At 47.0% G+C, this 144,179-nt stretch overlaps 1 protein-coding gene and 11 non-coding genes across 12 annotated transcripts; 5 read left to right on the top strand and 7 right to left on the bottom strand.

Moving 5' to 3' along the window:
• The first annotated feature begins 34,819 nt into the window (after positions 1 to 34,819).
• Positions 34,820 to 34,901, top strand: trnas-uga (transfer RNA serine (anticodon UGA)). The gene has a single exon. It is a non-coding gene; the product is annotated as a tRNA-Ser (tRNA).
• A 5,310-nt stretch (positions 34,902 to 40,211) lies between these two features.
• trnai-aau (transfer RNA isoleucine (anticodon AAU)) lies at positions 40,212 to 40,285 on the bottom strand. The gene has a single exon. It is a non-coding gene; the product is annotated as a tRNA-Ile (tRNA).
• A 2,507-nt stretch (positions 40,286 to 42,792) lies between these two features.
• Positions 42,793 to 42,866, top strand: trnai-aau (transfer RNA isoleucine (anticodon AAU)). Its single transcript has one exon. It is a non-coding gene; the product is annotated as a tRNA-Ile (tRNA).
• A 551-nt stretch (positions 42,867 to 43,417) lies between these two features.
• Positions 43,418 to 43,499, bottom strand: trnas-cga (transfer RNA serine (anticodon CGA)). The gene has a single exon. It is a non-coding gene; the product is annotated as a tRNA-Ser (tRNA).
• Positions 43,500 to 46,507: 3,008 nt separating this feature from the next.
• On the top strand, positions 46,508 to 46,601 carry trnar-ucu (transfer RNA arginine (anticodon UCU)). The gene is made up of 2 exons: positions 46,508 to 46,544; positions 46,566 to 46,601. It is a non-coding gene; the product is annotated as a tRNA-Arg (tRNA).
• Positions 46,602 to 49,010: 2,409 nt separating this feature from the next.
• trnai-aau (transfer RNA isoleucine (anticodon AAU)) lies at positions 49,011 to 49,084 on the top strand. Its single transcript has one exon. It is a non-coding gene; the product is annotated as a tRNA-Ile (tRNA).
• A 10,811-nt stretch (positions 49,085 to 59,895) lies between these two features.
• Positions 59,896 to 62,748, top strand: LOC147085490 (uncharacterized). Its single transcript, XM_085979103.1, has one exon. It carries the CDS (start codon positions 59,896 to 59,898, stop codon positions 62,746 to 62,748), a length of 2,853 nt encoding a protein of 950 aa, XP_085835229.1.
• A 12,240-nt stretch (positions 62,749 to 74,988) lies between these two features.
• On the bottom strand, positions 74,989 to 75,060 carry trnae-uuc (transfer RNA glutamic acid (anticodon UUC)). Its single transcript has one exon. It is a non-coding gene; the product is annotated as a tRNA-Glu (tRNA).
• Positions 75,061 to 78,148: 3,088 nt separating this feature from the next.
• On the bottom strand, positions 78,149 to 78,219 carry trnag-gcc (transfer RNA glycine (anticodon GCC)). The gene has a single exon. It is a non-coding gene; the product is annotated as a tRNA-Gly (tRNA).
• Positions 78,220 to 80,280: 2,061 nt separating this feature from the next.
• Positions 80,281 to 80,351, bottom strand: trnag-gcc (transfer RNA glycine (anticodon GCC)). The gene has a single exon. It is a non-coding gene; the product is annotated as a tRNA-Gly (tRNA).
• An 8,390-nt stretch (positions 80,352 to 88,741) lies between these two features.
• Positions 88,742 to 88,812, bottom strand: trnag-ccc (transfer RNA glycine (anticodon CCC)). Its single transcript has one exon. It is a non-coding gene; the product is annotated as a tRNA-Gly (tRNA).
• A 2,144-nt stretch (positions 88,813 to 90,956) lies between these two features.
• trnag-ccc (transfer RNA glycine (anticodon CCC)) lies at positions 90,957 to 91,027 on the bottom strand. The gene has a single exon. It is a non-coding gene; the product is annotated as a tRNA-Gly (tRNA).
• Between the last annotated feature and the right edge of the window lie 53,152 nt (positions 91,028 to 144,179).

The following is a 144,179-nucleotide window of genomic DNA, read 5'->3' as shown; positions in this document are numbered from 1 at the left end:
AACCACCTAATATCATCAGCTCCTCCTCATCTCACCTAATATCTCAGCTCCACCCCACCCTACCTATTATCCTCAGCTCCTCCCCAAACCACCTAATATCATCAGCTCCTCCTCATCTCACCTAATATACTCAGCACCACCCACCCTACCTATTATCCTCAGCTCCTCCCCAAACCACCTAATATCATCAGCTCCTCCTCACCTCACCTAATATATTCAGCTCCACCCCACCTTACCTATTATCCTCAGCTCCTCCCCAAACAACCTAATATCCTCAGCTCCTCTGCACCCCAGCCAATACCTTCAGCTCCACTCCGCCCCACCTAATATCCTTAGCTCCCCACACCCCACCTAATATCCACAACACAGTCCCACCCCACATAATATCCTCAGCTCCTCCCCACCTAAACTAATATCCTCAGCTCCTCCCCAACACACCTAATATCGTCATCTGCCCCCTACCACATCAAATATCACCAGCACATCCCCACCCCACCTAATATCCTCAGCTACACCCCACCCCATCTAATATCCTCAGGTCTTCCCCACCCCACCTAATATCCTCAGCTACACCCCACCCAATTTAATATCCTCAGGTCTTCACACCCCACCTAACATCCTCAGCTCCTCCGCACCCCACATATTATACTCAGCACCTCCCCCCGACTTAATATCCTCAGCTCCTCCCCACTCCACCTATTATCGTCAGCTCCTCCCCACTCCTCCTAATATCACCAGCTCCTCCCCATCCCAGCTAATATTGTCTGCTCCTCCACACTCCAGCTAATATCCTCAGCTCCTCCCCACACCACCAATATCCTTAGCTCCTCCCTACCACACCTAATATGCTCAGCTCCTCCCCACACCACCAATATCCTCAGCTCCTCACCACCCCACCTAATATCCTCAGCTCCTCCCCACACCACCAATATCCTCAGTTCCTCACCACCCCACCTAATATCCTCAGCTCCTCCCCACACCACCAATATCCTCAGTTCCTCACCACCCCACCTAATATCCTCAGCTCCTCACCACCCCACCTAATATCCTCAGCTCCTCCCCACACCACCAATATCCTCAGTTCCTCACCACCCCACCTAATATCCTCAGCTCCTCCCCACACCACCAATATCCACAGCTCCTTACCACCCCACCAATACCCTCAGCTCCTCCCTACCTCACCTAATATCTTCAGCACCTCCCCACCCCACCTAATATCCTCTGCTCCTCCACACCCCTACTAATATTCTCAGCTCTTCCACACTCCACCTAATATCCTCAGCTCCTCACCACACTACCAATATCCTCAGCTCCTCCCTGCCTCACCTAATATTCTCAGCTCCTCCACACCCCACATAATATCCTCAGCTCCGCCACACCCCACAAATATCCTCAGCTGCTCCCCACCCCATCTAATGTGCTCAGCTCCTCCCCACTCCACCTAATATCACCAGCTCCTCTGCACCCCACCCAATATCCTCAGCTCCTCCCCACCCCATCTAATATCCGTAGCTCCTCCCCACCCGACCGAATATCCTCAGCTCTATCACAACCCATCTAATGTCCTCAGCTCCTCCCCACCCCACCTAACATCAGCAGCTCCTCTGCACCCCAGACTATACCCTCAGCTCCACTCCGCCCCACCTAATATCCTTAGCTCCCCACACCCCACCTAATATCCTCAACACAGTCCCACCCCATCTAATATCCTCAGCTCCTCCCCATCCCACCTAATATCCTCAGCTCCTCCGAACACCAACTATTATCCTCAGCTCCTCCCCACCCAAACAATCTCTACAGCTCCTCCCCACCCAACCTAATATCCACAGCTCCTCCGAACCCCAAACTAATATCCTCAGCTCCTCCCCACCCCACCAAATATCGTCATCTCCGCCCCACACCACCTAATATCAGCAGCACATCCCCAGCCCACCTAATATCCTCAGCTCCTCCCCACCCCACCTAATATCGTCATCTCTGCCCCACCCTACCTAATATCACCAGCACATCCCCAGCCCACCGAATATCCTCAGCTCCTCAACACTCCACCTAATATCATCTGCTCATCCCCACAGTAAATAATATCTTCAGCTCCTCACCACTCCACCTAATATTCTCAGCTCCTCCCCACCCCACCTAATATCACCAGCTTCGCTGCACCCCACCTAATATCCTCAGCTCCTCCACACCCCATCTAATATCCTCAGCTCCTCCCCACCCTACGTAATATCCTCAGCTCCTCCCCACCTCACCTAATATCCTCAGATCCTCCCCACCCCACCTAATATCCTCAGTTCCTCCCCACCCCACCTAATATCCTCAGCTCCTCCCCACCCCACGTAATATCCTCAGCTCCTCCCCACCCCACGTAATATCCTCAGATCCTCCCCACCCCACCTAATATCCTCAGTTCCTCCCCACCCCACGTAATATCCTCAGCTCCTCCCCACCCCACGTAATATCCTCAGCTCCTCCCCACCTCACCTAATATCCTCAGATCCTCCCCACCCCACGTAATATCCTCAGCTCCTCCCCACCTCACCTAATATCCTCAGATCCTCCCCACCCCACCTAATATCCTCAGATCCTCCCCACCCCACCTAATATCCTCAGCTCCTCCCCACCCCACCTAATATCCTCAGCTCCTCCCCACCCCACGTAATATCCACAGCTCCTCCCCACCCCACCTAATATCACCAGCTCCAATGCTCCCTATCTAATATCCACAGCTCCTCTGCACCCCACCGAATATCCTCATCTCCTCCCCACCCCATCTAATGTCCTCAGCTCCTCCCCATCCCACCTACTATCAGCAGCTCCTCTGCACCCCAGCCAATATCTTCAGCTCCACTCCACCCCAACTAATATCCTCAACACTGTCCCACCCCACCTGATATCCTCAGCTCCTCCCCACCCCACGTAATATCCTCAGCTCCTCCCATTCAATCCAATATCCCCAGCTCCTCCCCACCCCACCTAATACCCTCAGCTCCTTCCAACCCACCTAATATACTCAGCTCCTCCCACCCCACATAATATCCTTAGATCCACCCCAAATAATATCCTCAGGCCCTCCCCACCACACCTAATATCCTCAGCTCCTCCCCACTCCAACTAATATCCTCAGCTCTTCACCACCAATGTTTCCTTTAAGTATTTGTCTTTAGCGGGCCACGAACCAAATCATCCGTGGTCAAATTTTACAACAACCTTTAGAACAACAACTTTAACAACAACGAAACCAACAACAACAACCAGTTAAGATCATATATACAGTAAAGTGATATTGCCACCTTACCATCTCAATTCATGAGAAATTAGAAATGATTCTGCAGGTTTAACATAACTTCCCTGCTTTTGAAATCTATTCTTCTAGAAATGAACCCGAGTTTTTTATTTGCACTTTTATGGCTTTTTTTAACCTGCGTTGCTGCTTCTGATGATTTTTGAATCTCTACCCCTAGATCCCTTTGCACCTTTACCCCATTTAGACTTTTTATTTCCAAGGAGTAGCTATGGTCCTTATGCCTGCTATCAAAATGCACCACCTCACACTTACCCATATTGAAATTCATTTGTCGCTCATGTGCCCATTCTGCAAGTTTGCTACGATAGAATTAATTAAAAGCTTTTAGTTCGTCATGTAAAAAAAATACTTGCCAGCAATGACTGGGATATAAAAAAACTGCATTTGCACTTTAGAAACGCCCCTCAGTTACAGGGTTATGCATCGACGAACAGTCCAAAAGCCCAAGGTGAGCTAAATGAGGCAGATCTATTCATACAATTTGTATTAATTTTAAAATTGACATTGTATTACCCATCCCTCAAGTCACTAGAGCAATGGCTGCACAAGCAGCAGCAGCAGCGGATTTGCTATGCTGCTGACGTGCTTTACATCCAGCCATGCAACCAGAATCTTAATCACAATGCAACCAGACAACCAACAAATATAATGTGCTGTAGTTCTTTAGTTTCAATATTAAAAATCATTGAATAAAAGCTGGTATCCTTAGTTCCAACTTCAATCACTTCCATTATTAAACGTGTTATTCTTGAACCAGCAGACCCCCATGTAACATGTCAGAAATACAGCAATAATCACAAGTGCAGAACAACACATACACAACTAGCATCACCGAATTGAAAGCAAAAAGCAGGAAAAGCTATGCTTTAACAGAAATAAACATTCATCATTCTTCCTGGACTGGAGCACCAGTCAGCTTGACTTTGAAATGCAAGTCGCATTGAGTTTTAGCAGAGTTTGGTAAGTGGCAGAAAAAGTCTTTTAAGTGCATTTACTGAATTTTAGTGAGTAAAAAAGTTAATTATTTGATGTAAGTTTAATTTTTTAGAGTAAATTAAGCTGTTGCGGAGTTTAAACCGGAAGTAGAATCCGGGTATAAAAAGGGGCGGGCTTAGTGCGGTAGCACTGAGTGCAAGTCGCAATCAGTGTAAGCAGAGTTTGGTAAGTGGCAGAGTTCGGGCAAGTGCGAGGTGAGGGCGTGCTTTTTGCTCTGTTTGCTTCCCTCTCTCAGGCTAATCCAACACTGCAGAAGTGGAGCAGTGAGACAATTCAACCGGACAGGTCCCCCAGACAGCATTTACGAGGGAGGTTGGAGATCAGCTGGTTGATAGGTCCTCTTCCTTCTGTTCTATACCTTTAAATTGGTAAGTCGTATTAAATAGTTGTGTAATATTATCATCTATATCGGGGCAGAGGGCCTTAATAACAAATAATAAATTAAATTAATTACATAGATATGGGTGAACAGGTGATGTGTCACTGTTGTGAAATGTGGGAGCTGGTGGACCCCATTGAGGCTCACGGTGATTACATTTGCGATAACTTTTGCTGCTTGAGCAATTCAAGCTCCATGTTAAAGAGCTTGAGACCGAGCTTCAGACACTGCGAAACATCAGGGAGGGGGAGAAGTTCCTGGACTCTATGTTTCAGGAGGTGGTCACACCTTTGAAATTAATTAATGCAGATGTAGTCCGTGGTCAGGGATAGGATGGTGTGACTACGAGTGACGCAGGTACAGGGATCCAGGAGGTAGTGCTGAAGGAGCCGCAGCCCTTGCTCTTGTCAAGCAGGATCGAGGTTCTTACTCCCTGTGGGGGCGGGAGCGGGGGTGATGAGCAACCTGGCCACAGCACCGTGGTACTGGGGACATTCAACTGGAGGGAGTAAAAAGAAAAGTTGTAGTGGTAGGGGATAGTTTCATTCGGGGGATAGATAGGGTTCTCTGCAGTCAAAAGCGGGAGTTGCGAAGGCTGTGTTGCCTGCCCGGTGCCAGGGCTAAGGACATCTCTTCTGGGCTGGAAAGGAACTTGGAGTGGGAGGGGGAGGATTCAGTTGTCGTGGTCCATGTTGGTACAAACGACGTAGATAGGACAAGGAAGACGGTACTGTTAAAAGAGTATGAGCAGCTAGGGGTCAAATTAAAAAACAGAACCTCAAGGGTAATAATCTCCGGGATATCACCTGAGCCACGAGCGAATTTAGCTAGGATAAATAAAATTAAATAGTTAAATGCGTGGCTCAAAGACTGGTGTGGGAGAAATGGATTTTGCTTCTTGGGACACTGGCACCAGTACTGGGACAGGAGGGAGCTGTTCCATTGGGACGGACTCAACTTGGCCAGTGCTGGGACTAGAGTCCTGGCGAATCATATAACTAGGGCTGTAGAGAGGGCTTTAAACTAATTAGTGGGGGAGAGGTTTCTACAGAGCAAATAATAGAAATGACAACGGAGAAGGTCATAGACTAAGGTAGCAGTGGGGGAATTAAAAAACAGAACGTGTCAGGAAGGGGCAGAAGGTATGGAGTAAACGGCAAAGTAGTAAAAGGCGGAAAAACTGGAACTAAGTGTCACAAAACATATTTGAAAGTTCTTTATCTGAATGCACGTAGCATTCGTGACAAAATGAATGAGTTAAAGGCACAAATAACTACATATGGGTATGATCTTGCGGCCATTACAGAAACATGGCTGCAGGGTGTCCATGACTGAAAATTAGACATACCAGGGTATTTAACAATCAGGAAGGACGGGCAGGAAGAAAGGGGAGGTGGGGTGGCTATGTTAATAAAGGAAGGAATCACTGTAATACAGAAAAATGATATTTGGTCCAAGTAGCAGGATAGTGAAACAGTTTGGGTGGAGATAAGGAAAAATAAGTGGAAAAAAAACACTAGTGGGCATAGTCTAAAGGCCTCCGAACAGTTGCAACTCTGTTGGACGAAGTGTTAATCAGGAAATAGTTGAGGCTTGTAATAAGGGAACAGCTATAATTATGGGGGAATTTAACTATCATATTAACTGGACAAATCAAATTGGGCAGAGCAGCCTTGAGGATGAGTTCATTGAGTGTATTAGGGATGGGTTTCTTGAGCAGTATGTAACTGAACCGACCAGGGGGCAAGCAAACTTAGATTTTGTCCTGTGTAATGAGACAGGATTAATTAAAAATGTCCCAGTAAAGGATCCCCTTGGAATGAGTGACCATAACATGGTAGAATTCCATACTCAATTAGAGGGTGCGAAGGTTGGGTCTCAAACAAGCGTGCTAAGCTTGAATAAAGGAGACTATGAAGGTATGAGAGCGGAATTGATTAGAGAGGACTGCGAATATAGGTTAAAGGATAAGACGGTACATGATAAGTGGTGTACATTTAAGGAGTTATTTTACAACTTCCAAAAAAATATATTCCACTGAGGAAAAAAGGGTGCAAAAGAAAACAGAGCCATCCGTGGCTAAGTAAAGTAATTAAGGATAGTATCCGACTAAAAACAAGGGCATGTAAGGTAGCCAAACCTAATGGGAGGTTAGAAGATTGGGAAGTCTTTAAAAGACAGCAAAAAGTAACTAAAAGATTGATTAAGAAAGGGAAGATAGATTATGAAAGTTAATTAGCAAAAAATATAAAAACAAATAGCAAAAGTTTCTACAGTTATATAAAAAGAAACAGGGTGGCTAAAGTAAATGTTGTTCCTTAGAGGATGAGACCGGGAAATTAATGGTGGGAAACATGGAGATGGCAAAAACGCTGAACAAATATTTTGTATCAGTCTTTACGGTAGAGGACACTAAGAATATCCCAACACTGGACAAACAGGGGGCTCTAGGGGGGGAGGAGCTAAATACGATTAAAATCACTAAGGAAGTGGTACCTGGTAAAATAATGGGACTCAAGGCGGATAAATCCCCTGGACTTGATAGCTTACATCCTAGGGTCTTGAGGGAAGTGGCGGTAGGGATTGTGGATGCATTGGTAATAATTTTGCAAAACTCCCTGGACTCAGCAAAGGTCCCAGCAGATTGGAAAACTGCTAATGTAACACCCTTATTTAAAAAGGGTAGTAGGCAGCAGGCTGGAAACTATAGACCTGTTAGCCTAACATCTGTGGTTGGTAAAATGTTAGAGTCCATTATTAAGTAGACAGTAACGGGACATTTGGATAAACGTCATTTAATAGGACAAACTCAGCATGATTTCATGAAGGGGAAGTCATGTTTGACAAATTTGCTTGAGTTCTTTGAGGAAGTAACATACAGGGTGGATAAAGGGGAACCAGTGGACGTAGTCTATTTAGACTTCCAAAAGGCATTTTCGCAAGTTGCCACACAAAAGATTATTGCTCAATATAACAAATCACGGGATTGGGGGTAATATTCTGGCGTGGGTGGAGGATTGGCTCTCTAACAGAAAGCAGAAAGTTGGGATAAATGGTTCATTCTCAGACTGGCAATTAGTAGCTAGTGGTGTTCCGCAGGGGTCAGTGCTGGCTCCCCAACTCTTTACAATCTATACTAACGATTTGGAGGAGGGGACCGAGTGTAACATATCAAAGTTTGCAGATGATACAAAGATGGGAGGGAAAGTAAACATAGAAACATAGAAACAAAGAAGATAGGAGCAGGAGTAGGCCATTCGGCCCCTCGAGCCAGCTCCGCCATTCAATGAGATCATGGCTGATCATCAAAACCCAGTACCCCGTACCTGCCTTCTCCCCATATCCCTTGATACCTTTAGCTCTAAGAAATATATCTAACTCCTTCTTGAATATATTTAAAGACTTGGCCTCAACCGCCTTCTGTGGTAGAGAATTCCACAGGTTCACCACTCTCTGGGTGAAGAAATGCTTCCTCATCTCTGTCCTAAATGGCTTACCCCTTTTCCTTAGACTATGACCCCTGGTTCTGGACTCTCCGACCATCGGGGACATTCTACCTGCATCTAGTTTGTCCAGACCTGTCAGATTTTTATAAGTTTCGATGAGTAGTGAGTGAGGAGGGCATAAAAAACCTGCAAAGGGACATAAACAGGCTAAGTAAGTGGGCAGAGATTTGGCAGGTGAAATACAATACTGGAAAGTGTGAGGTTATGCACTCTGGCAGGAAAAATCACAGAGCAAGTTATTATCTTAATGGCAAGAAACTGGAAAGTACTGTAGTACAATTGGATCTGGGGGTCCTGGTGCACGAAACTCAAAAAGTTAGTATGCAGGTGCAGCAGGTGATCAAGAAGGCCAATGTAATGTTGGCTTTTATTGCTAGGGGGATATAATATAAAAACAGGGAGGTATTGCTGAGACCCCACCAGGAATACTGCTCACAGTTTTGAAGTCCATACATAAGAAAAGACATACTTGCTCTCGAGTCAGTACAAAGAAGGTTCACTCGGTTAATCCCGGGGATGAAGGGCTGGTCATATGAGGACAGATTGAATAGATTGGGACTCTACTCATTGCAGTTCAGAAGAATGAGAGGGGATCTTATTGAATCATATAGGATTGTGAAGGGGCTTGATCGGGGGGATGCGGTGAGGATGTTCCCAATGATGGGTGAAACTAGAACTAGGGGGCATAATCTTAGAATCAGAGGGTGGTAGGTTTGTGGAATTTGCTGCCCCAGAAAGCTGTGGAAGCTACATCATTAAATAAATTTTTTTTAAAAATAGATAGTTTCCTAGAAGTAAAGGGAATTAAGGGTTACGGGGAGCTGGCAGGAAATTAGACATGAGACTAGTTTCGGAATGGTCTTGGCCCTGTGGGTAGTGGAGTGGGCCCAGGGGCCGTGTAGCCTGGTTCTGCTCCTACTTCTTGTGTTCTAATTCTGTGTTAGATTTCAGGAGATGGTTTTATTCCTGTTCCTGGCTGGGTGGAGATCGCCTTTGCAGAAGGCAAGTACTGTAGAAAATATAGGGACAGAGTGATCTCCTGGACGAGTTTCGATCGCCTAGATGGGTCGGAGAGGAATTTCCCAGATTTTTTCTCCCAAATTGGCCATTGGATTTTTTAACTGGTTTTTCGCCTCTCCCGGGAGATCACATGGGTTCAGTTGGGGTGGAGAGTGATAGAAGATTTTAGGTTGGGATCAGATCAGCCATGATCTTATTGAATAGTGGAGCAGGCTCGAGGGGCCGATTGGTCTACTCCTGCTCCTATTTCTTATGTTCTTATGTTCTTATGTTACTCTTACGTTGATGTAAAAATGTTAATTTACAAATTTCGCTTCCAATATTTTTTCTCTCAAACATTCTCCACAATAATAATCCCCGCTCTTTATCACGAAAATAGCGGGAAACAAACTTCATTTTACCCTCAACTGTTAATCTTCTAATTCAAACATGTATTCCAAATAGAAAGTGTACATTATCACAATCAATGTATTTTGTGTGTTTTTATCAATAAACAAGTAGAGGTTTCGTCTAAAGTAGCTTTCTACAATTGGTATACTTTATTGCATAGCTCTTGTTTCTATTTTTTAATTCGTGAATGGGATGTGCCCATCGCTGGCAAAGCCAGCATTTATTGCCCATCCCTAATTGCCCTTGAGAAGGTGGTGGTGAGCCGCCTTCTTGAACCGCTGTAGCGCTTGTGGTGAAGGCACTGCCACAGTGCTGTTTGGGAGGGAGTTCCAGGATTTTCAACCAGCGACAATGAAGGATCGGCGATATACTTCTGTGTCAAAATAGTGTGTGATTTGGAGGGGAACTTGGAGGTGGTGGTGTTCCGATGCACCTGCTGCCCTTGTCCTTCTGGGTGGAAGAGACCGCGTGTTTGGGACGTGCTTCCGAAGAAGGTTTGGCAAGTTACTGCAGTGTATCTTGTAGATGGGACACACTGCAGCCATGGTACGCTGCTGGTGGAGGGATTGAATGTTCAATGTGGTGGATGGAATGCCAATCAAGTCGAGCTTCTTGAGTGTTGTTGGAGCTGCACTCATCCCGGCAAGTGGAGAGTATTCCATCAAACTCCTTACTTGCGCCTTGTAGATGGTGGAAAGGATTTGAGGAGTCAGGTGGTGAGACACTCGCCACAGAATGCCAAGCCTCTGACATACTCTTGTTGCCACATTATTTATGTGGCTGGTTCAGTTAAGTTTCTGGTCAATGGTGATCCCCAAGATGTTGATGGAGTGGGATTCGGCGATGGTAATGCCATTGAATTTCCTTCGGAGGTGGTTAGACTCTCGATTGTTGGAGATAGTCATTTCATGGCACTTCTGCAGTGCAAATGTTGCCTGGCACTTATCAGCCCAAGCCTGAACGTCGTCCAGGTCTTGTTGCATCTGGGAAGGGACGACTTCATTATCCAAGGGGTTGTGCATTCATCAGCTAACATCCCCTTTTCTGACTTAATGTTGGAGGGAAGATCATTGATGAAGCAGCTGAAGATGTTTGGGCTTAGGACACTGCCCTGAGGAACTCCTGCAACGATGTTCTGGGGCTTTGATGATTGACCTTGAACCAGCACAACCTTTGTGCTAGGTATGGCTCCAGCCAGTGGAGCTTTTTCCCGCGATTCCCATTGACTTCAATTTCACTAGGGCTCATTGATGCCTCAGTCGGACAAATGCTGCCTTGATGTGAAGGGCAGTCAATCTCCCCTCCCCTCTGGAATTCAGCTCCTTTGTCCATGTTTGGATCAAGTTTGTAATGAGGTCAGGAGCCGAGTGATCTTGGTGGAACACAAACTGGACATCAGTGAGCAGGTTATTGGTGAGTAAGTGCCGCTTGATAGCAATGTCGAAGACATCTTCCATCACTGATGATTGAAAGTAGACTGATGGGGCAGTGATTTACCGGGTTGGATTTTTCCTGCTTTTGTGGACAGGACTTGCCTGGGCGGTTTTCCACATTGTCGCATAGATGCCAGTGTTGTAGCTGTCCTGGAACAGCTTGGCCAGAGGTGCGGCTAGTTCTGGAGCACATGACTTCAGCACGATTCCCGTGGAGTTGTTGGGGCACATAGCCTTTGCTGTATCCAGTGCGCTCAAACGTTTCTTTATATCACGTGGAGTGAATCGAATTGGCTGCAGACTGGCTTCTGTGATGGTGCTGACCTCAGGTGTAGGCCGATATGGATCATCCATTGAGCACTTCTGTCTGAAGAAGTTTGCAAACGCTTCAGCCTTGTCTTTTGCACTCACGTGCTGTGCTCCACCATCATTGAGGACGGGGATATTCCTGGAGCCTACTGCTCCCGTTAGTTGTTTAATAGTCCACCACCATTCACGAACTAATGTAACAGGACTACAGAACTTTGATCTGATCCATTGATTGTGGGATCGCTTAGCCCTGTCTATAGTATGCTGTTTCCTCTCTTTCGTCCTGTGTTGCAGCTTCCCCATGTTGGCACCTCACCTTTAGGTATTCCTGGTTCTGGTCCTGGCATGCTCTTCTACACTATTGAACCACGGTCCTCTGGATTAATAGAGTGAGGGATATAACGCGCCAGAAATTTACAGATTGTGGTGAAACATAATTCTGCTACTGCTGATGGCCCACCGTGACTTATGGATGCCCAGTTTTGAGCTGCTAGATCTGTTGTGAATATATCTCATTTAGCACGGTGGTAGTGCCACACAACAAGATGCAGGGTGCCCTTAACGTGAAGTCGGGACTTCATCTCCAAAATGAGTGTGCGGTGTTCACTGCTACCAATAATGCCCTGGACAGATGCATCTGAGACAGGTCGATTGGCGAGGACGAGTTCAAGTAAGTGTTTCCCGCATGTTGGCTCTCTCACCTCCTGTTGCAGGTAGTTCGGTCAGTAGTGGTGTTACCGAGCCACTCTTGGTGTTGGACTTTGATGTCCCCCACCCAGAGAGTACATTTTGTGCCCTTGCTTCTCTCAGCGCTTCTTCCAAGTGGTGTTCCCGATGGAGGAGTACTGATTAATCAGCTGAGGGAGGGCGGTAGGTAGTAATCAGCAGCAGGCTTCCTTGCCCATGCTTGACCTGAAGCCATAAGACTTCATGTGGTCTTGACTCAAGGGCCACCCCTTCCTGACTGTATAACACTGTGCCGGGTCTGTCCTGCTGGTGGGACAGGACATAACATGGGATGGTGATGGAGGAGTTTGTGACATTGGCTGAAAGATATGTGACGTAATAAAGACTCACTACACACTTGGCTGAACATAAAGCAAGGCTTTAATCGACTTGTAACAAAACATGGAGGTCTAGTTAGTAGACACTAGCTTCCTGTTTCCAGACTATCTCTGCCAAGTTGGGCCCACGCATGAGTATTTACACTCCTCGGGCAGCGCCCTCAGCTGGCTGTTCAGTAGTACTTCCTGAATTACTTCTTGTAGAAGTTGCGATTTATGACCTTCTTCCTCCCATAAAGGTTTGGAAGTCCAGACTTCCTTTAACGGACTAGGCGGTCCAAAAATAGCCGTAGTCGTTTTGCTTTCTGCTTGTGACCGGAAGGCACATCTCCCCGGACCGTGTCTGTGGAGGCCTGGGACTATCATAACTCTGGGTGCAGATCCCCACAGGCGCAGAGTTGGCTCATCATTGGTCGTAGCCGGAGATTGTCCGGAATCCTGATTCCGGGTGGGCATCCTACGGGGAGCGTTCAACTCCCTGAGTTGGTCCAGTAGCACTGCTGGCAGATCCCTCGATGCCCCAGGTAGGGTGTCATCTTCATAGGGGTGCAGAGTGTTGACATCATCGTCATGGGATCCTACATCATTCGGGCCCGTGTGACCGGTTGGGCAGGGAGCCAGATCTCTGAGCGAGACGTTTGACTCCCGGCCATCGGGATACCGCACGTGTGCATACGTGGGGTTTACCTCCATTACCTCCACCTCGTCAATGAGAGGGTCCTTCTTGGCCGACCGGACAAACCTCCGGAGTAGCACAGGGCCTGGAGCCACCAACCATGATGGTAGAGATGTCCCATGTGTGGAGCGACGCCAGAACTTGAAGAATTGCTCATGAGGTGTGATATTAGTGGATGTGGAGAGAAGAGACCTGATAGAGTGTAACAGGTCGGGGAGCACAGTTTCCCACTGCTGGTCTGGTAGGTTGCATGACCACAGTGCCAGACGGACAGCGTTGCAGACGATGGCATTGTATCGTTCAACCTGTCCATTGCCGATTGGGTGATATGGTGTCATCTTACTCGAGGTGATTCCCCGTTGGGAGAGATAACTTTTAAGTTCACTCGACATAAAGGAGGGACCCTGATCTGTGTGGATAAAATTGGCCGTCCCACAAAGTGAAAAGACCTGATCGAGGCATTTAATTACTGTAGAGGTAAGCATATTAGGACAGTGGAAGGCAAAGGGAAAGCGTGAATACTCGTCTACCATCGTAAGTAGGTAAGTTTTCCGCGTCGACGAAGGCAATGGCCCTTAAAATCTATGCTGAGCCTCTGCATGGGCTGCATTGCATGTATGATTAAGTCACCTGATGGGCGGAAGAATTGTGGTTTCAATTCTGCACATATCCTACAGGAAAAGCATATTTTCCTTACGTCCTCCATTGAGAATGGTAGATTTTTGGAGTGCACAAAGTGCAACATACGGGTAATGCCAGGATGGCATAAGTCCATATACAGATCTGCCAGAGTCGACGTTGACATTGAAGTGCAAAATGCCCGTGTGAAGGTAACTGGGGCCACATTCTGTTTGCCGGGTCGGTAAAGGATAGTATATCCAAAGGCGGCCAGCTCCATCCTCCAGAGTTGAATTTTATTATTTTTGATTTTGTGCGCTTCCAGTTATCCAACATGAAGGCCACGGAGCGCTGGTCAGTTATGAGCATGAAATGACACTGAGCAAGAAAATAACTCCATTGGCGTACAGCCTCAATGATGGCTGTAGCCTCCTTCTCAACGGGGGGGGCGGTAATGGAGCTCGCTACCTGTAAGGTTCTGGATAGGAATGTCACGAGCCAGCAACCTTGATTCAAGGTAGCTGAGATCACAACCTCCGAAGCATCGCATTCGACCACAAAAGGAAGGTTTTCATCAATGGAGCGAAGCGTGGCTTTCTCTAGCTATCGTTTGAGGAGGTTGAAGGCAGAAATAGCCGTTGTTTCTAATGAAAAAGACTTTGCATGAAGCAGGGGCTGTATTTCATCAGAGAAGTGAAGTATCCACTTTGCGTAATAAACAAACATGCCAAGTGTCCGACGAAGAGAGACGAGATTTGTAGGGGTAGGGAGCTCCTGAAATGGACAAAGTCGCTCTGGGTCTGGTTTAATAACACCGTTGCCCACCCAGTAGCCGAGAATGTTCACTGATGGCACCGATTTCACCGATTTGCATTCGTTTAACGTTAAGTGACGACGGCGGAGAACGTCAAAAAATCTCTGAAGATTGGCGTCATGCTCCTTTTGATCATGGCTGGCAATCGTGATATTGTATAAATACGGAAAGCTATGTGGCAAGTTCTCTTGCCGGATTAGGCCATCCATTGCCCGTTGGAAGACGGCCACCTCATTGGTGACCCCAAATGGAAGGCGACAAAACTGATAAAGCCGACCATTGGCCTCAAAGGCAGTATAATTTTTGTCCGAGTCTTTCAGCAGTACCTGATGGAACGTGCTCTTTAAATCAAAGGTTGAAAATACCTTGTATTTGGCAAGGTTGTTGACCATATCATCTATGCGTGGTAGCGGGTAGGCATCCAGATCGGTATATTAATTAATAGTCTGCGCATAATCAATACACAGACGTTTCTTATGTTGTTTTAAAGGGTTTTTCACAATGACGACTTGAGCCCGCCAGGGGGATGAACACAGCTCAATAATACCGTCAGCTAAAAGGTGAGAGATTTCTGCCTCGATAAATGTCCAGTCGTCTTGGCTAAAGCACCATGATTTGGTGGCTATGGGTTTACAGCGGGGGAGAGATTGGCAAACAGGGAGGGCTCACCGAGTAAGGCCGCTGAGAGCGCACAAAACGGCACCTTAGAAATGGTAAGCTCCAGCTTCGACCCTCCAATCTCAAAAGTGAGTCTTTTGTGCTGCTTCTGGAAGTCCTGTCCCAGAAGCACATCGCTACATAAGTTTTCGAGTACTCCGAGCTGGGTGGAGGGATACGTGCGTCCATTAAGGATAAGGTTGCCAAGACAGAAGCCAGAAAAATTGGTGGTCAGAGTCTTCAGAGCCATTGCAATCTCCCTGTCCGAGGGATAAATGCACAGTTTTAACCTGCTCACAGCCCGCTTACTAATGAAGCTGTCAGAGCTGCAGGAGTCAATTAGCACGCCTGGAGTGTGCTCATTTACTGAAAGCTTCGTGGCTGCATGGGACAAACTTTGGGGAAAAACAGCAGTGATGGGAGGAGGGGTGATTTTCCCTTCGGCAGCTGTAGCCTTAGCAGTTGTTCTTGGGGGAGGAGCAGCTCCATAGGTAGCAGCTGTGAAGCTAAGAGGATCTCTCGACCGGTATACTTTAGAGGAGTGGCCTTTCTTGTTAGCATAGGCCCGTGACTGGCATACCTTGGGAAAGTGTCCTTTCTTGCTGCAATGATTACAGGTCGCATTACGAGCCGGGCAAAATTTTCTGTAATGGAACGTACCTCCACAAAAGAAACACTTTCTTCCTGATTGCCAGGTTGCTGCTAGGGCGGGGTCGTCATCAGCAAAGGCCTCTTGGGTAGGGTCATCGTCCGTTAGAGTAGAGTCATCATTGTTGTATCTGTCTGTTAATGAAGAAACGGAATGCAGGAGTTGGTTTAACAGGTGTTTACTGAACAAAGTCTGGAGGTGAACTAAAAGATACAAGACACTATACAGGCTTATATAGCCCGAGTGGCCACAACCGGCATTACAGTACACAGGGGCTCTTAAAGGCACATACACCACAATCATCAGCGGGGGCATCCACCCGAGACATATCGAAAGACTTATTACAGGTGATAGCCGCCGCCCGTGCACGTGGTGGGTGATAACTGTCTGCATTCTTCTTGGCCAAGTCCAGGGAACACGGCTGGTCAGAAGCAGCCCATAAATTGAGGGTTTTATTTTTCAGCAGATGCTGAGATATAAAAGGGGACGCAAACCCATTGATAAAGGAATCGCGGATTAGTTCCTCATGATACTGTTCAGCTGTAACCGCTTTAAGGTTACAATCTTTGCTGAGCCTGTGGAGTTTCTGGAGCAATTCATCGAGTGATTCCCAGGCCGCTGCCGAGTTGTGGTCAGTAGGTGTCGGGTATAGATTTCATTTGGGGACTTGACATATAGCTGCTGTAAAATTTAGATAGCAGCGCTGTAGTCTATACAGTTCTCAATATAATCATACACATGAGGAGATACATAGTTAATAAGCATTCGTAACTTATTAGGGGCATCCACCCCACATTCTTCAAGAAAGTTGCTAAAGGTACGAAACCAATGCTTCCATACCTTCGCTGCCGCAGGTGCATTCGGGTACAGGTCGAGACGAGCGGGTCTAAGGAGTTTTTCCATGATGGATCAGTTTCTTGGCCAAGTTCTTTTCTGTGGTTTGAGTTGCAGCTGGTTCTTCCAAATCACCCAGAGCGTGGAGATGATAACAAGTCGATTAAATTGACGTAATAAAGACTGACTATGCACTTGGCTGAACATAAAGCAAGGCTTTAATCGACTTGTAACAAAACATGGAGGTCTAGTTAGCAGTCACTTGCTTTCTGTCTCCAGATTGTCTCTGGCCAAGTTGGGCCCACGCCCGAGCATTTATACTTCTCGGACGGCGCCCTCAGCTGGCTGTCCAGTAGTACTTCCTGAGTTACTTCTTGTAGAAGTCGCGATTTACGACAGCCCGTATGGGGCAGAAAGCAGCAATCTATAGACCAGTTATCTTAACAGCTGTCGTTGGGAAAAGGCTGGAGTCCTTCGTTAAGGAAGCAGTAGCAGGCTATTTTGGAAAATCATAATGCAGTCAAGCAGAGTCAGTATGGTTTTATGAAAGGGAAATCACGTTTAACAACTTTGCTGGCGTTTTTTGAGGATGTGGCGAGAAGGATGGACAAACGTGAGCCAATGGATGAGGTGTATTTGGATTTCCAGAAGGTAATCGATAAGGTGCCACATAAAAGGTTTCTGCATAAGATAAGACCTCACGGATTTGGGCGTATTATATTAGCATGGATAGAGGATTGGCTAACGAACAGAAAGCAGAGATTCGGGATAAGTAGGTCAAATCCGGTTAGTGAAAGTTAACTAGTGGGGTGCCACAGGGATCGGTGCTGGGGCCTCAACTATTTACAATCTACATTAACGACTTGGATGAAGGGACCAAGTGTAATGTAGCCAAGTTTCTGGATGGGTGGGAAAGCAAGTTGTGCAAAGGACTCAAAGAATATGCAAAGGGATATAGACAGGCTAAATGAGTGGACAAACATTTGGCAGATGGAGAATAACGGGGAAAGTGCGAGGTTATCCACTTTGGCAGGAAAAATAAAAAAACGAATTATTATTTAAATGGAGAGATTACAAAATGCTACAGTTCAGAGGGACCTGGGTGTCCTTGTGCATGAAGCACAAAAAAGTTAGCATGCAGGTACAGCAAGGAGTCAAAAAGGCAAATGGAATGTTTGCCTTTATTGCAAAGGTGTTGGAGATAAAAAGCAGGCAGTCCTGCTCCAACTGTATAGGGAATTGGTGAGGCCACAACTTGAGTACTGTGTGAAGTTTGGGTCGCATTATCTGAGGAAGGATGACCTTGCCATGGAGGGAGTGCAGCGAAGATTCACCAGGATTATTAATAGGATGGCAGGAATGACGTATGAGGAGAGATTGGGTCAATTGGGCTTATACTCGCTGAAGTTTAGAAGAATGAGAGGGGATCTCATTGAAACTTATAAAATTCTACCAGGACTAGAGACACTAGATGCAGGAAGGATGTTCCCGATGGCGGGGGAGTCCAGTACCAGGGGCCACAGTCTAAAGTTAAGGGGTAAGCCATTTAGTACAGAGATGTGGAGGAATTTCTTCACCCAGAGAGTGGCAAACCTTTGGAATTCACTACCACAGAAGGCAGTTGAGGCCAATTCACGAAAAATTTTCAAGAAGGAGTTAGATATAATTCTTAAGGCTAAAGGGATCAAGGGATATGGGGAGAAGGCAGGGGCAGGGTACAGAGTTTGGATGATCAGCCATGATCTCATTGAATGGCGGAGCAGACTCGAGGGGCCGAATGGCCTACACCTGCTGCTATCTTTTATGTTTCTATGTTTCTATGTTTAATACAAGTAACGGCATGTGTGCACACCCCCTGCAGGTCAAAGTTGCGCGGTGCTTGTTAACAGGACTGCATTATGTGTAACAGCAAGTGTTCGACCCGTGCTGGTCTTTAGCGCTTGGTATACATTAGCCGGTCTGCAGTATAAGTAATGGCAGCGTGCCCCTCCTGCTGATCGAACGTGCATGGTGCATGTTTGCAGGTCTGCAGTAAAAGTAACGGCAAGAGAGCGCCTCCTGCTTATCTAAGGTGCGCGGTGCATGTTAACAGGACTGCATTATAAGTAACGGCGAGTGTGCGCCCCCTGCTGATCTAATGCGCACAGTGCACGTTAGCCGATCTGCAGTACAAGTAATGACGAGTGTGCGCCCGCTGCTGGTCTAATGCGAACAGTGCACGGTAGCCGGTCTGCAGTGTAAGTAACGGCGAGTGTGCGCCTGCTGCTGGTCTAAGGTGCCCGGTGCATGTTAGCAGGTCTGCAGTATAGGTAATGGAGAGTGTTCGCCCCCTGCTGGTCTAATGCTCACGGAGCACGTTAGCGGGTCCGCAGAAAAAGTAACCGCGAATGTGCGCCCCCTGCTGGTCTAAGGTGCACAGTGCAAGTTAGCCGGTCTGCAGTATAAGTGCGAATGCAAGAGCGCCCTCTGGTGGTTTAATGCGGACAGTGTGATGCCTTCAACCATTAACGTGCTTGTGTTTGATAGTTTTTTTTTAATAAAGTGTTTATGAAGACATTAAGTTCCTGACACTGAAACAATTCAACTCAGAGGGAAAAAATGAGCAATTCTTACAGCAGATAATTTATTCTATGGGTGGAAGGAATGTCTAAGGGGGTTACCGAGTGATGTTGAAAACATTATTAACTTTTCTGCCATTCAGCCGAATTGTGATGAAATTTGAGGTTTTTCTCAATTTAAAGACTGTATTTTAAGGGGTTCAGTAAAAATGCTCAGTGTTTATGACATCGGGGTTCTGTGTGAGGAGCTGGTGAGTTTAACAGGGTCAGCACTGAATGCTGGAAGTTCTCTGACAGTCTCTGTCTCTCTGAATGGTGCAGGTGGTGTGGGCGGGTCAGGGTTGATTGACAGCTGAAGGCTGTTTCTGGTTCAGTAAATGTAGAATGTTCCTTCCAAATGCTTTTTGATTGACAGCTGCAAACGACTTCTTTGTCTCAGGTCACATTAAGTGAATCATTCTTTGATCATTCCGTGTCTGCTTTAAACGGGTTTGCTGTCAGTCACGGAACATTCTGAAGCTGCTTGACACGGGTTTACTGTCATACTCGATCATTCTCTGTCTTCTTAAAATGGGTTAACTCTAAATCCCGGGTCATCCACTCGGAGCAGCAGGGAGCAGCGAGGAGGAGCCCGGCTTAAAAACCGGCGGCAGTTGCGAGGCCCGACCACTTGGAGCAGCAGGGAGCAGCGAGGAGGAGCCCGGCTTAAAAACCGGCGGCAGTTGCGAGGCCCGGCCACTCGGAGCAGCAGGGAGCAGCGAGGAGGAGCCCGGCTTAAAAACCGGCGGCAGTTGCGAGGCCCGACCACTAGGAGTAGCAGGGAGCAGCGAGGAGGAGCCCGGCTTAATAACCGGCGGCAGTTGCGAGGCCCGACCACTCGGAGCAGCAGGGAGCAGCGAGGAGGAGCCCGGCTTAAAAACCGGCGGCAGTTGCGAGGCCCGACCACTCGGAGCAGCAGGGAGCAGCGAGGAGGAGCCCGGCTTAAAAACCGGCGGCAGTTGCGAGGCCCGACCACTCGGAGCAGCAGGGAGCAGCGAGGAGGAGCCCGGCTTAAAAACCGGCGGCAGTTGCGAGGCACGACCACTCGGAGCAGCAGGGAGCAGCGAGGAGGAGCCCGGCTTAAAAACCGGCGGCAGTTGCGAGGCCCGACCTTTAGGAGCAGCAGGGAGCAGCGAGGAGGAGCCCGGCTTAAAAACCGGCGGCAGTTGCGAGGCCCGACCACTCGGAGCAGCAGGGAGCAGCGAGGAGGAGCCCGGCTTAAAAACCGGCGGCAGTTGCGAGGCCCAACCACTCGGAGCAGCAGGGAGCAGCGAGGAGGAGCCCGGCTTAAAAACCGGCGGCAGTTGCGAGGCCCGACCACTCGGAGCAGCAGGGAGCAGCGAGGAGGAGCCCGGCTTAAAAACCGGCGGCAGTTGCGAGGCCCGACCACTCGGAGCAGCAGGGAGCAGCGAGGAGGAGCCCGGCTTAAAAACCGGCGGTAGTTGCGAGGCCCGACCACTCGGAGCAGCAGGGAGCAGCGAGGAGGAGCCCGGCTTAAAAACCGGAAGCAGTTGTGAGGCCCGACCACTCGGAGCAGCAGGGAGCAGCGAGGAGGAGCCCGGCTTAAAAACCGGCGGCAGTTGCGAGGCCCGACCACTCGGAGCAGCAGGGAGCAGCGAGGAGGAGCCCGGCTTAAAAACCGGCGGCAGTTGCGAGGCCCGACCACTCGGAGCAGCAGGGAGCAGCGAGGAGGAGCCCGGCTAAAAAACCGGCGGCAGTTGCGAGGCCCGACCACTCGGAGCAGCAGGGAGCAGCGAGGAGGAGCCCGGCTTAAAAACTGGCGGCAGTTGCGAGGCCCGACCACTCGGAGCAGCAGGGAGCAGCGAGGAGGAGCCCTGCTTAAAAACCGGCGGCAGTTGCGAGGCCCGACCACACGGAGCAGCAGGGAGCAGCGAGGAGGAGCCCGGCTTAAAAACTGGCGGCAGTTGCGAGGCCCGACCACTCGGAGCAGCAGGGAGCAGTGAGGAGGAGCCCGGCTTAAAAACCGGCGGCAGTTGCGAGGCCCGACCACTCGGAGCAGCAGGGAGCAGCGAGGAGGAGCCCGGCTTAAAAACCGGCGGCAGTTGCGAGGCCCGACCACTCGGAGCAGCAGAGGAGAGAGGTAAAAAGTCATCAGTGTGTGACGTCACCAGGGAGCAGGTAACTGATTGGTTGGTGAGTATTTCTCTTTTTTAAACTTTAACTCTGTAATTTATAGTGACTAGGGTCTTTTCTGGTGTAGCAGGGACTGTAGGTAGACTATACAAGCGCCTTAGAGGTATCTTTAATTGGTGATAGTGAATTTAACTTAAATTAATTAAAGGGTAAGTCATGCCAGGAGAGCCCAGCCCCGTGATGTGCTCCTCTTGCTCTATGTGGGAATTCAGGGACACTGCCCCTGATGACCACGTGTGCAGGAAATGCATCCATCTGCAGCTACTAGCAGACCGCATTGAGGCGCTGGAGCTGCGGGTGGATGGGTTGTTGAGCATTCACGATGCTGAGAGGGTCGTGGATAGCGCATTTAGTGAGTTGGTCACACCGCAGGGAAGGGTTGCACAGGAAGAAAGGAAATGGGTGACCAACAGGTGGAGCAATAGAAGCAGGCAGGTAGTGCAGGAGACCCCTGTGACCATTCCCCTCTCAAACAGGTATACCGATTTGGATACTGTTGAGGGGGATGACTCACCAGGGGAAGGCAGCAGCAGCCAACTTCCTGGCACTGGGGGTGCTCCTGCTGCCCAGGAAGGGAGGAAAAAGAGTGGGAGAGCAATAGTAGTAGGGGATTCTATAGTAAGGGGAACAGATAGGCGTTTCTGTGGCCGTAGACGTGAATCCAGGATGGTTTGTTGCCTCCCTGGGTCAAGGATGTCACTGAGCGGCTGCAGGGCATTCTGGAGGGGGAAGGTGAACAGGCAGAGGTCGTGGTCCACATTGGTACCAACGACATAGGTAAAAAGAGGGATGAGGTCCTGCAGCAAGAATTTAGGGAGCTCGGTGGAAGATTAAAGAGCAGGACCTCAAAGGTTGTAATCTCTGGATTACTCCCGGTGCCACGTGCTAGTGAGTATAGGAATAGGAAGATAGAACAGATGAATGCGTGGCTAAAGGGATGGTGCAGGGGTGAGGGCTTTAGTTTCCTGGATCACTGGGCCTGCTTCTGGGGAAGGTGGGACTTGTACAAGTCGGACGGTCTACACCTGAACCAGAGGGGGACCAATATCCTTGCGGGGAGGTTTGCTAGCACTGCTGGGGGGGGTTTAAACTAACTTGGCAGGGGGATGGGATACAGAGTGGAGCTATAGTAGGGGGTGATTTACAGCCAAATACAGAGGAAAGAACAAGTCAGCTGGGAAGGCAGAGAAAATATGTGAGGGCAAAAGGGAATATGGCAAGGCTGGAAGGCATTTATTTTAATGCAAGGAGTCTTGCAAATAAGGTGGATGAACTGAAGTTGTTGTTGAACACATGGGAGTACGATATTGTTGCTATCACGGAGACATGGTTGAGGGAGGGTCAGGACTGGCAGCTCAATATTCCGGCGTATAGAATCTTCAGGAGAGACAGAGGGGGGTGTAAAAGGGGAGGGGGTGCTCCAATATTAATTAAGGAGTCGATTACTGCTGTAAGGAGGGATGATATATTAGCGGGTTCCTCTAATGAGGCCATATGGGTAGAAATTAAAAACAAAAATGGGGCAAGCACCTTGCTGGGAGTGTACTATAGGCCCATCAAACAGTCAGGGGGAGATAGAGGAACAGATATGTAGGCAAATCTCAGAGAAGTGTGAAAATAATAGGGTAATAATAGTGGGGGATTTCAACTTCCCCAATATTAATTGGGATAGTCAGAGTGTGAAAGGCTTAGAGGGTGCAGAATTCTTAAAGTGCATCCAGGAGAGCTTTTTGAGACAACATGTAGAAAGTCCTACAAGAGAGGGGGCGGTACTGGACCTAATTCTAGGGAATGTAGCCGGGCAAGTGGTGGAAGTGTCAGTAGGAGAGCATTTTGGCGACAGTGACCATAATTCGGTAAGATTTAAGGTGGTCATGGAAAAAGACAATGACGGCCCGGAAATAAGGGTTCTAAATTGGGGGATGGCCGATTTTAATATGATAAGGCAGGATCTGGCCAAAGTGGACTGGGAGCAGCTACTTATAGGAAAATCCACATCAAAGCAGTGGGAGGCTTTCAGAAGGGAAATAGAGAGAGTACAACGCCAACATGTTCCTGTAAAGGTCAAGGGTGCGACCAACAAGCAAAGGGAACCTTGGATGACAAGGGATATACAAAAATGCATTAGGAAAAAAAGGGGGGCTTTTGGCAGTTACAAAAGACTAAAGACGGAGGAAGCCCTAGAGGAGTATAAAAAGTGCAGGGGCATACTTAAAAAAGAAATTAGGAGGGCGAGGAGGGGCCATGAAATAACACTGGCGAGCAAAATAAAGGAAAATCCAAAGATGTTTTATAAGTATATTAAGGGCAAGAGGATAACCAGGGAAAGGGTGGGGCCCATTGGGGACCAAATTGGCAATCTGTGTGTAGAGCCAGATGATGTAGGCGGGGTTTTAAATGAATTTTTTGCATCTGTGTTCACTATGGAGAAAGATGATGTAGACATAGAAATCGGGCACGGGGACTGTGACATACTTGAACATATTAGCATCGGGAGGGAGGAGGTACTAGCGGTTTTAGCAGGCCAAAAAGTGGATAAATCCCCAGACCCGGACGAGATGTATCCCAGGCTGTTGTGTGAGGCAAGGGAGGAGATTGCAGGGGCTCTGACACAAATTTTCAGAACCTCTCTGGCCACAGGGGATGTACCAGAGGACTGGAGAACAGCTAACGGAGTACCATTATTCAAGAAGGGTAGCAGGGATAAACCAGGGAATTACAGGCCAGTGAGCCTAACATCTGTGGTAGGGAAATTATTGGAAAAAATTCTGAGGGACAAAATTAGTCTCCACTTGGAGAGGCAAGGATTAATCGGGGATAGTCAGCATGGCTTTGTCAAGGGTAAATCATGTCTGACAAATCTGATTGAATTTTTCGAGGGGGTGACTCGTTGTGTGGATGAGGGAAATGCTGTGGATGTGGTTTACATGGACTTCAGTAAAGCTTTTGACAAAGCCCCGCATAGGAGACTGGTCAAGAAGGTAAGAGCCCATGGGATCCAGGGTGCCTTGGCGCGTTGGGAAGCAGGAGGCTGAGAGGTGACCTTTAAAATTATTTAAATTATGAAGAGGTTTGATATTTCAAATTAATGAACAGATCCGCTTCGAACAGGGTCCAAACCATCACGCCTAAATCATATTGAACTTCAAGACCAACGCCGCAACCAATCAGATATCGCAGCTGAAAATACTCCTCTTTGAAACAGGCCCAGATGCAGAATGATCATAGAATCATAGAATGGTTACAGCACAGAGGGAGGCCATTCGGTCCATCAAGCCCGTGCTGGCTCTCTGTACGAGCACTTCAGCTAGCCCCACCCGCACACCTGCCCGTGCCCCGTAGCTCTGCAATTTTTGCTCATTCAGGTACTTATCCAAGTCCCTTTTGAAGGCCGTGATTGAATCTGCCTCCGCCACCATTTCCAGTTACTAACCAATCACTGCGTAAAAAAGTTTTTCCACGTGTCGCCTTTGGTTCTTCTGCAAATCACATTAAATCTGTGCCCTCCGGCTCTCGACCCTTCTGACATAAGAATATAAGAAATAGGAGCAGAACTAGGCCATTTGAACCTTCGAGCCATTATCTGCTCTGACTGGACCGCTCATGATTTTGAAATGGCCCGGGACTGACATGATCTGTACAAACAGCACATCCCGTTTAAACAGGCACGGAATGATCCGGGACTGACAGTACATCCCTTTTAAACAGACACAGAATGATCCGGGACTGACAGTACATCCCTTTTAAACAGACACAGAATGACCCGGGACAGACACCACATCCCTTTTAAACAGACACAGAATGATCCGGGACTGACAGTACATCCCTTTTAAACAGACACAGAATGACCCGGGACTGACAGCACATCCCTTTTAAACAGACACGGAATGATCCGGGACTGACAGTACAACCCTTTTAAACAGACACAGAATGATCCGGGACTGACAGCACATCCCTTTTAAACAGACACAGAATAACACGTGACTGACAGCACATCCCTTTTAAACAGACATAGAGTGATCCGGAACTGACAGAACATCCCTTTTAAACAGACACAGAATGATCCGGGATTGACAGTTGATCCCTTTAAACAGACACAGAATGAATCACTTTCGTACTGGGACAAGGAAGTCGTTTGTATCATTCAGTCCAAAAAAGCTGATGGTTAGGAATTTCCTGAATTGATGAACCACAGGCAGCCTTCAGTTGTCTGTAAAGAAACAGACTTTCTACCATGCACCGTGCACACTCGCCTTTCCTTACACTGCAGACCTGCTTACATGCACCGTGCCTGTTAACCCACCAGGTGGGGCACATTCGCCATCATTTTTAAAGTATACTGATATTAATAGCAATTTTTGTTAAACAAGTCTATTATTTTCCCCTAATACCCTGGTCTAGCAAAAGTCTATCGATCTCAGATATACAATCATTAAATGATCTTGCAATAACTGCCTTTTGTGGGAGGGAGTTCCACACTTCGACCTTTCTTTGTATGAAGAAATGTTTCCTAATTTCTCTCTTGAACGGCCTGGTTCCTATTTTAAGGTTTGGTCCCCTTGACCTAGACTCTACCTCCCCCCCCCGCCCCCGACACCTCCCCCCCCACCCCCCATTCCTCGCCCCAGTGGAAAACGTTTCCCTCTGTCTACTCTATCAATTACCTTCAATATCCTAAAAATCAGAATCTGCCCACATGGCATACTGGTAAGAAAGGTAAACGCCCAAAGGATCCAAGGAAAGTGACAAGCTGGATGCAAAGGGTAGTGGTCGATGGGAGTTTGTGACTGGAAGGGTGTTCAGTGGGGTTTAGGAGGGCTCAGTACTAGGTCCCTTGCTTTTTGTGTTATATATCACTGATTTAGATTTCAATGTAGGATTAAGAAGTTTGCCGATGTTGTATAAACATTGTCCAAGTTGTTGTTAGTGAGGAAGAAAGCTCCAGACTGCAGGACGTTATCAATGATTTGGTCAGGTGGGCAGAAAAGTGGCAAATGAAATTCAATTCGTGGAAGTGAGAGGTAATGCATTAGGAGAGGGCTAACAGGACAAAGGAATACACAATAAATGGTAGGATATTGAGAAGCGTAAAAGAACAGAGGAACATTGGAGAGCATGTCCACAGGTCCATGAAAGTAGCAGAACAGGTAGAAAAAGTGGTTAAGAAGGCAATTGCAAAAGACTGCGGATGCTGGAATCTGAAATAAAAACAAAAAGAGCTGGCAATATTCAGCAGGTCATTATTTCAGATTGCCTGCTGAATATTTCCAGCATTTTCTGTTTTTATTTCAGATGAGCTGCTGAATATTTCCAGCATTTTCTGTTATTATTTCAGATGAGCTGCTGAATATGAGAACACCAAGGTCAAGGAAATAGAAACAAGAAACTGTGAAGGCAGCAAGCAGTAAAATAAAAAGGCTAAACTGATCTTTGGCTGCTAATATGGCTGGCGCCCACAATGTTACACCTTGCTGTTAGAAACAATGTAAGGCAGAGTGCAGAAGTTTCACAGACAATAGGCGATCAGAAAACACATTACCGTGATTGCAAACGCATTACCATAATGTTTAGGTGATCGGGAACCCATTACCATGATATTTACTTAACTGTAACCCATTCAGTAAAATGTGACTTCTTTATTTCAAACTGCCAGGCCAGGAAATCAAATTAACTGTATACGTGCACAGCTCGGGATTGGTGCAGACTGTACGATGTGTTAATGTCTTCTCAAATGCAAGTATAATAATGTAACACACTGTAGGACAAACTGCTTGCTCTGTTGGATTCACAGACTCTTGCAGGAGTCGGTGTCGATATATCAGAGTAAGACTCCGCGGATAATAAATAGTTTGAATTCTCCAGTTGTTCGACACAGTGTTTACTGAACCAGACTGAGGGTAAAAGAATCCGTTCTAACATTTGGTGTCAGAAGTGGGATCTCAACGGACAGTCACTGAGAGTTTGCGAACTAGGAGCTGAATCATCTCAGACGTGGAGGGAGGAAATGGGCCCCCGATGTGAGTAACTTTTGTACTGCCTCGGTTTTCCTCTGATTCCGCCAGTCCGGCGATGAGTCGGCCAATCGCTAACTCCCGTGTGGTGTCCCGCCGAGATCCAGGTCAGTCTGGCGAATACTGGAAGGGATAGGTGATTAGGTCAGTGATCGGATATCACTGAGGGTCAGTGATCGGATATCACTGAGGGTCAGTGATCGGGTATCGCTGAGGGTCAGTGATCGGATATCGCTGAGGGTCAGTGATCGGATATCGCTGAGGGTCAGTGATCGGACATCACTGAGGGTCAGTATACGTACTGAGGGAATAACTAGGAACTGTGTAAACTTAGAAATAACACTTGTGTCAGGTAAAGAGTGTCGACCTTGTATCTCACTTGGCCCGCCTAGGCTCTGAACAAGTTTAAAACGCGACTGTGTAAAGTTCACAAGGGGAGTAAGATGGGCAACTGTTTAGATACCACGACTGAATCGGGTAGCGCCTTACAGACCCTTTGTGAACAACATCCTGACAAAGCGAAGCAACTCAGACAGTTGTCGGGAGGATTGAATAAGAAATTAGGAAGTGATCAATGGCCACTAGGAGGAACTAAGAATCTAGATGCCGCTAAAAAGGCTCAAGAACTAATTTGGAAAAGTAACAGGGGTACCACAGCCAAAGAACTAATTGCCCTATGGAGACAGTACTGCCAGGAACATAAAGAAACTTCCTTGTTAGCAAGCTGGCAGGATAATGCCTTAAAATTAGGAATAGCACTTACAGGGGGAGGGGTAGTCAAATCAGTAGAGGTATTGAAAAAGGAATGCGCTCATGAGAAACGCTCAAAACAGGAGTCTGAAAAGACCACGAGCGAGCCTGGAAAGGCTGATAAGAGTGGATTACGTAATCCAATGGTTGGCCTTGCATTGACAGAGGGAGATGGCGATGATGATTTGGACGAATGGAATCACAGGGCTCAGGTTGTTCCCCACGCTCCCCCCCCGTACTTTAACATTTATCCCCCGGTGGCACCCGCACCAGCTGTACAAACCACCGCGCCGACACCTCAAGTATCTGCCAGTGCCATTTCCCCCGCCGCCGTCAGTCACAGTTCAAGTAAATAATCCCCCGCCGGTCCAGATGGGAGACCAACAACCGGGTCCCCGGTATACCGACCTTGTTGCCTTTTACACCCGACTCAGGACTAAGAATAATCGGCCCCCGACGACACCCCACCCCAACCCAGTCCATCAAGGTCACGAAAACGGAGAAATCAAAGGCAGATGATTCAAAGTCAGAGACTAGAGAGTCAGAGCCAGAGTACCCTCAAGGCTTTAAGGTCCTTTTTAGAGTGCCGGGACCATAGTGACATTGACAGTGGAGATTCAGGAGACGACTTGTCATCCCTGGAATCACGATCCGATACCGAGAGACCCGCCAGACATAAACCGACACCCCGGCAGTTGCCGGTGAGACAAATGCCTAACCCTGCCTTTAACGCAAATATTCCAGTGGCCGCCGATAACCCCCAGACCATAGGTATCTTCTACCCCTGGAAACCTAACGAGATAATGGCTATCTTCGCCGGGATGCCAGATAGGAAGAAATCCCCCACCTTGTTTGTAGAATTCCTCCGGACTACTATACTCGTCTATAATGCTGAATCAAGAGACTTATGGGCGTTAGTACAGCAGATCTTGAATCCCGCCGAACATGCAAGGTTAACCTAGGCTTTGAGGATCATGCCACATTAGAGGCTCAAAACGCACAGAGTGCCGCTCGGGAACGCGCCATACTCAGTGCTTTAACCACCACCCTGCAGAAAACCATTGATATATCCAAGGTATTGGATACTAAACCACGAAAGGGCGAGGGAGCAGAGGAATTCCTAGAGAGATTCTCTGAGGTATATCGGAGTCAGTCAGGAGAGGCTAATTACCGGAACGGAGCAAACTCGCCGCAATACTGTGCTATCCTGATAAATTGTCTACCAACCTCGGTGTCTGAAGCAATTAAGACTAACAATATGGACTGGTCAGAGAATAGTCCCAGCCAGATGGCCAGGGCAGTGAAATATTATTGGAAAGAGAGTAAGATTCAGGAGAGTCAGCCCTTGTCAAGGTCAAGACTGAGTACGTGATAAAAAAGGAAGAGCCAAAGCCCACCCAAGATGTGATAGGATATCAGACGGAGCTCCAGTACTGCGTCCCAGGGTGGGTTGATAGACAAGGGTACAGAGATACCAGCCATCCCAACGGACCAACCGTCCCTAATTATGGCCCACCCTACGCTCCCCCAAGACAAAATTTCGGCAATAGAGGAAGAGGAGGGAGGCAAGCAGGGTCAGGTACCTGTTTTAATTGCGGCCAGCAAGGCCATTGGAGCAGGGAATGTCCCTCCCGAAGACAAGGAAGAGGGGGCCACATGCAAGGACAACGGGGAGGTTGACAGGGAAATCGGGGACGAGGAAGATATACAGACTTCTCCCAGAATAATCCGTTTCCCCAGTACTGACTAGCCAACCTCGTGGCGAACGGGTTCCAGTCAGACAAGGAGCCCCTTTCTATCCCTGCTGATTGAAGGGAGCCGACATACGTTTCTGGTAGACACCGGAGCTGCTATGTCATCTGTCCGATCAGAGCTCAATCTCCCTAAATCCGGGGAGACACAAAGCCTGTCCGGATTCCAAGGACAAGTGTGCCAGTACCTTGTGAAATGGGTAAGACGCCGTTACCCACGGGTCCCATTGAGACCCTCCAGATGGACTATATTGAGTTAGAAAGGTGTCAGTGTTATAAATATGTACTGGTTATTGTTGATGTATTTAGTAAGTGGATTGAGGCCTACCCGACTACGGATAACAAAGCTTCCACTGTTGTAAAAGTTTTAATGAGAGAAATTATTCCAAGGTACAGAATTCCAAACCGATTAAGTTCAGACAACGGCCCTCACTTTGTGGGTCTGGTATACAAGGAGTTCTGCACTCAAATGGGCATCCAACAGCAGCTACATTGTGCCTACAGGCCACAGGCCGCTGGACTGGTCGAGCGGGCTAATCAGACCTTGAAAAATAAACTTGCCAAATTACAGGCCGAGACGGGAACTACATGGCTCAAATTACTCCCCGTGGCCTTGTTCCAAATACGTACTATCCCGGCTGGTGCCACCCCAACTGCTGCCAAAGTAGAGGGTAAGAGTGCTTGGGTCCGCCTCCACCACTGTAAAATTGTCAGTAATGCTATGCCTAAAACTTAAAGAATGCTAACCTCTCTTGCTTCCAAGAAATCTCTCCCTAAACAGACGTGCCGCGCCGACCAGCCATGCAGACGTCGCTGTGGGTCCTCTCTATCAGTGCCCTGATCACCCTTGGAATAACTCAACGGCCCAGAAGGTGGACATGCCGGTGGAACCAACTCAAGCGGGTACACCACCTATGCCACGGAGACGTGCTTCGGTGCAATGATGATAACCCAGGCGGGTTCAGGAAATGGAACATGATCAACTGGGACACCTACATTGGGCTTATTAGACAGCCCCACCGCTCGCTAATGCTGAGATACATACACAGAGGAACATTGCCATGCCATTGGACCAAGTGTAAATTTGATTACGTCTGTTGACGCCAGGTGACCAAGTCTGTTACTGCAGGACCATGCAACAGAACTAACGATACCAAAGGACAAAGCTGTTATCCAAAGTCCAACCAGGAAAAGAAAAGAAATGGACTGCCCCCTATGAGCAGCTTCGACTATTCGAGGGTAGAAGGTACCCTCACAAAGAGACGTAAACGAGATCTCCAACACACTTTCCCTGAAGAAACCCCGACGGGCAACCTATTCCTCCAGACTCACGCAGCCCTATACTCACCAGAGTCAATTGTTTGTTATCCGCCCCTGATATCTGTTGAGGGGGTGTTTACCCAAACCCCGGTTATTGTTCCCCCGGACTTTCTTTTAGATGCTCACCTTCTCCCTCCCACAAACAATATAACAATACCCTATACCTTAACCCCGCCTGCCAATTGCCTGAAACCAAGCAGGAACCCTGGTGGCTATGAGAATTGTTGGAATGGGACGGGCTATGGCTGTAGGTCAGTATGGGTTAAGCAGAACTACACCTGCTTGATGACACGCTGCCTCCACCATCAGTGTACGATAGGACCAGACACCGGTAGCTGCACATGTGAGCAATCCGTATGTGTGTCAATAACCGAAGGAGCACAAGTTTTATGTGGAGAAGGGGATGGGACAACTCTGAAGGTAGGGGGGGAAACCTTTATGCTAGTAAAAATAGCTAATACCCAGCCTACTGATACTCGTGAGATCCAAGGTTTTGACTATTTCCTTCCCCCGAGCCATTTAAGCAAAAGGCAGAAACACGTATCCGTGATATATACCAAACCAGGTTACTTTTTCTTGAGCCAAGGAAAAGCCACTAATTTCATGGTAGTAGATACCGCCCCAGACGGTAGCCATCGCTACCTTAACCCCTACCACAGTACCCTGCCCCTCCCAATGGACATCCCACCGAAAAATAGTAGTCAGGGCAGCCTCGAAAGAGTTTTGCTCCAAGTGGAAAAATCCTGAATCCCCAGGAGGACACAGAACCTCTATAGGATATGGATTTGCTGGCCTGTTCTCTATAGGCTATATTGGAGCCTATCTGGCCGCCAATAACCGGAACTACCTTATCTGTGGCCTCACCATCCTGGGTATGCTACCATGGGGGCCCACGACGCAGTCACTAAAGAATTGTCGGAACTCAGGTTATTCACTATGCAAAACAGATATGCCCTAGACTACCTGCTGGCCCGAGAAGTTGGTGTCTGTGCAATAGTAAAAGGTAAATGCCTTATGGGAGTCCGAGACCAGACAAAGAACATCACCCGCTTTATCACTAAGATAAGGGAACAAATGGATAATATGAAGGAAGCAAGTAACTGGGGAGATTGGGGATTTGGAGGATGGTATGACTGGTTGATAAATATGGCTATGTACCTAGTAGTTGCAATCGCCTGTATTTTTATTGGACTAGCAACCATGAAATGTGTGCTAGGAAGAATGCAGCTAGTTTTGGAAAAAATAGGTAGCCCGAAGATGTTAATGGTAAGACTGACCAATGAATGTGAAATGAAGGAAGTAAAGTACGATGACAATGAAGAATTTGATCGACTAAATAAGATAGACGTAACCGAATAACGGTTGGTTATCATAGAATGATAAAAGGAGGGATTGAGAATACCAAGGTCAAAGAAATAGAAACAAGAAACTGTGAAGGCAGCAAGAAGTAAAATAAAAAGGCTAAACTGATCTTTGGCTGCTAATATGGCTGGCGCCCACAATGTTACACCTTGCTGTTAGAAACACTGTAAGGCAGAGTGCAGAAGTTATACAGACAATAGGCGATCAGAAAACACATTACCGTGATTGCAAACGCATTACCATAATGTTTAGGTGATCGGGAACCCATTACCAGGATATTTACTTAACTGTAATCCATTCAGTAAAATGTGACTTCTTTATTTCAAACTGCCAGGCCAGGAAATCAAATTAACTGTATACGTGCACAGCTCGGGATTGGTGCAGACTGTACGATGTGTTAATGTCTTCTCAAATGCAAGTATAATAATGTAACACACTTTAGGACAAACTGCTTGCTCTGTTGGATTCGCAGACTCTTGCAGGAGTCGGTGTCGATATATCAGAGTAAGACTCCGCGGATAATAAATCGTTTGAATTCTCCAGTTGTTCGACTCAGTGTTTACTGAACCAGACTGAGGGTAAAAGAATCCGTTCTAACAAATATTTCCAGCAGTTTCTGTTTTTATTATTGGTTAAAAAGTCCTAGGGAATATTTTCCTTTATTAGGCGGCAGGTGGTTAAGGCAAATGGTATCTTGGCCTTCATAGCGAGAGGGTTTGAGCACAGGAACAGGGATGTCTTGCTGCAGTTGTACAGGGCCTTGGTGAGACCACATCTTGAGTATTGTGTGCAGTTTTGGTCGCCTTATCTGAGGAAGGACATTCTTGCCATGGAAGGAGTTCTGCAAAGATTCACCAGGCAGATAGCTGGGATGGCAGGAATGATGTATGAGGGGAGATTGTGTCGATCGGGCTTATACTCACTGGGGTTTAGAAGAATGAGAGGGGATCTAATTGAAACGTATAAAATTCTGACAGGACTGGACTGACTAGATGCAGGAACGATGTTCCCGATGGTCGGTGAATCCAGAACCAGGTGTCAGAGACTAAGGATAAGGGATAAGCCATTTAGGACAGAGATGAGGAGGAATTTCTTCATCCAGCGAGTGCTGAACCTGTGGAATTCTCTACCACAGAAGGCAGCAGAGGCCAATACATTAAATATATTCAAGAAGGAGTTGGATATATTTCTTAAGGCTAAAGGGATCAACGGTTATGGGGAGAAATCAGGGACCGGGTACTGTATTTGGATGATCAGCCATGATCTCACTGAATGGTGGAGCAGTCTCGAGGGGCCGAACGGCCTACTCCTGCTCCTATCTTCTATGTTTCTATGTTTGTATTAGCCAAGGCATAGAATTCAAGAACAGTCTGGTTATGTTTGAACAGTATAAAACACTTGTTAGGCCACAGCTAGAGTACTGCAGACAGCTTTGGTCACCACAGTACAGGAAAGATGTTATTGCACTAGAGAGGGTACCGAGGAGATTTACTAGGATGTTGCCAGGACTGGAAAATTTTAGCTGTAAGTAAAGATTGGATAGGGTTGGGTTGTTATCTTTGGAGCAGAGGAGGTGGAGTGGAGACATAATTGAGGTGCATAAAATTCTGAGGGGCCAAGATATAGTGGATAGGAAGGACCTATTTCCCTTAGCAGAAATGTCAATGATCAGGGGCGTAGATTTAAAGTAACTGGTAAAATGATTAAAGAGGAGTTGACAAGAACCATTTTCACACAGAGAGTGGAGCGGATCTGGAAGTCACTACCGATCACATTAATAGAAAGCACTATGGACATGTACTTGAAGTGCTGCAACCTACAGGGCTACGGACCCAGAGCTGGAAAGTGGGATTAGGCAAAATATCTCTTTTTCGTCCGGCAAAGACACGATGGGCCGAATGTCCTCCTTCTCTGGCGTAAATTTCTGTATTTCTATGATCACTGCCCTTAATCTTCAATATTCCAGGGAATACAAGCCTAGATTATGTGATCTCTGCTCATAGCCTAACCCTTGGAGCCCTGGTAACACACTCGTGAATCTGCACCGCACATCCTCCAAGGTCAATATATCCTTTCTAAGGTGCAGTGCGCAGAACTGTACACAGTGACTTAACCAGGCCTCTGTGCAGCTGTCACACAACTTGCTTCCATTTATATTGTGAAGGGAAGTTGTCTAATAGTTTGCATAGGTCATTTCACTGTTGAAAAGTTACATTTGCACAGCTGCGATGGCCGAGTGGTTAAGGCGTTGGACTTGAAATTCAATGGGGTTTCCCCGCGCAGGTTCGAACCCTGCTTGCAGCGATTCTACTGCAAATTCTTTATTTTATTTCATCGGTTCCCTGTGGAGATCACTGGCCCCGAAACTGATTAGAATTCCCTCCACTGCACGTTATGACACTGATTAACCCAAAGCTGTTGTTCCAATTGGAAACACTAATTTGTCATCAATTAGAAATTGTGGATTTGTTTGAAACTATTTGCAAAGAACAGTGAGAAATTTACACATAAGACAGCACGTAAAAATTCCATTTAATAAAGAACCCTGCAATGTTTGGAAGGAAAAGAGTGGAAACGCGGTTTGGTTTTCTAAAGTTGAACACGAATTAAAAAGTGTGTAAAACGACCGCGGCAGGACTCGAACCTGCAATCTTCTGATAGCATCAGAATTTACACCGAAGTCAGACGCCTTATCCATTAAGCCACGCGGCCACACAAAAGTAGACTCAACAAATCCTAATAATGAGTGATTAAACGCCGTTACTGTGTTCATTTCATTAACAAAAGAGAATACCGGAAACACTCAACAGGTCAGGCAGCATCGAGGGAGGGAGAAACAGAGTTAACCTTTCAGGTCGAACCCTTCGTCAGAACTGGAAAAAGTTAGGGAAGAGGGATTTTTAAGCAGGGGTGGGTGGAGGCGAGGTAAGAACAAAGGAAATGTCTGTGATAGAATGGACGGCAGGAGAGATTGACTTACAAAAGGGATGATGGTGCAAGGCAAAAGGAGAGGTAATAGGACAAGTTAACGAACAAAAGATGGCTCAAGATGAGGTGTGAATGATTATGGCAGAAACATTAACAACTGTCATGTGAGGAAAAAGGAGAAAAAATTAAAAAAATTAAAGAAATACAGGGGCCAATTTATAGCCTGAAATTGTTGAACTCGGTGTTTATGTCCAGAAGGCTGTAAAGTGCCTAATAGAAAGATGAGGTGCTGTTCCTCGAGCTTACGTAGAGCTTCATTGGAACAGTGCAACAGGCCAAGGAAGGAGAGATCAGAGAGGGAGTGGAGCAGATAATTATAGTGACAGGTGACCGGAAGCTCTGGGTCACACTTGCCGACTGTTCTGCAAGGCGGTCACCCAATCTGCATTTGGTGTCACAATGTAGATTCAGCGAATACAGTAACTAAATTGTAAGAAGTACAGGTAATCGCTGATTCACCTGGAAGGAGTGTTTGGTGTCCTGGGCGATGGGAAGGAAGGAGTTAAAAGGGCAGGTGTTGCATCTCCTGCACTTGCATGGGATGGTGCCGGGCGAAGGAGAAGTGGTGTTGGGGTGATAGAGGAGTGGACCAGGCTGTCATGGAGAGAGCGGTCCCTTCGAAATGCTGAAAGGGAGGAGGGGAAGATGTGTTTGGTGGTGGGATCATGCTGGTGGTGGTGGAAAAGGCGCAGGATGATCCGTTGAATGTGGAGGCGGGTGGGGTGAAAGGTGAGGACAAGGGGGGAACCCTATTATGTTTCTGGGAGTGAGCGGAAGGGGTGAGAGCAGTCGTGCGGGAAATGGAACAGACTCGGTCGAGTGTCATGTCAACCATGGTAGAGGGGGATCCTCAGTTGAGGAAAATGGAAGACATACCGGAAGCACTGGTATGGAAGGTGGCCTCATCAGAACAGATGCAACAGAGACAGAGAAACTGGGAGAATGGAATAGAATGGAATGGATAAATCCACAGGGACTGATAATCTACATCCTAGTGTACTTAAGGAAGTGGCCCTAGAAATAGTAGATGCATTGCTGGTCATCTTCCAAAATTCGATAGACTCTGGAACAGTTCCCATGGATTGGAGGGTAGCTAATGTTACCCCACTATTCAAAAAAGGTGGCAGAGAGAAAACGGGGAATTATAGACCGGTAAGCCTGACATCGGTAGTGGGGGAAATGCTATGTGGATGTGGTGTATTTGGACATTCAGAATGCTTTTGAGAAGGTCCCGCACAAGAGATTAGCGTGTAAAGTTAAGGCACATGGGATTGGGGGCAAGGTACTGACTTGGATAGATAACTGGTTGGCAGACAGGAAGCAAAGAGTTGGAATAAACGTGTCTTTTTCCGAGTGGCAGGCAGTGACTAGTGGGGTATCGCAGGGATTGGTTCTAGGACCCCAGTTATTCACAATATATAATAATGATCTAGATGAGGGAACTAGATGTAATATCTCCAAGTTTACAGATGACACAAAGTTGGGTGGGCATGTGTGCTGTGAGGAGGATGCCGAGAAACTCCAGTATGATTTGGACAGGTTGGGTGATTGGGAAGAAGCATGTCCGATGCAGTATAATGTGGATAAATGCGAGGTTGTCCACTTTGGTGGCAAAAACAGGAAGGCAGATTATTATCTGAACGTCAATAGATTGGGAGAAGGGGAAGTGCAACTAGACCTGGGTGTCCTTGTGCACTAGTCGCTGAAGGTAAGCATGCAGGTGCAGCAGGCGGTTAAGAAGGCAAATGGTATGTTGGCCTTTGTAGCGAGAGGGTTCGAGTACAGGAGCAAGGATGTCTTGCTGCAGTTGTACAGGGCCTTGGTGAGACCACATCTTGAGCATTGTGTGCAGTTTTGTTCACCTTATCTGAGGAAGGATGTTCTTGCCATGGAGTGAGAGCAGCGAAGATTCACCAGACTGATACCTGAGATGGCAGGAATGACATATGAGGAGAGATTGGGTCTTATACTCGCTGGAGTTTAGAAGAATGAGAGGTGATCTCATTGATACTTATAAAATACTAACAGGACTAGACAGACTAGATGCAGTAAGGATGTTCCCGATGGCCGGGGATTCCAGAACCAGGGGTCACAGCCTAAGGATAAGGGGTAAGCCATTTAGGACAGAGATGAGGAGGAATTACTTCATCCAGAGAGTGGTGAACCTGTGGAATTCTCTACCACAGAAGTCAGTGGAGGCAAATTCATTAAATATATTCAAGAAGGAGTTAGATATATTTCTTAAGGCTAAAGGGATCAAGGGATATGGGGAGAAGGCAGGGACAGGGTACTGAATTTGGATGATCAGCCATGATCTCATTGAATGGTGGAGCAGGCTCGAGGGGCTGAATGGCCTACTCCTGCTCCTACCTTCTATGTCTCTATGTCTCTATGTTTCTATGAGCCCTTACAGCAAGTGTGGTGGGAGGAAGTGTGTTCCAGGTAGCTGTGGGAGTCAGTGGGCTTATAGTGGATGTTGGTCGATAGCCTATCCCCAGAAATGGAGACAGAGAAGTCGAGGAAGGGAAGGGAAGATTCGGAGATGGACCATGTGAAGGTGAGGGAAGGGTGGAAATTGGAGGCAAAGTGAAAGAAATTATCTAGTTCAGGGCGAGAGCAGGAAACAGCACCAATACAATCATCGATGTACCGGAAAAAGAGGTGAGGAAGGGGACCTGAGTAGGACTTGAACAAAGAATGTTCCACATATCCCACAAAAAGGCAGGCATAGCTAGGGCCCATGCAGGTACCTATAGCAACACCTTTAATTTGGAGGAAGTGAGTGGAATCAAAGGAGAAGTTGTACAATGTGAGAACAAGTGCAGCCAGGCGGACGAAGGCGGTGGTGGATGGGGACTGGTGAGGCCTCTGTTCAAGGAAGAAGTGGAGCCGCTTAAGGCTGTTCTGGTGGTGGATGGAGGTGTAGAGGGAATGGACATCCAGAGTGGGAAGGAGACGTTTGGGGCCAGGAAACAGTAAACTGTTAAAGTACGGAGGGTGTTGGAAGAGTCGCGCATGTAGGTGGTCAGGGACTGGACAAGTCGAGAAAAAATAGAGTGAAGATAGGAAGAAATCAGTTCTGTGGAGCAAGAACAGGCTGCAACAATTGGTCAACCAGGGCAGTCCTGTTTGTGGATCTTGGGAAGGATGTAGAAGAGGGCAGTGCAGTGTTGAGGAACTGAGAGATTGGCGGCCTTGGGGGGTAGATCTCCAGAGGAGATGAGGTCAGTGACAGTCTTGGAAACAACTGCTTGATGTTCAGTAGTGGGGTCATGGTCCAGGGGGAGGTAGGAGGAGCTGTCAGTGAGTTGCCGTTCAGCCTCTGGATGGTAGAGGACGGTTCTCCAAACAACAACAGCACCACCTTTGTCAGCAGGTTTAATGACAATGTTAGGGTTGTATCGGAGAGAACGGAGTGCTGCAAGTTCAGAGGGAGTTAGGTTGGAGTGGGTGAGGGGAGCAGGGAACTGGAGATCGCCGATGTCATTTCAGTCTCATTCTATGCACTCCAAACCAACAGAGAGAGTAGACAATGGTAATGCAGTAGATGTAATTTATCTGGATTTTCAGAAGGCCTTCGATAATGTACCTCATAATAGACTGATGAACAAGGTCATAGAATCCGGAGTCAGGCGAGAAGTAGCAGACTGGATTGCTGGCTGGCTTAAGGAGAGAAGGCAGATAGTCCGACTACCGGGTAGCTTATTCACTAGTGGCAGAAGGTGGGTAGTGGTGTTCCACAAGTATCAGAGCTGGAGCCACTGCTGTTCGCAATTTATATTAACGATTTAGACTTAGTAATCAGAAACACGATTTATAAATTTGCAGATGACACCAAATTGGGGGGGATAGTCAATACTGGGGAGGACTGCAACAAGTTACAGGAGGACATTAATAAACTTGCAGAATGGGCATAGCATTGGCAAATGAATTTGAACACAAATAAGTGTGACATATTTAATTATGCTAGGAAGAATAGGGAGGTTACTTTAAAAGATCTTTAAAATTATGAAAGGTTTTGATAGAGTGGATACAGAGAGAATGATTCCACTTGTGGGGAAGAGCATAACTAGAGGCCATCAATATAAGATAGTCAGCAAGAAATCCAATCGGGAATTCAGCAGAAACATCTTTACCCAGAGAGTGGTGAGAATGTGGAACTCGCTACCACAGGGAGTGGTTGAAGCGAATAGTTTAGATGCATTTTAGAGGAGGCTAGGTAAGCAAATGTGGGAGAAGTGAATAGAGGGTTATGCTGATAGATTTAGATGAGGAAAGACTGGAGGAGGCTCGAGTGAAGCATAAACGGCGGCATGGACTGGTTGGACCGAACGGTCTGTTTCTGGCGGTATGTTAATAATGAGTGATTAAACCCCGGGATTGTATTTATTTCAGTTCTATTCTTTGCACTCCAAACCAATCAGCAGCTGTGAACCGTTCACTGATTGAAATACGAGAAGTCCCGATGGATCTGGAATTGTTCATTTAATGTTGGAAACGCTCCGCAGGTCATAACTCAGGATTTCCAGCTTTGCTTCAAAGTATTGCAGGTCCCGTGTGAGTTTCCATCCAAACTTTTCAACAAATAACAAAATCAAGAAACTACCCTCTCTACCAAAAATCAAATGACCCGTACGGGGATCGAACCCGTGACCTTGGCGTTATTAGCACCACGCTCTAACCAACTGAGCTAACCGGCCATCGGGTTTTGTTCATGTGTATAAGCTTATATTTTCGAGACTCTAGCTGACGATTTCCTGCATTAATCTTTCAGCACACACCTGCAGTTGTCAATCATACACTATCCTATCGGCAAATACTGTACATATGGCACTGTGTGCCACACATGACAACAGCCTACACAAGTGCCAGGCAATGGCCAGCTCCAACAAGTGAAAGTCTAATCACCGCCCCTTCACATTCAACAGCATGACCATCACCGAATCCGCCACCATTACCAACAACAACTTTCATTTATATAGCACCATTAACGTAGTAAAACGTCCCAAGGCGCTGCACAGGAGTATTTTCAGACAAAACATTTGACACCAATCCACATAAGGAGAAATTCAGGCAGGTGACCAAAAGCTTGGTCAAAGAGATAGGTTATAAGGAGCATCTTAAAGGAGGAAAGAGAGGTGGACAGGTTTAGGCAGGGAATTCCAAAGCTTAGGGCAACAGAGGGCAGAATCAGAGGAGCGCAGATATCTCAGGGGGTTGTGGGGTTGAAGGAGATTACAGAGCTAGGGAGGGGCGAGGCCATGGAGGGAATAGAAAAGCAAAATATGATTAAAATGGAGAGAGACTACAGAATGCTGCGGTTAAGAGGGATCTGGGTGTCCTCGTACATGAAACACAAAAAGTTAGCATGCAGTAATTAAGTAGGCAAATGGAAGGTTGGCCTTTATTGCAAGGGGCATGGAGTATAAAAGTAGGGAAGTCTTGCTACAACTGTACAGGTGAGGCCACGCCTAGAGTACTGCATACATTTTTGTTCTCCTTATTTAAGGAGGGATATACTTGCATTGGAGACAGTTCAGAGAAGGTTCTCTAGGTTGATTCCTGGGATGAAGGGATTGTCTTATGAGGAAAGGTTGAGCAGGTTGGGCCTATACTCATTGGGGGTTAGAAGAATGAGAGGTGATCTTATTGGAACATATCAGATTCTGAGGGGGGATTGACAGGGTAGATGCTGAGAGGCTGTTTTCCCTCATGGGGGAATCTAGAATCAGGTGGCATAGTTTCAGAATAAGGATTTGTCCATTTAAGACGCAGATGAGGAGGAATTTCTTCTCTCAGAGGGTTGTGAATCTTTGGAATTATCTACCCCAGAGAGCTGTGGAGCCTGAATCATTGATTATATTCAAGGCTGAGATAGACAGATTGTTGAACTATCGGAGAGTCAAGGGTTAAGGGGGAACAGGCAGAAAAGTGGAGTTGAGGCCAAGATCAGATCAGCCATGACCTTATTGAATGGTGGAGCAGGCTCGAGGGGCCGAATGGCCTACTCCTGCTCCTATTTCTTATGTTCTTATAAGGGCAGCAGGTGCATGGGAACCCCATCACCTCCAAGTTCCCCTCCAAGTTACACAACATCCCGACGTGAAAATATATCACCATAACTTCATCGTCGCTCGGTCGAAATCCTGGAAATCCCTCCCTAACAGTACTATAGGAGCACCTTCACCTCATTGACTGCAGCGGGTCAAGAGGGCTTCTCACTACCACCTTCTCAAGGGCAATTAGGGATGGGCAATTAATGCTGGCCTTGCCAGCGATGCACAAGTCCTAGGAACAAATTAAATTAAATTAAAATCGTCACGGCTGGATGTGGCAGGATTGCAGAGCTTTGATCTGATCCGTTGGTTGTTGGATCGCTTCGCTCTGTCTACACATGCTGTTTCCATAGCTTAGCATGTGTGTAGTCCTGAGTTGTAGCTTCATGAGGTTGGCAGCTCATTTTCAGTACGCCTGGTGCTGCTCCTGAAATGCTCTCCTACACTCCTCATTGAACTAGGGTTGGTCCCCTGTCTTGATGCTAATGGTAGGGTGAGGGATATGCCGGTCCATAAGGTTACAGATTGTGGTGGAATACAATTCCAAAACTGAGGCCCCCTCTGCCCTCTCGGGTGGACATAAACGATCCCATGGCACTATTGGAAGAAGAGCAGGGGGTGGTGAGGTTTACCCCGGTGTCCTGTAGCCAATATTTATCCTCAAATCAACATCACTAAAACAGGTGATCCTCGATTATCACATTGTGGGAGCTTGCTGTGCACAAATTGGCTGCTGCTGTTTTTCCTACATTACAACAGTGACTACAACTACAACTACAACTACATTGCCTGTAAAGCGCTTTGAGACGTCCTCAGGTGAAAGACGCTGTAGAAATCAGAGTCTTTCTTTTACAGCCTTCGAAGTCACAGAATCACAGAAACCCCACAGTGCAGATAGAGGCCATTTCGGCCCATCGAGCCTGCACCGACACATATCCCACCCGATCCCCGTAACCCCTGCACCAACACATATCCCACCCTATCCCCGTAACCCCACGTATTTAATCCACCTAACACGAAGGGTTAATTTATCATAGCCAATCAACCTAACCCGCACATCTTTGGACTGTGGGAGGAAACCGGAGCACTGACAACTGACAAAAACCAAAAATCAACATAAATTGAATTTAACAGCAAAAGGAGTTAAAGCAGGCCGGTTAGCTCAGTAGGTTAGAGCGTGGTGCTAATAACGCCAAGGTCGCGGGTTCGATCCCCGTACGGGCCATTTACTTTTTGATGCTGTGGGTAGTTTCTTAATTTTGCTATTTGCTGAAAAGATTGGAGCTGTCATACATTGAAGCAAAGCTACAAAACCTTAGTTCTGCCGAGAACTCAAGGAACTGGAAGGTTGACCTTGTGTCTATCTGTCCACAGATGGCGCTGATGGATAAGGCGTCAGACCTCGGTATTAATTTTGAGGTTATCAGAATATTGCAGGTTCGAGTCCTGCCACGGTCTTTTTACACACTTTTTAATTCGTGTTCAGTTTTATAAAACCAAACCGTGTTCCCACTTAGTAGCTGAAGGTGATTCCCTACCAAACACTGCAGGGCTCTTTATTAATTAGTATTTTTGATGCTGCTTTGTCTGTGTATTGCTCACTAGTTCCCAACAAATCCACAATATCTAATTGATGCCGATAAATTATTAGTGTTTCAATTGGAACTTTGGGTTAATCAGTGTAATAAAGTGCAGTGGAGGGAATTCTGATCAATTTCGGGGCCAGTGATCGCCACAGGGAGCCGATGAAATAAAATAAAGAAATTGCATCAAAGTCGCTGCGAGCAGGGTTCGAACCTGCGCGGGGAAACCCCATTGGATTTCGAGTCCAACGCCTTAACCACTCGGCCATCGCAGCTGCACGTTAACAGTGAGAAAATGCTTCCTACTGTGAGTGAGTCAGGAACTAGCTCAGAGAAGACAGGTCATAAATACTCACCGATAAATCCAGCAGGGAATTCAGGATTAACTTCTTTGGCCAAAGAGCGCTGAGAATGCAGTAGTTCAGGCGAATATTACAGATGCATTTGAGAGGAAGGGAGAAAGGAATAGAAGGATATGCTGATAGGGTTTTTTAAATTCGTTTATGGGATGTGGGTGCTCTGGCAAGGCCAGCATTAAATGCCCATCCCTAATTGCCCCTTGAGAAGGTGGTGGTGAGCCGCCTTCTTGAACCGCTGCAGTCCGTGTGGTGAAGGTGCTCCCACAGTGCTGTTAGGGAGGGAGTTCCAGGATTTTGACCCAGCGACGATGAAGGATCGGCAATATACTTCTAAGTCAGAATGGTGTGTGACTTGGAGGGGAACTTGGAGGTGGGGGTGTTCCCATGCGCCTGCTGCGCTTGTCCTTCTCGGTGGAAGAGGTTGCGTGTTTGGCAGGTGCTGCTGAAGAAGCCTTGGTGAGTTGCTGCAGTGCATCTTGTAGATGGTACGCACTGCAGCCACGGTGCGCCGGTGGTGGAGGGAGTGAATGGTTAAGGTGGTGGATGGGGTGCCAATCAAGCAGGCTGCATTGTCCTAGATGGTGTCGAACTTCTTGAGTGTTGTTGGAGCTGCACTCATCCAGGCAAGTGGAGAGTATTCCATCACACTCCTTACTTGTGCCTTGTAGATGGTAGAAAGGCTTTGGGGAGTCAGGAGGTGAGACACCCGACGCAGAATGCCTAGCCTCTGACCTTCTCTTGTTGTCACAGTATTTATGTTCAATGGTAACCCCCAGGATGTTAGTGGTCAGCTCATTTGTTCATGTTGGACCAAGGTTTTAATGAAGTCGGGAGCCGAGTGCTCTTGGCAGAACCCAAGCCGGGCATCAATGAGCAGGTTATTGGTCAGTAAGTGCCACTTTACAGCACTGTGGATGAAACCTTCCATCACTTTGCTGATGATTGAGAGTAGAGAGTAGACTGATGGGGTGGTAATTGGCTGGATTGGATTTGTCCTGCTTTTTGTGGACAGGACATACCTGGGCAGTCTTCCACATTGTTGGATAGATGCCAGTGTTGTAGCTGTACTAGAACAGCTTGGCTGGAGCACAAGTCTTCAGAATGATAGCCGGGGTGTTGTCAGGGCCCAGAGCCATTGCTGTATCCAGTGTGCTCAGCCTTTTCTTGATATCACGTGGAGTGAATCGAATTGGCTGAAGACTGGCTTCTGTGATGGTGGGGACCTCAGGAGGAGGCTGATATGGATCAGGCCAGGTGGTCCGTCCAGCTTCATTTTTATTATTTTGTTTCATAGCGGTTTGTTACAACTGAGTGGCTTGCTAGGCCATTTCAGAGGGCAGTTAAGAATCAACCACATTGCTATGGGACTGGAGTCACACAAAGGCCAGACCAGGTAAGGACGGCAGATTTCTTTCCCTGAAAGACATTAGTGAACCAGATGGGTTTTTACGACAATCCGATAGTTTCATGGTTACCATTACTGATTCTAGTTTTATTTGGGGGGTGAGGAGAAATAGAGAAGGAGGAGCCTCGTGTGGAGACCAGTTCGTGCAAATGGACTGTTTCTGTGGGGCAGACTCTATAATATTATGTAACACCCGTTTTAATCAGACACAGAATGATCCGGGACTGACAGCACATCCCTTTTAAACAGACACAGAATGACCAGGGACCTACAGCACATCCCTTTTAAACAGACACAGAATGATCCGGGACTGACAGCACATCCCTTTTAAACAGACACAGAATGATCCGGGACTGACAGCACATCCCTTTTAAACAGACACAGAATGACCAGGGACTTACAGCACATCCCTTTTAAACAGACACAGAATGATCCGGGACTGACAGCACATCCCTTTTAAACAGACCCAGAATGACCAGGGACTGACAGCACATCCCTTTTAAACAGATACAGAATGACCAGGGACTTACAGCACATCCCTTTTAAACAGACACAGAATGATCCGGGACTGACAGCACATCCCTTTTAAACAGACACAGAATGATCCGGGACTGACAGCACATCCCTTTTAAACAGACCCAGAATGACCAGGGACTGACAGCACATCCCTTTTAAACAGATACAGAATGACCAGGGACTGACAGCACATCCCTTTTAAACAGACACAGAATGATCCGGGACTGACAGCACATCCCTTTTAAACAGACTCAGAATGACCCGGGACTGACAGCACATCCCTTTTAAACAGACACAGAGTGATCCTGGACTGACAGTACATCCCTTTTAAACAGACACAGAATACTCCGGGACTGACAGCACATCCCTTTTAAACAGACTCAGAATGACCCGGGACTGACTGCACATCCCTTTTAAACAGACACAGAGTGATCCTGGACTGACAGCACATCCCTTTTAAACAGTCACAGGATAATCCGGGACTGAAAGCATGTCCCTTTTAAACAGACACAGAATGACCCGGGACTGACAGCACATCCCTTTTAAACAGACACAGAATAATCCGGGACTGACAGCACATCCCTTTTAAACAGACACAGGATAATCCGGGACTGAAAGCATGTCCCTTTTAAACAGACACAGAATGACCCGGGACTGACAGCACATCCCTTTTAAACAGACACAGAATAATCCGGGACTGACAGCATGTCCCTTTTAAACAGACACAGAATAAACCGGGACTGACAGCATGTCCCTTTTAAACAGACACAGAATAAACCGGGACTGACAGCATGTCCCTTTTAAGCAGACACAGAATGATCCGGGACTGACAGCATGTCCCTATTAAACAGACACAGAATGATCCGGGACTGAAAGTAGACCCCTTTTAAACAGTCATGGAATGCTGCCTGACCTGCAGAGTGTTTCCAGCATTTCATCTTTTTATATTTCAGATTTCCAGCATCAGCACTATTTTGCTTTTGTAATAGAATTTTACGTAATTGGCTCTGTGGCGCAATGGATAGCGCATTGGACTTCTAGTTGGTATAGCAGATTAAGGCATTCAAAGGTTGTGGGTTCGAGTCCCACCAGAGTCGGATTTTGGGTCAGGGTTCGGTGGTTCCTCCACTGACGGTACATTTTGCAGTAAATCGATAATTCAGAGAAGGGAAACTACCGCCCCGACACTTTCCCTCTGAGTACTCTCAACCCCTGAGTCAGTTACACAGGAGCAGGAGGAGGCCATTCAGTCCCATGGCCGTTTTACATAGGAACAGGAGGAGACCATTCAGTCCCATGACCCTTTTACACAGGAACAGGAGGAGGCCATTCAGCCCCTTTAGCCTGTTATACAGGAACAGGAGGAGGCCATTCAGCCCCTCGAGCCTGTTACACAGGGACAAGAGGAGGCCTTTAACGCCTCGAGCCTGTTGCATTGGACAGGAGGAAGCCGTTCAGCGATACAAGATCTGTACAAGAACAGTAGAACTCCATTCAGCCCCTCGAACCTGTTACATAGGATGAAGAGGAGGCAAATCAGACCCATGATCCAGTTATAAAGGAACAGGAGAAGGCAATTCAGACCAACGAGTCTGTTATAAAGGAACAGGAGGAGGCAATTCAGACCCACGAGTCTGTTTCACAGGAACAGCAGGAGGCCATTAACCCCTCAAACCTGCCACACATGAACAGGAGGAGGACATTCAGTCCCTCAAGCCTGCTACACTGGAACAGGAGGAGGCAATTCAGACGCATGAGTCTGTTATACGGGAACAGGAGGAGGCCATTCAGCCCCTCAAGCCTGTTATACATGAACAGGAGGAGGCCATTCAGCCCCTCGAGCCTGTTATACATGCACAGGAGGATGCCATTCAGCCCCTCGAGCCTGTTACACAGTAACAGGAGGAGGCCATTCAGCCCCTCAAGCCTGTTACACAGGAACAAGAGGAGACAATTCAGACACACGAGCCTGTTATACAGGAACAGGAGGAGGCTATTCAGCCTGTCGAGCGTGTTATACAGGAAAAGGAGGAAGCCATTCAGCCCCTCAAGCCTGTTAGACAGGAACAGGAGGAGGCCATTCAGCCCCTCGAGCCGGTTACACAGGAATAGGAGGAGGCCATTCAGCCCCTCAAGCCCGTTATACATGAACAGGAGGAGGCCATTCAGCCCCTCGAGCCTGTTATACATGCACAGGAGGATGCCATTCAGCCCCTTGAGCCTGTTACACAGGAACAGGAGGAGGCCATTCACCCCTTGAGTCTGTTATACAGGAACAGGAGGAGGCCATTCAGCCCTTCGAGTCTGTTATAAAGGAACAGGAGGAGGCCAATCAGCTCCTCGGGTATGTTACACATAAACAGGAAGAGGCCATTCAGCCCATCGAGCCTATCATACAGGAACAGGAGGAGGCCATTCAGCCCCTCGAGCCTGTTATGCAGGAACAGGAGGAGGCTATTCAGCCTGTTAAGCCTGTTATGCAGGAAAAGGAGGAAGCCATTCAGCCCTCAAGCCTGTTACACAGGAACAGGAGGAGGCCATTCAGCCCCTTGAGTCTGTTACACATAAATAGGAAGAGGCCATTCAGCCCATCGAGCCTATCATACAGGAACAGGAGGAGGCCATTCAGCCCCTCGAGCCTGTTATGCAGGAACAGGAGGAGGCTATTCAGCCTGTTAAGCCTGTTATGCTGGAAAAGGAGGAAGCCATTCAGCCCCTCAAGCCTGTTACACAGGAACAGGAGGAGGCCATTCAGCCCCTCGAGTCTGTTACACATAAACAGGAAGAGGCCATTCAGCCCCACAAGCCTGTTATACAGGAACTGGAGGAGGCCAATCAGCCCCTCGAGTCTGTATCACTGGAACAGGAGGAGGCCATTCAGCCCCTCGAGCCTGTTATGCAGGAACAGGAGGAGGCCATTCAGCCCCTCGAGCCTGTTATGCAGGAACAGGAGGAGGCTATTCAGCCTGTTAAGCCTGTTATGCAGGAAAAGGAGGAAGCCATTCAGCCCCTCAAGCCTGTTACACAGGAACATCATGGGCAAGGAAACCTCCTGCTGATTACCACCTACCACCCTCCCTCAGCTGATGAATCAGTACTCCTCCATGTTGAACATCACTTGGAAGAAGCACTGAAGGCAGCAAGGGCACAGAATGTACTCTGGGTGGGGGGCCTCAATGCCCATCACCAAGAGTGGCTCGGTAGCAGCACTACTGACCGAGTTGTTCGAGTCCTGAAGGATATGGCTGCCAGTCTGGGCCTGCGGCAGGTGGTGAGGGAACCAACACGAGGGGAAAACCTACTTGACCTCCTCCTGACCAATCTACCTGTCACAGATGCAAAACAGTTCAAAAAGTATTCATTGGCTGTAAAGCACTTTAGGATGTCCTGAGGTCGTGAAAGCCCTGTAGAAATGCAAGTCTTTCTTTTACAGCCTTCAAAGACAAAGTGACTTAGCTGGCAAAAACCAGAAACAGGGACGGTTCTATAGGTGAACCTTACAGATGGGCCGGTTAGCTCAGTTGGTTAGAGCGTGGTGCTAATAACGCCAACGTCGCGGGTTCGATCCCCGTACGGGCCATTTATTTTTCGAGGGAAGGTTAGTTTCTTAATTTTGTAATTTTTGAGCAGTTTAAAAGTTTAAAAAGTTTGGAAGGAAACTCACACGGGACCTACAAAGCTGCAAAATCTTAGTTCTACCGAGAGCTCATGGACCTGAAAGGTTAACCCTGTGTTTTTCTGTCCACAGATGTTCCCTGACCAGTGGAGTGTTTCCAACATTTAATGAACAATTTCAGATCCAGCATCTGCTGCATTTCGCTTTTTATTTTACCGCAGTGTCCTCGCTTCTATTAACAAAAGTCAAAAATAAATTGTAGCTACTGGAAAATGGGTTTTATTGTCACTGTGAGCATTGGTGGTTCAGGGGTCGAATTCTCGCCTGCCACGCGGGAGACCCGGGTTCGATTCCCGGCCAATGCAGGTTAAAATTTTTAACAATTTATTTCAGAGCAAACACATCACATGAAACATTAATAATAAATTAGCTGTTCCTGTGTAACTGGATCAAGGGAATGAATGGCCTCCACCTGTTCCTGTGTAACAGGCTTGAGGGGCTGAATGTCCTCCTGTTCCATTGTAACAGGCTCGAGGGGCTGAATGGCCTCCTGTTCCAGTGTAACAGGCTTGAGGGGCTGAATGGCCTCCTCCTCTTCCTGTGCAACATGCTCGAGGGGCTGAATGGCCTCCTCCTGTTCCTGTGTAACATGCTCGATGGGCTGAATGGCCTCCTCCTGTGTAACAGGCTCGAGGGGCTGAATGGCCTCCTGTTCCAGTGTAACGGGATCGAGGGACTGAATGGCCTCCTCCTGTTCCTGTTTGACAGGCTCAAGGGGCTGAATGGCCTGTTCCTGTTTGACAGGCTCGATGGGCTGAATGTCCTGTTCCTGTTCGACAGGCTCGAGGGGCTGAATGGCCTCCTCCTGTTCCGATTTGACAGGCTCGAGGGGCTGAATGGCCTCCCCCTGTTCCTGTTCGACAGGCTCAAGGGGCTGAATGGTCTCCTCCTGTCCCGGTTTGACAGTATCGAGGGGCTGAATGGCCTCCTCCTGTTCCGGTTTGACAGGCTCGAGGGGCTGAATGGACTCCTCCTGTTCCGGTTTGACAGGCTAGAGGGACTGAATGGCCTCCTCCTGTTCCGGTTTGACAGGCTCGAGGGGCTGAATGTCCTCCTCCTGTTCCTGTTCGACAGGCTCAAGGGGCTGAATGGCCTCCTCCTGTTCCGGTTTGACAGGCTCGAGGGGCTGAATGGCCTCCTCCTGTTCCTGTTCGACAGGCTCAAGGGGCTGAATGGCCTCCTCCTGTTCCTATTGAACCATGTTTCAGGCACTAATGTGGCTGATGATCCGATTGTGCCCTCTGCTGTCCCGGCGCAGAAAGAAACACAGTGCCTGTGTATAAAACCCAAAGTCCTTGTACTTTCTTTCTTTCTTTGAATCTTTCTTTCATTTCTTCCTTTTCTGTGCCATATGCTCCTTATTCTATTGTTGCTTAGTGATATATGTGTTCATATTTGCCGGTTTCAGGATGTTCATTGCTTCTGCTGCTTTGAATTGTGTCGAAAAAGTGAACTGAATTTCTCCACCTGTGTGAAGCATCCTCGTGTTCGAAGCTGTTTTGGTTTCAATCAAACAAATGCACAGATTACTCGAACTCGCTGAGACTTTCCTGGCCAGTATTTGTTTCTTGCTTCCTTGCATTTGGAAAGGCCCAGGCTTCATCCCCGGCCTGTGCTGAGGGAGCTGACCTGAGCCTGGGCAGCGGTTACAATTGGTGTCTGTGGCCCTGTGTTAGGGAGAGGGTGAATGAGCCTGGCTTCTTGTCCACTCGCCCTGCTGGCTGTGGGCAATGGCTGAGCAGAGGACAAGTTGTGATGGGTTTCAGCAGGAGGGGAGAGGTGGAGAAGGGAAGTTGTAAAGATAAAGAAAGGGGCTCCCAGCTGTTACAGCTGCTGCTGCCCACAGTAGGCAGTTTGGACAGTGGGTTACCACAGCCCATGACACACACGAGCCAATCCAGCCTCCTCGTGGACTGCCTTCACTTACACTTCTCCTTTTTAAGATGAAACTGTCATTTCATTCATGTGATGTCTAAACCACATCCCCTCTGATTATCATTTCAAAACCATTGCACTTACAGTCTCAGCTCAACATCGGCAAACCCCAGCAGCAAGCAGGTGAGATTTACAATCTCTTAATGATCAATGATATTTCACTGGAACATGTCAAATCAGTGCTATGTTGTTAAAGTCAACACAGGATGTCAAGGTCTTAGAGAGGGTGCAGAGGAGATTTACCAGAATGGTACCAGGGATGAGGGAATTCAATTATGTGGAGAGACTGGAGAAGCTGGGATTGTTCTCCTTAGAGCAGAGAGGGTTAAGAGGAGATTTGATAGAGATGTTCAAAATTATGAATAGTTTTGATAGCATAAATAAGAAGAAAGTGTTTCCACTGGCAGAAGTTTCGGTAACCAGAGGACGCAGATTTATGGTGATTGGCAAAAGAACCAGAGGTGACATGAGGAAACATTTTTTTTAAGCAGCAAGTTGTTGTGATCTGGAATGCGCTGCCTGAAAGGGCGGTGGAAGCAGATTCAATAGTGACTTTCAAAAGGCAGTTGAATAAATACTTGAAGGAAAAACATTACAGGGCTATGGGGAAAGGGCAGGTGAATGAAATTAATTGCAGAGCTCTTTCAAAGTGCTGGCGCAGGGCTATGGGGAGAGAGTGGGGCACTGGGATTTATTTGGGATTGATACAGGTCTATGGGGTGTGAGTGGGGCAGTGTGATTAGTTTGGGATTGATTCACGGCTATGGGGTGAGAGCGGGGCAGTGGGATTAGTTTGTGATTGATACAGGTCTATGGGGTGTGAGCGGGGCAGTGGGATTAGTTTGGGATTGATTCAGGGCTATGGGGTGAGAGCGGGGCAGTGGGATTAGTTTGTGATTGATACAGGTCTATGGGGTGTGAGCGGGGCAGTGGGATTAGTTTGGGATTGATTCAGGGCTATGGGGTGAGAGCGGGGCAGTGGGATTAGTTTGTGATTGATACAGGTCTATGGGGTGTGTGTGGGGCAGTGGGATTAGTTTGGGGATTGATAAAGGGCTATGGGGAGATAGCGGGTCAGTGGGATTAGTTTGGGATTGTTACAGGGCTTTGGGGAGAGCGGGGCAGTGGGATTAGTTTGGGATTGATACAGGTCTATGGGGTGTGAGCGGGGCAATGGGATTAGTTTGGGGATTGATACAGGTCTATGGGGTGTGAGCGGGGCAGTGGGATTAGTTTGGGGATTGATACAGGTCTATGGGGAGATAGTGGGTCAGTGGGTTTAGTTTAGTATTGCTGTGGCAAAGACCCACAATTAACACAGTGGGCCGAATGGTCTCCTCTGCTCTGTAAATATCTATTGTTGGAGACTCCTCGGCAGCTTTTAACACACCATTTGGTGTACATTTCCTCTCCATATTCTTCTCTAAATGTTCACTGACGGTCCCTTCACAGCTACCCAGGCTCCCTGTTTTTCGTGTTAGCAGCAAATGTCGATACGTCTGCCTCCTGTACCCAAGTCCAGATTGTTGAAATGGCAAGAAGGGCAACGGTCGCAGCAGTGATGCAGGGGGGCCAACTCTTTACATCGTCCAGTCAAAAAAACACCCAATAACTACCGCACTCTGCTTCTGCCTTTTAACCAGCTTCCTGGTTTCTGGAACGGTTTCTAGTTGAGTATTAATTTTATCCCATATAAGGACATAGAAACATAGAAACATAGAAGATAGGAGCAGGAGTAGGCCATTCGGCCCCTCGAGCCTGCTCCGCCATTCAATGCGATCATGGCTGATCATCCAAATTCAGTACCCAGTCCCTGTTTTCTCCCCATACCCCTTGATCCCTTTAGCCTTAAGAAATATATCCAACTCCTTCTTGAATATATTTAATGAACTGGCCTCTACTGCCTTCTGTGGTAGAGAATTCCACAGGTTCACCACTCTCTGGGTGAAGAAATTCCTCCTCATCTCAGTCCTAAATGGCTTACCCCTTATCCTTAGACTGTGACCCCTGGTTCTGGACTCCCCGGCCATCGAGAACATCCTTCCTGCATCTGGTCTGTCCAGTCCTGTCAGAATGTTATAAGTTTCAATGAGATCCCCTCTCATTCTTCTAAACTCCAGCGAGTATAAGCCCAATCGACCCAATCTCTCCTCATACGTCATTCCTGCCATCCCAGGTATCAGCCTGGTGAATCTTCGCTGAACTCCTTCCATGGCAAGAACATCCTTCCTCAGATAAGGCGACCAAAACTGCACACAATACTCACGATGTGGTCTCACCAAGGCCCTGTACAACTGCAGCAAGACATCCTTGTTCCTGTACTCAAACCCTCTCGCTACGAAGGCCAACATACCATTTGCCTTCTTAACTGCCTGCTGCACCTGCATGCTTACCTTCAGCGACTGCTGTACAAGGACACCCATGTCTCATTGCACTTCCCCTTCTCCCAATCTATTGCTATTCAGATAATAATCTGCCTTTCTGTTTTTGACACCAAAGTGGATAACCTCGCATTTATCCACGTTATATTGCATCTGCCATGCTTTTGCCCAATCACCCAACCTGTCCAAATCATACTGGAGTTTCTCGGCATCATCCTCACAGCACACACGCCCACCCAGCTTTGTGTCATCTGCAAACTTGGAGATATTACATCTAGTTCCCTTGTCTAGATCATTATTATATATTGTGAATAGCTGGGGTCCAAGGACCGATCCATGCGGTGCCCCACTAGTCACTGCCTGCCGCTCGGAAAAAGACCCATTTATTCCAACTCTTTGTCAACTGTCTGCCAACCAGTTCTCTATCCAAGTCAATACCTTGCCCCCAATCCCATGTGCCTTAACTTTACACGCTAATCTCTTATGCGGGACCTTATCGAAAGCCTTTTGAAAGTCCAAATACACCACATCCACTGGTTCTCCATTATCTATTTTACCAGTTACATCCTCAAAAAATTCCAGTCGATTAGTCAAGCACGATTTACCTTTTGTAAATCCATGTTGACTTTGTCCGATCCTGTCACTGTTTTCCAAGTGCTCTGCTATTACATCTTTTACAATGGACTCTAGCATTTCCCCACTACCGATGTCAGGTTTACCGGTCTGTAATTCCCATTTTTCTCTCTACCACCTGTTTTGAATAGTGGGGTAACATTAGCTACCCTCCAATCTATCGGTACTGTTCCAGATTCCATTGAATGTTGGAAGATGATCAGCAATGCATCTACTATTTCTAGGGCCACTTCCTTAAGTACCCTAGGATGTAGATTATCAGCCCCTGGGGATTTATCGGCCTTCAATCCCGTCAATTTCCCTAACACCATTTCCCTACAAATACTGATTTCTTTCAATTCCTCCCTTTCATCAGACCCTATAAGACCATAAGAACATAAGAAATAGGAGCAGGAGTAGGCCAATTGGCCCCTCGAGCCTGCTCCGCCATTCAATAAGATCATGGCTGATCTGATCCTAGCCGCCAATCTACTATCACAGAACCATCTCCTGAATCTAACAGAATTAGACACACGAAATCGGAGCAGGATCAGGCTACACAGCCCCTAGGCCCGCTCCGCTACCCACAGGGCCATGTCCGATCCGAACCTAGACTCATGTCCAAATTCCTGCCCGCTCCCCGTAACCCTTAATTCCCTTTACTTCTAGGAAACTGTCTATTTCTGTTTTAAATTTATGTAATGATGTAGCTTCTACAGCTTTTTGGGGCAGCATATTCCATGGACCTACCACCTTCTGAATGAAGTTGTTCCTCCTCATCTCAGTTTTGAAAGAGCAGCCCCTTATTCTAAGACTATGCCCCCTAGTTCTAGTTTCACCCATCATCGGGAACATCCTCCCCGCATCCACCCGATCAAACCCATTCACAATCTTATATGTTTCAGTAAGATCGCCTCTCATTCTTCTGAACTCCAATGAGTAGAGTCCCAATCTACTCATCCTCTCCTCATATATCCATCCCCTCATCCCCGGGATTAACAGAGTGAACCTTCTTTGTACTGACTCGAGAGCAAGTATGTATTTTCTTAAGTATGGACACCAAAACTGTATGCAGTATTCCAGGTGCGGTCTCACCAATACCTTGTACAACTGAAGCAATACCTCCCTATTTTTATATTCTATCCCCCTAGCAATGAAAGCCAACATTCCATTGGCCTTCTTAATCACTTGCTGCACCTGCACACTAACCTTTTGAGTTTCATGCACCAGGACCCCCAGATCCCTTTGTACTTCAGTACTTTCCAGTTTCTTGCCATTAAGATAATAACTTGCTCTACGATTTTTCCTGCCAAAGTGCATAACCTCACACTTTCCAGTATTGTATTCCATCTGCCAAATCTCTGCCCACTTACTTAGCCTGTCTATGTCCCTTTGCAGGTTTTTTATGTCCTCCTCACTCACTACTTTCCCTCCCATCTTAGTATCATCTGCAAACTTTGATATGTTACACTCGGTCCCCTCCTCCAAATCGTTAATATAGATTGTAAAGAGTTGGGGACCCAGCACTGACCCCTGCGGAACACTACTAGTTACTGATTGCCAGTCTGAGAATGAACCATTTATCCCAACTCTCTGCCTTCTGTTAGATAGCCAATCCTCTATCCATGCCAGAATATTACCCCCAATCCCGTGATTTTTTATCTTAAGCAATAATCTTTTGTGTGGCACCTTGTCAAATGCCTTTTGGAAGTCTAAATACACTACGTCCACTGGTTCCCCTTTATCCACCCTATATGTTACTTCCTCAAAGAACTCCAGCAAATTTGTCAAACATGACTTCCCCTTCATAAAACCATGCTGACTTTGTCCTATTAAATTTTGATTATCCAAATGTCCTGTTACTGTCTCCTTAATAATGGACTCCAAAATTTTACCTACCACAAACTTTAGGCTAACCGGTCTATAGTTTCCAGCCTTCTGTCTACTGCTCTTTTTAAATAAGGGTCTTACATTAGCAGTTTTCCAGTCTGCCGGGACCTTTGCTGAGTCCAGGGAGTTTTGGAAAATTATTACCAATGCATCCACAATCCCTACCGCCACTTCCCTCAAGACCCTAGGATGTAAGCCATCAGGTCCAGGTGATTTATCCGGCTTGAGTCCCATTATTTTACCGAGTACCACTTCCTTCGTGATTTTGATCGTGTTTAGCTCCTCCCCACCTATAGCCCCCTGTTTGTCCAGTGTTGGGATATTCTTAGTGTCCTCTACTGTAAAGACTGATACAAAATATTCATTCAGTGTTTTTGCCATCTCCATATTTCCCACCATTAATTTCCCGGTCTCATCCTCTAAGGGACCAACATTTACTTTAGCCACCCATTTTCTTTTTATATAACTATAAAAACTCTTACTATCTGTTTTTATATTTTTTGCTAATTTACTTTCATAATCTATCTTCCCTTTCTTAATCAATCTTTTTGTTATTTTTTGCTGTCTTTTAAAGTTTTCCCAATCCTCTATCCTCCCACTAGATTTGGCTACCTTATATGCCCTTGTTTTTAGTCGAATACTACCCTTAATTTCTTTACTTAGCCACGGATGGCTGTATTTCTTTTACACCCTTTTCTTCTCAGTGGAATATATTTTTTTTGGAAGTTGTAAAATAACTCCTAAAATGTACACCACTGATCATGTATCGTCTTACCCTTTAATCTATTTTCCCAATCCACTCTACTCAATTCCGCTCTCATACCTTCATAGTCTCCTTTATTCAAGCTTAGCACGCTTGTTTGAGATCCAACCTTCTCACCCTCTAATTGAATATGGAATTCAACCATGTTATGGTCACTCATTCCAAGGGGATCCTTTACTAGGACATTTTTAATTAATCCTGTCTCGTTACACAGGACCAGATCTAAGGTTGCTTGCCCCCTGGTCGGTTCAGTTACATACTGCTCAAGAAACCCATCCCTAATACACTCAATGAACTCATCCTCAAGGCAGCCCTGCCCAATTTGATTTGTCCAATTAATATGATAGTTAAAATCCCCCATAATTATAGATGTTCCCTTATTACAAGCCTCAACTATTTCCTGATTGATACTCCGTCCAACAAAGTTACAACTGTTCGGAGGCCTATAGACTACGCCCACTAGTGTTTTTTTCCCCTTATTATTCCTTACCTCCACCCAAACTGTTTCATTATCCTGATCTTTTGACCCGATATCATTTCTCTGTATTACAGTGGTTCCTTCCTTTATTAACATAGCCACCCCACCTCCCCTTCCTTCCTGCCTGTCCTTCCTGATCGTTAAATAACCTGGTATGTTTAATTCCCAGGCATTGTCACCCTGCAGCCATGTTTCTGTAATGGCCACAAGATCATACCCATATGTAGTTATTTGTGCCATTAACTCATCTATTTTGTTACGAATGCTACGTGCATTCAGATAGAGAACTTTCAAATATGTTTTGTGACACTTAGTTCCTGCTTTTGCCCTTTTTATTACTTTACCTTTTACTCCATACCTTCTGCCCCTTCCTGACACGCTCTGGTTTTAATTTCCCCACTGCTACCTAAGTCTATGACCTTCTCTGTTGTCATTTTTATTATTTGCTCTCTAGGAACCTCCCCCCCACTAGTTAGTTTAAAACTCTCTCTACAGCTCTAGTTATATGATCCGCCAGGACTCTAGTCCCAGCACTGGCCAAGTGAAGCCCGTTCCAACGGAACAGCTCCCTCCTGCCCCAGTACTGGTGCCAGTGTCCCAGGAAGCAAAACCCATTTCTCCCACACCAGTCTTTGAGCCACGCATTTAACTCTCTAATTTTATTTGTCCTAGCCAAATTCGCTCGTGGCTCAGGTAATAATCCAGAGATTATTACCCTTGAGGTTCTGTTTTTTAATTTGACCCCTAGCTGCTCATACTCCTTTAACAGAACCGGCTTCCTCGTCCTATCTTCGTCGTTTGTCCCAACATGGACCACGACAACTGGATCCACCCCCTCCCACTGCAAGTTTCTTTCCAGCCCAGAGGAGATGTCCTTAACCCTGGCACCGGGTAGGCAACACAGCCTTCGGGACTCTCGCTCTCGGCTGCAGAGAACTCTATCTATCCCCCTAATAATACTATCCCCTACCACTACAACATTTCTATTTACTCCCCCCTCTTGAATGGCCCCCCGTTCCACGGTGCTGTGGCCAGGTTGCTCATCCTCCCTGCAGTCCCTGCTCCCGTCAGCCATGGCTCAGTGGGAAGCACCCTTGCCCTGAGTAACTCTCGCTCTCCCCACTCCAGTGACTTGAGCACAAAAATCCAGGCTGACACTCCAATGCAGTACACAGAGTGTGATGCACTGTCGGAGGCGCCGTCTTTCAGATGAGATGTTAAACCGAGGCCGTGTCTGTCCTCTCAGGTGGGTGTTAAAGATCCTATGGCACTATTTCGAAGAAGAGCAGGAGAGTTCTCCCCTGAGTCCTGGGCCAATACTTATCCCTTAATCAACACAACTAAAACAGATTATCTGGTCATTATCACACTGCTGTTTGTGGGAGCTTGCTGTGCGCAAATTGGCTACCACATTTCCTACATTACAACAGTGACTACACTTCATTGGCGCTAAAGCGTTGGGACGTCCTGAGGTCATGAAAGGCGCTGTAGAAATGCAAGACTTTCTTTTTTCTTTCTCTGGGAGCTCACCCACCACCAATGTTAGGCCGACTGGTCTGTAGTTATCTGATTTATCCCTTTCACTCTGATTGAAGAGAGTTGTTATATTGGCAACAGCAGGCATGTGGTTCAACTTCCATATCCAAGGCTTACATAGAATTTTACAGCACAGACACAGGCCATTCGGCTAGACCGGTCCACTCCAGCGTTTATGCTCCACACGAGCCTCCTCCCACTCTACTTCATCTCGCACTATCACCACATCCTTCCATTCCTTTCTCCCTCAGGTCCTTATCTAGCTTCCCCTCAAATGACATTCGCCTCAATCACTCCTTGTGGTAGCATCTTCCACATTTTCACCACTCTCTGGGTAAAGAAGTTGCTCCTGAATTCCCTACTGGATGAATTAGTGACTAACTCATATATATGGCCCACAGTTTTGGTCTCCCCCCACAACTAGAAATATCTTCTCTCTGTCTACCCTATCGAACCCCTTCATAATTTTAAAGACCTCTATCAGGTCACCTCTCAGTCTCTTTTCTAAAGAGCCCCAGCCTGTTTAATCTTTCCTGATAGTTGAAACCTCTCAGTTCTGGTACAAACCTTTTGTGCAGCTTCTCCAGTGCCTCTATATCCGTTTTGTAATATGGGGACCAGTGCACAGGATGTTTGGAGCATTGTCCTCAAAGCCTCTGTTATCTCCTCTCTGTCTTCCCTCAGTATCCGTGAACACAGTCATCAGGGTCTGGGGCCTTTGGCACTTCAATACAAAGAGGAAGCAGATCTTAATGAGAAAGTAGCCGTGGCCTGGGAGAGCCGCAGGTGATGATGGAATGGGCGAGGTATGCAAGAGCGTGAGGTGTTCAGAGGAGTAAGGGGTCTTCAGGGAGCTGGTAATATCTGGACAGAAAGGAGACTTCCGCATATCACAGATATTAAACATGGGAATGGCTTTTCAGAGTAGTGGAGAACACAGTATCCATGGCAGCAGGTTAACTGATTTGCTTAATTTCTACTAAACTGACAATGTAAACCATCTCTGACTTTACAGGCTGTTCTGGCAGCGACAGAGAAAAAACATCTCACACCCACGGAATTTTTCTTGAGTGAGGTCCTGCAAAACATCTGAACCCTCGGACGGAAGAAGGAGGCTGTGATGTTGAGACTGAGCGTTGACTGGCTGCTGCTTCTCTGTGCCCTCTCCTGCAATGTGTTGGTGCCCACAGTCCCCGGGTACACTTTCAATAACTGCATGCAGGTTGCGAACCACAATGGTACATTTCAGTGCGTCCACCGCTTCCTGACACAGGTCTCTAGTGCCGTGTCCGACCTCCCAGCCAGCACCGTGCACTTGAACATCTCCCACAACTGGCTCACCCAACTGCAAGCGGACAGCTTCCGCAGCCTGTCCAAGCTGCTCACCCTGCGGCTGGATTACAATCGGATTGAGAGTGTTTGCTGCGGTGCGTTCAGTAATCTCACCAGCCTACTGACCCTTAACCTGTCCTACAACAGTATCTCTCGTCTGAACTCTTCGGGCTTCCAAGAACTTGAAAAGTTAGATCAACTCCTGCTCCATCACAACCGCTTAGTCACAGTTGAACCCAAAGCCTTCGCTGCATTGGACAATCTTCAAACACTTGTCTTAAGCTCCAATAAACTCCAGAATTTCTCCCATCTGGTGAGCGCTGTCTCTGGGCTCAGTAATCTGATGCTCCTGGATCTGGGCAACAATCAACTCGCCTCCCTGCAACATCGCACCGCCCTCCCACCCTCCCTCCGAAACCTCTCCCTCTCTAACAACTCTCTCACAACATTTGACTGCCAACGGAACTTCCTCAGCAACATTCTCAGGTTGGATCTGTCCAATAACAAACTCTCCGATGCTTTGGAATTTTCTAAAGTTGACCTGAGGAACATCTCGTGTTTGATCATCAAGAACAACCCCTTAAATGTCACCGAGTTTCTCAAATCTGCAAACCTGGATCTACAGAATGTTCAATACTCTGGGTTAAGGCTGCACAACCAGAGTCAGCTGTCCAACCTGTGCCACTATCTGGGTCTCAGGACTATGAAGAGCCTGGTCCTGCAGAACAATCAGATCTTATTCCTCCCTGCCCATTCCCTATCCCAGTGCCCACCCATCACCAGCTGGGATTTATCACACAATCTCCTCACATCTGTGGAGTGCTTTGAATTTGCATCGAAAAGAAAGCAAGTTGTTTCTTTCATTATCGAGCACAACAGAATCATCAAGTTACCTTCCTGTTACAAGGATGGGAAGGCAGTCGCGGTGTTTCCCAAGCTGTCGCTCCTAACCTTTCGCTACAACAGGATTTTCACCATTTATAGTCACGCCTTCTCTTATGCTCCCCATCTCCGGACCCTAAAGCTGAACATTAACAACATTGCTGTCATCAACAAGGCTGCCTTTTCTAACCTCACCAACTTGCAGGAGCTCCGACTCGACAACAACCTCATAACTGACATCTATGAACACACCTTCAGCAACCTTGGGAGTCTCAGGAATCTCAATCTCAGAAACAACAGGATCTCAATTGTTTTCAGCAAGGTGTTTGCAAATCTCAATAACCTGAACACATTGGACCTGGGAGGGAACAAAATTCGAAGCCTCACCAGCCAGTCTTTCTGTGGATTACACAACCTGACCAAGCTTTATCTCGATAGGAACTGTATAACCCGTATCAGCAGGGAGATCTTCGACATCCTCCCATCATTAGGAGTGTTGGACTTGGACAGTAACCGGATCAGATACAAAACTGGCCTGATTGCAGCATCTCCTTTTGTTAACCTCACAAAGCTCTACATTCTCAAACTACAAGCCCAGCAACCCTACGGCATCAACATTATTCCTCCAAAGTTTTTCAATGGCCTCATCTCTTTAAGAGACCTGTATATAGGAGAGAATAAAATGTCACTGTCCAAAGATGGATTTGAAGACCTGATCAATTTGAGAATCCTCTCCATGCCCGATGCTTGCAATGGGATCCACGGTCTGAATCCAGGGATCTTCAAGAATCTCCAGAGTCTAGAGAGACTCAACCTTGAAAATGTCGGCCTCCAATCCATGTCTCTTGACGTCTTTGGAAACCTTTCCAACCTCAGGACATTGTTCTTGGGGAAAAACGCCTTTCAGATCATCAATAGCACGGTTGTGGAACACCTGCCCTCCCTGACCTACCTGGATCTACGGAAGAACCCGTTCCCCTGCACCTGTGACATCAGTTGGTTCCAAAACTGGTCACTGTCCAACCCCAGGGTGCAGGTTATCTATTTTTACAACCAAACATGTGCAGATCGGCCAACTGAATACTTGTATAAGTTTGATGCTCGCGTTTGTTACTTGGACATTGGGCAGATCATGTTCCATATAACTGTGCCGGTCTTGATCTTGTTCATGTTCATCCCTATATTCTACAGCAAAGGGTACTGGCACATCAAGTATGGGTTTTATATTTTCCGATCGTGGTTGAATGACCACAGAGGGAGAGGAGAGAGTCAGCAGTCCTACAGGTATGATGCATTTATCTCCTATAATTCTCAGGACGAAGACTGGGTTCTGCAAGAGTTGGTGCCAAACCTGGAAACGAGAGGACCTCAAAGCTTCAAACTCTGCCTCCACCACAGAGATTTTGAGCTGGGCAAATATATCATCGACAACATCGTGGACAGCATCTACCAGAGCAGGAAGACCATCTGTGTGATGAGCCGCAACTACCTGTACAGCGAGTGGTGCTCCATGGAACTGCAGCTAGCGAGCTACAGGCTCTTCCATGAGATGAAAGATATCATCATCCTGATCTTCTTGGAGAAGATTCCAGATGCTGAACTCTCAACCTACCACAAGATGAGAAAGGTCATGAAAAAGAAGACCTACATCCAGTGGCCATCAGACATTGAAGCTCAAAAATTGTTTTGGGTCAAAGTGAGAGAAGCGATTAAAGGCTCCAACTGGGCCAAGGAGGGGAATCCCGCTGCTGAAAGTTAAGCTTCAAGGCCTAGAAATCCGCAGTCTTACCGCAGGCCCTTAAGGCCCGATTCGGGGAAACATGGTGGCTGCCGCACTTCCCATGTGTTTTGGAGTGCGCCGCTCAACTTACCGCCCTGTGTTAATTGCGAACAACTCCCCCAGTGGCTGCAGAATGGCCAGTGGAAGGCTGCTGACTTTCAGTGGGGGAGACTGCAAATGGCCTTGCAGGACGACCTCGAGCAGCTCTGGCCCTAGAAGGCCTGGCTGTAGACTGCACCACCTCGGCATGGGCGGCAGCAGCCTAGGCTGGCTGACAGGCAGCGGCAAGGGCAATGGTAGAGTGGCAGAGGTGGGAGTAGGAATGCTGTCATCCTGAGAGAGGGCAGCAGGTTCCTGCTCCCCAGATCCACTGCCACTCTCCCCAGGTGGTGACTCAACATTCCTAGCAATCTGTTGGTGGCCAGATGGTGGGGCGGCTGTGACACCCTGCAAGCCTCGTTCGACACTGGTAAACCCAGCCATGGTGGCAGCAGTCTGAGCTTGGGTGGCAGCAAACTGAGGCTGCAGGAGAGCACTCTGATACAGCGTGATCTTACAAGTGGCGCTCCAAATGGAATGACAATGAGGCGCTGCTGAACCAAAGAACCTTCCCTTTAAGTAGTGGAGAAAGCCGAGGCCTAACATGACCTGCAGTCAGACTGCACCCGATATTGGCCCATCTGTTGAGCGGTAAAGCAATGAGCAGCGGGTTTAGTGCTCAGATCAGCACTATAATCATGTAAAAGAGCACTCAGCATGAATTTTGCATGCTACTTAGGCCACTGTGTCCAGACGCAGCTAAGTAACGCTGGGCCACGACTCCGTCCGTTTTCAGGCCATATCCGATTTCTTGGCCCGTGTTCCTCAAAGCCCCTTTGGTTCTAGTGGCAGGGCACCCACTCATCTCAGAACCCGCTGCCACGAACTTCCATCTACCTGTGACACAGTCAATTCAATTCAATTCGCTTTATTGGCATGAAAAGGTACATCTTATGTTGCCAAAGCATCGAAAAACATTCATGGTTGTACACAAAAATACAGATCTATCTATACAGTGTATAAATAGATATATCCCTGAGTGTATAAATATACATTCATATAATTTGTATATACTCTTTTCTTATATTTAGTGGTTGTCCCTCTGTTTATGGCAAGCTGTAACATAGTGTGCCGCTAATGTTACACAATTTCTCTCTTCCCCTAGTAGGTATGGGAGTTTTTGGTCGTCATTCAAATTTCTGAATTCCGGGCATATTTTTGTGAATTTTGGGTAGAAATTCTCCCTTATGCCCTGATATTTTCTACAGGCTGTGAGGAAGTGCATCTCTGTCTCCACCACTCCCTAACTGCAGCGAGAGCATATCCTGTCCTCTCTTGGTAGCCAGGTCTGTCTGTGTCTACCTTTTTCGATCGCCAGGCTATGTTCACTAAGTCTGTACATTGTCAAGGTTTTTCTCAGTTTGCTATCCTTTACCATGGTCAGGTAATCAGCCATGTTGTATTGTCTGTTTAGGGCCAAGTAGCAATTGAGTTTGCTTTGGGTTTTTGTTGTTTCTGCCCAATATGACAGATATTTTTCCTTTTGCTTAGCGACGATTGTGTTGGGTCAATTTCTTTGTGTTACGCTGTCACTGTCCTGAGGCTGGTTATTGTTAGTAGTGTTAGTAGTTACTTCACTGAGTCCCAGGACTAGTTGACTGAGGGTATTCTTCTTTATGGTCCTCTCTTGGCATTTCAGGGCTTCGTAATGATAGCATTGGGGGTTGCTCATTTCTAGGTGTTTCCAAAATTTGGTGGCTCTTTTTTGGATAGTGATTATTAATGGATATTGACCTAGTTCTGCCCTGCATGCATTGTTTACGGTTTTCATTTGAGTCCGGAGGATACTTTTACAGAATTCTGCATGTAGGATCTCAGTTGGGTGTTTGTCCCATTTTGCAAATTCTTGTTGTGTTAGCGGTCCCCACACCTCACTGCCATAGAGTGCAATTGGTTCAATTACTGATGTGAAAATTTTGAGCCAAATGCTAATTGGGATTTCTATTTGGATTGATTTTTTAATGGCATAGAAAGCCCTTCTTGCTTTCTCTTTCAGTTCATTCACAGCCAGATGGAAATTTCCCGTAGAACTGATTTTTAAGCCCAAGTATGTGTAGTTAGTGGTTTGTTCAATTTTGGTTGTTCCTAGTGTGAAATTTATTTTGGGTCCCTGATGTCTGGATCTTTGCTGGAACACAAGGACTTTGGTTTTTTGGGGATTTATTGTCAGGGCCCAGGTCTGGCAGTACGACTCCAGCAGATCCAGGTTCTGCTGTAGACCCTCCTTAGTTGGTGACAGCAGAACCAGGTCATCTGCATAGAGGAGGAATTTAACCTTGGATTCATATAGGGTGAGGCCGGGTGCTGTAGATTGTTCAAGTAGTTTTGCCAATTCATTTATGTAAATATTAAAGAGTGTCGGGGAGATGGGCGAGCCCTGCGTCACCCCCCGCCCCTGTGGAAAGTATTTTGTTTGTTTGTCTCCAATTTTAACTGCACATTTGTTGTTTGTATACATTGATTTAATTACATCATATGTTTTTCCCCCTACCCTGCTTTCGATAAGTTTCAGGAATAAACCGTCATGCCAGATGGAATCGAAGGCCTTCTGGAAATCTATAAAGCATGCGTAGATTTTGCTTTTGTTTTGATGAACGTGTTTGTCAATTAGGGTCTGTAGGGTGAAGATATGATCTGATGTTCTATAGTTTGGCAGGAATCCAATTTGGCTTTTACTCAAGACATTGTGCTCCTCAAGGAAGTTTATAAGTCTTTTGTTTATGATGCTACAGAATACCTTCCCCAGGTTACTGTTTACACAGATGCCTCGATTGTTATTTGGGTCGATTTTGTCCCCACTTTTGTATATGGGCATTATGAGTCCTTTGTTCCAGATATCAGGGCAGTAACCGACACTCAGAACCAAGTTGAAGAGCTTTAGGATAGCCAGTTTCATTTTATCGTCTGTGTGTTTGATCATCTCGCTTAGTATGCCGTCTGCACCGCAAGCTTTTCCTGGTCGCAGGTCCTTGAGTTTTTCAAATAGTTCTTTTTCTGTTAGCATGGAGTCTAGCGGGTTTTGGTTATCTTTTATGGCCATTTCGAGCTTTTCCAGTTTTTTGCATATTTGGTGTTGCTCTGGTCTTAGTGTGTTTTTCTGGTATAATTTTTCAAAGTGGTTTTCCCATGTGTCTCCATTTTGAATGGCCAATTCGTCGTGTTGTTTTTTGTGTAATGTATTCCAGTTGCCCCAGAAACAATTGGAATCAATGGATTCCTCAATGGAGCTGAGTGTATTCTTAATATATTGCTCTTTTTTGGTTCTGAGTGTGTTTCTGTATTGTGTTTGTGTCTGACAATAAGTAAGGCGTAATTCCTCGTTTTCTGGCTGTCTGTGTTTTTGGTTTGATATTTTTCTAAGTTTTTTCCTCATGTTATGGCAATCTGGGTCAAGCCATTTTTCATAGTTTTTTCTTTTGGGTTTGTTCTTGCGAGCTTTCAAGTTTGACCTTGTTGCCAAATTATCAAAAATATTGTTTAGGTTATTCACTGCCCGGTTTACGCCTTCTTTATTGTGAGTGTATATGTTATCCAGAAAGGTGTCCAAGAGAGCTTGAGTTGATTCATTGCTAATTGCTTTCTGGTATTTTTCCGTGCTATTTTTGGCCCATCTGTATGATTTTTTGGTGTTGTACAGCTTACTGGGTTGTGTTTCTGTGTTGGTTGTTTCTGTCTTTTTAAGATACATAGTAATTTGATTGTGGTCTGACAGTGTTGTTTGCGGTTTGACTGTGAATGCTCTGAAAGAGGATGGGTCCAAATCTGTAATCATATAGTCTACTGTGCTGCAGCCAAGAGGTGAGCAATAGGTCGATCTTCCGAGGAGGTCTCCCATGAACCTACCATTGACAATGTACAGACACAGGCCTCGACAGAGCTGTAGGAGCTGTTTTCCGTTGGTATTTGTCTGCTTGTCGCAGTTATGCCTGTATGGAAGGGAAGGGATATCGAAGTGCCTCCTTATTGTTAATCCTGTCATTGCTGCTATTGACCCAGGATAAGGCAAAGGTACAGACACACAATGTAAGCACAGAATAAAGCCTTAACCATCTGGCCCCCGCATGTCAGCTCACTGTCGTCTTTCCATCCAACATCTGCTTTAATCTGGGCCAGACTGATGGAGTGAACGACTCCTCGGTCCGTGGTAATCTGACACTGGTGGACATCAATCCACAGCACAAGACTGTCCACACTGGAGCCCAACAGGAGATCTCAGTCAAACTCCCAGTGGCCTGAGGATTGGCTGGTGTGAGAAATCCAGCTAACAAACCTTTCATATTATCCGCTAATTTTGATACAATACTGGCTCCCACGACAGGATAGCCCTGGTGCTACCCATTGCAGGTAATTCCAGGATATACCTGCAGGGACAGTGATTACATGTAATGCCCAGATACCCTTGGTGGGACAGCGATTACAGGAAATGCCCAGGTACCCCTGTTGGGACAGTGATTACAGGTAATGCCCAGATACCCCTGGTGGGACAGTGATTACAGGTAATGCCAAGATACCCCTGGTGGGACAGTGATTACAGGAAATGCCCAGATACCCCTGGTGGGACAGTGATTAGAGGTAATGCCCAGATACCCCTGGTGGGACAGTGATTACAGGTAATGCCTGAATATCCCTCATGTGAAGGTGATTACAGGTAATGCCCAGATACGCCTGGTGGGACAGTGAATACAGGTAATGCCCGGATACCCCTGGTGGGACAGTGAATACAGGTAATGCCCAGATACCCCTGGTGGGACAGTGATTACAGGTAATGCCAAGATACCCCTGGTGGGGCAGTGATTACAGGAAATGCCCAGATACCCCTGTTGGGACAGTGATTACAGGTAATGCCCAGATACCCCTGGTGGGACGGAGATTACAGGTAATGTCCGGATACACCTGGTGGGACAGTGAATACAGGTAATGCCCAGATACCCCTGGTGGGACGGTGATTGCAGGTAATGCCCAGATACCCCTGGTGGGATGGTGATTACAGGTAATGCCCAGATACCCCTGGTGGGACGGTGATTACAGGTAATGCCCAGATACCCCTGGTGGGATAGTGATTACTGGTAATGCCCGGATACCCCTCATGTGAAGGTGATTACAGGCAATGCCTGGATACCCCTGGTGGGACAGTGATTACAGGAAATGCCCATATACCCCGGAGGGACGGCGATTACAGGCAATGCCCAGATACCCCTGGTGGGACAGTGATTACAGGAAATGCCCAGATACCCCTGGAGGGACAGTGATTACAGGTAATGCCCAGATACCCCTGGAGGGATGGTGATTACGGGTAATGTCCAGATACCCCCGGTGGGACGGTGATTACAGGAAATGCCCAGATACCCTGGTGGGACAGTGATTACAGGTAATGCCCAGATACCCCTGGTGGGACGGTGATTACAGGTAATGCCCAGAAAACCCTGGAGGGACAGTGATTACAGGTAATGCCCAGATAACCCTGGAGGGACAGTGATTACAGGTAATGCCCAGATACCCCTGGTGGGACAGTGATTACAGGTAATGCCTGGATACCCCTGGTGTGAAGGTGATTACAGGCAATGCCTGGATACCCCTGGTGGGACAATGATTACAGGTAATGCCCAGATACCCCTGGTGGGACGGTGATTACAGGTAATGCCCAGATAATCCTGGTGGGACGGTGATTACAAGTAATGCCCAGATAACCCTGGAGGGACAGTGATTACAGGTAATGCCCAGATACCCCTGGTGGGATAGTGATTACTGGTAATGCCCGGATACCCCTGGTGTGAAGGTGATTACAGGTAATGCCCAGATACCCCTGGTGTGACAGTGATTACTGGTAATGCCTGGATACCCCTGGTGTGAAGGTGATTACAGGCAATTCCTGGATACCCCTGGTGGGACAATGACTACAGGTAATGCCCAGATACCCCTGGAGGGACAGTGATTACAGGTAATGCCCAGATACCCCTGGTGGGACGGTGATTACAGGTAATGCCCAGATACCGCTGGTGGGATGGTGATTACCGATAATGTCTGGATACCCCTGCTGGGACAGAGATTGCAGGTAATGCCCAGATACCCTGGTGGGACAGTGATTGCAGGTAATGCCCAGATACCCCTGGTGGGACAGTGATTACAGGTAATGCCCAGATACCCCTGGTGGGACGGTGATTACAGATAATGCCCGGATACCCCTGGTGTGAAGGTGATTACTGGTAATGCCCGGATACCCCTGGTGGGACGGTGATTACAGGTAATGCCCGGATACCGCTGGTGGGATGGTGATTACCGGTAATGTCTGGATACCCCTGCTGGGACAGTGATTGCAGGTAATGCCCAGATACCCCTGGTGGGACAGTGATTGCAGGTAATGCCCAGATACCCCTGGTGGGACAGTGATTGCAGGTAATGCCCAGATACCCCTGGTGGGACGGTGATTACAGGTAATGCCCAGATACCTCTGGTGGGACGTTGATTACAGGTAAGGCCCGATACCCCCGGCTCTCTGTGGAATGAGGCCCGCTGACAGCCCCAGGGCTTTCCTCAGACGGTTGTGTGCTGTCCCCACCCACCCCTGGAATATGGCCCTCCTGCCTGGTGCACAGCGAGTCAGCCACAGATTATGAGGCTGCAGCCCATCGAGGACCGAGCATTTGGGCGGCAGCTCACCAGTCCCGCATCCACATCTGTGGGGTCCGAAGAATGGAGGAGAGGCTGCCGAGACTGCAGCAGCGAAATCAGCCCAAGGCAATGATTAAGCGGTAACTGTCACTGCTGACAGAGGCAGGACAGAACCAGTGCCCTCAGCCCCTGTACATTTATAGCACTGCACTGTCTATCTGATGCCAGCGAGTGGCAGCATTGACTGACAATGGGGAATATGACACTGATCTCCACACACCCATCACTGTGTTACAAAAACATTTAAAAAGACTTGCATTTCTATACCAGCGTTCAGCACCTCAGGACGTCCCAAAGCACTTCACAGCCAATGAAGTACTTTTTGAAGTGCAGTCACTGTTCTAATGCAGGAAACACGGCAGCCAATTTGCGCACAGCAAGCTCCCACAAACAGCAATGTGATATGGCAAGATAATCTGTTATTTCAGTCCTGTTGATTAAGGGATAAATATTGGCCCAGGACACCAGGGAGAATGACCATGCTCACCTTCGAATAGTGGCCGTGGGATCATTTACATCCACCTGAGAGAGCAGTATAATGTCTCATCCGAAAGACGCACCTCCTAAAGTGCGGCGCTCCCTCCCTCCCGACAGTGCGGCGCTCCCTCAGTACTACCTCTCTGATAGTGCAGCGCTCCCTCAGTACTGCCCCTCCGACAGTGCAGCGCTCCCTCAGTACTGCCCCTCCGACAGTGCAGCGCTCCCTCAGTACTGCCCCTCCGACAGTGCAGCGCTCCCTCGGTACTGCCCCTCCAACAGTGCAGCGCTCCCTCAGTACTGCCCCCCCAACAGTGCAGCGCTCCCTCAGTACTGACCCTCCGAAAGTGCGGCGCTCCCTCAGTATTGCCCCTCCGACAGTGCAGCGCTCCCTCAGTACTGCCCCTCCAACAGTGCAGCGTTCCCTCAGTACTGACCCTCCGAAAGTGCGGCGCTCCCTCAGTATTGCCCCTCCGACAGTGCGGCGCTCCATCAGTACTGCCCCTCCGACAGTGCAGTGCTGCCTCAGTACCGTCCCTCCGATAGTGCGGCACTCCCTCAGTCCTGCCCCTCCGACAGTGCGGCGCTCCCTCAGTCCTGCCCCTCCGACAGTGCAGCGCTCCCTCAGTACTGCCCCTCCGACAGTGCAGCACTCCCTCAGTCCTGCCCCTCCGACAGTGCAGCGCTCCCTCAATACTGCCCCTCCGACAGTGCAGCGCTCCCTCAGCACTGCCCCTCCAACAGTGCAGCGTTCCCTCAGTACTGCCCCTCCGACAGTGTGGTGCTCCCTCAGTACTGCCCCTCTGACAGTGCGGCGCTCCCTCAGTACTGCCCCTCCGACAGTGTGGTGCTCCCTCAGTACTGCCCCTCCGACAGTGCGGCGCTCCCTCAGTACTGCCCCTCCGACAGTGCGGCGCTCCCTCAGTACTGCCCCTCCGACAGTGCAGCGCTCCCTCAGTACTGCCCCTCCGACAGTGCGGCGCTCCCCCAGTACCGCCCCTCCGATAGTGCAGCACTCCCTCAGTTCTGCCCCTCCAACAGTGCAGTGCTCCCTCAGTACTGCCACTCCCACCGTGCGGCGCTGCCTCAGTACCGCCCCTCTGACAGTGCGCCGCTCCCTCAGTACTGCACTGGAGTGTCAGCCTGGATTTTTGTGCTCAAGTCTCTGGAGTGGGGCTCGAACCCACAACCTTCTAGCTCAGGCGAGAGAGTGCTGCCCACTGAGCTACGGCTGGAGCAGCGGCAAAACCTCCTGCTCCTCTTGGCCCCCCTAAAATAAGAGTTAAAAAGAAACTTTGACCATTTTCTGAGAGGTGGATTTGCTTATTCCAAGTGGCCTCAAACAGGCAGGAGTTCCAGCCCCTGGTATCCAGACCTAAGATCAGCAGTGTAAACAGGGCAGCAAGTCACCCAGGACCATTCTGCACTGTGACTGCCCTGGTTACGGCAGGGAGGATGCCTGACCCTTGGCCCGACGAAACTCGCTGACTGCTCGGTACATAACCCGGTTATCTTATTCATATCTCTCTCGGCATCAATCTCCAACAGATCCTGTAGTGCCAAGCTTTCCTACAAAAGGAGGTTGAAAGTCCAAATATGTCCAATTCTGGGCACCGCACTTTAGGAAAGATGTGAAGGAGAGGGTGCAGCAAAGATTTACGAGAATGATTCCAGGATTGAGGGACTTCAGTTACTTTGACAGACTGGAGAAGCTGGGGTTGTTCTCCTTGGAGCAGAAAAGATTGAGGGGAGATTTGATGGAGGTGCTCAAAATCATGAGGGGTCTGGACAGAGTAGAGAGTGACAAACTGTTCCCATTGGCAGAAGGGTAGAGAATCAGAGGACACAGATTTAAGTTGATTTGCAAAAGAACCAAAGGCGACATAAGAAAAAACTTTTTTACGCAGCAAGGAGGAAAAATTCAGTTGTCTGCGCCTCCCGTTAGCGCCTTAAGAGGGCGCTAATTAGCCGCAGAGCAACTAGCGCCCGGGCGCGGCGATGTTTGCGTCGCTCGCGTAATTAACTAGACATTTTGTGGCGGCGCTAAACACTACCGCCACGATCTCCTGCGCCGGTAGATCGTGATGTCAGTCGAGTGCGCAACTCCCCGGTAGCGCCCCGGACCAGATATTGAGTGGCACCCCCTGCCTTACCACCTGCTGCTAGCAACGACAGGTTGAGGGGAGCGTTTTGCAGTCGGGAAGGGACTGGGGGAGCGCTATTTAAAGGCGACAGCTTCTGCCTTTTTTTGTTGGTGACATTTTTGCACCACGCATTCTGAGAGAGAGAGAGAGAGACTTCTGGAGATTCAACGCTGTGTGAAGGAGTTTTGCATACTGAGCAGCACTTTGCTGGTTCATTTTGATTTGACCTTCCTTGTATCGATTTAGAAGAGACTGTGGGGGCTGCACTCTGAGCTGTTTCCCTGGGCCTCTCCATTGTTCTTTCCAGCAGATTTGATGTACAGGTCTCTCCAGGCCGAGATTCAAGGCTGCAATGAGCAGGATGTGGATGGAGAGCAAGATCGACCCTCCCCTTTAAGATAAAAACAGAAAAATGCTGGAGAAACTCAGCAGGTCAAGCAGCATCTGCGAAGAGAGAAACAGAGTTAATGTTTCAGGTCGATGACCATTCGTCAGAACTGGCCGGCGCCAGTGTGTCTGTGTTCCATTGCTGACTGACATCACAATAGCTTCGCCAGCGCTGAGGTAGCGCCTCACTCCTCGGTCTATGCGCCTTAAGACAGGTGTGAAGCACATGATTTCGCGCTCCAATCACCCCCTGGGGCGATAAAATCCAAGTTTGCCATCAGAGGCGCTAATTAGCGCCAGGCGCTAAACTTTGCGCACGGCCGCTAATGGCGCCCCAAACGGGGCGATACTGAATTTTGCCCCCTAAGTGTTTAAGATCTGGAATGCACCGCCTGACAGGGTGGTGGAGGCAGACTCAATCATGGCTTTCAAAAGGGAGCTGGATAAGTATCTGAAGGAAAGAAATGTGCAGGGCTATGGGGAAAAGGCGGGGGAGTGGGACTAGCTGAAGTGCTCTTGTAGAGAGCCGGCACAAGCTCGACGGGCAGAATGGCCTTCTTCCATGCTGTAATCATTCTATGATCCTAAATGGCCTTTGTTGGATTGCCCTTCCCCTCCAGGTTAATTACCCGCTGAAAGAGCAGCGGGAAGTTTATAAGGAATGGCCTCTCCTGGCAAATCCCATACTGCCAGTTCACTATCATACACATGCTCTTTAAATCTTCACTCATCAGACCAAAGATGCCCTGATTAAAAACAAATCTTCAAAAATAGAGGAAAATTGGTTTTGATCAATGCACTCACACCCACCGATATGTTCCACACCCGACCACAGCACACTCATGCGTCTTAGTTAGTGGGGGTGGTCCCCACAATAAAATATCCAGCCAACCTTGTCTGGGTTCAACACAGAATATGGTGATTTGGGCATGGTACAGGCAACTGGTGGATAGGGACAGTACCCCAGTAACAGGGAGTGCTCGGGGGCTGTACCCCAGTAACAGGGAGCGCTCCAGTAACAGGCAGTGCCCGGGGACTGTACCCCAGTAACAGGCAGTGCCCAGGGACTGTACCCCAGTAACAGGGAGTGCCCGGGGACTGTACCCCAGTAACAGGGAGTGTCCAGGGACTGTACCCCAGTAACAGGCAGTGCCCGGGGACTGTACCCCAGTAACAAGGAGTGCCCAGGTACTGTACCCCAGTAACAGGGAATGCCCAGGGACTGTACCCCAGTCACAGGGAGTGCCCAGGGACCGTACCCCAGTAACAGGGAGTGCCCAAGGACTGTACCCCAGCAACAGGGAGTGCCCAGGGACTGTACCCCAGTAACAGGCAGTGCCCGGGGAATGTACCTCAGTAACAGGGAGTGCCCAGGGACTGTACCCCAGTAACAGGGAGTGCCCAGGGACTGTACCCCAGTAACAGGGAATGCCCAGGGACTGTACCCCAGTAACAGGGAGTGCCCAGGGACCGTACCGCAGTAACAGGGAGTGCCCAAGGACCGTACCCCTGTAACAGGGAGTGTCCAGGGTCTGTACCCCAGTAACAGGGAGTGCCCAGGGACCGTACCCCAGTGACAGGGAGTGCCCAGGGACCGTACCCCAGTCACAGGGAGTGCCATGGGACTGTACCCCAGTAACAGGGAGTGCCCAGGCACCGTACCCCAGCAACAGGGTGTGCCTGGGGACTGTACCCCAGTAACGGGGAGTGCCAGGGACCGTACCCCAGTAACAGGGAGCGCCCAGGGACTGTACCCCAGTAACAGGGAGTGCCCAGGGACCGTACCCCAGTAACAGGGAGTGCCCAGGGACTGTACCCCAGTAACAGGGAGTGCCGGGGACCGTACCCCAGTAACAGGGAGTGCCCGGGGACTGTACCCCAGTAACAGGGAGTGCCCGGGGACTGTACCCCAGTAACAGGGCGTGCCCAGGGACTGTACCCCAGTAACAGGGAGCGCCCAGGGAGCGTACCCCAGTAACAGGGAGTGCCCAGGTACTGTACCCCAGTAACAGGGAGTGCCCAGGGACTGGCAGGAGGGATGGTAACCAGAGGTAGAATTGTCTTATGCAGCGAATGTTAAGGCCTCATGAATATCAGGATAAGTTATCACGGCCCAGTTACTCTGTCATTCGAGTCTTGCACACGTTGCTAATGTGGCATTTTTCACACTGGCAATGAGTTGACTGATAGCCGTGCTGTGATCAGCTAAGTTTGTTAGGGAGATGCAGTCGGCAAAATAATACATGGAAGACGGATAATAACCGTGACTCTCTGACACTGCGAGGCAAGGAAGCGAATGCTGCACCTCGGTACCGAATGGTGCGCTGCTGACTGTTGAGGCAACAGCAGCGGTGAGGAAAATTGAAAGGTTGATGAGGTGCAAGCATTGTTTCGCGCGGGTGCTTTGATTGCTGGCATTTCAAACAGCCAGAAAACGCACTGGTTCCCTGACCGGGAATCGAACCCGGGCCGCGGCGGTGAAAGCGCCGAATCCTATCCACTAGACCACCAGGGAAGCTGTGAGAAGCGGCCTGCCAGCAAGCAGAACAAGGCAGTCTTTCCTCCTTGCTGCTTTGAAATTCAGGTCACTTTCACGCCAGGCAAACTTTTCGTACAAGATGACATTTTTTAGGCGAGATCACAAAGGACATGTTCAGGAAACCACAGCATCAAGTGCGTGTAGGCGTCCACCTGAAATCTATTTGCTTCTGTGCTTTTCTCAGAGATACACAGTCAGAGAAAAGCCGTCGGGATATTGAATAATCAGCACCAAAATATCAAGGACAATACAGAGGAAACAGTAATGCACTGCTTGAGACAAAGACTCAAACATATGCACGAACACAGATGTGTGCTCACTTTGTGTGAGTATGTCTCAGATATCCATATGATTCATGGAGGCGTGCAGTACAGTATGAGGCCATTCGGCCAATCGTGCCAGTGCTGTCCACTTGAAAGTTCAGACGTGCTTTCTCCCGCTGTTATCTGCATTTCAATGTCCTCTCTCGTTCCGCAGTGCCCCGCACAAAAGACAAACAGAAGGAGAACAGTATGCTAACGAGGAATTGATGCAGGAGGTTTTTATGCAGTTCCTCACCGTTTAAAATTGTTTTAGGTTCAATCTTTCGCTGTTGATCTTTTCCAAGGACCGCTTTAAGGTGCTGCCAAAACGTTTAAAATTGGGGATGTTAAAATTCCTTCCCGTCGGGGAATTTCACCCCGGTCTCCCGCGTGACAGGCGGGGATACTCACAACGAGACTAACGAGGAAGTGAGCAATGCAATGTCTGTCAGAGTAAGAATCGAGCCTGTTACACAGGAACAGGATGCCATTCAGCCCCTCAAAGCTGTTGCACAGCAACAGGAGCAGAACATTCATACCCTTGATCCACTTGCACAGGTACAGCTAATAAATTATTTATGCTCATGTGATGTGTTTGCTATGAAATGAATTGTTAAAAAAATTAGCCTCTATTGGCCGGGAATCGAACCCGGGTCTCCTGCGTGGCAGGCGAGAATTCTACCCCTGAACCACCAATGCACGCCGACTTAATCGATTCTATTTTCTGGTAGCTACAATTTATTTTTGACTTTTGTTAATACAAGCGGGGACACTGCGTTAACATCAAAAGCAATATGCAGCAGATACTGCATCTGGAATTGTTGATTAAATGCTGGAAACACTTCGAAGGTCCTGGAAGATCTGTGGACAGAGAAACACAGGGTTAACCTCTCAGGTGCATGAGCTCTCGGTAGAGCTAAGATTTTGCACTTTTCTACGTCCCGTGGGAGTTTCCTTCCAACGTTGTTTAGCTGCTCAAAAATTACATAATTAAGAAACTAACCTTCCCCAAAAGAAAAAATAGGAGCAGGATTGGGCCATTCGGCCCCTCGAGCCCGCCATTTAAAAAGTTCGTGGCTGATGAGATCTTCGACACAACGCAAATTTGCCGCTCGTTCCCCATAACCTTTGAATCCCCTGTAGCTGAAATATATGTCTATCAGACATACAGAACCCGTTTGACGTCTTACAGTGTGGCCCGAGGGATAGTGTGGAGAAGCTGGGATTGCTTTCCTCTGGAGGCTAAGAGGAAATTTAATAGAGGCTTGCAAAATTACAATGGGTTTTGATAGAGGAAATAAAGACAAACGCTTTCCAATGGCAGGAGGGATGGTAACCAGAGGTAGAATTGTCTTATGCAGCGAATGTTAAGGCCTCATGAATATCAGGATAAGTTATCACGGCCCAGTTACTCTGTCATTCGAGTCTTGCACACGTTGCTAATGTGGCATTTTTCACACTGGCAATGAGTTGACTGATAGCCGTGCTGTGATCAGCTAAGTTTGTTAGGGAGATGCAGTCGGCAAAATAATACATGGAAGACGGATAATAACCGTGACTGTTCTGACACTGCGAGGCAAGGAAGCGAATGCTGCACCTCGGTACCGAATGATGCGCTGCTGACTGTTGAGGCAACAGCAGCGGTGTGGAAAATTGAAAGGTTGATGAGGTGCAAGCATTGTTTCGCGCGGGGGCTTTGATTGCTGGCATGTCAAACAGCCAGAAAACGCACATGGTTCCCTGACACGGATTCGAACCAGGGCCGCGGCGGTGAAAGCGCCGAATCCTATCTACTAGACCACCAGGGAAGCTGTGAGAAGCGGCCTGCCAGCAAGCAGAACAAGGCAGTCTTTCCTCCTTGCTGCTTTGAAATTCAGGTCATTTTCACGCCAGGCAAACTTTTCGTACAAGATGACATTTTTTCGGCGAGATCACAAAGGACATGTTCAGGAAACCACAGCATCAAGTGCGTGTAGGCGTCCACCTGAAATCTATTTGCTTCTGTGCTTCTCTCAGAGATACACAGTCAGAGAAAAGCCGTCGGGATATTGAATAATCAGCACCAAAATATCAAGGACAATACAGAGGAAACAGTAATGCACTGCTTGAGACAAAGACTCAAACATATGCACGAACACAGATGTGTGCTCACTTTGTGTGAGTATGTCTCAGATATCCATATGATTCATGGAGGCGTGCAGTACAGTGTGAGGCCATTCGGCCAATCGTGCCAGTGCTGTCCACTTGAAAGATCAGACGTGCTTTCTCCCGCTGTTATCTGCATTTCCCTGTCCTCTCTCGTTCCGCAGTGCCCCGCAGAAAAGACAAACAGAAGGAGAACACTATGCTAACGAGGAATTGATGCAGGAGGTTTTTATGCAGTTCCTCACCGTTTAAAATAGTTTTAGGTTCAATCTTTCGCTGTTGATCTTTTCCAAGGAGCGCTTTAAGGTGCTGCCAAAACGTTTAAAATTGGGGATGTTAAAATTCCTTCCCGTCGGGGAATTTCACCCCGGTCTCCCGCGTGACAGGCGGGGATACTCACAACGAGACTAACGAGGAAGTGAGCAATGCAATGTCTGTCAGAGTAAGAATCGAGCCTGTTACACAGGAACAGGATGCCATTCAGCCCCTCAAAGCTGTTGCACAGCAACAGGAGCAGAACATTCATACCCTTGATCCACTTGCACAGGTACAGCTAATAAATTATTTATGCTCATGTGATGTGTTTGCTATGAAATGAATTGTTAAAAAAATTAGCCTGCGTTGGCCGGGAATCGAACCCGGGTCTCCCGCGTGGCAGGCGAGAATTCTACCCCTGAACCACCAACGCACGCCGACTTAATCGATTCTATTTTCTGGTAGCTACAATTTATTTTTGACTTTTGTTAATACAAGCGGGGACACTGCGTAAAAAAAAAAGCAATATGCAGCAGATACTGCATCTGGAATTGTTGATTAAATGCTGGAAACACTTCGAAGGTCCTGGAAGATCTGTGGACAGAGAAACACAGGGTTAACCTCTCAGGTGCATGAGCTCTCGGTAGAGCTAAGATTTTGCACTTTTCTACGTCCCGTGGGAGTTTCCTTCCAACGTTGTTTAGCTGCTCAAAAATTACATAATTAAGAAACTAACCTTCCCCAAAAGAAAAAATAGGAGCAGGATTGGGCCATTCGGCCCCTCGAGCCCGCCATTTAAAAAGTTCGTGGCTGATGAGACCTTCGACACAACGCAACTTTGCCGCCCGTTCCCCATAACCTTTGACTCCCCTGTAGCTGAAATATATGTCTATCAGACATACAGAACCCGTTTGACGTCTTACAGTGTGGCCCGAGGGATAGTGTGGAGAAGCTGGGATTGCTTTCCTCTGGAGGCTAAGAGGAAATTTAATAGAGGCTTGCAAAATTACAATGGGTTTTGATAGAGGAAATAAAGACAAACGCTTTCCAATGGCAGGAGGGATGGTAACCAGAGGTAGAATTGTCTTATGCAGCGAATGTTAAGGCCTCATGAATATCAGAATAAGTTATCACGGCCCAGTTACTCTGTCATTCGAGTCTTGCACACGTTGCTAATGTGGCATTTTTCACACTGGCAATGAGTTGACTGATAGCCGTGCTGTGATCAGCTAAGTTTGTTAGGGAGATGCAGTCGGCAAAATAATACATGGAAGACGGATAATAACCGTGACTGTTCTGACACTGTGAGGCAAGGAAGCGAATGCTGCACCTCGGTACCGAATGATGCGCTGCTGACTGTTGAGGCAACAGCAGCGGTGTGGAAAATTGAAAGGTTGATGAGGTGCAAGCATTGTTTCGCGCGGGTGCTTTGATTGCTGGCATTTCAAACAGCTAGAAAACGCACTGGTTCCCTGACCGGGAATCGAACCCGGGCCGCGGCGGTGAAAGCGCCGAATCCTATTCACTAGACCACCAGGGAAGCTGTGAGAAGCGGCCTGCCAGCAAGCAGAACAAGGCAGTCTTTCCTCCTTGCTGCTTTGAAATTCAGGTCACTTTCACGCCAGGCAAACTTTTCGTACAAGATGACATTTTTTGGGCGAGATCACAAAGGACATGTTCAGGAAACCACAGCATCAAGTGCGTGTAGGCGTCCACCTGAAATCTATTTGCTTCTGTGCTTTTCTCAGAGATACACAGTCAGAGAAAAGCCGTCGGGATATTGAATAATCAGCACCAAAATATCAAGGACAATACAGAGGAAACAGTAATGCACTGCTTGAGACAAAGACTCAAACATATGCACGAACACAGATGTGTGCTCACTTTGTGTGAGTATGTCTCAGATATCCATATGATTCATGGAGGCGTGCAGTACAGTGTGAGGCCATTCGGCCAATCGTGCCAGTGCTGTCCACTTGAAAGATCAGACGTGCTTTCTCCCGCTGTTATCTGCATTTCCCTGTCCTCTCTCGTTCCGCAGTGCCCCGCACAAAAGACAAACAGAAGGAGAACACTATGCTAACGAGGAATTGATCCAGGAGGTTTTTATGCAGTTCCTCACCGTTTAAAATAGTTTTAGGTTCAATCTTTCGCTGTTGATCTTTTCCAAGGAGCGCTTTAAGGTGCTGCCAAAACGTTTAAAATTGGGGATGTTAAAATTCCTTCCCGTCGGGGAATTTCACCCCGGTCTCCCGCGTGACAGGCGGGGATACTCACAACGAGACTAACGAGGAAGTGAGCAATGCAATGTCTGTCAGAGTAAGAATCGAGCCTGTTACACAGGAACAGGATGCCATTCAGCCCCTCAAAGCTGTTGCACAGCAACAGGAGCAGAACATTCATACCCTTGATCCACTTGCACAGGTACAGCTAATAAATTATTTATGCTCATGTGATGTGTTTGCTATGAAATGAATTGTTAAAAAAATTAGCCTGCGTTGGCCGGGAATCGAACCCGGGTCTCCCGCGTGGCAGGCGAGAATTCTACCCCTGAACCACCAACGCACGCCGACTTAATCGATTCTATTTTCTGGTAGCTACAATTTATTTTTGACTTTTGTTAATACAAGCGGGGACACTGCGTAAAAAAAAAAGCAATATGCAGCAGATACTGCATCTGGAATTGTTGATTAAATGCTGGAAACACTTCGAAGGTCCTGGAAGATCTGTGGACAGAGAAACACAGGGTTAACCTCTCAGGTGCATGAGCTCTCGGTAGAGCTAAGATTTTGCACTTTTCTACGTCCCGTGGGAGTTTCCTTCCAACGTTGTTTAGCTGCTCAAAAATTACATAATTAAGAAACTAACCTTCCCCAAAAGAAAAAATAGGAGCAGGATTGGGCCATTCGGCCCCTCGAGCCCGCCATTTAAAAAGTTCGTGGCTGATGAGACCTTCGACACAACGCAACTTTGCCGCCCGTTCCCCATAACCTTTGACTCCCCTGTAGCTGAAATATATGTCTATCAGACATACAGAACCCGTTTGACGTCTTACAGTGTGGCCCGAGGGATAGTGTGGAGAAGCTGGGATTGCTTTCCTCTGGAGGCTAAGAGGAAATTTAATAGAGGCTTGCAAAATTACAATGGGTTTTGATAGAGGAAATAAAGACAAACGCTTTCCAATGGCAGGAGGGATGGTAACCAGAGGTAGAATTGTCTTATGCAGCGAATGTTAAGGCCTCATGAATATCAGAATAAGTTATCACGGCCCAGTTACTCTGTCATTCGAGTCTTGCACACGTTGCTAATGTGGCATTTTTCACACTGGCAATGAGTTGACTGATAGCCGTGCTGTGATCAGCTAAGTTTGTTAGGGAGATGCAGTCGGCAAAATAATACATGGAAGACGGATAATAACCGTGACTGTTCTGACACTGTGAGGCAAGGAAGCGAATGCTGCACCTCGGTACCGAATGATGCGCTGCTGACTGTTGAGGCAACAGCAGCGGTGTGGAAAATTGAAAGGTTGATGAGGTGCAAGCATTGTTTCGCGCGGGTGCTTTGATTGCTGGCATTTCAAACAGCTAGAAAACGCACTGGTTCCCTGACCGGGAATCGAACCCGGGCCGCGGCGGTGAAAGCGCCGAATCCTATTCACTAGACCACCAGGGAAGCTGTGAGAAGCGGCCTGCCAGCAAGCAGAACAAGGCAGTCTTTCCTCCTTGCTGCTTTGAAATTCAGGTCACTTTCACGCCAGGCAAACTTTTCGTACAAGATGACATTTTTTGGGCGAGATCACAAAGGACATGTTCAGGAAACCACAGCATCAAGTGCGTGTAGGCGTCCACCTGAAATCTATTTGCTTCTGTGCTTTTCTCAGAGATACACAGTCAGAGAAAAGCCGTCGGGATATTGAATAATCAGCACCAAAATATCAAGGACAATACAGAGGAAACAGTAATGCACTGCTTGAGACAAAGACTCAAACATATGCACGAACACAGATGTGTGCTCACTTTGTGTGAGTATGTCTCAGATATCCATATGATTCATGGAGGCGTGCAGTACAGTGTGAGGCCATTCGGCCAATCGTGCCAGTGCTGTCCACTTGAAAGATCAGACGTGCTTTCTCCCGCTGTTATCTGCATTTCCCTGTCCTCTCTCGTTCCGCAGTGCCCCGCACAAAAGACAAACAGAAGGAGAACACTATGCTAACGAGGAATTGATCCAGGAGGTTTTTATGCAGTTCCTCACCGTTTAAAATTGTTTTAGGTTCAATCTTTCGCTGTTGATCTTTTCCAAGGAGCGCTTTAAGGTGCTGCCAAAACGTTTAAAATTGGGGATGTTAAAATTCCTTCCCGTCGGGGAATTTCACCCCGGTCTCCCGCGTGACAGGCGGGGATACTCACAACGAGACTAACGAGGAAGTGAGCAATGCAATGTCTGTCAGAGTAAGAATCGAGCCTGTTACACAGGAACAGGATGCCATTCAGCCCCTCAAAGCTGTTGCACAGCAACAGGAGCAGAACATTCATACCCTTGATCCACTTGCACAGGTACAGCTAATAAATTATTTATGCTCATGTGAGGTGTTTGCTATGAAATGAATTGTTAAAAAAATTAGCCTCTATTGGCCGGGAATCGAACCCGGGTCTCCTGCGTGGCAGGCGAGAATTCTACCCCTGAACCACCAATGCACGCCGACTTAATCGATTCTATTTTCTGGTAGCTACAATTTATTTTTGACTTTTGTTAATACAAGCGGGGACACTGCGTTAACATAAAAAGCAATATGCAGCAGATACTGCATCTGGAATTGTTGATTAAATGCTGGAAACACCTCGAAGGTCCTGGAAAATCTGTGGACAGAGAAACACAGGGTTAACCTCTCAGGTGCATGAGCTCTCGGTAGAGCTAAGATTTTGCACTTTTCTACGTCCCGTGGGAGTTTCCTTCCAACGTTGTTTAGCTGCTCAAAAATTACATAATTAAGAAACTAACCTTCCCCAAAAGAAAAAATAGGAGCAGGATTGGGCCATTCGGCCCCTCGAGCCCGCCATTTAAAAAGTTCGTGGCTGCTGAGATCTTCGACACAACGCAACTTTGCCGCCCGTTCCCCATAACCTTTGACTCCCCTGTAGCTGAAATATATGTCTATCAGACATACAGAACCCGTTTGACGTCTTACAGTGTGGCCCGAGGGATAGTGTGGAGAAGCTGGGATTGCTTTCCTCTGGAGGCTAAGAGGAAATTTAATAGAGGCTTGCAAAATTACAATGGGTTTTGATAGAGGAAATAAAGACAAACGCTTTCCAATGGCAGGAGGGATGGTAACCAGAGGTAGAATTGTCTTATGCAGCGAATGTTAAGGCCTCATGAATATCAGGATAAGTTATCACGGCCCAGTTACTCTGTCATTCGAGTCTTGCACACGTTGCTAATGTGGCATTTTTCACACTGGCAAAGAGTTGACTGATAGCCGTGCTGTGATCAGCTAAGTTTGTTAGGGAGATGCAGTCGGCAAAATAATACATGGAAGACGGATAATAACCGTGACTGTTCTGACACTGCGAGGCAAGGAAGCGAATGCTGCACCTCGGTACCGAATGATGCGCTGCTGACTGTTGAGGCAACAGCAGCGGTGTGGAAAATTGAAAGGTTGATGAGGTGCAAGCATTGTTTCGCGCGGGTGCTTTGATTGCTGGCATGTCAAACAGCCAGAAAACGCACTGGTTCCCTGACCGGGAATCGAACCCGGGCCGCGGCGGTGAAAGTGCCGAATCCTATCCACTAGACCACCAGGGAAGCTGTGAGAAGCGGCCTGCCAGCAAGCAGAACAAGGCAGTCTTTCCTCCTTGCTGCTTTGAAATTCAGGTCACTTTCACGCCAGGCAAACTTTTCGTGCAAGATGACATTTTTTAGGCGAGATCACAAAGGACATGTTCAGGAAACCACAGCATCAAGTGCGTGTAGGCGTCCACCTGAAGTCTATTTGCTTCTGTGCTTTTCTCAGAGATACACAGTCAGAGGAAAGCCGTCGGGATATTGAATAATCAGCACCAAAATATCAAGGACAATACAGAGGAAACAGTAATGCACTGCTTGAGACAAAGACTCAAACATATGCACGAACACAGATGTGTGCTCACTTTGTGTGAGTATGTCTCAGATATCCATATGATTCATGGAGGCGTGCAGTACAGTGTGAGGCCATTCGGCCAATCGTGCCAGTGCTGTCCAATTGAAAGATCAGACGTGCTTTCTCCCGCTTTTATCTGCATTTCCCTGTCCTCTCTCGTTCCGCAGTGCCCCGCACAAAAGACAAACAGAAGGAGAACACTATGCTAACGAGGAATTGATGCAGGAGGTTTTTATGCAGTTCCTCACCGTTTAAAATTGTTTTAGGTTCAATCTTTCGCTGTTGATCTTTTCCAAGGAGCGCTTTAAGCTGCTGCCAAAACGTTTAAAATTGGGGATGTTAAAATTCCTTCCCGTCGGGGAATTTCACCCCGGTCTCCCGCGTGACAGGCGGGGATACTCACAACGAGGCTAACGAGGAAGTGAGCAATGCAATGTCTGTCAGAGTAAGAATCGAGCCTGTTACACAGGAACAGGATGCCATTCAGCCCCTCAAAGCTGTTGCACAGCAACAGGAGCAGAACATTCATACCCTTGATCCACTTGCACAGGTACAGCTAATAAATTATTTATGCTCATGTGATGTGTTTGCTATGAAATGAATTGTTAAAAAAATTAGCCTGCATTGGCCGGGAATCGAACCCGGGTCTCCCGCGTGGCAGGCGAAAATTCTACCCCTGAACCACCAATGCACGCCGACTTAATCGCTTCTATTTTCTGGTAGCTACAATTTATTTTTGACTTTTGTTAATACAATCGTTAACATAAAAAGCAATATGCAGCAGATACTGCATCTGGAATTGTTGATTAAATGCTAGAAACACTTCGAAGGTCCTGGAAGATCTGTGGACAGAGAAACACAGGGTTAACCTCTCAGGTGCATGAGCTCTCGGTCGAGCTAAGATTTTGCACTTTTCTACGTCCCGTGGGAGTTTCCTTCCAACGTTGTTTAGCTGCTCAAAAATTACATAATTAAGAAACTAACCTTCCCCAAAAGAAAAAATAGGAGCAGGATTGGGCTATTCGGCCCCTCGAGACCGCCATTTAAAAAGTTCGTGGCTGATGAGATCTTCGACACAACGCAACTTTGCCGCCCGTTCCCCATAACCTTTGACTCCCCTGTAGCTGAAATATATGTCTATCAGACATACAGAACCCGTTTGACGTCTTACAGTGTGGCCCGAGGGATAGTGTGGAGAAGCTGGGATTGCTTTCCTCTGGAGGCTAAGAGGAAATTTAATAGAGGCTTGCAAAATTACAATGGGTTTTGATAGAGGAAATAAAGACAAACGCTTTCCAATGGCAGGAGGGATGGTAACCAGAGGTAGAATTGTCTTATGCAGCGAATGTTAAGGTCTCATGAATATCAGGATAAGTTATCACGGCCCAGTTATTCTGTCATTCGAGTCTTGCACACGTTGCTAATGTGGCATTTTTCACACTGGCAATGAGTTGACTGATAGCCGTGCTGTGATCAGCTAAGTTTGTTAGGGAGATGCAGTCGGCAAAATAATACATGGAAGACGGATAATAACCGTGACTGTTCTGACACTGTGAGGTACACTTAATGTGGGCACTCAAGGTGTCTTGTTCCCAATGTCATTTCCTGCTGACTTTGAAACAGCAGGCATTTTAAAGAAGGCAAGGAAGTGAATGTTGCCCCTCGGTACCGAATGTTGCGCTGCTGACAGTTGAGGCAACAGCAGCGTGGAAAGTTGAAAGGTTGATGAGGTGCAAGCATTGTTTCGCGCGGGTGCTTTGATTGCTGGCATTTCAAACAGCCAGAAAAAGCACTGGTTCCCTGACCTGGAATTCAAACCCGGGCCGCGGCGGTGAAAGCGCCGAATCCTAACCACTAGACCACCAGGGAAGCTGCGAAAAGTATCCTGCCAGCAAGCAGAACAATGCAGTCTTTCCTCCTTGCTGCTTTGAAATTCAGGTCACTTTCGCGCCAGGCAAACTTTTCGTACAAGATGTCATTTTTTAGGCGAGATCACAAACGACATGTTCAAGAAACCACAGCATCAATTGCGGGTAGGCGTCCACCTGAAATCTATTTGCTTCTGTGCATTTCTCAGTGATACACAGTCAGAGAAAAGCCGTCGGGATATTGAATAATCAGCACCAAAATATCAAGGACAACACAGAGGAAATAGCAATGCACTGCTTGAGACAAAGACAAACAGAAGGAGAACACTATGCTAACGAGGAATTGATGCAGGAGCTTTTTATACAGTTCCTCACCGTTTAAAATTATTTTAGGTTCAATTTTTCGCTGTTGATCTTTTCCAAGGAGCACGTTAAGGTGCTGCCGAAAGGTTTAAAATTGGGGATGTTAAAATTCCTCCCTGTCGGGGAATTTCACCCCGGTCTCCCGCGTGACAGGTGGGGATACTCACAACTATATTAACGAGGAAGTGAGCAATGCAATGTCTGTCAGAGTAAGAATCGAGCCTGTTACACAGAAACAGGATGCCATTCAGCCCCTGAAAGCTGTTGCACAGGAACAGGAGCAGAACATTCATACCCTTGATCCAGTTAATATATTATTTATGCTCAAGTGATGTGTTTGCGATGAAATGAATTGTTTAAAATGTTATCCTGCATGGGCCGGGAATCGAACCCGGGTCACCGGCGTGGGAGGCGAGAATTTTACCCCTGAACCACCAATGCACGCCGAATTAACAAATTATATTTTCTGGTAGCTACAATTTATTTTTGGCTTTTGTAAATTCAAGCGGGGACACTGCGTTAACATAAAAAGCTAAATGCAGCAGATACTGCATCTGGAATTGTTGACTAAATGCTGGAAACACTTCGAAGGTCCTGGAAGATCTGTGGACAGAGAATTACAGGGTTAACCTCTCAGGTGCATGAGCTCACGGCAGAGCTAAGATTTTGCACTTTTCTAGGTGCCGTGGGAGTTTCCTTCCAACGTTGTTTAGCTGCACAAAAATTACATAATTAAGAAACTAACCTTCCCCAAAAGAATAAATAGGAGCAGGATTGGGCCATTCGGCCCCTCGAGCACCGCCATTTAATAATTTCGTGGCTGATGAGATCTTCGACACAACGCAACTTTTCCGCCCGCTCCCCATAACCCTTGACTCCCGGACATACAGAACTCGTTTGACGTCTTACAGTGTGGCCCGAGGGACAACCGACTTCAGTTATGTTGATGGTGTGGACAAGCTGGAATTGCTTTCCTCTGGAGGCTAAGAGGAAATTTAATAAAGGCTTGCAAAATTTCAATGGCTTTTGATGGAGGAAATAAAGACAACCGCTTTCCAATGGCAGGAGGGATGGTAACCAGAGGTAGAATTGTCTTATGCAGCGAATGTTAAGGCCTCATGAATATCAGGATAAATTATCACGGCCCAGGTACTCTGTCATTCGAGTCTTGCACACGTAGCTAATGTGGCATTCTTCACACTGGCAATGAGTTGACTGATCGCCGTGCTGTGAGCAGCTAAGTTTGTTAGGGAGATGCAGTCGGCAAAATAATACATGGAAGGCGGATAATAACCGTGACCGTTCTGACACTGTGAGGTAGACATAAATGTGGGCATTTAAGGTGTCTTGTTCCCAATGTCATTTCCTGCTGACTTTGAAACAGCAGGCATTTCACAGAAGGCAAGGAAGTGAATGTTGCACCTCGGTACCGAATGTTGCGCTGCTGACTGTTGAGGCAACAGCAGCGTGGAAAGTTGAAAGGTTGATGAGGTGCAAGCATTGTTTCGCGCGGGTGCTTTGATTGCTGGCATTTCAAACAGCCAGAAAAAGCATTGGTTCCCTGACCGGGAATTCGAACCTGGGCCGCGGCGGTGATAAGCGCCGAATCCTAACCACTAGACCACCAGGGAAGCTGTGGAAAACATCCTGCCAGCAAGCAGAACAATGCAATCTTTCCTCCTTGCTGCTTTGAAATTCAGGTCACTTTCGCGCCAGGCAAACCTTTCGTTCCAGATGACATTTTTTCGGCGAGATCACAAACGACATGTTCAAGAAACCACAGCATCAATTGCGGGTAGGCGTCCACCTGAAATCTATTTGCTTCTGTGCTTTTCTCAGTGATACATAGTCAGAGAAAAGCCGTCGGGATATTGAATAATCAGCACCAAAATATCAAGGACAACACAGAGGAAATAGTAATGCACTGCTTGAGACAAAGGCTCAAACACATACACGAACACAGATGTGTGCTCACTTTGTGTGGGTATATCTCAGATATCCATATGATTCATGGAAGCTTGCAGTACAGTATGAGGCCATTCGGCCAATCGTGCCAGTCCTGTCCCCTTGAAAGATCAGACGTGCTTTCTCCCGCTGTTATCTGCATTTCCCTGTCCTCTCTCGTTCCTCAGTGCCCCGCACAAAAGACAAAGAGAAGGAGAACACTATGCTAACGAGGAATTGAAGCAGGAGCTTTTTATACAGTTCCTCACCGTTTAAAATCATTTTAGGTTCAATTTTTCGCTGTTGATCTTTTCCAAGGAGCACGTTAAGGTGCTGCCCAAAGGTTTAAAATTGGGGATGTTAAGATTCCTCCCCGTCGGGGATTTTCACCCCGGTCTCCCGCGTGACAGGTAGGGATACTCACAACTATACTAACGAGGAAGTGAGCAATGTAATGTCTGTCAGAGTAAGAATCGAGCCTGTTACACAGAAACAGGATGCCATTCAGCCCCGGAAAACAGTTGCACAGGAACAGGAGCAGAACATTCATTCCCTTGATCCAGTTGCACAGACACAGCTAATATATTATTTGTGCTCAAGTGATGTGTTTGCTATGAAATGAATTGTTTAAAATGTTAACCTGCATTGGCCGGGAATCGAACCCGGGTCACCCGCGTGGGAGGCGAGAATTCTACCCTTGAACCACCAATGCACGCCGAGTTAACAAATTCCATTTTCTGGAAGCTACAATTTATTTTTGGCTTTTGTTAATACAAGCGGGGACACTGCGTTAACATAAAAAGCTAAATGCAGCAGATACTGCATCTGGAATTGTTGACTAAATGCTGGAATCAGTTCGAAGGTCCTGGAAGATCTGTGGACAGAGAATTACAGGGTTAACCTCTCAGGTGCATGAGCTCACGGCAGAGCTAAGATTTTGCACTTTTCTAGGTGCCGTGGGAGTTTCCTTCCAACGTTGTTTAGCTGCTCAAAAATTACATAATTAAGAAACTAACGTTCCCCAAAAGAATAAATAGGAGCAGGATTGGGCCATTCGACCCCTCGAGCCCCGCCATTTAATAATTTCGTGGCTGATGAGATCTTCGACACAACGCAACTTTTCCGCCCGCTCCCCATAACCCTTGACTCCCCGACATACAGAACTCGTTTGACGTCTTACAGTGTGGCCCGAGGGACAAGCGACTTCAGTTATGTTGATGGTGTGGACAAGCTGGAATTGCTTTCCTCTGGAGGCTAAGAGGAAATTTAATAAAGGATTGCATAATTTCAATGACTTTTGATAGAGGAAATAAAGACAACCGCTTTCCAATGGCAGGAGGGATGGTAACCAGAGGTAGAATTGTCTTATGCAGCGAATGTTAAGGCCTCATGAATATCAGGATAAGTTCTCACGGCCAAGGTACTCTGTCATTCGAGTCTTGAACACGTAGCTAATGTTGCTTTCTTCACACTGGCAATGAGTTGACTGACAGCCGTGCTGTGATCAGTTAAGTTTGTCAGGGAGATGCAGTCGGCAAAATAATACATGGAAGGCGGATAATAACCGTGACTGTTCTGACACTGTGAGGTACACATAAATGTGGGCATTTAAGGTGTCTTGTTCCCAATGTCATTTCCTGCTGACTTTGAAACAGCAGGCATTTCACAGAAGGCAAGGAAGTGAATGTTGCACTTCGGTACCGAATGTTGCGCTGCTGACTGTTGAGGCAACAGCAGCGTGGAAAGTTGAAAGGTTGATGAGGTGCAAGCATTGTTTCGCGCGGGTGCTTTGATTGCTGGCATTTCAAACAGCCAGAAAAAGCATTGGTTCCCTGACCGGGAATTCGAACTCGGGCCGCGGCGGTGATAAGCGCCGAATCCTAACCACTAGACCACCAGGGAAGCTGTGGAAAACATCCTGCCAGCAAGCAGAACAATGCAGTCTTTCCTCCTTGCTGCTTTGAAATTCAGGTCACTTTCGCGCCAGGCAAACCTTTCGTACCAGATGACATTTTTTCGGCGAGATCACAAACGACATGTTCAAGAAACCACAGCATCAATTGCGGGTAGGCGTCCACCTGAAATCTATTTGCTTCTGTGCTTTTCTCAGTGATACATAGTCAGAGAAAAGCCGTCGGGATATTGAATAATCAGCACCAAAATATCAAGGACAACACAGAGGAAATAGTAATGCACTGCTTGAGACAAAGGCTCAAACACATACACGAACACAGATGTGTGCTCACTTTGTGTGGGTATGTCTCAGATATCCATATGATTCATGGAAGCTTGCAGTAAAGTATGAGGCCATTCGGCCAATCGTGCCAGTGCTGTCCCCTTGAAAGATCAGACGTGCTTTCTCCCGCTGTTATCTGCATTTCCCTGTCCTCTCTCGTTCCGCAGTGCCCCGCACAAAAGACAAACAGAAGGAGAACACTATGCTAACGAGGAATTGATGCAGGAGCTTTTTATACAGTTCCTCACCGTTTAAAATTATTTTAGGTTCAATTTTTCGCTGTTGATCTTTTCCAAGGAGCACGTTAAGGTGCTGCCCAAAGGTTTAAAATTGGGGATGTTAAAATTCCTCCCCGTCGGGGAATTTCACCCCGGTCTCCCGCGTGACAGGTGGGGATACTCACAACGATACTAACGAGGAAGTGAGCAATGTAATGTCTGTCAGAGTAAGAATCGAGCCTGTTACACAGAAACAGGATGCCATTCAGCCCCTGAAAACTGTTGCACAGGAACAGGAGCAGAACATTCATTCCCTTGATCCAGTTGCACAGATGCAGCTAATATATTATTTATGCTCAAGTGATGTGTTTGCTATGAAATGAATTGTTTAAAATGTTAACCTGCATTGGCCGGGAATCGAACCCGGGTCACCCGCGTGGGAAGCGAGAATTCTACCCCTGAATCACCAATACACGCCGAGTTAACAAATTCCATTTTCTGGTAGCTACAATTTATTTTTGGCTTTTGTTAATACAAGCGGGGACACTGCGTTAACATAAAAAGCTAAATGCAGCAGATACTGCATCTGGAATTGTTGACTAAATGCTGGAAACACTTCGAAGGTCCTGGAAGATCCGTGGATAGAGAATCACAGGGTTAACCTCTCAGGTGCATGAGCTCACGGTTGAGCTAAGGTTTTGCACTTTTCTAGGTGCCGTGGGAGTTTCCTTCCAACGTTGTTTAGCTTCTCAAAAATTACATAATTAAGAAACTAACGTTCCCCAAAAGAATAAATAGGAGCAGGATTGGGCCATTCAGCTCCTCGAGCCCCGCCATTTAATAAGTTCGTGGCTGATGAGATCTTCGACACAACGCAACTTTTCCGCCCGCTACCCATAACCCTTGACTCCCCGACATACAGAACTCGTTTGACGTCTTACAGTGTGGCCCGAGGGACAAGCGATTTCAGTTATGTTGATGGTGTGGACAAGCTGGAATTGCTTTCCTCTGGAGGCTAAGAGGAAATTTAATAAAGGCTTGCAAAATTACAATGGCTTTTGATAGAGGACATAAAGACAACCGCTTTCCAATGGCAGGAGGGATGGTAACCAGAGGTAGAATTGTCTTATGCAGCGAATGTTAAGGCCTCATGAATATCAGGATAAGTTCTCACGGCCAAGGTACTCTGTCATTCGAGTCTTGAACACGTAGCTAATGTTGCTTTCTTCACACTGGCAATGAGTTGACTGACAGCCGTGCTGTGATCAGCTAAGTTTGTTAGGGAGATGCAGTCGGCAAAATAATACATGGAATGCGGATAATCACCGTGACTGTTCTGACACTGTGAGGTACACATAAATGTGGGCATTTAAGGTGTCTTGTTCCCAATGTCATTTCCTGCTGACTTTGAAACAGCAGGCATTTTACAGAAGGCAAGGAAGTGAATATTGCACCTCGGTACCGAATGTTGCGCTGCTGACTGTTGAGGCAACAGCAGCGTGGAAAGTTGAAAGGTTGATGAGGCGCAAGCATTGTTTCGCGCGGGTGCTTTGAATGCTGGCATTTCAAACAACCAGAAGAAGCACTGGCTCCCTGACCGAGAATCGAGCCCGGGCCGCAGCAGTGAAAGCGCCGAAACCTAACCACTAGGCCACCAGGGAAGCTGTGAAAAGCATCCTGCCAGCAAGCAGAACAATGCAGTCTTTCCTCCTTGCTGCTTTGAAATTCAGGTCACTTTCGCGCCAGGCAAACTTTTCGTACCAGATGACATTTTTTAGGAGAGATCACAAACGACATGTTCAAGAAACCACAGCATCAATTGCGGGTAGGCGTCCACCTGAAATCTATTTGCCTCTGTGCTTTTCTCAGTGATACACAGTCAGAGAAAAGCCGTCGGGATATTGAATAATCAGCACCAAAATATCAAGTACAACACAAAGGAAATAGTAATGCACTGCTTGAGACAAAGGCTCAAACACATACACGAACACAGATGTGTGCTCACTTTGTGTGGGTATGTCTCAGATATCCATATGATTCATGGAAGCTTGCAGTACAGTATGAGGCCATTCGGCCAATCGTGCCAGTGCTGTCCCCTTGAAAGATCAGACGTGATTTCTCCCGCTGTTATCTGCATTTCCCTGTCCTCTCTCGTTCCGCAGTGCCCCGCACAAAAGACAAACAGAAGGAGAACACTATGCTAACGAGGAATTGATGCAGGAGCTTTTTATACAGTTCCTCACCGTTTAAAATTATTTTAGGTTCAATTTTTCGCTGTTGATCTTTTCCAAGGAGCACGTTAAGGTGCTGCCCAAAGGTTTAAAATTGGGGATGTTAAAATTCCTCCCCGTCGGGGAATTTCACCCCGGTCTCCCGCGTGACAGGTGGGGATACTCACAACTATACTAACGAGGAAGTGAGCAATGTAATGTCTGTCAGAGTAAGAATCGAGCCTGTTGCACAGAAACAGGATGCCATTCAGCCCTTGAAAACTGTTGCACAGGAACAGGAGCAGAACATTCATTCCCTTGATCCAGTTGCACAGATACAGCTAATATATTATTTATGCTCAAGTGATGTGTTTGCTATGAAATGAATTGTTTAAAATGTTAACCTGCATTGGCCGGGAATCGAGCCCGTGTCCCCCGCGTAGCAGGCGAGAATTCTACCCCTGAACCACCAATGCACACCGAGGGAACAAATTCCTTTTTCTGGTAGCTACAATTTATTTTTGGCTTTTGTTAATACAAGCGGGGACACTGCGTTAACATATAACGCAAAATGCATCAGATGCTGCATCTGGAATTGCTGACTAAATGCTGGAAACACTTCGAAGGTCCTGGAAGATGCGTGGATAGAGAATCACAGGGTTAACCTCTCAGGTGCATGAGCTCACGGATGAGCTAAGATTTTGCACTTTTCTAGGTGCCGTGGGAGTTTCCTTCCAACGTTGTTTAGCTTCTCAAAAATTACATAATTAAGAAACTAACGTTCCCCAAAAGAATAAATAGGAGCAGGATTGGGCCATTCAGCTCCTCGAGCCCCGCCATTTAATAAGTTCGTGGCTGATGAGATCTTCGACACAACGCAACTTTTCCGCCCGCTACCCATAACCCTTGACTCCCCGACATACAGAACTCGTTTGACGTCTTACAATGTGGCCCGAGGGACAAGCGATTTCAGTTATGTTGAACCAGGAACACTCCTCGCCACGATGGACGTCTCGGCACTCTACACCAGTATCCCCCACGATGACGGCATCGCTGCGACAGCCTCAGTACTCAACACCAACAACAGCCAATCTCCAGACGCCATCCTACAACTCATCCGCTTCATCCTTGACCACAATGTCTTCACCTTTGACAACCAGTTCTTTACCCAAACACACGGAACAGCCATGGGGACCAAATTCGCACCCCAATACGCAAACATCTTCATGCACAAGTTCGAGCAAGACTTCTTCGCTGCACAGGATCTCCAACCAACGCTATGCACCAGAGACATCGACGACATTTTCTTCCTATGGACCCATGGCGAAGAATCACTGAAAAGACTACACGATAACATCAACAAGTTCCATCCCACCATCAAACTCACTATGGACTACTGCTCAGAATTAGTCTCATTCCTGGACACACGAATCTCCATCAAAGACGGACACCTCAGCACTTCACTCTACCGCAAGCCCACGGACAACCTCACGATGCTTCACTTCTCCAGCTTCCACCCTAACCACGTTAAAGAAGCCATCCCCTATGGACAAGCCCTGCGAATACACAGGATCTGCTCAGACGAGGAGGAACGCGATGGACACCTACAGACACTGAAAGACGCCCTTGTAAGAACGGGATATGACGCTCTACTCGTCGATCGACAGTTCCGACGGGCCACAGCGAAAAATCGCATAGACCTCCTCAGAGGACAAACACGGGACACAACCAACAGAGTACCCTTCGTCGTCCAGTACTTCCCCGGAGCGGAGAAACTACGCCATGTTCTTCACAGCCTTCAACATGTCATCGATGACGATGAACACCTCGCTAAGGCCATCCCCACGTCTCCACTACTCGCTTTCAAACAGCCGCCTAACCTCAAACAGACCATCGTTCGCAGCAAATTACCCAGCTTTCAGGAGAACAGCGACCACGACACCACACAACCCTGCCACAGCAACCTCTGCAAGACATGCCAGATCATCAACACAGATACCATCATCACACGTGAGGACACCACCCACCAGGTACATGGTACATACTCATGTGACTCGGCCAACGTTGTCTACCTCATACGTTACAGGAAAGGATGCCCCGGAGCATGGTACATCGGCGAGACCATGCAGACACTGCGACAACGGATGAACGGACACCGCGCAACAATCACCAGGCAGGAGTGTTCCCTCCCAGTCGGGGAACACTTCAGCAGTCAAGGACATTCAGCCTCCGATCTTCGGGTAAGCATTCTCCAAGGTGGCCTTCGAGACACACGACAATGCAAAATAGTCGAGCAGAAACTGATAGCCAAATTCCGCACTCATGAGGACGGCCTCAACCGAGATCTTGGGTTCATGTCACGCTACATGTAACCCCACCTGATGCAGGGTCATCCAGACTCGAGTCGACATTGGCTTGTTCTCTCTGCACAGATGCGGCCGGACCTGCTGTGATTTCCAGCCAAAAAAAAAAATGTTTTTTGTCTGTTTTTTTGTTTTTCATACAGACCCCAGCATCTGCAATATTTGACCCCTTGTGACCCCACCTTATTGTTCTTTGATGTAATGTTTCCCTGACTGACCTGTTTGGACACCATTCACACCTTTGACTGCTGTGATTATCTCTCTGCCGAGATGCGATAAATGGCAGTTGGAAAGGTTACCTGTAAACATCTGACATAATTCTCTGACAAAATAAGCTGTGTCTTTATGCATTTCTCCACTTCACCTGAAGAAGGAGCAGCGCTCCGAAAGCTTGTGATTTCAAATAAAGCTGTTGGACTATAACCTGGTGTTGTGTGACTTCTTACATTTGTCCACCCCAGTCCAACTCCGGCATCTCCACACCGTTGTAGACCTGATCACAGATGGAGACGAGACAGGCTACAGGGAGGAGGTAAGAGCCCTAGGGGAATGGTGCATGTACAGCAAACTCTCCCTCAACATCAGCAAAACAAAGGAGATTATCGTGGATTATAACAAGCGGCAGGGGGAGGGACACACCCCAATCTACATCGAAGGGGCTGAGGTGGAGAGGGTCGGCAGCTTCAAATTCCTGGGTGTATTCATTATGGAGGACTTAAGGTGGTCCCATCACATCGACGTTGTAACCAAGAAGGCATGCCAACGCCTGTTCTTCCTCAGGAGATGGAAGAAATTTGGAATGGCCCCCCAGATTCTCACCAACTTCTACCGGTGCACCATCGAGAGTATCCTGTCCGGTTTGCATCACTGCCTGGTATGGCAACTGCACCGCCACACACCGCGAGGCTCTACAGATGGTAGTGAAAGCTGCACAACACACTATAGGAATTAAACTACCTGCTGTGCAGGATATCTCCCCGAGAGGTGCCGGGGGAAGGCCCTGAGAATCATTAAAAACGTGAGTCACCCCAGCCACAACCTCTTCATCCTGCTCCCGTCTGGTAAGAGATACTGAAGCATACGGTCTCGTACCAACAGGTTTCGAAACAGCTTCTACCCACAGGCCATAAGATACATGAACGATTAATTTATTATTATTTATTACTGTTGTTTTATTTATTATTACTGTCTTTCTATTAGTATTTCTATTCGTATTTTTATCATTGTATGCCATATTTATTCCAATGTTGAGAGAACTCGTAAAAATCAACATTTCATTGTGCAGTACACAAGTCTGCTGCATATATGACAAATAAAATTGAATTGAATTGAATTGAATTGAGCACACGGAAACTGACACAATGAAAACACACCTGACCGAATACACACACACTGACCCGCTGACCTCAAACTGACCAAACACACAGGAACTGACCCAGTAACCACAACCTCATGGAACACACGGAAACTGGCCCACCGAACACAACCTGACCGAGCACACAGAAACTGACCCAGTGACCAAAACCTGACCGAGCACACAGATACTGAACCACTGACCAAATCCTGACCAAACACACAGAAACTGACCCATTGACAACAGTATGACGAAACAAACAGAAACTGACCCACTGACCAGATCCTTTCCGAATAGACAAAAACTGACCCACTGATCACAACCTGACCGAACACAAAAAAAATGACTCAATGACCTCAACCTGACTGAACACAGATAAACTGACCCACTGATCATAACCTTACCAAACACAAAGAAACTGACCCACTGACCACAACCTGACCGAACACAATAAAAATGACCCATTGACCAAAACCTGGCCAAAAACACATAAAGTGGCCAGCTGAACAAATACGAAACGAACACACAGAAACTTAATATGGAGGTGAGGGAAGGCATAAAAAGGGAAATTAGAGAAGCGTGCGATAAGAGCACAGCTGTCATCATGGGTGACTTTAATTTACATATTGATTGGACTACCCAAATTAGTAAAAATTCTGAGGAGGAGGAATTCCTGGAATGTTTTCGGGACGGTTATCTGGACCAATATGTCGAGGAGCCGACTCGAGATCAGGCCATTTTAGACTGGGTATTGTGCAATGAGAAGGGACTTATCACCAATCTTCTTGTACGAGGCCCCTTGGGTCAGAGCGATCATAATATGATCGAGCTCTCAGTCGAGATGGAGAGTGAGGAAATTGAATCAGAGACTAAGGTCCAGAACTTAAATAAAGGGAATTACGAGGGTATGAGACGGGAATTGGGTAAGATTGATTGGGTGGTGTTTCTGGGGGGATTGACAGTGGATAGACAATGGCAAGCATTCAAAGATAGAATGGAAGAATTCCAGAACATGTTTATACCGGTTTGGCATAAAAATAAACCTAAAAAGGTGACTCAACCGTGGATAACGAGGGAAATTAGGGACAGCATAAAATCAAAAAAAAGGGCATATCAACTGGCAAAAAAAAGCACCAGACCGGAAGATTGGGGGCAGTACAGGATACAGCAGAAGAGGACAAAGGGATTAATCAGGAAGGGGAAAATAGAATACGGAAGTAAACTTGCAGCAAAAATAAAGACAGACTGCAAAAGCTTTTATCGGTATATCAGGAGGAAAAGACTGGTAAAATCCCAAGTCGGTCCCCTGCAGTCCGATTCGGGAGAATATATAATGGAGAATAAGGAAATGGCAGACCAATTAAACTCATACTTTGGTTCTGTATTCACAAAGGAGGACACAAATAACCTCCCAGGAATATCGGCAAACATAGGGACTAATGAGAGGGAGGAGCTGACAGAAATTAGTATCTCTAGGGATATGGTGTTGGGTAAGTTGAGGGGACTGAAGGCCGACAAATCCCCGGGGCCTGATAAACTACATCCTAGGGTACTTAAGGAGGTGGCCCTGGAGATAGCAGATGCTCTAAGGATCATCTTCCGGAACTCCATTGACTCGGGAACAGTACCCGTGGATTGGAGGGTAGCTAATGTTACCCCAATATTTAAAAAGGGGGGTAGAGAGAAAGCAGGGAATTATAGACCAGTAAGCCTTACATCGGTTGTGGGCAAAATGCTAGAGTCCATTATTAAGGATAAAATAGCGGAGCACTTGACAAATGGGGAAAGGATCGGACAGAGTCAACATGGATTTACAAAGGGTAAATCGTGTTTGACTAATCTGCTGGAATTTTTTGAGGAAGTAACTGGTAAAATAGATGGGGGAGAGCCAGTGGATGTGGTGTACCTTGACTTCCAGAAAGCCTTCGATAAGGTTCCACACAAAAGATTGTCATGCAAAATTAAGGCTCATGGGATTGGGGGCAAAGTATTAACGTGGATAGAGAACTGGCTGGCGGATAGAAAACAGAGAGTTGGAATAAACGGCTCGTTTTCAGAGTGGCAGGCAGTGACCAGCGGGGTGCCGCAAGGATCTGTCCTGGGACCCCAGCTGTTCACAATATATATAAATGATCTGGATCAGGGAATTGGATGCAATATTTCCAAATTCGCTGACGACACTAAACTAGGAGGAGGGGTGGGCTCTGATGAGGATGTCAGGAGGCTGCAGTGCGATTTGGACAGGTTGGGGGAATGGGCGGATACGTGGCAGATGCACTATAATGTGGATAAATGCGAGGTTATCCACTTTGGGGGTAAAAACAGGAGGGTAGATTATTATCTAAATGGCAATAGATTGGGAGATGGGGAAGTGCAGAGGGACCTGCGTGTTCTTGTGCACCAGTCACTGAAGGAGAGCATGCAGGTGCAACAGGCGATTAAGAAGGCAAATGGTATGTTGGCCTTCATATCAAGGGGGTTCGAGTATAGGAATAGGGATACCTTACTACAGCTGTACAAGGTGCTGGTGAGACCGCATCTGGAGTATTGTGTACAGTTTTGGTCGCCCCATCTGCGGAAGGATGTTCTTGCCATGGAAAGAGTGCAACGGCGATTCACCAGGCTGATACCTGGAATGGCGGGAATGACCTACGAAGAGAGATTAAATAGTTTGGGCTTGTACTCACTGGAGTTTAGAAGATAGAGAGGGGATCTCATCGAAACATATAAAATTATGGCAGGCCTGGACAGGCTGAATTCAGAGAGAATGTTTCCAATGGCCAGGGAGCACAGAACCAGGGGCCACAGTCAAAAATTGCAGGCAAATCATTTAAAACAAAGATGAGGAAGAATTTCTTCACTCAAAGAGTGGTGAGCCTGTGGAATTCCCTGCCACAGAGGGCTGTGAAGGCTAATTCAATAAATATTTTCAAGAGAGAATTGGATATATTTCTGAAGGCTAAGGGGATTAAGGGTTACGGAGAAAAGGCGGGGACGGGGTACTGAACTGGTAAGATCAGCTATGATCTCAGATGAGGATCAGCCATGATCTCATTGAATGGCGGAGCAGGCTCGAAGGGCCGAATGGCCTACTCCTGTTCCTATCTCTATGTTACTATGTTACCCATTGACCACAAGCTGGCCAAAAACACAAAAGTGGTCAACTGAACAAACAGGGACCGAACACACTGAAACTGACCCAATCACAACTTGACCAAACACACAGCAACTGACCCACTGACCGGTCACTGACGGAACCCACAGAAACTGATCCACTGACCACAACCTGACTGAACAGACAGAAATTAACCCACTGTCCACATCCTTACTGAGCACACAGAAACTAACCCGCGGGCCAAATCCTGACATAACACATAGAAACTGACTGATAGAACATAACCTGCCCAATCACACGGAAACTGACCCATTGACCACAACCTGACCGAAAAAACACTGAAACTGACAAACAGATCACAGTCTGACTGAGCACACCGAAACTGACCCATTGATTACAAAATGGCCAAACACACAGAAAGTGACCAACAGAACAAATCCACACCGAAAACACAGAAACTGTCCCACTGACCACAAACTGAAGGAAACGACAGAAACTGATCTACTGACAACAACCTGACCGAGCACAGAAAGACTGACACAATGACCACAACATGACCGAACACAAAGAAACTGACCCACTGAACACATCCTGAATGAACTCACAGAATCTGACCCACTGACCAAAACCTGACCGAGCACACAGAAACTGACCCACTGACCACAAACTGACCAAACACACAGAAACTGACACACTGACCACAACCTGACAGAACACAAATAAACTGGCTCACACACAACAACCTGACGGACAACACAGAAACTGACACAGTGATAAGTCCCGACTGAACACACAGAAACTGACCCACTGACCGCAAGCTGACAAAATGCACAGACACTGACACAATGAACAGAACCTGAACAAACACACAGAAAGTGACCCACTGACGACAACAGGACCAAGCACACAGAAAGTGACCCACTGACCACAACCTGAACAAACACACAGAAACTGACACAATGACCACAACCTGACCGTACACACATAAACTGGCTCACCCAGAACCACCTGACCGACCACACAGGTACTGACACAGTGACCAAGACCTGACTGAACACACAGAAACTGACCCAAACACCACCACATTTCTGAACAAAAAGAACCTGATCTCCGCACTGCAACATGAACAAATACGCATAAACTGAACCACTGAACAAAAATGAACTGAACACACAGAAACTGAGACAAGGAACACAAACTGACCAAACACTCAGTAACTGACCCACTGACCACAACCTGACAGCACACATATAAACTGAGAAACTGACCACCACCTGTCCGAGCACACAGAAACTCACACACTGATAGATGGGGGAGAGCCAGTAGATGTGGTGTACCTGGACTTCCAAAAGGCCTTCGATAAGGTCCCACATAAAAGATTAGCATGGAAAATTGAGGCTCATGGGATAAAGGGGAAAGTTTTGGCGTGGATAGGGAACTGGCTGTCAGATAGAAAACAGAGAGTTGGAATAAACGGCTCATTTTCTGAATGGCAGGCAGTAACAAGTGGGGTACCACAGGGATCTGTCCTGGGCCCCCAGCTGTTCACAATTTACATTAATGACCTGGATCAGGGAGTCGGATGCAGCATTTCCAAATTTGCAGACGACACTAAACTAGGAGGGGGGGTGGGCTCAGAGGAAGAGACCAGGAAGCTCCAGAACGATTTGGACAGACTGGGCGATTGGGCGGATAAATGGCAGATGCACTATAATGTGGACAAGTGCGAAGTTATCCACCTTGGGTGCAGGAACGGGAGGGCAAATTATTATTTAAATGGCAATAGATTGGGAGAGGGGGAAGTACAGAGAGACCTGGGTGTTCTTGTACACCAGTCACTGAAGGCGAGCATGCAGGTGCAACAGGCGGTCAAGAAGGCAAACGGTATGCTGGCCTTCATAGCAAAAGGGTTAGAATACAGGAACAGGGATACCTTGCTGCAGCTGTACAGGGCACTGGTGAGACCACACCTCGAGTACTGTGTACAGTTTTGGTCGCCTCATCTGAGGAAGGATGTTCTTGCCATGGAGGGGGTGCAGCGGCGATTCACCAGGCTGATACCAGGAATGGCGGGAATGACCTATGAGGAGAGACTATGTAGTTTAGGGATGTACACACTGGAGTTTAGAAGATTGAGAGGGGACCTCATAGAAGTGTATAAAATTCTGACAGGTCTAGACAGACTGGATGCAGAAGGAATGTTTCCCTTGGCGGGTGAGAACAGAACTAGAGGACATAATTTAAGGATAAGGGCTAAACCATTTAGGACAGAGATGAGGGGGAATTTCTTCACTCAGAGAGTGGTGAACCTGTGGAACTCATTGCCACAGAGGGCAGTGTACGCCAGCTCATTAAATATATTTAAGAGGGAATTAGATATATTTCTACGGGCAAAAGGGGTTAAGGGTTACGGAGAGAAGGCGGGGACGGGATACTGAATTAAAGGATCAGCCATGATCTCATCGAATGGCGGAGCAGGCACGAAGGGCCGAATGGCCTACTCCTGCTCCTATCTTCTATGTATCTATGACCACCACCTGTCCGAGCACACAGAAACTGACACATTGACAACAGTCTGACCGATCACACAGAAATTGACACACTGACCACAACCTGACCGAACACACAGAAACTGACCCACTGAACACATCCTTACCGAATCAACAGAAACTGACCCACTGACCACAACCTGACTAACAAACAGAAACTGACACAATGACCACAACCTGAACGAACACACAGGAACCAAAAGACTGACCAAATCCTGTCCGAACACAAAGAAACTGCCCCACTGAACACAACCTGACCAATCGCACCCAAACTGACCTACAGGCTACACCTGACTGAAGAAAGAGAAACTGGCCCACTGACCACATCCAGGCCGAACACACAGAAATTGACGCACTGACCACATCCTGACCGAATTCAACCAAACTGATGCACTGACGTAAACTGACCGAACAGACAGAAACAGACCCACTGACCACCACCTGACTGAAAACACAGATACTGAACCTCTGACCACATAATGTTCGAACAAACATAAACTGACCCACAGACCACAAACTGACGGTGCACAAAGAAACTGACACACTGACCGCATCCTGACTGAACACACTGAAACATACCCACTGACCACAACTTGACTGACCACACAGAAACTGTCTCACTGACCACAACCTGACAGAACACACATTAACTGACCCACTGACGACAACCTGATGGTGCACACATAAACTGTCCCACTGACCACAACCTGACAGAACACACAGAAACTTACCCACTGGCCACAACTGACTGAACACACAGAAACTGACCCACTGACCTATTTCGTGTGTCTAATTCTGTTAGATTCAGGATATGGTTCTGGGATAGTGGATTGGCGGTTAGGATCAGATCAGCCATGACCTTATTGAATGGCGGAGCAGGCTCGAGGGGCCGATTGGCCTACTCCTGCTCCTATTTCTTATGTTCTTATGTAACATGACTGAAGACAAAATAATTGACCCACTGACCACAAACTGACGGTGCACACAGAAACTGACCAACTGATCACAACGAGGACGAACACACAGAAACTAACCCACAGAACACAACCTGAATTAGCACACAGAAACTGTCCCACTGACCACAACCTGGCCTTGCACACAGAAATTGAACTAATGACCACAACCTGATGGTGCACATTGAAACCGACCCACTGACCTCAACCTGACCAAACACACAGAAACTGACCCATTGACCACAAGCTGACTGAACACAAAGAAAGTGACCAAATGATCACAATCTGACAGAACACACAGGAACTGACCCATTGACCATAACCTGACAGAACAAACACTGAGACTCACACACTGACCACAAACAGACCTAAGACACCGAGACTGACCCATTGACCACAACCTGGACAAACACACAGAAAGTGACCAACTGAACAAATCCTGACTGAACACACAGAAACTGACCCACTGACAACAACTTGACCAAACACACAGAAACTGTACCACTGATCATGCACTGATGGAACTGACAGAAAATGGTCCACTGACCACAACCTGACCGAACACACAGAAATAAACCCACTGACCACAACCTGACCGAACACACGAAGACTGACAAAAAGAGCTCAACCTGACCAAACTCACAGAAACTGACCCACTGGACACATCATGACCGAACTCACAGAATCTGACAAACTGACCACAACCTTACTGAGCACACCGAACTGACACACTGACCACAACCTGACCAAACACAAAGAAACTGACCCACTGACAACAACCAGGTGGAACACACATAAACTGGCTCACTGAGAGCAAAGTGACCGAACACAGAGAAACTAACCCACTGAACACATCCTGAACGAACTCACAGAATCTGACACACTGACCAAAACCTGACCGAGCACACGGAAACTGACCCACTGACCACAAACTGACCAAACACACAGAAACTGACACACTGACCACAACCTGACCGAACACAAATAAACTGGCTCACCCACAACAACCTGACCGACAACAAAGAAACTGACACAGTGATAAGTCCCGACTGAACACACAGAAACTGACCCACTGACCACAAGCTGACAAAATACACAGACACTGACACAATGAACACAACCTGACCGAACACACAGAAACTGACCCACTGAGCACATCCTTACCGAAGCAGCAGAAACTGACCCACTGACCACAACCTGACTAACAAACAGAAACTGACACAATGACGACAACCTGAACGAACACACAGGATCTGACAGACTGACCAAATCCTATCCGAACACAAAGAAACTGCCCCACTGAACACAATCTGACCAATCGCACCCAATCTCACCAACTGGCTACAACTGACCGAAGAAAGAGAAACTGGCCCACTGACCACTTCCAGACCAAACACACAGAATTGACACACTGACCACATCCTGACCGAATTCAACCAAACTGATCCACTGACCATATACTGACCGAACAGACAGAAACAGACCCACTGACCACCGCCTGACTGAACACACAGAAACTGAACCTCTGACCACATAATGTTCGAACAAAGATAAACTAACCCACAGACCACAAACTGACGGTGCACAAAGAAACTGACACACTGACCACATCCTGACTGAACACATTGAAACATACCCACTGACCACAACTTGACAGAACACAGAGAAACTGTCTCACTGACCACAACCTGACAGAGCACACAGAACCTGACCCACTGACCACAACCTGATGGTGCATACAGAAACTAACCCACTGACTACAACCTGACCGAACACACAGAAACTGACCCACTGACCACAACCTGACCAAACACACAGCAACTGACCCACTGACGACAACCTGATGGTGCACACATAAACTGTCCCACTGACCACAACCTGACAGAACACGCAGAAACTTACCCACTGGTCACAACTGACTGAACACACAGAAACTGACCCACTGACAACAACCTGACTGAAGACACAAAAACTGACCCACTGACCACAAGCTGACGGTGCACACAGAAACTGACACACTGATCACAACGAGAACGAACACACAGAACCTGACCCACTGAACACAACCTGAACAAGCACACAGAAACTGTCCCACTGACCACAATTTGGCCTTGCACACAGAAACTGAACTACTGACCGCAACCTGATGGTGCATACTGAAACCGGCCCACTTATCTCAACCTGACCAAACACACAGAAACTGACCCATTGACCAAAAGCTGACCGAACACAAAGAAAGTGAACAAATGATCACAATCTGACAGAACACACAGAAACTAACCCATTGATCATAACCTGACGGAACAAACACTGAAACCCAAGCACTGACCACAACCTGTCTGATCATACATAAACTGATCCACTGACCACAAGCTGACCGAACACACAGAAACTGAGCCACTGACCACAACCTGACGTACCACACAGAAACTGACCCGCTGATGACAAACTGAACGATCACACAGAAACTGAGCCACTGACCACCATCTGCCCAAACAATCAGAAACTGACCCACTGACCACAACCTGACCGAACAAATGGAAACTGACCTACTGACCACAACCTGACAGAACACACAGAAACTGACACACCTGATCGAACAAACAGAAACTGGCCCACTGACCACATACTGAACAAAGTCAACCAAACTGAACCACTGAACCCAAACTGACCAATATGCAGAAACTGACCTTCAGACGATAACCTGACTGAACACACAGAAACTGACCCAGGGACCACAACCCGAGCATATACACAGAACGATCACACAGAAACTGACCCACTGACCACCACCTGCCCAAACAAACAGAAACTGATCCACTGACCACAACCATACTGGTTACATAGAAATTGACACACTGACCGAATCCTGACCGAACACATGTAAAGTTACCCACTGACCACAGCCTGACCAAACACAAATAAACTGACCCACAGACCACAACCTGACTGATCACACAGAAACTGACCCACTGACTACAACCTGAACGAGCACACAGAAACTGACACACTGACCAAATACTGACCGAACACAGTGAAACTGACCCAGTGACCACAACCTGACTGAACATGCAGCAACGGACCCACTGACCATAACCTGACCGAGAACACAGGAAATGCCCCATCGACCAAATCCTGAATGAACAAACAGAAACTGACCCACTCACCATAACCTGACTGAGTACAGAGGTACTGACCCACTTACCACAACCTGATCGAATACACAGAATATCATCCACTGACATATCCTGACCGAAAACAGAGAAAATGACACACTGACCACAACCTGACTGAACATACAGAAACGGACCCATTGACCACAACCTGAATGAACAAACACTGAAACTGACCCACTGACCATATTGTGACCGAGCACACAGAAGCTGACCTTCTAACCACAACCTGAGGGAACACACAGAAACTGACACATTGACCACAACCTGGCCAAACACACAGAAACTGACCAACTGAACAAATCTTGACAGAACACACAGAAACTTAACCTCTGACAACAACTTGACCGAACTAGCAAAAACTGATCTTCTGACTACACGCAGATGGAGCGCACTGAAAGTGATCCACTGGCCACAAACTGACTGAACACAGAGAAACTGACTAACTGATCAAATCTTGACTGAACACACAGAAAATGACCCACTGAACACAACTTGTCCAAATACACAGAAACTTTCCCATTTACCACAATCTGACCGAAGACACTGAAAGTGAACAAATGAACACATCCTGACCGAACACACCAAAACTGAACGACTGACCACAACTTGACGGTGCACACAGACACTGACGCACTGACCAGAACCTGACCGAACACACAGAAAGTCACCAAATGACCACAACCTGACCAAACACACAGAAACGGATCCACTGACCACAACCTGACAGAACAAACAGAAACTGGGCCACTGACAAAAACCCAACCAAACACGCAGAAACTGACCATCTGACCATAACATGACCGAACACACAGAAACTCACACAATGACCAAAACATTACTGGTCACACAGAAATTGACACACTGACCAAATCCTGACCAAAAAAACATAAACTTACACTCTGACCACAACATGACCAAACGCAAAGAACCTGACCGCCTGTCCACAACCTGGCTGAACACACAGAAACTGACCCACTGACCACAACCTGACAGAAGACACAGAACCTGACACACTGACCACAACCAGAACGTGCACACAGAAACTGACACACTGAACAAATACAGTCAAACACAGTGAAACTGACCCACTGACCACCACCTGACCAATCACACAGAAACTGACACACTAACCATGACCTGACCGAACACACATAAGAACATAAGAACATAAGAAATAGGAGCATGAGTAGGCCAATCGGCCCCTCGAGCCTGCTCCGCCGTTAAACAAGATCATGGCTGATCTGATCCCAACCGCCAATCCACTATCACAGAAGCATCTCCTGAATCTAACATAATTAGACACACGAAATAGGAGCAGGATCAGGCTACACGGCCCCTGGGCTCGCTCTGCTACCCAAAGGGCCATGAACGATCGGAACCTAGACTCATGTCCAAATTCCTGCCCGCTCCCCGTAACCCTTAATTCCCTTTACTTCTAGGAAACTGTCTATTTCTGTTAAAAATTTACATAATGATGTAGCTTCTACAGCTTTTTGGGGCAGCATATTCCATGGAACTACCACCCTCTGAGTGAAGTAGTTCCTCCTCATCTCAGTTTTGAAAGAGCAGCCCCTTATTCTAAGACTATGCCCCCGAGTTCTATTTTCACCCATCATCGGGAACATCCTCCCCGCATCCAGCCGAACCAACCCCTTCACAATCTTATATGTTTCAATAAGATCGCCTCTCATTCTTCTGAACTCCAATGAGTAGAGTCGCAATCTACTCAACCTCTCCTCATATGTCCATCCCCTCATCCCCGGGATTAACCGAGTGAACCTTCTTTGTACTGATTCGAGAGCAAGTATGTCCTTTCTTAAGTATGGACACCAAAACTGTACGCAGTATTCCAGGTGCGGTCTCACCAATACCTTGTACAACTGAAGCAATACCTCCCTATTTTTATATTCTATCCCCCTAGCAATGAAAGCCAACGTTCCATTGGCCTTCTTAATCAATTACTGCACCTGTATACTAACCTTTTGAGTTTCGTGCACCAGGACCCCCAGATGCCTTTGTACTTCAGTAATTTCCAGTTTCTTGCCATTAAGATAATAACTTTCTCTACGATTTTTCCTGCCAAAGTGCATAACCTCACACTTTCCAGTATTGTATTCCATCTGCCAAATCTCTGCCCACTTACTTAGCCTGTCTATGTCCCCTTGCAGGTTTTTTATGTCCTCCTCACTCACTACTTTCCCTCCCATCTTAGTATCATCTGCATACTTTGATATGTTACACTCGGTCCCCTCCTCCAAATCGTTAATATAGATTGTAAAGAGTTGGGGACCCAGCACTGACCCCTGCGGAACACCACCAGTTACTGATTGCCAGTCTGAGAATGAAACATTTATCCCAACTCTCTGCCGTCTGTTAGATAGCCAATCCTCTATCCTTGCCAAAATATTACCCCCAATTCCGTGATTTTTTATCTTAAGCAATAACCTTTTTTGTGGCACCTTGTCAAATGCCTTTTGTAAGTCTAAATACACTACGTCCACTGGTTCCCCTTTTATCCACCCTATATGTAACTTCCTCAAAGAACTCCGGCATATTTGTCAAACATGACTTCCCCTTCATAAAACAATGCTGACTTTGTCCTATTAAATTATGATTATCCAAATGTCCTGTTACTGTCTCCTTAATAATGGACTCCAAAATTTTACATACCACAGATGTTAGGCTAACCGGTCTATAGTTTCCAGCCTTCTGTCTACTGCCCTGTCTACATTAGCTGTTATCCAGTTTGCCGGGACCTTTGCCGAGTCCAGGGAGTTTTCGAAAATTATTACCAATGCATCCACAATCCCTACCGCCACTTCCCTCAAGACCCTAGGATTTAAGCCATCAGGTCCAGGTGATTTATCCGCCTTGAGTCCCACTATTTTACCGAGTACCAATTCCTTAGTGATTTTGATCATGTTTAGCTCCTCCCCCGATTTAGCCCCCTGTTTGTCCAGTGTTGGGATATTCTAAGTGTCTTCTACTGTAAAGACTGATATAAAATATTCATTCAATGTTTTTGCCATCTCCATATTTCCCACCATTAATTTCCCGGTCTCATCCTCTAAGGGACCAACATTTACGTTAGCCACCCCTTTTCTTTTTATATAAATATAAAAACTCTTACTATATGTTTTTATATTTTTTACTAATTTACTTTCATAATCTATCTTCCCTTTCTTAATCAATCTTCTTGTTATTTTTTGCTGTCTTTTAAAGTATTCCCAATCCTCTATCCTCCCACTAGATTTGGCTACCTCATATGCCCTTGATTTTAGTCGAATGCTCTCCTTAATTTCTTTACTTAGCCACGGATAGCTGTCTTTCCTTATACACCCTTTTCTCCTCAGTGGAATATATTTTTTTTGGAAGTTGTAAAATAACTCCTTAAAATACACCACTGATCATGTATCGTCTTACCCTTTAATCTATTTTCCCTATCCACTCTACTCAATTCCGCTCTCATACCTTCATAGTCTCCTTTATTCAAGCTTAGCAGGCTTGTTTGAGATCAAACCTTTTCACCCTCTAATTGAATATGGAATTCAACCATGTTATGGTTATTTATTCCAAGGGGATACTTTACTACGACATTTTTAATTCATCCTGTCTCGTTACAAAGGTCCAGATCTAAGGTTGCTTGCCCCCTGGTCGGTTCAGTTACATACTGCTCAAGAAAACCATCCCTAATACACTCAAGTAACTCATCCTCAAGGCAGCCCTGCCCAATTTGATTTGCCCAACTAATATGATAGTTAAAATCCCTCATAATTATAGATGTTCCCTTATTACAAGCCTCAATTATTTCCTGATTGATACTCCGTCCAACAGAGTTGCCACTGTTCGGAGGCCTATAGAATACGCCCACTAGTGTTTATTTCCCCTTATTATTCCTTACCTTCACCCAAACTGTTTCACTATCCTGGTCTTTTGACCCAATATCATTTCTCTGTATTACAGTGATTCCTTCCTTTATTAACATAGCCAGCCCACCTCCCCTTCCTTCCTGCCTATGCTGCCTGATCGTTAAATAACCTGGTATGTTTAATTCCCAGGTATTGTCACCCTGCAGCCATGTTTCTGTAATGGCCACAAGATCATACACATATGTAGTTATTTGTGCCATTAACTCGTCTATTTTGTTACGAATGCTACGTGCATTCAGATAGAGAACTTTCAAATATGTTTTGTGTCACTTAGTTCCTGCTGTTGCCCTTTTTATTACTTTACCTTTTACTCCATACCTTCTGCCCCTTCCTGACACGCTCTGGTTTTTAATTTCCCCACTGCTACCTAAGTCTATGACCTTCTCTGTTGTCATTTTTTTTATTTGCTCTCTAGGAACCTCCCCCCCACTAGTTAGTTTAAAGCCCTCTCTACAGCCCTAGTTATATGTTCTGCCAGGACTCTAGTCCCAGCACTGGCCAAGTGAAGCCCGTCCCAACGGAACAGCTCCCTCCTGCCCCAGCACTGGTGCCAGTGTCCCAGGAAGCATAACCCATTTCTCCCACACCAGACTTTGAGCCACGCATTTAAATCTCAAATTTATTTGTCCTAGCCAAATTCGCTCGTGGCTCAGGTAATAATCCTTACCCTTATGGTTCTGCTTTTTAATTTGACCCCTAGCTGCTCAAACTGCCTCAGCAGAGCCTCCTTCCTTGTCCTATCTATGTCGTTGGTACCAACATGGACCACGACAACTAGATCCTCCCGCTCCCACTCCAAGTTTCTCTCCAGTCCAGAGGAAATGTCCTTAACCCTGGCACCGGGCAGGCAACACAGCCTTCAGGACTCTCGCTCTTGGCTGCAAAGAAGTCTATCTATCCCCCTAACGATACTATCCCCTACCGATACAACATTTATTTTAACTCCCCCCACTTGAATGGCCCCCCGCTCCACGGTGCTGTGGCCAGGTTGCTCATCCTCCCCGCAGTCCCTTTTCCCATCCTCACAGGGAGTAAGTGCCTGGAACCTGTTGGACAAGTGCAAGGGCTGTGGCTCCTCCAACACTACCTCCTGGATCCCCGTAACTACCTCACTTCTAGTCACACCATCCTGACCCTGGCCACGGACTACTTCTGAATTAATTAATCTAATTGTTGTCAATAAATCGTGATACACAGAGTTCAGGTAACTCTCCCCCTCTCTGATGTGTCTCAGTGTTTGAAGCTCGGACTCCAGCTCTTCAACACGGAGCCGGAATACCTAGAGCAGCCAACACTTACTGCAAATGTGATCACCGTGAGCATCAATGGTGTCCACCAGCTCCCACATATTGTAACTTAAACTGACCGACTGACCATAACCTGACTGAACACACTGAAACCTTCACTCTGACCACAACCTGACTGAAAACACAAAAACTGACACAGTGACCAAGACCTGACTGAACACACAGTAAATGACCCACTGACCACAACCTGACAAAACACACTGACACTGACACAATGACCACAACTTGAGCAATCACACAAAAAGGGACCCACTGACAACTACCTGACCTAGAAAAAGGAAACTGACCCACTGACCACATCCTGACCAAACACACAGAAACTGACCCACTGACCACAACTGACCGATCACACAGAAACTGACACACTGACCACAACCTGAACAAACTCACAGAAACTGACACAATGACCAAATCCTGACCGAACACACATAAACTGACCCACTGACAACAAAATTACCAAACACACAGAAACTGGCCCATGTACCACAGCCAGACCGAGCACTCAGAAACTTACCCACTGAACACAACCTGTCCGAGCACACAGAAAATGACCCACAGGCCACAACCTGACTGAGCACACAGAAGCTGACCTATTGAACACAAACTGACCGAACACACATGAAATGACCCACTGACCACAACCTGACGAAATGCACTGGTAATGTCCCACTGAACACAACCTGACCGAAAACACAGAAACTGACCTATGGACCGCAACATGACTGAAAATACACTGAAACTGACCCACTGACCACAACCTGACCGATCTCATAGAAAAGGGCCTTCAATCCAAAACCTGGCCTAATGAATAGAAACTGAACAACTGATAAAATCCGGACCGAACAAACAGAAACTGAACCACTGACAACAACTTGACCGAACAAACAGAACCTGACCCTCTGACCACACACTGACGGAAAACACAGAAAATGATCCACTGACCATAAAATGAGTGAACCCAATGAAACTAACGAACTGGCCAGATCCTGTCCGAACAGACAGAAATTGACCGACTGATCCCAACCTGACCGAGCACACAGAAACTGACACACTGAGCAAATCCTGACTGAACACACAGAAACTGATCCACTGACCAGAACCTCACCGAACAATAACTGAAACTGACACAATGACCACAAACTGACCGAACATGAAGAAACTGACCTATTGAGCGCAACCTGACCAAACACACAAAAAGTGACCAATTGAACAAATCCGGACAGAACACACAGGAACTGTCCCACTGACAACACACTGACGGAACCCACAGAAACTGATCCACTGACCAGATGCTGACTGAACACACAGAAACTGTCCAGCTGACCACCACCTGTCTGAACACACAGAAACTGACCAACAGACCACCAATTATCCGAGCACACAGAAACTAAGCCACTGTCCACAACCTTACTGAGCACACAGAAACTGACCCAGGGACCAAATCATGACCAAACACACAGAAACGGACACACAAAACACAACCTGCCCGAGCATAAAGAAAGTGACCCATAGACAACAACCTGACCGAGTAAACACTGAAACTGACACACTGACCCCAATCTTACAGAGCACAACGAAACTGACACATTACCCACAACCTTAATGAACAAACAGAAACTGACCCACTGCCCACAACCTGACCGAACACACAGAAACTGACACAATTAACAACTCCTGACTGAGCACAAAGAAACTGACACACTGATCACAACATGAATGAACGCACATAAATTGACCCACTGGCAACAACCTGACCAAACGCACAGAAACTGACCGACAGACCAGCATCTGTCAAAACACAGAGAAACTGACCCACTGAACACAACTTGGCTGGAGACACAGAAACTGATTCAATGAACACAACCTGATCGAACACACACAAGCTGACCAATGACCACAAACTGACCGAACAAACAGAAACTGACCCACTGACCACAACCTGACGGAACACACAGAAACTGGCCCAGGTACCACAGCCAGACCGAACACGCAGAAACTGACCCTCTGACAACAACCTGACAGAAAACACAGAATCTAACCCACTGACCAAATCCAAACTGAACACACAGAAACTTACCCACTGACAAAAATCTGATGAAACACACAGAAAGTGACACGCTGAACAAATCCTGACCGAACACACAGAAATTGAACCACTGACAACAACTTGATTGAACACACAGAGAAACCGTCCCACTGACCAAACACTGATCGAACCGACAGAAACTGATCCAATGAACAAGAACTAACTGATCACACAGACACTGACACACTGAACAAATACTGACTGAACACACAGAAACTGACACACTGACCACAACCAGACTGAACACATAACGACTGACACAATGACCACAACATGAATGAACTCACAGAAACTGAGCCATTGACCACAACCTGACCGAACACACAGAAACAGACACAATCACCAGAAATTGAATGAATTCACAGAAACTGGCCCACTGACCACAACCTGCCTGAACACACAGAAACTGAACCACTGACCACCACCTGAATCACCACACAGAACCTGATACACAGATCAAATCCTGACCGATCACACAGAAACTGTCCCACTGACCACAATCTGACTGAAAACACCGAAACTGACACAATAACCACAACCTGAATGAACACACAGAAAATGACCCACTGACACAGAACTGACCACACACACAAACTGACACAGTGACCACAACCTGAACGAACACACAAAAATTGACCCTCAGACCAGCACCTGTCCAAAGACACAGAAACTGACCCACTGACAACAAACTGGCTGAACACACAGCAACTGATGCAATGAACACAATCTGACCGAACACATGCAAACTGACCCACTGACCACAATCTGAAAGAACACACAGAAACTGACCCACTGACCACAACCTGATGGAACACACAGAAACTGACCCAATGACCACAACCTGACCGAACACACAGAAACTGACACACTGATCACAACCTGACCGAGCACACAGAAACTGACAAACTGAACACAAACTGACCAAACAAACAGAAACTGACCGATTGACCACAACCTGTCCGAACACACAGAAACTGACCGACTGACCATAAAATGCCTGAACACACAGAAACTGAGCAATTGGCCACATGCTGACCGAACACACAGTAACTGACAAAGTGACCATAAAATGATTCAACACACAGAAACTGACGCAGTGGACAAAACCTGACTGAACACAACAAAACTGACCCATTGACCCCAACCTGAAGAAACACACAGAAACTGACCCACTGACCACAACCTGATGGAACACACAGAAACTGGCCCCCTGGCCACAACCTGACCGAGAACAACAAAACTGACCCATTGACCACAACCTGGCCAAACGCACAGAGAAAGTGGCCAACTGAACAAATACGGACCAAAAACACAGAAACTCACCCAATGACAATAACTTGACCGAACACACAGAAACTGACACACTGACCACACACTGACGGAACCCACAGAAACTGATCCACTGACTTCAACCTGACTGAACAGACAGAAACTAACCCAATGATGACCTCCTGCCCGAACACACATAAACTGTCCCAATGACAACCACCTGTCCGAGCACACAGAAATTGAACCACGGTCCACATTCTTACTGAGCACACAGAAACTGACCCACGGACCAAATCCTGACCAAACACACAGAAACAAACCCACAGAACACAACATACCCGAGCACACAGAAACTGATCCATTGACCACAACCTGACCGAACAAACACTGAAAGTGACACACTAACCAATATCTGACCGAGAACACCGAAACTGAAACATTGACCACAACCTGGCAAAAACACAGAAAGTGACCAACTGAAGAAATCCTGACGAAACACACAGAAACTGGAACACTGACAAAAACATGACTGAATACACAGAAACAATCCCACTGACCACAAACTGAAGGAATCGACAGAAATTGATCCAGTGACCACAACCTGAATGAACACACATAAACTGACCCACTGAACACATCCAGAATGAACTCACAGAATCTGATCCAATGAACAAAACCTGACCGAGCACACAGTAACTGACCCACTGAACACAGCCTGATCAAACACACACAAACTTACCCACTGACCACAACCTGACCAAACATACAGAAACTGACCTACTGACCACAAACTGACCAAACACACATAAACTGACACACTGCCCACAACCTGACCGAACACACAGAAACTGTCACACTGACTCAACCTGAATGAACACACAAAAACTGACACAGTGACCTAGTCCTGACTGAAAACACAGAAAATGACCCACTGACCACATCGTGATAAAACACACAGACACTGACACAGTGTCCTCAACCTTAGCAATCACACAGAAAGGGACCCAGTGATAACAACCTGACCTAGCACACAGAAACTGACCCACTGACCACACCCTAACCAAACACACAGAAACTGACCCACTGACAACAACATGTACGAAAACACAGAAACTGACACACTGACCAAATCCTGATCGAACACATATAAGCTGACCCACTGACTACAGCTTGACCAAACACACAGAAACTGACCCACAGACCACCAACTGTCTGAGCACACAGAAACTGACTCACTGTCCACAAACTTTGTGAGCACACAGAAACTGACCCAGGGAACAAATCATGACCAAACACACAGAAACGGACCTACAGAACACAACCTGCCCGAACACAAAGAAAGTGACCCATTGTCAACAACCTCACAGAACATACACTGAAACTGACACACTGACCCCAATCTGACCGAGCACACCGAAACTGACACAATAACCATAACCTGAATGAACACACAGAAACTAACCCACTGACCACCAACTGACCGAGCACACAGAAACTGAGCCAGTGACCAGAACCTGACAGGACACATAGAATCTGACCCACTGACCAAATCCTGAACGAACACACAGAAACTGACCCAATGCCAACACTCTGATGAAACACACAGTAAGTGACACACTGAACAAGTCCTGACCGAACGCACAGAAACTGAACCACTGACCACATCCTGACCAAACACACATAAACTGACCCACTGACAACAACATGTACGAAAACACAGAAACTGACACACTGACCAAATCCTGATCGAACACATATAAGCTGACCCACTGACTACAGCTTGACCAAACACACAGAAACTGACCCACAGACCACCAACTGTCTGAGCACACAGAAACTGACTCACTGTCCACAAACTTTGTGAGCACACAGAAACTGACCCAGGGAACAAATCATGACCAAACACACAGAAACGGACCTACAGAACACAACCTGCCCGAACACAAAGAAAGTGACCCATTGTCAACAACCTCACAGAACATACACTGAAACTGACACACTGACCCCAATCTGACCGAGCACACCGAAACTGACACAATAACCATAACCTGAATGAACACACAGAAACTAACCCACTGACCACCAACTGACCGAGCACACAGAAACTGAGCCAGTGACCAGAACCTGACAGGACACATAGAATCTGACCCACTGACCAAATCCTGAACCAACACACAGAAACTGACCCAATGCCAACACTCTGATGAAACACACAGTAAGTGACACACTGAACAAGTCCTGACCGAACGCACAGAAACTGAACCACTGACAACAACATGATCGAACACACAGATTCCGTCCCACTGACCAAACACTGATCGAACCGACAGTAACTGATCCACTAAACAAAACCTTACTGATCAAACAGGAACTGACACACTGAACATATCCTGAATGAACACACAGAAACTGACACACTGACCACAACCAGACCGTGCACATAACGACCGCCACAATGACCACAAAATGAAGGAACTCACAGAAACTGAGCGATTGACCACAACCTGACCGATCACACAGAAACAGACACAATGACAACAAATGGAACTAATTCACAGAAACTGACCCACTGACCACAACCTGCCTGAACACACAGAAACTGAACCATCGACCACAACCTGACTCACCACACAGAATCTGACACACTGATCAAATCCTGACCGATCACACAGAAACTGTCCCACTGACCACAACCTGACCAAAAACACCAAAACTGACACAATAACCATAACATGTATGAACACACAGAAAATGACCCACTGACTCAAAACTGACCAAAAACACAGAAACTGACACAATGATCACAACCTGAATGAACGCACAAAAAATGACCCTCAGACCATCACCTGTCCAAACACACAGAAAATGACCCACTGACCACAAACTGGCTGAACACACAGCAACTGATACACTGAACACAACCTGACCGAACACATGCAAACTGACCCACTGACCATAATCTGACAGAACACACAGAAACTGACCCACTGACAACAACCTGAAGGAACACACAGAAACTGACCCAATGACCACAACCTGACCGAACACACAGAAACTGAACCACTGAACAAAACCTGAGTGAACACATAGAAACTGACCCACTGACAACAGTATGACGAATGAAACAGAAACTGACCCACTGACATAATCCTGTCAGAACAGACAGAAACTGAACCACTGATCATAACCTGACCGAGCACACAGAAACTGACAAAATGAAAACAACCTGAACGAACGCACAGAAACTCACCCATTGCACACAACCTGAACGAACACACAGAAACTGACCCATTGACCACATCCTGGCCGAACACACAGAAACTGACAAACTGACCATAACATGACTGAACACACAGAAACTGACCCAGTGAACAAAACCTGACTGAACACAGCAAATCTAACCCATTGACCACAACCTGAAGATACACACAGAAACTGACCCACTGACCTCAACCTGATGGAACACACAGAAACTGACCGCCTGACCACAACCTGACCGAACACAACAAAACTGACCCATTGACCACAACCTGACCAAACACACAGAAAGTGGCCAACTGAACAAATACGGACCGCAAACACAGAAACTGACCCAATGACAATATCTTGACCGAACACACAGAAACTGACACACTGACCACACACTGACGGAACCCACAGAAACTGATCCACTGAATACAATTTGACTGAACAGACAGAAACTAACCCAATGATGATCTACTGCCCGAACACACAGAAACTTTCCCAATGACCACCACCTGTCCGAGCACACAGAAATTGACCCACGGTCCACATCCTTACTGAGCACACAGAAACTGGCCTACGGGCCAAATCCTGACCAAACACACAGAAACTGACACAATGACCACAACCTGACCGAAAACACCAAAACTGACACAATAACCATAACCTGAAAGAAGACACAGAAAACGACCCACTGACTCAAAACTGACCAAAAAAACAGAAACTGACACAATGACCACAACCTGAACGAACACACAAACATTGACACTCTGACCATCACCTGTCCAATCACACAGAAAATGACCCACTGACCACAACATGGCTGAACACACAGAAACTGACCCACTGACCACAACCAGATGGAACACACAGAAACTGACCCACTGACCACAAGCTGACCGAACACACAGAATCTGAACCACTGAACATCCCTGACTGAACACACAGAAACTGACCCACTGACAACATTATGACGAAACAAACAGAAACTGACCCACTGAACAGATCCTTTCAGAACAGACAGAAACTGACCCACTGATCACAACCTAACCGAGCACACAGAAACTGACAAGCTGAACACAACCTGACCGAACACACAGAAATTGAACCATTGACCACAACCTGACCGAACACACAGAAACTGACCCACTGACCATATAATGACAGAATACACAGAAACTGACCCATTGAACATAACCTGACCGAACACACAGAAACTGACAAACTGACCATAAAATGACTGAACACACAGAAACTGAACCACTGAACACAACCTGACCGAATATAACAAAACTGACACATTGACCACAACCTGATGGAACACACAGAGACTGACCCACTGACCTCAACCTGATGGAACACACAGAAACTGACCCCTTGACCACAACCTGACCAAACACTCAGTAACTGAACCACTGACCACAACCTGACCGAACACACAGAAACTGACCAACTGACCACAAACTGACTGAACACACAGAAACTGAAACACTGCCCACAACCTGACCGAACACAAAGAAACTGTCACACTGACCTCAATCTGACTGAACACACAAAAACTGACACAGTGAGGAAGTCCTGACTGAACGCACAGAAAATGACCAACGGACCACAAACTGACCGAACACACAGGAACTGTCACACTGACCTCAATCTGACTGAACACACAAAAATTGGCAAACTGAACAAATCCTGACTGAACACACAGAAACTGACACACTGACCACAAACTGACCGAGCACATAACGACTGACACAATGACCACTACATGAACGAACTCACAGAAACTGAGCCATTGACCACAAACTGACCGACCACAGAGAAACAGACACGATGACCACAAATGGAACAAATTCACAAAAAACTGGCCCACTGACCACAACCTGCCTGATCACACAGAAACTGAACCACTGACCGCAACCTGAATCACCACACAGAAACTGATACACTGATCAAATCCTGACCGATCGCACAGAAACTGTCCCACTGACAACAATCTGACTGAAAACTCCGAAACTGATACAATAACCACAACATAAATGAACACACAGAACATGACCCACTGACTCAAAACTGACCAAACACACAGAAACTGACACAATGACCACAACCTGAACGAACACACACAAAATTGACCCTCAGACTAGCACCTGTCCAAACACACAGAAACAGAGCTACTGACCACAAACTGGCTGAACACACAGCAACTGATGCACTGAATACAACCTGACCGAACACATGCAAACTGACCCACTGACCACAATCTGACAGAACACACAGAAACTGACCCACTGACAACAACCTCATGGATCACACAGAAACTGACCCAATGACCACAACCTGACCGAATACACAGAAACTGAACCACTGAACAAACACTGACTGAACACACAGAAACTGACCCAGTGAACAAAACCTGACCGAACACAACAAAACTGACCCATTGACCACAACCTGAAGAAACACACAGAAACTGACCCACTGGCCACAACCTGACCGAACACAACAAAACTTACCAATTGACCACAACCTGGCCAAACACACAGAAAGTGGCCAACTGAACGAATAAAGACCGCAAACACAGAAACTGACCCAATGACAATGACTTGACCGAACACACAGAAACTGACACACTGGCCACAAACTGACGGAACAACACAGGAACTGACCCACTGACCACTACCTGTCTGAACAGACAGTAACTAACCCAATGATGACCACCTGCCCGAAGACACAGACACTTTCCCAATGACCACCACCTGCCCAAGCACACAGAAATTGACCCACGGTCCACATCCTTACTGAGCACACAGAAACTGACCCACGGACCAAATCCTCACCAAACACACAGAAACTGACACAATGACCACAAACTGACCGAAAACAGCAAAACTGACACAATAACCATAACCTGAATGAACACACAGAAAATGACCCACTGACTCAAAACTGACCAAAAACACAGAAACTGACACAATGACCACAACCTGAACGAACACACAAAAATTCACCCTCTGACCATCATCTGTCCAAACACACAGAAAATGATCAACTGACCACAACCTGGCTGAACACACAGCAACTGATACATTGAACACATCCTGACCGAACAAATGAAAACTGACCTACTGAACACAACTGACAGAGCACACAGAAACTGACCCACTGACCACAACCTGATGGAACACACAGAAACTGATCCACTGACCACAAGTTAACCGAACACACAGAGACTGAACCACTGAACAAACCCTGACTGAACACACAGAAACTGACCCACTGACAACATTATGATGAAACAAACGGAAACTGACCCTCTGACCAGATCCTTTCAGAACAGACAGAAACTGACCCACTGATCACAACCTGACCGAGCACACAGAAACTGACAAATTGAACACAACCTGACTGAAAACACAGAAACTGACCCATTGACCACAACCTGACCGAACACACAGAAACTGACCCACTGACCATAAAATGATTGAATACACAGAAACTGACCCATTGACCATAACCTGACCGAACACACATAAACTGACAAACTGACCATAAAATGACTGAACACACAGAAACTGACCCACTGAACACAACATGACCGAACACAACAAAACTGACACATTGACCACAACCTGATGGAACACACAGAAACAGACCCACTGACCTCAACCTGATGGAACACACAGAAACCGACCCCCAGACCACAACCTGACCAAACACACAGTAACTGATCAATTGACCACAACCTGACCGAACACACAGAAACTGACCAACTGACCACAAACTGAGCGAACACACAGAAACTGACACACTGCCCACAACCTGACCGAACACACCGAAACTATCACACTGACCTCAATCTGACTGAACACACAAAAACTGACACAGCGACCAAGTCCTGACTGAACGCACAGAAAATGACCAACTGACCACAAACTGACCGATCACACAGAAACTGATACACTGCCCACAACCTGACCGAACACACAGAAACTGTCACACTGACCTCAATCTGACTGAACACACAAAAACTGACACAGTGACCAAGTCCTGACTGAACGCACAGAAAATGACCAACTGACCACAAACTGACGGATCACACAGAAACTGACACACTGCCCACAACCTGACCGAACACACAGAAACTGTCACACTGACCTCAATCTGACTGAACACACAAAAACTGACACACTGAAGAAATCCTGACTGAACACACAGAAACTGACACACTGACCACAACCTGACCGAGCACATAACGACTGATACAATGACCACAACATGAATGAACTCACAGAAACTGAGCCATTGACCACAACCTGACCGAACTCACAGAAAAAGACACAATGACCTCAAATGGAACGAATTCACAAAAAACTGGCCCATTGACCACAACCTGCCTGAGCACACAGAAACTGAACCACTGACCACAACCTGAATCACCACACAGAAACTTATACACTGACCAAAACCTGACCGAGCACACTGTAACTGACCCACTGAAATCAACCTGTTCAAACACACACCAGCTTACCCACTGACGACAACCTGACCAGAGCACACAGAACCTGACCCACTGACCATAACCTGACCAAACACACAGTAGCTGACCAAATGACCACAACCTGACCGAACACACAGAGACTGGCGAACTGACCACAAACTGACCGAACACAGAGAAACTGACACAATGACCACAACCTGACTGAGCATACAAAGACTGACACAATGACCACAACATGAACGAACTCACAGAAACTGAGCCATTGTCCATAACCAGACCGTATACACATAAACTGACACATTGACAACAAATGGAACGAATTCACAGAAACTGTCTCACTGACCACAACCTGCCTGAACACACATAAACTGAAACACTGACCAAATCCTGGCCGAACTCACAGAAGCTGTCCCACTGACCAAAACTGACTGAAAACACTGGAACTTACACAATAACCACAACCTGAATGAGCACACAGAAAATGACCCACTGACACAAATATGACCATACACACAGAAACTGACACAATGACCACGACCTGAACGAACACACAAAAATTGACCCTCAGACCAGCACCTGTCCAACCACATAGAAAATGACCGACTGAACACAACTTGGCTGAACACACTGTTGCCTCACAGCGCCAGGGACCCGGGTTCAAATCTGGACTCGGGCGACTGTCTGTGTGGAGTTTGCACATTCTCCCTGTGTCTGCGTGGGTTTCCTCCGGGTGCTCCGGTTTCCTCCTACAGGCCAAAGATGTGCGGGTTAGGTTGATTTGGCTATGATAAATTGACCCTTAGTGTTGGGGGATTAAATACGTGGGGTTACGGGGATAGGGTGGGATATGTGTCGGTGCAGGCTCGATGGGCCGAAATGGCCTCTATCTGCACTGTGGGGATTCTGTGATTATGTGTGATTCTGTGAACACAAACTAATGGAACACACAGAAACTGACCCACTGACTACAACATGGCTGATCACACAGAAACGGACCACATGACCACAAACTGACCAAACACACAGAAACTGACCCACTGACCACACCCTGACTGAACACACAGAAACTGACCCACTGACAACAATATGACGAAACAAACAGAATCTGACCCACTGACCAGATCCTGTCAGAACAGACAGAAACTGAAGCACTGATCACAACCTGACTGAGCACACAGAAACTGACAAAATGAACACAACCTGACCGGACACATGCAAACTGACCTACTGATCACAAACTGACAGAACACCCAGAAACTGACCCACTGACTACAACCTGATGGAATACACAGAAACTGACCCAATGACCACAACCTGACCGAACACACAGAAACTGAACCACTGAACAAACCCTGACTGAACACACAGAAACTGACCCACTGACAACAGTATGACGAAACAAACAGAAACTAACCCAATGACCAGATCCTGTCAGAACTGACAGAAACTGGACGACTGATCACAACCTGACCGAACACACAGAAACTGACAAACTCACCATAACATGACTGAACACACAGAAACTGACCCAGTGAACAAAACCTGACCGAACACAACAAAACTGACCCATTGACCACAACATGAAGAAACACACAGAAACTGACCCACTGACCTCAACCTGATGGAACACACAGAAACTGACCCACTGACCACAACCTGACCGAACACAACAAAACTGACCCATTGACCTCAACCTGGCCAAATGCACAGAAAGTGGCCAACTGAACAAATGCGGACCGCAAACAAATAAACTGACCCAATGACAATAACTTGACCGAACACACAGAAATTGGCACACTGACCACACACTGACGGAACCCACAGAAACTGAACCACTGAATACAACCTGACAGAACAGACAGGAACTAACCCAATGATGACCTCCTGCCCGAATACACAGAAACTTTCCCAATGACCACCACCTGTCCGAGCACACAGAAATTGACCCATGGTCCACATCCTTACTGCGCACACAGAAACTGATCCACGGAACAAATCCTGACCAAACACACAGAAACTGACACAATGACCACAACCTGACCATAAACACCAAAACTGACACAGTAACCATAACCTGAATGAACACACAGAAAATGACCCACTGGCTCAAAACTGACCAAAAACACAGAAACTGACACAATGACCACAACCTGAACGAACACACAAAAATTGACCCTCAGACCATCACCTGTCCAAACACACAGAAAATGACCCACTAACCACAACCTGGCTGAACACACAGCAACTGATACACTGAACACAACCTGACCGAACACATGCAAACTGACCCACTGACCACAAGCTGACCGAACACACGGAAACTGAACCACTGAACAAATCCTGACAGAACACACAGAATCTGACCCACTGACAACATTATGACGAATCAAACAGAAACTGACCCATTGACCAGATCCTTTCAGAACAGACAGAAACTGACCCACTGATCACAACATGACAGAGCACACAGAAACTGAAAAGCTGAACACAACCTGACCGAACACACAGAAACTGACCCATTGAGAACAACCTGACCGAACACACAGAAACTGACCCACTGACAATAAAATGACTGAATACACAGAAACTGACCCATTGACCATAACCTGACCGAACACACAGAAACTGACAAACTGACCAGAAAATGACTGAACACACAGAAACGGACCCACTGAGCACAACGTGACCGAACAGAACAAAACTGACACATTGACCACAACCTGATGGAACACACAGAAACTGACACACTGACCTCAACCTGATGGAACACACAGAAACTGACACCCTGACCACAACCTGACCAAACACACAGTAACTGACCCACTGACCACGACCTGACCGAAGTCACAGAAACTGACCAACTGACCACAAACTGACCGAACACACAGAAACTGTCACACTGACCTCAATCTGACTGAACACACAGAAACTGACACACTGAACAAATCCTGACTGAACACGCAGAAACTGACACACTGACCACAACCTGACCGAGCACATAACGACTGACACAATAACCACAACATGAACGAACTCGCAGAAACTGAGCCATTGACCACAACCTGACCAAAAACACAAAAACAGACACAATGACAACAAATGGAACGAATTCACCATAAACTGGCCAACTGACCACAACCTGCCTGAACACACAGAAACGGAACCACTGACCGCAACCTGAATCACCACACAGAAACTGATACACTGATCAAATCCTGACCGATCGCACAGAAAGTGTCCCACTGACCACACCCTGACTGAAAACTCCAAAACTGATACAATATCCACAACATAAATGAACACACAGAACATGACCCACTGACTCAAAACTGACCAAACATACAGAAACTGACACAATGACCACAACCTGAACGAACACACAAAAATTGACCCTCAGACCAGCACCTGCCCAAACACACAGAAACTGTCCCACTGACCACAATCTGACAGAACACACAGAAACTGACCCACTGACAACAACCGATGGAACACACAGAAACTGACCCAATGACCACAACCTGACCGAACACACAGAAACGGAACCACTGAATAAACCCTGACTGAACACACAGAAACTGACCCACTGACAACAGTATGACGAAACAAACAGAAACTGACCCACTGACCAGATCCTGTCAGAACAGACAGAAACTGACACACTGATCACAACCTGACCGAGCACACAGAAACTGACAAAATGAACACATCCTGACCGAACACACAGAAACTGACCCATTGACAACAACGTGAACGAACACACAGAAACTGACCCACTGACCATAAAATGGCTGAACACACAGAAACTGACCCATTGACCACAACCTGACCAAACACACAGAAACCGACAAACTGACCATAACATGAAGAAACACAAAGAAACTGACCCACTGACCTCAATCTGATGGAACACACAGAAACTGTCCCCCTGACCACAACCTGACCGAACACAACAAAGCTGACCCATTGATCATAACCTGGCCAAACACACAGAACGTGGCCAAATGAACAAATACGGACCACAAACACAGAAACTGACCCAATGACAATAACTTGACCGAACACACAGAAACTTACACACTGACCATAAACTGATGGAACCCACAGAAACTGATCCACTGACTACAACCTGACTGAACAGACAGTAACGAACCCAATGATGACCACTTGCCCGAACACACAGAAACTGACCCAATGACAATAACTTGACCGAACACACAGAAACTTACACACTGACCACAAACTGACGGAACACACAGATACTGATCCACTGACCACAACCTGACTGAACAGACAGAAACTAACCCAATGATGACCTCCTGCACGAACACACATAACTGATACAATGACCACCACCTGTCCGAGCACACAGAAATTGATCCACGGTCCACATCCTTACTGAGCACACAGAAACTGACCCACGGACCAAATCCTGACCAAACAGACAGAAACTAACCCACAGAACACAAAGTGCCCGAGCAAACAGAAACTGACCCATTGACCACAACCTGACTTAACAAACACTGAAACTGACACACTGACCACTATCTGACCGAGAAAACCGAAACTGAACCATTGACCACAACCTGGCCAAAACACAGAAAGTGACCAACTGAACAAATCCTGACCGAACACACAGTAAATGGAACACTGACAAAAACTTGACTGAATACACCGAAACTGTCCCACTGACCACAAACTTAAGGAATCGACATAAATTGATCCAGTGACCACAACCTGAATGATCACACATAAACTGACCCACTGAACACATCCTGAATGAACTCACAGAATTTGACCCACTGATCAAAACATGTCTGACACACTGTAACTGACCCACTGACCACAACCTGTTCAAACACACACAAAATTACCCACTGACAACAACCTGACCAGAACACACAGAACCTGACACATTGACCATAACCTGACCAAACACACAGTAACTGACCCACTGACCACAACCTGACCGAACACACAGAGACTGATCAACTGACCACAAACTGACCGAACACACCAAAACTGACATACTGCCCAACTCCTAACTGAACACACAGCAACTGACACAATGACCACAACCAGACCGTAGACACATAAACTGACACATTGACAAAAAATGGAACGAATTCACAGAAACTGTCCCACTGACCACAACCTGCCTGAACACACATAAACTGACACACTGACCAAATCCTGACGGAACACACAGAAGCTGTCACACTGACCAAAACTGACTGAAAACACCGGAACTGACACAATAACCACAACCTGAATGAACACAAAGAAAATAACCCACTGACACAAATGTGACCATAGACAAAGAAACTGACACAATGACCAAGACTTGAACGAACACACAAAAATTGACCCTCAGACCAGCACCTGTCCAACCACACAGAAAATGACCCACTGACCACAACTTGGCTGAACACACAGGAACTGGCCCACTGATCACAACCTGATGGAACACAAAGGAACTTACCCACTGACTACAACCTGGCTGAACACACATAAACTGACCAACTGCCCACAAACTGACCGAACACACAGAAACTGACACACTGCCCACAACCTGACCGAACACACAGAAAATGTCACACTGACCTCAACCTGACTGAACACACAAAAACTGACAAAGTGACCAAGTCCTGACTGAACGCACAGAAACTGAACCACTGACCACATCCTGACCAAACACACAGAAACGGAACCACTGACCACAAACTGACCCACCACACAGAAACTGACACGCTGATCAAATATGGACCAATCACTCATAAACTGTCCCACTGACCACAACCTGACCGAAAACACCAAAACGGACACAATAACCATAACCTGAATGAACACACAGAAAATGAAGCACTGACTCAAAACTGACAAAAAACACATAAACTGACACAATGACCACAACCTGAACGAACACACAAAAATTGACTCTCAGACCATCACCTGTCCAAACACAGAAAATGACCAACTGACTTAATAAGATAAGACAGGATCTGGCAAGAGTGGACTGGGAGCAGCTACTTATAGGAAAATCCACATCAAAACAGTGGGAGGCTTTCAGAAGGGAAATAGAGAGAGTACAACACCAAGAGGATAACCAGGGAAAGGGTAGGGCCCATTAGGGACCAAAGTGGCAATCTGTGTGCAGAGCCAGATGATGTAGGTGGGGTTTTTAATGAATTTTTTGCATCTGTGTTCACTATGGAGAGAGACGATGCAGACATAGAAATCGGGCAAGGGGACTGTGACATACAAATTGTAGCTAAAGTAAATGTTGGTTCCTTAGAGGATGACACCGGGAAATTAATGGTGGGAAATATGGAGAAGGCAAAAACACCGAATGAATATTTCGTATCAGTCTTTACAGTAGAAGAAACTAAGAATATCCCAACACTGGACAAACAGGGGGCTATAGGGGAGGAGGAGCTAAACACGATCAAAATCACTAAGGAAGTGGTACTCGGTAAAATAATGGGACTCAAGGTGGATAAATCACCTGGACCTGATGGCTTACATCCTAGGGTCTTGAGGGAAGTGGCGGTAGGGATTGTGGATGCATTGGTAATAATTTTCCAAAACTCCCTGGACACAGCAAAGATCCGGGCAGACTGGAAAACTGCTAATGCAACGTCCTTATTTAATAAGGGCAGCAGGCAGAAGGCTGGAATCTATAGACCGGTTAGCCTAACATCTGTGGTAGGTAAAATATCGGAGTCCATTATTAAGGAGACAGTAACAGGACATTTGGATAATCATAATTTAATAGGACAAAGGCAGCATAGTTTTATGAAGGGGAAGTCATGTTTGACAAATTTGCTGGAGTTCTTTGAGGAAGTAACATATAGGGTGATACTGGACCTAATTCTGTGGAATGTAGCCGGGCAAGTGGTGGAAGAGTCAGTAGGAGTGCATTTTGCCGACACTGACCATAATTCGGTGAGATTTAAGGTGGTCATGGAAAAAGACAAAGACGGCCCGAAATAAGGGTTCTAAATTGGGGGAAGGCCGATTTTAATATGGTAAGGCAGGATCTGGTCAAAGTGGACTGGGAGCAGCTACTTATAGGAAAATCCACATCAAGACAGTGGGAGACTTTCAGAAGGGAAATAGAGAGAGTACAATGCCAACATGTTCCTGTAAAGGTCAAGGGAGGGACCAACAAGCAAAGGGAACCTTGGATGACAAGGGATATACAAAAATGCATTAGAAATAAAAGGGGGGCTTTTGGCAGTTACAAAAGACTAAAGACGGAAGAAGCCCTAGAGGAGTATAAAAAGTGCAGGGGCATAATTAAAAAAGAAATTAGGAGGACGAGGAGGGGCCATGAAATAACACTGGCGAGCAAAATAAAGGAAAATCCTAAGATGTTTTATAAGTATATTAAGGGCAAGAGGATAACCAGGGAAAGGGTAGGGCCCATTAGGGACAAAAGTGGCAAGCTGTGTGTAGAGCCAGATGAAGTAGGTGGGGTTTTAAATGAATTTTTTGCCTCAGTGTTCACTATGGAGAAAGTCGATGTAGACATAGAAGTCGGGCAAGGGGACTGTGACATACTTGAACATATTAGCATCGAGAGGGAGGAGGTACTAGCGGTTTTAGCAGGCCAAAAAGTGGATAAATCCCCAGGCCCGGACGAGATGTATCCCAGGCTGTTGTGTGAGGCAAAGGAGGAGATTGCAGGGGCTCTGACACAAATTTTCAGAACCTCTCTGGCCACAGGGGATGTAGCAGAGGACTGGAGAACAGCTAACGTAGTACCATTATTCAAGAAGGGTAGCAGGGATAAACCAGGGAGTTACAGGCCAGTGAGCCTAACATCTGTGGTAGGGAAATTATTGGAAAACACTCTGAGGGACAAAATTAGTCTCCATTTGGAGAGGTAAGGATTAATCGGGGATAGTCAGCATGGCTTTGTCAAGGGTAAATCATGTCTGACCAATCTGATTGAATTTTTCGAGGGGGTGACTCGGTGTGTGGATGAGGGAAATGCTGTGGATGTGGTTTACATGGACTTCAGTAAAGCTTTTGACAAAGTCCCGCATAGGAGACTGGTCAAGAAGGTAAGAGCCCATGGGATCCAGGGGGCCTTGGCGGGTTGGATCCTAAACTGTCTGAGTGGCAGGAGGCAGAGGGTGATGGTCGAAGGTTGCTTTTGTGACTGGAAGCCTGTGTCCAGTGGGGTACCTCAGGGATCGGTGCTGGGTCCCTTGCTGTTTGTGATGTACATTAATGATTTGGATGAGAATGTAAAGGGTATGATCAGTAAGTTCACGGATGGCACGAAAATTGGTGGGGTGGGAAATTGCGATGAGGAAAGCCTCAGGCTACAGGACAATATTAACGGGTTGGTCAGATGGGCGGAAAAGTGGCAAATGGAATTTAACCCGGAAAAGTGCGAGGTGATGCATTTTGGACGGACAAATAAGGCAAGGGAATACACAATGAGTGGTAGGACCCTAGGAAGTACCGAGGGTCAGAGGGACCTTGGTGTACATGTATATAGATCCCTGAAGGCAGCGGAACAGGTAGATAAGGTGGTTAAAAAGGCTTATGGGATACTTGCCTTCATTAGCAGAGGCATAGAATATAAGAGCAGGGAGGTTATGATGGAGCTGTAAAAAACGCTGGTGAGGCCACAGCTGGAGTACTGTGTGCAGTTCTGGTCGCCTCACTATAGGAAGGATGTGATTGCTTTGGAGAGGGTGCAGAGAAGATTCACCAGGATGTTACCTGGGATGGAGCGCCTCAGCTATGAAGAAAGACTCAACAGGCTGGGGTTGTTTTCCTTGGAGCAAAGGAGGCTGAGGGGGGACCTGATTGAGGTGTACAAAATGATGAGGAGCATAGATAGGTTGGATAAAGAGGAACTTTTCCCCTTAGTAGGGGGGTCAATAACAAGGGGGCACAGACTCAGGGTAAGGGGCAGGAGATTTAGGGGGGATTTGAGGAGGAACTTTTTCACCCAGAGGGTGGTTGGAAGCTGGAACGCAATGCCTGAAAGGGTGGTAGAGGCAGGAACCCTCACAACATTCAAGAAGCATTTGGATGAGCACTTGAAATGCCATTGCATACAAGGCTATGGACCAAATGCTGGAAAATGGGATTAGACTGGACAGGGAGGGATGGGCGGCGCAGACACGATGGGCCGAAGGGCCTCTTTCTGTGCTGTAAAACTCTATGACTCGATGACTCTATGACTCTGACCAGAACCTGGCTGAACACACAGCAACTGATACACTGAACACAACCTGACCGAACACATGCAAACTGACCTACTGACCACAAACTGACAGAACACACAGAAACTGACCCACTGACCACAACCTGATGGAACACACAGAAACTGACCCACTGACCACAAGCTGACAGAACACACCGAAACGGAACCACTGAACAAACCCTGACTGAACACACAGAAACTGACCCACTGACAACGGTATGACGAAACAAACAGAAACTGACCCACAGACCAGTTCATTTCAGAACAGATAGAAACTGACCCACTGATCACAAACTGATCGAGCACACAGAAACTGACAAACTGAACACAACCTGACCGAACACACAGAAACTGAAACATTGACCACAACCTGAGCGAACACACAGAAACTGACACACTGACAATAAAATGACTGAATACACAGAAACTGACCCATTGAACATAACCTGACCGAAACGCAGAAACTGACAAACTGACCATAAAATGACTGAACACACAGAAACTGACCCACTGAACACAACCTGACCGAACACAACAAAACTGATACATTGACCACAACCTGATGGAACACAAAGAAACTGACCCACTGACGTCAACCTGATGGAACACACAGAAACTGACCCCCTGACCACAACCTGACCAAACACATAGTAACTGACCCACTGTCCAGAACCTGACCGAATACACAAAAAATGACCAACTGATCACTAACTGACCGAACACACAGAAACTGACACACTGCCAGCAACTTGACCAAACTCACAGCAAGTTTCAAACTGACCTCAATCTGACTGAACACACAAAAACTGACACAGTGACCAAGTCCTGACTGAATGCACAGAAAATGACCAACTGACCACAAACTGACCAAACACACAGAAACTGACACACTGCCCACAACCTGACCTAACACACAGAAACTGTCACACTGACCTCAATCTGACTGAGCACACAGAAACTGACACACTGACCACAACCTGACCGAGCACAAAGCGACTGACAGAATGATCACATCATGAACAAACTCACAGAAACTGAGCCATTGACCACAACCTGACCGAAAAAAAGAAACAGACACAATGACCAAAAATGGAAAGAATTCACAAAAAACTGGCCCACTGACCACAACCTGCCTGAACACACAGAAACTGACCCAATGACTACAACCTGACCGAACACACAGAAACTGAACCACTTAACAAACCCTGACTGAACACACAGAAACTGACCCACTGACAACAGTATGACAAAACATACAGAAACTGACTCACTGACCAGATCCTGTCAAAACAGACAGAAACTAACCATTGATCACAACCTGACCGAGCACACAGAAACTGACGAAATGAACACAACCTGACCGAACACACAGAAACTGACCCATTGACCACAACCTGAATGAACACACAGAAACTGACCCACTGACCATGAAGTTGCTGAACACACAGAAACTGACCCATTGACCATAACCTGACCGAACGCACAGAAACTGACAAACTGACCATAAAATGACTGAACACACAGAAAATGACCCCCTGAACACAACCTGACCGAACACAACAAAACTGACCCATTCACCACAACCTGGCCAAACACGCAGAAAGTGGCCAACTGAACAAATACGTACCGCAAACACAGAAACTGACCCAATGACAATAACTTGACCGAACACACAGAAACTGACACACTGAACACACACTGACCGAACACACAGAAACTGATCCACTGACCACAACCTGATTGAACAGACAGAAACTAACACAATGATGACCTCATGCATGAACACAGAGAAAATTTCCCAATGACCACCACCTGTCCGAGCACACATAAATTGACCCACGGTCCACATCCTTACTGAGCACACAGAAAGTGACCCACGGACCAAATCCTGACCAAACACACAGAAACTAACCCACAGAACACAAAATCCCCGAGCACACAGAAACTGACCCATTGACCACAACCTGACAGAACAATCACTGAAACTGACACACTGACCACTATCTGACCGAGAACACCGAAACTGACCCATTGACCACAACCTGGACAAAAAAAAGAAAGTGACCAACTGAACAAATCCTGACCGAACACACACGAAATGGAACTCTGACAAAAACCTGACTGAATACACCGAAACTGTCCCACTGACCACAATTTAAGGAATCGACAGAAATTGATCCACTGACCACAACCTTAATGAACACACATAAACTGACCCACTGAACACATCCTGAATGAACTCACAGAATCAGACCCACTGACCAAAATATGACCGAGAACACTGTAACTGGCCCACTGACCACAACCTGTTCAAACACACACAAACTTACTCACTGACCACAACCTGACCAGAACACACAGAAACTAACCCACTGGCCACAACCTGACCAAACACACAGTAACTGACCCACTGACCAGAACCTGACCGAACACACAGAGACTGAGCAACAGACCACAAACTGACCACAAACTGACCGAACACGCAGAAATTGAAACACTGCCCAAACTCCTGACTGAACACACAGAAACTGACACAATGACCACAACCTGACTGAGCACACAAAGACTGACACAATGACCACAACATGAAGGAACTCACAGAAACTGAGACATTGACCACAACCTGAACGTACACACATAAACTGACGCATTGACAACAAATGGAACGAATTCACAGAAACTGACCCACAGACCACAACCTGCCTGAACATAGATAAATTGACACACTGACCAAATCCTGACCGAACACACAGAAGCTGTCCCACTGACCACAATCTGACTGAAAATACCGGAACTGACACAATAACCACAACCTGAATGAACACACAGAAAATGACCCACTGACACAAATCTAACCATACACGCAGAAACTGACACAATGACCACAACCTGAACGAACACACACAAATTGACCCTCAGACCAGCATCTGTCCAACCACACAGAAAATGACCCACTGACCACAACTTGGCTGAACACACAGGAACTGGCCCACTGAACACAACCTGATGGAACACACAGAAATTGACCCACTGACTACAACCTGGCTGAACACACAGAAACTGACCAACTGACCATAAACTGACCGAACACACAGAAACTGACACACTGCCCACAACCTGACTGAACACACAGAAACTGTCAGACTGACCTCAACCTGACTGAATACACAAAAACTGACACAGTGACCAAGTCCTGACTGAACACACTGAAAATGACGCACTGACCACAACCTGGAATAACACACAGAAACTGACACAATGATCACAACCTGAACAATCTCACAGAAAGGGAGCCACTGACTACAGCTTGACCAAACACAAAGAAACTGAACCACTGACCACATCCTGACCGAACACACAGAAACTGACCCACTGAACACAACCTGACGGAACACTCAGAAACTGGCTCACGTACCACAGACAGATGGAGCAGTCAGAAACTGAACCACTGACCACAACCTGACAGAACACACAGATCTGACCCACTGACCAAATCCTGACCGAACACACAAAATCTGAACCACTGACCACAACCTGACTCATTACACATTAACTGACACATTGGCCAAATCCTGACCGATCACACAGAAACTGTCCCACTGACCACAACCTTACCGAAAGCACTGAAACTGACACAATAACCACAACCTGAATGAACACACAGAAAATGACCCACTGACTCAAAGCTGACCATACACACAAAAACTGAAACAATGACCACAACCTGAATGAACACAGAAAAATTGACCCTCAGACCAGCACCTGTCCAAACACACGGAAACTTACCCACTGACCACAATCTGGCTGAACACACAGAAACTGAAACAGTGAACACAACATGAACGAACACACACAAACTGCCCCACTGACAACAAGCTGACCGAACACAAAGCAACTGGCCCACTGAACACAACTTGATGGAACGCACAGAAACTGACACACTGACTACAACCTGGATGCACACACAGAATCTGACACACTGACTACAATCTGACCGATCACATGCAAACGGACACACTGAGCACAACCTGATGGAACACACAGAAACTGACTCACTGACCACAACCTGATGGAACACACACAAACTGAACCACTGAACAAATACTGACCGAGCACACAGAAACTGGCAAACTGACGACAATTTGACCAAACACACAGAAACTGACCCACTTAACATAACCTGACCGAACACAAAAAACTGACCCATTGACCACAACCTGATGGAAGACACAGAAACTGACCCAGTGACCTCAACCTCATGCAACAAACAGAAGCTGACCCACTGACCACATATTGACCGAACACACAGAGACTGACCCACTGACCACAGGATAACGAAACAAAGAAACTGATCCACTGACCATAACATGACTGAACACACAGAAACTGACCCACTGACCACAACCTGAACAAACACAACAAAACTGACCCATTGACCACAACCTGGCCAAAAAAACAGCAAGTGGCCAACTGAACAAATACGGATCGAACACACAGAAAGTGACCCAATGGCCATAACTTAAGCGAACAGACAGAAACTGACCCAATGATGACCTCCTGCCCGAACACACAGAAACTGTCCCAATGACCACCACCTGTCCAAGCACACAGAAATTAACCCACGGTCCACATCCTTACTGAGCACACACAAACTGACCCACGGACCAAATCCTGACCAAACACACAGAAACTGACCCACAGAACACAATATGCCCGAGCACAGAGAAACTGACTCATTGACGACAACCTGACCGAACAAACACTGAAACTGACACACAGACCACTATCTGACCGAGAACACCGAAACTGACTCATTGACCACAACCTGGCCAAAAACAGAGAAAATGACAAACTGAACAAATCCTGACAGAACACAGAGAAACTGGAACACTGACAAAAATTTGACTGAACACACAGAAACTGTCCCACTGACCACAACCTGAAGGAATCGACAGAAATTGATCCACTGACCACAACCTGAATGAACACACAGAATCAGACCCACTGAACACATCCTGAATGAACTCACAGAATGTGACCCACTGACCAAAATCTGGCCGAGCACACTGTAACTGACCCACTGACCACAACCTGACCAAACACGCACAAGCTTACACACTGACCACAACCTGACCAAACACACAGAACCTGACCCACTGACCACAACCTGACCAAACACACAATAACTGACCCACTGACCACAACCTGACCAAACACACAGAAACTGACCAACTGACCACAACCTGACCTAACACACAGAAACTGTCACACTGACCTCAATCTGACTGAGCACACAGAAACTGACACACTGACCCCAACCTGATCGAGCACAAAGCGACTGACAGAATGATCACATCATGAACAAACTCACAGAAACTGAGCCATTGACCACAACCTGACCGAAAACAGACACAATGACCAAAAATGGAAAGAATTCACAAAAAACTGGCCCACTGACCACAACCTGCCTGAACACACAGAAACTGACCCAATGACTACAACCTGACCGAACACACAGAAACTGAACCACTTAACAAACCCTGACTGAACACACAGAAACTGACCCACTGACCAGATCCTGTCAAAACAGACAGAAACTAACCATTGATCACAACCTGACCGAGCACACAGAAACTGACGAAATGAACACAACCTGACCGAACACACAGAAACTGACCCATTGACCACAACCTGAATGAACACACAGAAACTGACCCACTGACCATGAAGTTACTGAACACACAGAAACTGACCCATTGACCATAACCTGACCGAACACACAGAAACTGACAAACTGACCATAAAATGACTGAACACACAGAAAATGACCCCCTGAACACAACCTGACCGAACACAACAAAACTGACCCATTGACCACAACCTGGCCAAACACACAGAAAGTGGCCAACTGAACAAATACGTACCGCAAACACAGAAACTCACCCAATGACAATAACTTGACCGAACACACAGAAACTGACACACTGAACACACACTGACCGAACACACAGAAACTGATCCACTGACCACAACCTGATTGAACAGACAGAAACTAACACAATGATGACCTCATGCATGAACACAGAGAAAATTTCCCAATGACCACCACCTGTCCGAGCACACATAAATTGACCCACGGTCCACATCCTTACTGAGCACACAGAAAGTGACCCACGGACCAAATCCTGACCAAACACACAGAAACTAACCCACAGAACACAAAATCCCCGAGCACACAGAAACTGACCCATTGACCACAACCTGACAGAACAAACACTGAAACTGACACACTGACCACTATCTGACCGAGAACACCGAAACTGACCCATTGACCACAACCTGGACAAAAAAAAGAAAGTGACCAACTGAACAAATCCTGACCGAACACACAGAAAATGGAACTCTGACAAAAACCTGACTGAATACACCGAAACTGTCCCACTGACCACAATTTAAGGAATCGACAGAAATTGATCCACTGACCACAACCTGAATGAACACACATAAACTGACCCACTGATCACATCCTGAATGAACTCACAGAATCAGATCCACTGACCAAAACCTGACCGAGAACACTGTAACTGGCCCACTGACCACAACCTGTTCAAACACACACAAACTTACTCACTGACCACAACCTGACCAGAACACACAGAAACTAACCCACTGGCCACAACCTGACCAAACACACAGTAACTGACCCATTGACCAGAACCTGACCGAACACACAGAGACTGAGCAACAGACCACAAACTGACCACAAACTGACCGAACACGCAGAAATTGAAACACTGCCCAAACTCCTGGCTGAACACACAGAAACTGACACAATGACCACAACCTGACTGAGCACACAAAGACTGACACAATGACCACAACATGAAGGAACTCACAGAAACTGAGACATTTACCACAACCTGAACGTACACACATAAACTGACGCATTGACAACAAATGGAACGAATTCACAGAAACTGACCCACAGACCACAACCTGCCTGAACATAGATAAATTGACACACTGACCAAATCCTGACCGAACACACAGAAGCTGTCCCACTGACCACAATCTGACTGAAAATACCGGAACTGACACAATAACCACAACCTGAATGAACACACAGAAAATGACCCACTGACACAAATCTAACCATACACGCAGAAACTGACACAATGACCACAACCTGAACGAACACACAAAAATTGACCCTCAGACCAGCATCTGTCCAACCACACAGAAAATGACCCACTGACCACAACTTGGCTGAATACACAGGAACTGGCCCACTGAACACAACCTGATGGAACACACAGAAATTGACCCACTGACTACAACCTGGCTGAACACACAGAAACTGACCAACTGACCATAAACTGACCGAACACACAGAAACTGACACACTGCCCACAACCTGACCGAACACACAGAAACTGTCAGACTGACCTCAACCTGACTGAATACGCAAAAACTGACACAGTGACCAAGTCCTGACTGAACACACAGAAAATGACGCACTGACCACAACCTGGAATAACACACAGAAACTGACACAATGATCACAACCTGAACAATCTCACAGAAAGGGAGCCACTGACTACAGCTTGACCAAACACAAAGAAACTGAACCACTGACCACATCCTGACCGAACACACAGAAACTGACCGACTGAACACAACCTGACGGAACACTCAGAAACTGGCTCACGTACCACAGACAGATGGAGCAGACAGAAACTGAACCACTGACCACAACCTGACAGAACACACAGATCTGACCCACTGACCAAATCCTGACCGAACACACAAAATCTGAACCACTGACCACAACCTGACTCATTACACATTAACTGACACACTGACCAAATCCTGACCGATCACACAGAAACTGTCCCACTGACCACAACCTTACCGAAAGCACTGAACCTGACACAATAACCACAACCTGAATGAACACACAGAAAATGACCCACTGACTCAAAGCTGACCATACACACAAAAACTGAAACAATGACCACAACCTGAATGAACACAGAAAAATTGACCCTCAGACCAGCACCTGTCCAAACACACGGAAACTTACCCACTGACCACAATCTGGCTGAACACACAGAAACTGAAAGAGTGAACACAACATGAACGAACACACACAAACTGCCCCACTGACAACAAGCTGACCGAACACAAAGCAACTGGCCCACTGAACACAACTTGATGGAACGCACAGAAACTGACACACTGACTACAACCTGGATGCACACACAGAATCTGACACACTGACTACAATCTGACCGATCACATGCAAACGGACACACTGAGCACAACCTGATGGAACACACAGAAACTGACTCACTGACCACAACCTGATGGAACACACACAAACTGAACCACTGAACAAATACTGACCGAGCACACAGAAACTGGCAAACTGACGACAATTTGACCAAACACACAGAAACTGACCCACTTAACATAACCTGACCGAACACAAAAAACTGACCCATTGACCACAACCTGATGGAAGACACAGAAACTGACCCAGTGACCTCAACCTCATGCAACAAACAGAAGCTGACCCACTGACCACATATTGACCGAACACACAGAGACTGACCCACTGACCACAGGATAACGAAACAAAGAAACTGATCCACTGACCATAACATGACTGAACACACAGAAACTGACCCACTGACCACAACCTGAACAAACACAACAAAACTGACCCATTGACCACAACCTGGCCAAAAAAACAGCAAGTGGCCAACTGAACAAATACGGATCGAACACACAGAAAGTGACCCAATGGCCATAACTTAAGCGAACAGACAGAAACTGACCCAATGATGACCTCCTGCCCGAACACACAGAAACTGTCCCAATGACCACCACCTGTCCAAGCACACAGAAATTAACCCACGGTCCACATCCTTACTGAGCACACACAAACTGACCCACGGACCAAATCCTGACCAAACACACAGAAACTGACCCACAGAACACAATATGCCCGAGCACACAGAAACTGACTCATTGACGACAACCTGACCGAACAAACACTGAAACTGACACACAGACCACTATCTGACCGAGAACACCGAAACTGACTCATTGACCACAACCTGGCCAAAAACAGAGAAAATGACAAACTGAACAAATCCTGACAGAACACAGAGAAACTGGAACACTGACAAAAATTTGACTGAACACACAGAAACTGTCCCACTGACCACAACCTGAAGGAATCGACAGAAATTGATCCACTGACCACAACCTGAATGAACACACAGAATCAGACCCACTGAACACATCCTGAATGAACTCACAGAATGTGACCCACTGACCAAAATCTGGCCGAGCACACTGTAACTGACCCACTGACCACAACCTGACCAAACACGCACAAGCTTACACACTGACCACAACCTGACCGAACACACAGAACCTGACCCACTGACCACAACCTGACCAAACACACAATAACTGACCCACTGACCACAACCTGACCAAACACACAGAAACTGACCAACTGACCACAAACTGACCGAACACACAGAAACTGACACACTGCCCACAACCTGACCGATCACACAGAAGCTGGCACACTGACCTCAACCTGACTGAACACGAAAAGACTGACACAGTGACCAAGTCATGACTGAACACACAGAAAATGACCCACTGACCACAACCTGACAAAACACACAGACACTGACACAATGACCACAACCTGAACAATCACACTGAAAGTGACCCACTGACAACAACCAGAACTAGCACACAGAAACTAACCCACTGACCACATACTGAACGAACACACAGAAACTGACAAACTGACCAAATCCTGACCGAACAGAAAGCAACTGCCCCACTGACTACAACTTGACCGAACCCTCAGAAATGGACCCACTGAAAAAATCCTGACCGAACACACAGAAACTTAACCACTGACCACAACCTTTCCAAGCACACAGAAACTGACCCACAGACCACAACCTGACCGAGCACACAGAAGCTGACCCACTGAACACAAACTGACCGATCACACACGAAATGACCCACTGACCACAACCTTACCAAATGCACTGTTAATGTCCCAATGAGCACAATCTAACCGAAAACACAGAAACTGACCCATGGACCAAAACCTGACTGAAAATATTCTGAAACTGACCCACTGTCCACAACCTGAAAGAACAATAACTGGAACATACCCACTGACCACAACCTGACCGAGCTCACAGAAAAGGGACTTCCTACCAAAACCTGACCTAACACACCGAAACTGACCCATTGACCACCACCTGACCAAACACACAGAAACTGACCAATGGAACAAATCCTGACCGAACACACAGAAACTGAACCGCTGACAACAACTTGACCGAACAAACAGAAACTGACCCACTGACCACAAGCTGACGGATCCCACAGAAAATGATCCACTGACCATAAAATGACTGAACCCACTGAAACTGACGAACTGAGCATGAACTGACCGAGCAAACAAAAATTGACCCATTGGCGACAACCTGACCTAACATGTAGAAACTGAGCCGCAGATCAGCACCTGTACAAACACACAGAAGCTGACCCACTTACCAGATCCTTTCCGAAAAGACAGAAATTGACCCACTGATCCGATCCTGACCGAGCACACAGAAACTGACACACTGAGCAAATCCTGACTGAACACATGGAAACTGATCCACTGACCAGAACCTCACCGAACAAAAACTGAAACTGACACAATGAACACAAACTGACAGAACACACAGAAACTGACCCACTGACCACAACCTGATGGAACACACAGAAACTGACCCACTGACCACAACCTGACCGAACACACAGAAACTGAACCACTGACAACAGTATGACGAAAGAAACAGAAATTGAACCACTGAGCAGATCCTGTCAGAACGGACAGAAACTGACCCATTGATCACAGCCTGACCGAGCACATAGAAACTGACAAAATGACCACAACCTGAACGAACACACAGAAACTGACCCATTGACCAGAACCTGACCGAAGACACAGAAACTGACACACAGACCAGATTCTGTCAGAACACACAGAAACTGAACCACTGACCACAACCTGACTGAACACAACAAAACTGACCCATTGTCCACAACCTGGCCAAACACACAGAAAGTGGACAACTGACGAAATATGGACCGAACACACAGAAACTGTCCCACTGACCACATACTGACCGAAAACACCGAAACTGTCCCAATGACCACAACCTGAACAAACACACAAAAATTGAACATCAGACAACCACCTGTCCAAAGACACAGAACATGACCCATTGGTCACAACCTGGCTGAACACTCAGAAACTGACACACTGAAGACAACCTGACCGAACACACACAAACTGACCCACTGACCACAAACTGAACGAACACAAAGTAACTGGTCCACTGAACACAACCGGATGGAACACGCAGAAAGTGACCCCCTGAATACAACCTGGCTGAACACACAGAATCTGACACACTGAACACAACCTGACCGAACAAATGCAAACTGACCCACTGACCACAAACTGACAGAACACATAGAAACTGACCCATTGACCACAACCTGGCCAAACACACAGAAAGTGGCCAACTGAACAAATACGGACTGAGCACACAGAAACTGACCCAATGACAATAACTCATTGACGGAACCCACAGAAACTGATCCACTGACCACAACCTGACTGAACAGACAGCAACTGACCTAATGATCACCTCCTGCATGAACACACAGAAACTGATACAATGACCACCACCTGTACGAGCACACAGAAATTGACCCACGGTCCACATCTTTACTGAGCACACAGAAACTGACCCACGGAACAAATCCTGACCAAACACACAGAAACTGACTCACAGAACACAAAATGCCCGACCAAAAAGAAACTGACCCATTGACCACAACCTGTCCAAACAAACACTGAAATTGACACACTGACCACAATGTTACCGAGAACACCGAAACTTACGCATTGACCACAACCTGGTCAAAAACACAGAAAGTGACAACCTGAACAAATTCTGACCGAACACACAGAAACTGGAACACTGACAAAAACTTGACTGAACTCACAGGAACAGTACCACTGACCACAAACTGAAGGAATCGACAGAAACTGATCCACTGACCACAACCTGACTGAACACACAGAAATTGACCCACTGAACACATCCTGAATGAACTCACGGAATCTGCCCCACTGACCAAAACCTGACCGATCACAAATTAACTGACACACTGTCCACAACCTCACCAAACACACACAAACTTACCCACTTACCACAACCTGACTGGACACGCTGAAC

This window comes from Somniosus microcephalus, unplaced genomic scaffold (genome assembly GCF_052327205.1).
Source record: "Somniosus microcephalus isolate GS21.2 unplaced genomic scaffold, FLI_Smic_1.0 unresolved_chr8, whole genome shotgun sequence".
NCBI classification, from domain to species: Eukaryota; Metazoa; Chordata; class Chondrichthyes; order Squaliformes; family Somniosidae; genus Somniosus; species Somniosus microcephalus.
This window is presented reverse-complemented; position numbering and strand designations above follow the sequence as displayed.

Coding starts and splice junctions, on each gene's coding strand:
- LOC147085490 (XM_085979103.1), top strand. CDS start 59,896: ATGTTGAGACTGAGCGTTGACTGGCTGCTGCTTCTCTGTGCCCTCTCC.